Source organism: Lynx canadensis, chromosome B2 (genome assembly GCF_007474595.2).
Source record: "Lynx canadensis isolate LIC74 chromosome B2, mLynCan4.pri.v2, whole genome shotgun sequence".
NCBI classification, from domain to species: Eukaryota; Metazoa; Chordata; class Mammalia; order Carnivora; family Felidae; genus Lynx; species Lynx canadensis.
In genome coordinates, this window is record NC_044307.1 from 42,521,818 (window position 1) to 42,654,627 (window position 132,810).

Here is a 132,810-nt window from a genome sequence, read left to right on the forward strand (position 1 = left end):
TATTGCGCTCCTTCCCTGGCACCAACAGCCCCTCAAGAACCCTGCGTTTCTTCCTTGGGTCTCTTCACTACCTTCTGCCTGCTCTCTCCGGACTCCAGCCCAGGTGTCCTTCAGACCATCCCATGCATGGCCACAGACTGATCCCAAACCAGACTTAATGTTACGTTAGTCTCTCTCCCTGGAACATGCTGAGCATTTCCTGGTCCTCCACCGCCGCCAGCAGTGACAGCCAGTTCATGCAGTTCCTTCCCCTTCTGTACCTCAGAGCTTTGAGAACTTTTGTGACTTGACTTCTGTCATGCTCTTACCTTACTTACTCCAGCTACTAGACAGAATTCGTGTTTTTCACTTGATCTTGGCCAAAAGGCTGAGAAGCGATCGAATTCATGTTTTTCAAGTTAGGGTCACATTCTATTTATGTTTTCACTCTTCAAGCCACAAGTGCTTTCCTTGGCTCCCAGAGGTCCTCAAAAGCTGTTTCCTAAAAAAAAAAAAAAAAAAAAAAAAGCTGTTTCCTTCACTGCATCTGCTTGTCCCTTGCCACACAGTCTTCACATGCCTGTCTTCAGCTGTGCGGTGGCACTCACTTCATTGCCTGTGCTCATGGGATAGAGATGGGCGTGAAGTGGTTTTCTCTCAACCCCGTCCATGATTTGAAGGAGGAAAAAAACGTTCAGATCATCTCACTTCCCTTCCTTCTGTACTCAGATTGATGTTGAAGCAAATCACTAGAGTATTTTTTTCAAAAAATGTTTTCTAATGCAAATGCCAGGAATTTGCAGTCTCACTTGTTTCCGTTCTCCTGACCTCACCTGAAGACTGGAGAGGTGAGGGTTAGAAGATACAACTCCCAGGTCTCTCGCCTAGCCCTCTGCAGTGATGGCTCCTGACCGCAGTAGGCGCTCTGAAGGCACCACCGCCCCGAGAGGCAGGCCTCTGCTATGAGACTTCACCACTTTCCCTCTAGCACTTGCTTCCTGTGAGATGGGGAAGGGCTGACCATGAGAATCAGCCGGGTGTCCCTGGCTCTCCCAGGACTTGCTCATTACCATCTTCCTTCCATCTGCCCTTTCTGCCTCAAGTATCAGTCTGTATTTAGCTGCTGGCCACCCTGGGGCAGCTGCCACTGCAAAATCGGAATTCCCCTTTTGTTTAACCTGTGATGAATTGGGGCTCTAAACTCTGGAAAAGCGAAGAACCCCAGTAAAATCGGCGGCGATCCTTAAAAAATAGAAGTCAAGCCTCTGGTATAGCTGACAAACTAGAATATATCTGTGTATCTATTCTTTGAGGTTAATCTGGAAAGAGCGTGGTGAGGGAGTATCATGGGTGAGGGGTTGAAGGGAAAATTCCAGCTATTGGGAAGACAAATAATCAGAATGTTAAACGACGCTTATGATTCAGAGTGGATATGAGCAGAGAAATGCAGAATCACTTCGAAGAGCCCTGTTCTCTGGGCAGCAGGCCCTGCCTGAAACCTGAGTCTTGACATGCAGGAAGAGTGTCAGCCTGAGGGAAGTCAGCCAGCCATTGTGGTCCCCCAGGGAGGACAGGCTGGCAGTGAGGCCCATCTGGTTTCTAGGGCAAGTTGGCAGTGAGTGTAGAGATGGACACCTCATGTGAACACAAGCCATGTCCCCCCTCTCCAACCCATAATGGTAGGTGTCCTAGCTGGGCTCCTCTAGCTAATCTCCGAATGACCAGGCTTCCTGCGCTGGTCCCCTCTGAGAGAGGAGGTGCTCGCCCAGAGCTCTCCATAGCCTTGGCAGTCGTGGTGCTCCGTCAATGAGCCGGTTGGCATTCTGGCCCCAGACTGCAGGGCAAATGCTAAATGAGTCACTAGGACCCCACAAAGGGCCGGGGGTGGCTTTCAGTGGGGTTGGTTCCGATTCAGAGCCTAGAATTCATTTTGGGCCTGCCAAAGAGGGCCTGCCTGTCTTGTGTGACCCAGGACAAATCACTCATCCCCCAGGGCCCAGATCTTTGTTCCTAAGACGGGGTGACCTATATATATATATATATGTGTGTGTGTGTGTGTGTGTGTGTGTGTGTGTATGGACTCGCTAAGGTGATTTAGGGAGTCTGTGAGAGAACCTGGATGCAAGATATGAGGACCCTGGAGACACGTGGTGAGACACGTGGCACCAAGAAACATTAGGACAAGCCTCAGTATGGTGCGCTCCCCGCCCCCATCTAAGCGGCTCGCTGTTCCTCGCCTCACCTTCAGCCCCCGGAGCCTTGTGAGCCGAACCTCATTTCCCCCCACACTAGGTATTCCCAGGGAGAAACGCCCCATGGGCCCCTGCCTAGCAAGGCCCAAGAACTGCTGGGCCGGGGCGGGACCGGGACCTGACGCAGGGGGCGGAACGCAGGAGCGGGAGTCAGCTCAGCCCCGCCCAGGGGCGGGGGAGGGGGCGCGGTGATGTCACCCGTTCCGCGTGCTGCCTGGACCTGCGGCCCTTCACACATGCACCGTGGCGGGTGGGAGACCAGATTGGTCATCTTGAGGCCAGCTCCACTGACCGGTAAGCCCGGGTGACCTTGAGCCAGGCATTTTTCTTTGCGAAGCTGCTCGTCTGTGAAGCAAAGGTAGTCACACTTGGCATTGCCTCTCTCTGGGCCATTAAACTCGGAGATGGTAACAACTCTTGCTTTCACCCACTACTCCGCTCACGTCTTAGATGTGTAGTCACCTAACCATCTCCCAATAACCCCGTGTTCTGCCTACTGCTGTGCCCATTGTAGTCCAGAAACGCTGGAATGGTTTCCGAAGCTGAAATGGTTAAAGGGTGGAAAAATATTTTGTAAACCGCCAAAGCACTGGGTATACGCAAATCTCTGTCTCTGTCCACGTATCAGATATGCAGACAGAATGGAGAGACGGAAGAATTTCCAGACATTGAAGGAGGTGACATGCCAGGCCTCCAGTGATAGTGTGGCACTAAAATGCAGGCCTGGTATACCTTTCTCCCCTGCCTTCAAAAAAATTTTCCAGACAGTTCTCTTTTCACATCGCCAAGGATCCCAAGCCTCCTAGGATCTGGAACTCCCATGTAACCCTCCCCAGGTGAAAGCAGCAAAGTCCTGGTGTCTCATCTCAGTCTCTCCTGTTTATGAGTTCTTCATCACCCAGTCGCACTACCACAGCCCTGCCAATCCCTTACCTGGTGCAGGCACCAGGCCCAGAAATCCAGTCAGGTGAGAACTGCCTCTTGGAGAGTGCCTTGTGCCTGGGGCAGGACAGGTGGCAGGCAGAACAGTTAAGTAGGTCAGGGTTGTTTGTGGTAGACCCTGCCCCCTCACCTTCCCCGGCCTGAAATCTACTCTTGATTCAGGGTTAAGTTTTACCTTTTTATTTTTTTAAAATGTTTATTTATTTTGAGAGAGAGAGACAATGTGTGTGTGTGCGCGCGCGCGCTCTTGAGCAGCGGGCGGGGGAGGGGAAGGCCAGGAGTGGAGAGAGAGAGAGAGAGAGAGAGAGAGAAGCAGAGAATCCCAAGCAGGCTCTGCACTGTCAGCATGGAGCTGGACGAGGGGCTCGCTCTTACAAACTGAGATGATTAACCGATGCTTAACCGACTGAGCCACTGAGGCACCCCAAGTCTTACCCTCTTATTCAAAGGGACCTGGGAACACTGAACAACACCCAAGACAAAAAGGGACACCTGGTGGGCATCAGGAGGACTACAGACAATTTGGGGTTAACAAAGATAGGCAGGACTCAGTCACACCCCTCAGGTCACCAATACAAGGCCCTCAGAGAGGCAAGACACACGCATATGTGTATTAATAGAGTAGGTTACCAAAAATGCCCTATTTACTATTTCAGACTGGCTTAGATCATAACTTCTGGCCTTTTTCACCACACTCCCCTGAGAAATTTTGTTCTTGCCCATGACTTCAACCATCAATCAGCCTCTGTCTCCTGGACATTCTCTCATTGGTGCCCCATACCATGCCTAAAACAGATTCTTGACCCCCGTCTATCCAGAGTGGTCTTCCTCCTGTGCCTTCAGCCCCCATATTCCATCATTCTACCTTGGAAAATGCGAACACCTTGCCTTTTCCCTACCCTTGTATGATCTCCCCACTTTTGACTTCTGCCTTCTCCAAACTGTGTCCTGGGGAGTCTCCAAGTGTTTTTGTTTGTTTGTCTGTTTGCTTTGAGCAGCACAATTAACTGGCTTGACTTAATAGATTTAACATATTTAGACTTTTATCCAACAACTAGATAACATATATTTTTTTCAAGCATACATGGGACTTTTACACATATTAACCACATTTCAAAAGAAATCTCAAATGCAAAAGAGTATGTTAAATGCTTTTAAGCTGATCAATGAAGATACCATAAGGGGAGTCAGAAAATGCTTAAAACTGAATTATAATAAAAATACTATATACGGAAACATGGGATATAGCTAAAATGGTACTTGAAGATAAATCTGTAGCCTTAAATTCTTATGTCAAAAAAGAGGAAAGTCTGTAATTTAATGTGCTAAATATTAAAGCTAATACAAAAAGAACAAAACCAAACCAAAGAAAGAAATAATAAAAAATTTAGTGGAAATTTAAGAAAGAAAGTAAAGAAACTGAAGAAGCAGAAAACAAATATATGAACATTAATATAAATAAAATAGACAAATCTCTAGTGAAACTCATCATGAGAAAAAAGGGATAAGACATGAGAAACAATTTTAGGGATAAAAAAGAAGACATACTTTAGATAGAATAGAGATTGAAAAGATCATCAAAGAAAAGAGTATGCCATAATAAAGCTTTCAAGAAACATCTAGAAAAATTGACTCAAAGAGAGGTAGAAAACCTGAATAGTCCTATATCATTTAAATTGAGGGGTGCCACTGGCTTAGTCAATGTAGCATATGACTCTTGATCTCGGGGTCGTGAGTTCCAGCCCCACATTGGGTGCAGGGATTACATCAAAATGAAATCTTAGAGAAACAATAATAAAGTAAAATCTTTAAAAAAAAAGTTGAGTCCTTAGTTAAAATGGTTCCATACAGGGGCACCAGGGTGGCTTAGTTGGTTAAGTGTCTGACTTCAGCTCAGGTCATGATCTTGTGGTTTGTGAGTTCCAGCCCCACATCGGACTTTGTGCTGACACCTCAGATTCTGTGTCTCCCTCTCTCTCTGCCCTACCCCTGCTCTTACTCTGTTTCTCTGTCTCTCAAAAATAAACATTAAAAAAATAGTTTGTCCATTACAAAAAAAAATGTTTCCATACAGAAAACAATAGACTCAGGCTATTTTATAGGTGAGTTCATCAAAATTTTAAATAAATAGACTAATTCTGTTTAATATTACTGAGTCTGTTAATTAATTAAACATGTAAATACAGGGAATTTTTATTTTTTTAAAAAATGTTTAAGTGTTTATTTATTTTGAGAGAGAGCAAGGGAATGCAAGCAAGGGGAAGGGCAGAGAAGGAGAAGAGAGAATCCCAAGCAGGCTCCATACTGTCAGCACAGAGCCCGAGCGGGGCTCAGTCCCACAAACCCGTAAGATCATGACCTGAGCCCATATCAAGAGTCAGACGCTTAACCGACTGAGCCACCCAGGCACCACCCCATAGGGAATTTTCTTCAAGTTTATTTATTTATTTTGAGAGAGAGAGCAGGGGAGAGTCAGAGAGAGACTGGAACCCCAAACAGAATCCACACTGCCGGCGTGTGTGCTCAGGGTGGGTCTTGAACCCACGAACTGCAAGACCATGAGCTAAGATCAAGAATCAGACACCCAACCAACCGAGCCACCCAGGCACCCCGTGCAAAGGGAATTTTTTAAAACAATAGTCTCAATAGATGCAGGAAAATAATTCAGATACTTGTTCCAATTAAAAGTTGTAACAACTTAGGAATAGAAAGAGTATTGTGCTCAATGGTGAAACATTAAAAGCATTCCTTTCCTGATCAGAAATGAGATAGGGATGCCCAGAATCACTGTCTCCACTCATCATTGTCTTGCAGGTTTTAGCTGGTGCAGTATAACAAGAAATAAGAGATACAAGGATTAGAAAGGGAGATTCCAAACTGTCATTGTTCTCAGATGATAGATAGGGTTGTACTTAAAAAACAAAAAACAGGGGCGCCTGGGTGGCTCAGTCGGTTAAGATTCTGGCTCTTGGTTTCTGCTCAGGTCATGATCTCACAGATCGTGAGTTCAAGCCCCATGTCGGGTTCTGTGCTGACAGTGCAGAGCCTGCTTGGTGTTCTCTCTCTCTCTCTCTCTCTCTCTCTCTCTCTCTCTGTCCCTCCCCCCTCTCAAAATGAATAAATAAATTAAAAAAAAACCCAGACAAATTAAGAATTAATAAGGTAGTTTACCAAGTTGTAGGACCAATAAACAAAAGTCAATTGCTTTTCAAACTCTTCAGGAAACAAAATGAAGGAAATTTTCCATTGCCATTGCATCAAAAACAAAAAACAAACAAACAAACAAAAAAAAACAAAAAGCATAGTACTAACAATCAAGCGGGTGAGAGTTGTGAGATTTCTCATGTCCCAACAGGATGTGGAAACTGAGGCAAAGAGGTGGGGCCCAGGCTGGTCATGCAGACTGGCTCAATTGTCCCACATCTCTAAACATCAGGTCCATTGGCCTGTGAGGATGTCAGTTTAGGGTATTCCCCACTCCCCCCCACCCCCGCCGGAGTTCAGAGATTATAAGCGTCATGGAACTGGGAAGAACCAGAACTGACAGGACACATCTGGCAGCCACTGAGTTCGGGAAGCCAGTTTGTTCTGGGAGTTAAGGATCCAGAGCTACCCCTCACTCGTATACAACCTCTGATGTCCCGATGCCTTTGGTTGCTTGATTCATCTACTGCCTCTTAGCTCCCCTCACTGGCCTCCCTGATCCCCCTGAAAGGCCAGTGGCACAGCCTAATTGGGAGAATTCCTAGTCTGAGCAGCAGCTAAGTCTCTGTGCATCCTCCAAGACCCCACTTCGCTTTAGCTAGATTAGGGGTCTGTAAGTCTTCTCTGTAAAAGGTAAGAGAGTAAATGTTTTAGACTTCGCATGCTCTATGGTCTCTGCCACACCAACTCTGCCACTGCGGCATAAATGCAGCCAAAGACAACATGCAAACAAGGGTGGCTATGTTTCAGTAAAACTTTATGAACACACATCCGAATTTCACGTACTTTTCACGGGCCAAAACAGTATCTTTCTGTTGATTTTTTCCACAATTAAAAAAATGTAAAAACCATTCTCACCCATAAGCCATCTAAAAGCAAGCAACAGGCCCACCAGCTGCAGGCTACAGTTGGTCAACTCTTGCTTCAACCGGCTACCCTCCAACAACAGAAGGTTGGGCTGGGTCTTTGAGGCCTGGTCAGGAATAAAGGGTATCTTGGAAGCAATAGGCATTGCAAGTGCTCCTGGGAATAGGACTCCGGAGATCTAGAGGGTTTTAAGCTTTGACAGCCTCCATGGCTTCCTCCACTCTAAGTTAAGGTCAGAGCATCTTAACATGGCATTTGTGGCCCTCTGTGACCTGAACCCTGCCTGCAGGGCTACTTTTAGCTCTTCCGCCTCCTTCAGGGGCTCCTAGGCTATGGTCCTTCTGTCAGGGCTGTGCCTTTCCATGCTTTTCCCTCTTCCGGGAATAGACCTGTGTCATGGGCTGACTAGCCTTGGCCCTAAGCCTGCCCCTTCCCCAGGCTGAGGTGCCTGCCACAGCGCCCTGTGGACTGAAACCTCCGTCTTGTTTATGCATTTTTGCATCCCCAGGCACTCACTGTGGGAGCTTAAGTTAGTGTCAGTGAGTAGGAGAAGGCTTCCAGAAGAGAAGCCTTCCAGAAATTCTGTGCTAGTGCAAGATTTGAGATCTTCCCATTAGGAGACCCGCGAGGAGTCTCTGGTCCTAATACTGATCAGCACGTGATTTCTGCTCTGCTTTGGACTTGGGTCCTGGGAGGGGAGACAGCATCCCCACTCCATTCCTGGAGCAGGGAGCAAGGGTTAGTGCAACAAAGGCTCTGAGTTCACTGTCCTCATTGAAGCCTTGCTTCCCCAGTTCATAGAATGTGGAGACTCGCTTTTACCTCTTCACAGGATGGTGAAATGGTGTGAATGCTTTTTGTCAACTAGGGAGATGTTTCATTAGCTAGAGCCCTTCTGCCCAGAGGAAAAGAAGGTATATTGAGGGAGGACACTCTTGGTTTGAGATTTAGATCAGGAACAGAGAATCCTGGGGCATTTCTGGGAGCAGCACCCACACCCCTTCCCAAACCCATTAACTTCTCCCAGCCACCGGCTTCTCACACACCACAAGGAAGGAAAGAAGAGCGAGGAAAAATACAATTGGGGTGGTGCTAAGCCTGGGGCAAGGATGAGGAAAGCAAGGACCCTTTATTCTTCGGAATTCAACACATAAAGAAAATACAAAGGAAGGAAGATGGGGCACCAGGGCTGATGAGGGAGGGCTGTGGGGCTGGGGGTGGGGGTGAGGTAGGGGAGGAACCCCTCCCCAGCATTCCAGTGGCAGACACAGTGGGCCAAGAAAGCAGTTGATGGACACCTACAATGTCGCAGAGCAGGAAGTGGCCATTCTCTTCCGGAGGGGCTGTGGGGCCAACAGGATTCCAAGATGAGGCCTTGGATAGACAAGGACAGCTTTCCATCTGAAGGGCACACAAAAGGGGTAGAGCCAAGCGAACTATGGCGTCCCACAGCTCCCTGGGCCGGCTAACGGCTTGGGAGCTCCGGCGCCACATCTGAAGAGGAACAATTTCTGGCAGCCTTCAACCGGCTGCTCTCTGGGAAGCATCTTCAAGCGCCCTCCAGGAGCCCCTGCCACCCTGCAGGGGTCCCTGGAGACCCTCTGCTCCTCCGGTCTGGCAGCTGCAGGAGCGAAGAGGGCCAAAAACGAAACCAGATTGAGAAAACAGCTCGATATGCTCACGCTGGGGAGACGCATGTCTCTGTGTTCTACACACGTGGGCGACTGCAGGAGTTGGGGAGGGTCCCCCCGGTGGCCAAGTCGTCCCCAGTCTCCGCTCGCTGAAGGCGCGTCAGCACAGCCGCCCCAACAGCCCTGTGCTATGTGATTGATGGGGAAGGGATTGGCGGAAGGTCAATCACTCCCTTTTTGCTCCATCCCACTCCCGAGGGAGTGCCGAGCTAGCTGGGCCTGGCAGGTGGATAATAGGGTCCCGCCAGCGGCTTTAGACGGTAAATAGGGTTGGGACAGCCCACCCCCTGCTCCCCGGGGACCCTGGCCGATTCCTCGGGGGTAACGCAAGCAGCTGCAGAGACAGGACCAGGCCGCAGAGGGCGGGGCGGAGCCTGGAGGAAAGGGGCGGGGTGGGGGCGGTACCGCCAAGGCGGGTCTGGAAACTGCTGGAAGTAATCGCAGTACCGCCGTCGTCGCTCCTTCCGCCGGGCGCGGGCAAAGAGTCCCACTGCTAGCCCGAGCCGGCGCCCTTCCCCCCCACCAGGAGCCACGCCCCGCTGCAAAGCGCTGGCTCTTTCTCCTCCCCGAGGGAGGACCGGGCTCCCGGGGCTGCGTGAAGTTAGATCTCGAATTCTGCACTGTCCCTAAGGAAAGCCCTTTTCCCTTATAGGGCTGTAGGCATGTGTAGGGCAGATTCTAGCAAGGAAGTCGAACCTGGGAGTCGAGGTCGGAGTGATTGGCCTTTCTATCCACGTTTTTTGGTGTTCCTCTTGGCCAGGACACTTATGTGTGGAGGCGCCTGTATTAGAGGTTTATAGGGAGGTCAGTGGGATCCTTGCCACTAGATCCCTCGTTTATGTCATGTGAGCATTCTCAGTCTCTAGTTCTTGGACGGTGGTCGAGCCTTGGCAGTGCGGAGATGCGGCCACGAAAAGCGGTACTTGCGCGTGCTCTCAGGGCGGAGACTCAGGCCGGTTGCTTCCGCCCTTCCCCGCCCCCTCCCCTATTTTGGACCATGACGTCAAGGTGGGCGGGCAGCGGCAGGTGCCGGGCTGACCCGCATCTTCCTTTAAGGCGGAGGGATTCGGGGACGGGCAGCTGGTCTGTGCTTCGCCGTATATAGGGCCACTGGGGGCGAACAGCCGCTCTCTTGAGTCACCCCCGCGCAGCCTTGTTGCGGATTTTGAGCCGGACTTAGTCCCTGCTCACCGTGGTCTGTCGTGCTTACAGCTCTTCTCCTTGAAGGTAAGGTCATTGGTTTTTTTCAGGTGTTTCTGATTGGATTGTCCTTACGTGTTGCTTTCGTCCATCGTTTCCTTTTCAAAGCCTAGATTTTGTCGTGTTGGAGCGGTCTTGGGATAGGTCAACTCAGAATTTTTGGGGGGTGTGGATGGGACAGGGCTCTCGAGAGTTGGGCTAGTTTTTTCGTCCGTGCTTTGGTGCGGGGTTTGCCTCAGACGGCAACTAGCCGTGGGGGGAGGTGGGCCGCGGCGTGGGCTTGGGGTAGTGGGCAGCTGCACGTGGTGTCCGCGCCGGCCCGGGACGCTGCCATGTTTGCCCCTCCACTTCCGGACGCGGCTACGGGGCGCCGGAGGGTCCCCAAGGGTGGTGGGTGTGCGCGCTGGACGTGACTCAGCACAGCCTGGTGCTGGCCTGGCTTTGCCATCTCTTCCGTGGGACGCGTTTTTCCAGGGCTTTCTATCCCTTTATGTGAGGTTCTTCGGCAAGGAACGATTACGGCCGGCTCTGGCCTGCCGTTCTTTCTTTCCAGAGCTTTTCTGCAGTCCCGGTGAGGGGGAGGGGAGAGGAGGGGGCAGGCTCTGGAAGATTCATGGGCCCTTTCCTCCCCCGCCCCTCCCAGAGAGCTGAGATTGTTCTGGAAGCTTCTGGAGCCCAGCGCCCCGCCCTGGTGCCCGGATGCTGGGGCGAAGGGAGGCTGCGCGGTGGCGCCCCCTCCTCGCGTGGCCCTGGCCAACGCATGTCCGGCAGTGACGAGGGTCTGCCCAGCCGTCTACGGCCACCATCTTAGTTGTGTTTGGTTTCGTTCTATATTGTAGCCACATGTGTTGAGGGGTGCTTTATCCGTTCTTTGTCTTAGCCTCTTGGGCGGGTATTCACCGGTCTCTCGGGTTATCTTCTATCCTGTGAGGCAGCAATCCCACGTGAGCTTTTGATGTGGGAGATTCTCAATTGAAGAGAGCCAATTCCGGATTACTGGCCATTTAACATAAAACCACTTATCTTGGGCTATTGGATTTTGTAACAAAAAAGGTGGTGGAAACGTAGGTGGTTTTCTCCTTCACCTGAGTTTGGATTACCTGGAGTTGTTATTCCTATTCCTGGGTTGGGCCCAGTATCTGTATTTTGAACAGCCTACCAGGTGATGCTGAGGTTTTGGGTCCCACGGATCAGTTAAGAGCAGTTTGGTTTCAAAATACCTTGTCAAAAAGCTTGACCTTGTGTATTGTGTTGAAGCAGCTTTTTATTTTTCTTTCTAAGTTGGATTCCCACTAAGAGAAGTCTTTAAAGAAAAGGCGCTACGGTTTTTGAGGAATATGTTCATTACCTGGATTAAAACAGCTTGGACTAAGTCTCTTTGAGTCTTCAGCTGTGACCGGGGTGAACTTGAAGTGTTAAATGTGGAGCCATCCGGTTCTTTTCTAATTCTTGATTGTTCTCATTTTAGATGCCTGAGGAAGTGCACCATGGAGAGGAGGAGGTGGAGACATTTGCCTTCCAGGCAGAAATTGCCCAACTCATGTCCCTCATCATCAATACCTTTTATTCCAACAAGGAAATTTTCCTTCGGGAGTTGATCAGTAACGCTTCTGATGTGAGTGCTGTGGGCAGCTTTATTTGTGGTTTTTGTTTTCAGCACTCCGGAAAAGAGAGAAGGGCGGTTTGGTGTTTTGTGGGGCTGCTATTCTAAAAACGTTGATGTGGATAGATGGGCTATTGTAACTGTAAATGGTTCTTTTTGTGTTCTAAGTTTTATTTTGAGAGTGAGGGAGGGGCAGAGAGAGGGAGAATCCCGAGCAGGCTCTGAGCGATCAGCATGGAGCCCAACACACGGGGCTTGAACCCACAAACTGAGATCATGACCTGAGCCAAAATCGAGTCAGGTGCCCCAACTGTATGTGGCTCTTACACGCCAAGTTTGGGAGTGGGTAATCAAAATTGACGCTATTTGGGAATAAAAAGTAGTTTTCTTTTGGATGAAGAGCTGGGCTTTTAGGAAGCAGAATTGTAAAAATGAGATTTGTGTTTTCAGGCCTTGGACAAGATTCGGTATGAGAGCCTGACAGACCCTTCCAAGTTGGACAGTGGTAAAGAGCTCAAAATTGACATCATCCCCAACCCCCAGGAACGCACTCTGACTCTAGTGGACACAGGCATTGGCATGACCAAAGCCGATCTCATAAATAATTTGGGAACCATTGCCAAGTCGGGCACTAAAGCATTCATGGAGGCTCTCCAGGTATGTGGTATTTCAGCTAGGTGCACGCTATCCATTTTTGTGGATGTTTGGTTTGCTGTTTTGTTTTAAACTTGTTTGTAAAATTTTCTCGCAGGCTGGTGCAGACATCTCCATGATTGGACAATTTGGTGTTGGCTTTTATTCTGCTTATCTGGTGGCAGAGAAAGTGGTTGTTATCACAAAGCACAACGATGATGAGCAGTATGCCTGGGAGTCTTCTGCTGGGGGCTCCTTCACTGTACGTGCAGACCATGGTAAGACGGCTTTCCTATTAGGTTGTCTGGTTTAGAATTCTGGGGAAACCTGTAATGGAGATCTTGAGGGTGTTACCTGTGGAGTCGTTGATGACAGGTCTGCATTTAGCTTCATTTTTTATACTCTGTGATTAACTCCTAGGTGAGCCCATTGGCCGGGGCACCAAAGTGATCCTCCATCTTAAAGAAGACCAGACAGAATATTTAGAGGAGAGACGTGTCAAAGAAGTGGTGAAGAAGCACTCACAGTTCATAGGCTATCCCATCACTCTTTATGTGAGTATGGACTGGTACTCCTCACGTGTATGTCTGCTCTTTCGGAGAGTTCCAAGGTCCCCGGTTTTGGTTTCTGAAGTCTGGAACTACTGTCTTTTGTACTTTCAGCTGGAGAAGGAACGAGAGAAAGAAATCAGTGATGATGAGGCAGAGGAGGAGAAAGGTGAGAAAGAAGAGGAAGATAAAGATGATGAGGAGAAGCCCAAGATTGAAGATGTGGGCTCAGATGAGGAGGATGATAGTGGGAAGGACAAGAAGAAGAAAACAAAGAAGATTAAGGAGAAGTACATTGATCAGGAAGAACTGAACAAGACCAAGCCCATTTGGACCAGAAACCCTGACGACATCACCCAGGAGGAATATGGAGAGTTTTACAAGAGCCTTACGAATGACTGGGAAGACCACTTGGCAGTCAAGGTGAGAAGCCTTGCATGTTGATTGAATAGGAAGAGCAGACAGAACGGGGTTGCTGGTAGTAGACCATGGAACTTGCCCAACTGTTTGGTGGTGGGAACTGAATGCCATGGATCCATGTCCTTTCACTTGTTGATGACCCTTTTAGGGTAAAGAAAGGACATCTCCGTGACATCACTTTGTCTCTGTGGCAGGTTCCTGTTAACTCATTAATCCCAGGATTATACATAGCAGTACCATTGTGGATCAGTTTGGGGCATAGGAGTTTAATTTTTTCAAAAGAGGTCCTATGATGTCTGTTCTGTCATCAGTGCTTAGGGAAGATCTCTGTTCCAGACAATTCAGTGAATGATGTGATGTTGGGACTTAAAGGTGTATCGTGAAATACACTACTAGCTTACTTTGAATTTCTTTCAGCACTTCTCTGTGGAAGGTCAGCTGGAATTCAGGGCATTGCTGTTCATCCCCCGTCGGGCTCCTTTTGACCTTTTTGAGAACAAGAAGAAAAAGAACAACATTAAGCTCTATGTCCGCCGTGTGTTTATCATGGACAGCTGTGATGAGTTGATACCGGAGTATCTCAGTGAGTGTCCATTTGGCCGAATGTAGTTGGTTGGGTAAAGTCCTATAGTGCTCTCAGGAAACGGAGGTTTTGTCTTTTTTTATTTATTTATTTTTTTTTGAAATCAGGTTCAGTGAGAAAGTGGATCCCGTTGAACTTAGATGACCCTGTCTACGTTAACTCCCATTTTCTCCCTGGTTGCAGATTTCATCCGTGGTGTGGTGGACTCTGAGGACTTGCCCCTAAACATCTCCCGAGAAATGCTCCAGCAGAGCAAAATCTTGAAGGTCATTCGCAAAAACATCGTAAAGAAGTGCCTTGAGCTCTTCTCTGAACTGGCAGAAGACAAGGAGAACTATAAGAAATTCTATGAGGCATTCTCTAAAAACCTGAAGGTACGGAAGCAGCAAATGCTTACTTAAGATGGATGGGTTTTTTCATTCACCTAGAGAGTAACAGATTATTTACAAGTAAGATCGTTTTCTTTCCACCTTTGAAGCTTGGAATCCATGAGGACTCCACTAATCGGCGCCGTCTTTCTGAGCTGCTGCGTTATCACACCTCCCAGTCTGGAGATGAGATGACTTCTCTTTCGGAGTATGTCTCTCGCATGAAGGAGACCCAGAAGTCCATCTATTACATCACTGGTATGTTGGAGCCTGGGTCTGATCAAAGCCTCATGGGCGTATAAGGAAATAGGACATTTGGGAATACCTGGGAACTGGGAGGCAGCATTCTGATCCCTGAGTCTGTCTCAACCCTGCAGGCGAGAGCAAAGAGCAGGTTGCCAACTCCGCTTTTGTGGAGCGGGTGCGGAAGCGGGGCTTCGAGGTAGTGTATATGACTGAGCCTATCGATGAGTACTGCGTGCAGCAGCTCAAGGAGTTTGATGGGAAGAGTCTCGTCTCCGTTACCAAGGAGGGCCTGGAGCTACCCGAGGATGAAGAGGAGAAAAAGAAAATGGAAGAGAGCAAGGCCAAGTTTGAGAACCTCTGCAAACTTATGAAAGAAATACTGGATAAGAAGGTTGAGAAGGTAAGCAGTTCTGGGACTAGGATGTAGTTTGTAAATGCTTTAGAGCTGTTTCCCTCAGAATCTTGTGGTGCTACACAATTAGTAGTTTTAGGTCGCCTAATTTGTGCACAGCTTCTTTCCCCTTTCGCTGCTTTTACCAGGCAGGTTTAAGGTTGGTATTTTTATAAATATTTGGGAACGATGAAGTGTTTGTTCTGAGAATAGAACTTAACATACCATCATCTTAGCTTGGAAATGGTAATCAGATTTAACGTAAACATAAGTTTTTGTCATTATCCACAGGTGACCATCTCAAACAGGCTAGTGTCTTCACCCTGCTGCATTGTGACGAGCACCTACGGCTGGACGGCCAACATGGAGCGGATCATGAAAGCCCAGGCACTTCGGGACAACTCTACAATGGGTTATATGATGGCCAAAAAGCACCTGGAGATTAATCCTGACCACCCCATTGTGGAGACACTACGGCAGAAGGCAGAGGCGGACAAGAATGACAAGGCTGTCAAGGACCTGGTGGTGCTTCTGTTTGAAACTGCACTGCTCTCTTCTGGCTTCTCACTGGAGGATCCCCAGACCCACTCCAACCGAATTTACCGCATGATCAAGCTAGGCCTGGGTGAGTATCTTTGTTATACCAGAGTGTGGCTAGGAGTTGGGTAAACTAGTCTCTGAGGGACAAATTTGACTTAATGGTATTCGGATTGACATTCACGTGGCGTTCTTTCCTACTTAACAGGTATTGACGAAGACGAAGTAACTGCAGAGGAACCCAGTGCTGCTGTTCCTGATGAGATCCCTCCCCTTGAGGGTGATGAGGATGCGTCCCGCATGGAAGAAGTAGATTAGTTTCTACCTGCAGACCTGTGCCCTCTGTATAGTGTCCCCATGGCTTCCCAGCAGCCCTGAGTGGCCTCAGTTCACCTGGTTCCTTCTGCTGATGTCTAGTGTTTTGTTTTTTTCCCCCTCCTGTCTTTGTCTGAGGCAGGATACAAGGGCCTCAGGCCTATCCCTTCCTATATTTGACGAGGGGTTTGGATGTGTACTGTGGTTTTTTTGTTTATTTTGTTCTGAAGTTAAAGTATGCAAAATAAAGAAAATACAGTTTTATACAGTTCTGCTTTCCCTTGTAAAGTGGATCTGGTGCCTTTTGAGTTTCCTTTGCTTTCCTATTCCAAGTTGTACCTGCTTTCATCCTGGTAATCGGTTACTCTGGTACATTGAAAGCTAAAGTCACTTGTAACCATCTAGCAGTCCTGAAGTCCCCCAACATTGACTCTAAAGGGTGGCCACAAACCAGCATGTAATACTCTGTCCCCTTCCTAAAGCACATACTTCAGTCAACGAAAACACGGGACTCGAGACCATTGCAGCAATTTAATTTAATAAAATAAAATTAGAGCAAAAAGTTAACATTTCCAAAGTACCAAAACCTGCAATGGGCTCTTGGAGCAGAGCCTGGGGATCCAGGAGCAGAGGGTGGTGGTGCTGGGTAGGGCCCTCCTGTCCTTCTCCCCCAGCACAGCACCGTCTTTCAGGGACTCCTGGGAAAGCAGCACTTGGAGCCTACAACACTTGTGCTTTTCTCACCAGAGTAAGTTCCATGGGTCTCTGGGAGGGAGTCTGCACGGGTGGGCCATTCAAGGGAGGGGACAAGCACAGGTGTGTCGGTGGCAGAGCCCACAGGGCAAGACTTCAGGGAATTTTGAGGGGCCTTAGAAGGTGCTTCTACCTTCTCAGCAAGCCCCTCCCACCCATTGAGGAAGGTCCTCTACCTTGGGGCTCAGAAGAATCCCTACTGGAGGACGGGTGACTTAAGGCAAAGGGGAAGGCTGACTCCTGGACTCAACCCCAACCTGCAGAGCTGGTTTGTGATACTAAAAGCCTGCATTCTGACCTTGAGCCAGCCGCCTCAAAAGTTACAGTAGGAGAGGAAAACTGGTATGGTGAGGTTCTTGTTGGACTTCATCTCTCAGGCCCCTCAAACTTTCTGCACAGGGGACTCGACAGGCACAGCCTTCTTTCCCCGTTGCTTTAGTCGGCCCCGGGCATAGACTCTGAGGAGGAGGGCAGCAAAGACCACAGCCACCCCCAGACCCCCCACCACAGTGACTGTGTGGCCGTAGAGGAGGCAGGAGAGGAGGATGGCGAAGGCCTGGCGGAGGGTCATGATGATGGTGAAGACGGCGGCCCCGAACTGCCCGATGGTGTAGAAGATGAAGAGCTGGCCGCATGCAGAGCAGACTGAGAGCAGAAGGGCATGCGCAGCAAATTCACTGTGTCGCCCCATGAAGCGGGTCCCCTCCAGGAGGGCCCCCTGCTCTAGCAGGGAGCCCACCGTGAAGAGGCAGGAGAAGAAATTGACCCCAAACATCATCTGCACCGAAGACATCTTATAGGCAAACAGGGCATCCTGCCAGTTTGAGGTGAAGCTGTCAAAGGCGATGTAGCCTGCCAGCAGGATGAGGCCGGACAGGGTGGTGGCCGGGGAGCTGCGGGGCTCCGGTCCGCTGGACAGCAGGAACATGCTGACCCCGATGGAGATGAGGCCGGCCGTCAGGTATTCCCAGTGTTCGTAGCTGCGCCGAGACACCAACTTTCCCATCAGCATGACAGGGATCACCTTAGAGGCCTTGGCCAGCACCTGGGTGGGAAAGCTGACGAACTTGAGAGCTTCATACTGACACCAGCTGCTGAGCACGTTTGACAGGCTGGCAAAGGAGTACCGGTACATGGGTGCCCCGTGCCGGGGCTGCTTACAGAGGATGCAGCAGAGGCCAGCCACCAGCAGGGCCAGCACCCGGTTCATCAGCACCAGGAACTGGGAGTCTGTGAAGCGCTCACCTGGCGAGGTGGCAGTAGCCCCATAGCTGCGGGTCATCACTCTCTCCTGCAGCACTCCCCAAGTCAGGTAGGACACCTGGAGGGAGGGGCGGGGAGGAACGAGGACCGAGAAGGTAAGAGGAGGAGAAGGTGGCCCGAAAGATTTCGACCTCCCTCTTCCTCAGAAAAGGTCTAGGTGATTCAAAGGACAGCATACGTATGTTGGTCCCTCTGTAATAACCAGAAGTTTCCTCTCCCCTCCAAAACCTAGATTCACCTTGGAAGGATCGAGTGTGTGTGAAACGATGACAGAGGCTTTAGGCATGCCCAGACCCTGTCTGCCCCACAGGAGGGTACGTTAAAGCAGACTCCATCCCATGTATCCTCCTGTCTATCCTCAGTGGATTTGGGGAGTAAGACTGGACACCTGTGCGGCACGTGTAGGACTAGTAGTGCCCGCTCCAAAGTGCCAAGAACTCCGTATCTTCGCTCCCTGTCACATGCAGTAGTGGGGGGAGGGCTGCGTGGCTTCTCCAAAATTTGATCAGTGGGTTAGCAGTATACGAGACATGACTGCTGGGGGAAGGGTAGTAACGGCAGAGGAGAAATCACACAAGAGGGCAAGAGGAAGGGGGAAAGACAAGACAGTGGTTATCTGGACCACCTCTAAGATGGTGGTACCATGCGCCCCCTGGAAGAGGGGGCCATGTTAACACAGCCAGCAAACCGCGGGGGGCTGGCAGGGTGAAAACTTTGGTTTCGCACCGTACCTGTCCTGGGGCCCAACCCAGGAAGAGCGGCAGAGCCTGCCTACCTACCTGGAGCCCCGCAGCACAGAAGAGCAGCTTCAGGGCCTGCCAAGTGGGAGTGGTCTCTGCCGGCTCGGTCCGGGAAGCCAGAGGAACCTCGTCAGAGGCCTTGGGCTCATGGCCAAACACACAAGTTTTCACCAGGGGAAAGCAGAGACCCCTGCCTAAAAAACAGGCACACAAGGTCAAGAGCCAGTATTCTCCCCAGCACCTCCTCTTGCCCAGAGCAGCCAGCGGCCCTGCTGTCAGGCCTGCGGGCATCCCTCCCTCCCTTCCCAAGCCACATCCCAATCTGGACTGCTGGTCAGCACTCGTAACAGGGACCTGGCACGCTTCCCCACCCTTTCGGCACACACACCTGTCTCCAGGTAGTTCTTCCGCTTGAAGTACTGCACCAGCAGGTAGCCAGGTACCATAAAGCTGGCATAGCCAGCAGCATTCACCAAAAAGCGGAAAAACCACAGCTGCGTCCATGACTCTGGAGGGGCTTCGGGGGTCTCCCCACCTGCCCCCAGGGAGGGGAGCGCAGCCAGCACCACCACTGCCCACCACCTGCGGGGACAGCGGACGTAAGGATTAGGGTGCCGTTCCTCATCCACTCGGCCCTCCAGAGGGGACTACACTGGAGAAGGGCCCGGAGTCTCCCCGCCCCCCTCAGCTGCAGCCCAGCCCGGACAAAGAGCCTCTCTCTCTCCTGGGGGGGCCGGCGCGGGCCAGGCGGGGCTCCCTCCCTCCTCGGGGGCGGACCCGCCCCTCTGGCCACACAGGTTCCCTCTGTTCCCTCCGTTCCCTCCAGCGCTGGCCGGCCGTTCGGGCTACAGGCGGCGCCCCCTCCTCCCACCCCGCCCTCCAGGATCCCGGAGCGCCAGGGTTCCCAAGTCCTCCGCCCGACACTCCCGGACCCTCGCAAGGAGGACAAGTCCAGTCCACGCCGCGCCCCCCCCCCCCCTCCCCGCCGGCCCCGGGCTCCGCTATGCGGGCCTGCCGCCGGGCAGCTGGGACCCCACCCGGCCCCTCCGTGCCCAGCAGCGGCAGTCACGTGGCCCGGGGGCTCGGTCACGTGGGCCCGCCGCTCCCCTAGCCCCCCCACCTGGCGTCCATGGTCCGGGCCGCGTGGGGCGGAGGGGGGCCGGGGAATGCGGTCCCCGGGCCGCGCGCTCCCTCCGCTCCCGCTGCCGCCTCCAGGAGCGGCCGGCGAGCGAGCGGCTAGCGGAAGTGCCGCGCTCTTCCCGCCTCCCTCCCCGCGGCCGCCCCTCCGCCCCCAGCCGCGACCAGGCAGCGCCCCGGGCCGCCGGCGGGCCACAGCGCCCCCGCGCGGCCCGGAGGGAGACGCGGCCCGGTATCCGGGAGCTGGGCCGCCCAGGGCGGGGAGCCCCCAGGCCCTACACCCGCACCCCGCTTCGTCATCGCCCTAAGTCCACACAACCAACCCGGGAGGTAGTGGTGCCCCTGCCCTCTTGGAACAGGGACACTGACGTTGTGCGTCCCAAGCACTTCCTCTTGCGCCACCCCTTCCCCGTTTTCTGACGGGAAGATACCTCCTTCCTTTCCCCAATGGGCTGCAGTTCTGTCCCAACTCCCCAAGACCTTCAGGCTCGGCATGACCTGGCCCGTCTACCTCGCCCACTCACCCACCCTCTGCAGAGTCCCACTGGCCTGCTCTCCGTTCCTCTAATTCACCAAAGGCCTTCGCCTGAACGCTCTCCCCACATCCCTTACTCGTCCTCGTGTCCAGGTGGAGATGACAGTCCTCACAGACCTCCCCTGACCGCCCAAAGTGTGGCCCTCCACCAACGCGTGTTCTCCACCCCACTCTTTTTTTCCCCCTCACAGAATCCACTGCAGCTTGTAATTACATATTTATTGGGGCGTTTGTGATTTTAATGGCTGTCTCACTCACTAGACCGTAAGATCCAAGTGGCCAGAGACTGTGTCGTTGGTTTATCCCCCTGTATCCATATTGGCCATGTTCACCTCACAGGGACTTCAAACGTGTGTGGAATGAAAGGAAAAACACACAAAGCCACCCTCTACAGGCTGGCCTTTCTCTCCAGGGTCCTCCAGATGGCCACCTCCAGGGCAGTGGTGATGCCTCCCACCTGGGGGGGGGGGGTCTTCTCATTCAGGGCAAGGGTTTGTGCTGGACAGAGAGGCCTGAGGATGGTACCCCCTCCCCCCGCCCCAACACGCACTCCCTACCTAGCAGAGTCCTACCCTGCTCAAGTGGCAATTTCCTTCTCTCTGTCTCTACCATAAGGTCACAAGGCAGGCCTATCTAAAAATCCCCAATGCACGCAGACATGCACGTGCGCAAAACAACTGTAGGGGGGGATCTTTATAAAGGTCTCTGCTGTTTTAGTGTCATGTTATTGAAACTTCCCCTTCCCCAGAGGGTCAGTTCAGGGCCTTCTGTGTGAAGTCTTTAAACAACAGTGTTTTTAAGAGTCCTCAACAGCAGTGAGATGGAACCCCTCAGGGTCCTGCTTGCTGATTTCAGTTTCTCTCCTCACTCAGGAGAGTCCATGTCTTCCTACTGATTGGCAGTTTCAGGCTGACCCAACGTGGGTAGAAACAAGAGCCCCTGCCGTCTTCTAGAGGCAAACAGGCTTTGCCCAGGATACCTGGGGCTTTGGGAGTCTTCAAGAATCTCCATCCACCTGGGAAAGTCTTCCTTCCAGACTTGCCTTCTCTCACTTGTGATCCCTCCTCTCCGCTCAGGACCGTACTGGCCCCAGGCTGTGGCCTCAGCAGTCCCCAGGACACCAGAAGGGCACATTGTCAGGGCCCAGACTTCAGCAGCTGTAGCTCCGGCTTCCGGATGTGAAGAGGTGGAGTCTCTGGGGCCCCAGACTCTGCCCTGGCTTCAGTCGGCACACAGCAGTGGCTTCCCAGAGATCTTCAGGTCATCAAAGGGCAAAAGAGCCAAGGGCTGAGAAAGAGAATGGAGAGAAGCAAAATCAGGGCCCATGGGGAAAAAGCGGCAGTGGAGGAAGGGAGCTGGGGAGACAGATTGGACCATTTCTCCTCCACCAAATGACAACTCAAGGACATTGGGGAACAAATCTTCCCACTAATCCCCAGCATAGCAGCCCCTCTGGGCTAGGCAGAGCCCTGAAGCCTTAGGCAAGCCCTGACTCTCTAAGATATCAGAATATCAGAGCTCCCACCCTGGAGGTGATCTAGCCCATGTGTCTAGTTTTTGTTTTGTTTTGTTTTGTTTTGTTTTTGGCGGGGGGGGGGGGGGGGGGGCGCGGGGGGGGGGGACTTAGAAAACATTTTGAATATTTTTTTAAGTAAGCTGTAGGCCCAGTGTGGGGCTTGAACCCACAACCCTGAGATCAAGAGTTGTATGCTCTACGGACTGAGCCAGCCAGGAGCCCCAGAGTAGTTTTTACTTTGAACATTTTAAAATGGGAAAGACACTACAGGAAATCTAGGTTCCATCTTTCTTCAAAAAATTCCAAGACCTGGCAACACTGGGCCCACATTCTTCCTCTGCAACTATCTGCTGAAGCTGAGTAGAGTGACCCTTGGGCATTGACTCTGGTCTCTCACAGGCCCCGTCACCTTGCCTTACACCTATCCTGTCTCACCCATCCACTGTAGCTGCAGGGCTCCTGTTAGAGTCCAAGTTTGGGCTCCCTGGTCTTGACCAACTAAAAAAACAGAGGGGCAGAGGCTTGCCCAAGGTCCCACAGCTGGTGAGTGGCAGAGTCGTGGATTACTCCCGGGGATCCTGACTCTTTGGCCCTTTCAGCCATTATGGTGCCTGTCTCTGCTCTAGGTGCGGGAGGTCCTGGAGAGCAGAGCTGAGCCTATGCCTCTTACATCCTCAGCCAGGTCCTGGGGAGTCTCGTCTTCCACGTTCCGCAGCAGGGAGTCGGCACCTGCCTCGCACAGAGTGGATGAGATGCTGCTGAGGCCCCGACCTGCCGCAAGGTGCAGGGGTGTGCACCCGTTGAGCATGCGGGCGTCTACCCGTGCGCCAGCCTGGAGCAGGAACTGCACCAGACCCCGCTCCTGGGTCTCCACAGCCAGGTGCAGGGCTGTTTTCCCACTGGTGCCCTCCTGGAGGAGAAGAAGGATGTCAGCCAAGGCCCTCGAGAAGAATCGTGCTGAGCCTGGGCCCTGGATAAGGAGGTGAGTGCCACCACTGCTGACTGCTAGGCAGGGGACTTGGGGCTGATCAGGCGGTGGGGCAGGCCCTGGGCCGGGCCCTGATTGGCCCTCTCACCTGTGTGTCAATGTCAGCTCCGTTCTGCAGCAGCAGTTCCATGAGTGGTCGGTTCCTCTGCAGGGTGGCGATGTGGAGACAGGCCAGACCTGGGATGGGGTGAGGGTGGGGGCTGCTAATCAGCATCCACCAACTCTCTCCCTCCCTCTCTTCAGGGACCTCCCTACCCCTCAGCCCCAAGGGACTCACTGCCCACTCAATGCCTCTGATCACAGGAGTGTTAAAACACAAACCCAAAAACCCCCTCAAAAGTCTGAGGGGAAAGGAACTCAAAGTTTCCACCTTTTCAGAGTCATGTTATTGAAACTTTCATGCTTCAGGGGTCAGGTTGCTGAGTGACACCCCACATAGGTGCGCCCTCCCCCAGCACACATTCCCCTCCCCCTTCCCCCTCTCCCCGCCCGCCCGCCCCCCCCCATCTCTAACTCTACCTGCCTTGAAGCCCCATCCAAAAGCCACCTTCTTCAGAGCTCTCCAGGATCCTCAGGCCCCAGCCACCCCTCCCCCCCCACCCGCCCCGGGCGGGGGGGGGGGGGGCCCTGTCCTGCCCTGTGCTTCCCTAGCCTTCTTGCTACCGGCTTTCTGGCGTGGAACCACTCCCCCCACCCCCACCCCCGCCTACAGAACTTGATTCAAAGTGACATCCCTCACCTCCTTCAAGTCTCTGCTCAAAGACTGCTGCTCCTTGAGGGTTTCCCTGGTCACTCTCTTTTAAAAGTCACACCCGCCCCATCCCTCACATTCTAGTTCTCACTCTGCTCTACTTTTCCCACAGCACTTACAGCTTGGTAACCTACTAGAGAACTCACTTCTTATATTTAGTGTCTGCCTCGATCGCTCTCCAGCTCCTGGAATAATGTCTGGCACACAGAAGGCCCCCAGTACATTTTTTGTTGCGTGAATTAACGAGTTCGTCTAATCTCTGTTAAACTAAATATCTTGAGGGCAAGGTTTAGCTCTCTGTTTAGCTCACAGTAGGCTCTCATTAAATTCTAAATCAAGTTCATTCATTCATTCGTTCATTCGTTCCTTCAGCAAAAAGGTACTGAGTACCTGCTGACTTAAAACCGGAGGTGCATTGACAGACAAGCTATGAACCTCCTTTTCCTGACAGTGGGGTCCATCTCTTGTCCCCTCCTCATCCCACAGGCCCTGAGGCTGCCCATACCTTGCCAGTTTTGCAGCTGGAGGTCCAGGGAGTGAGGTGGTCCTCGGCCCGGCTCTGGCCGCCCCTCCAGCAGGCAGCGGGCACAGGCCAAGTGCTGGCGCTGGCAGGCCACATGCAGGGCCGTGTCACCGTGTCTATCCTGTAGCACCCGACTGGCCCCCTTCAGCACCAGGGCCCGAACTGCACCCGGCTGGTCCAGATGTACAGCCAGATGGAGTGCTGTCTGTAGGCACAAAGGGTCCAGGGCTACTGTAGCATACTCCCACCTCTGGGGACGTGCTAGGGTGGACACAGGAATTACCAGCCGCCAGCACCTTTTTTGAGGGCAGCTTATCAAGGCTATGGCCCTGGTCTTCCAAGGAAACGCGACCAAACCCTTCCCTCTGTCACTGCCCACCACCCCAGTTCTGGAGGCAGGGTGAGGAAAGTGGGGCCCTGCTCTTCTTAGAGGTCCCCTCAGCCCCTGGAGAAAGGACAGTTGGGGGCAGGGAAGACCTCTGTTATCCTTGGGGGCCAAGTGACAAGGACGGGCTGGACGGAGGAAAGACAGAGGCACCAGGCAGGCAGTCTCAACCTGGCATACTCCTCTTTTAAGGCTCCATGCAGATGCTGCCTCCTGTATTAATGCTCCCCACAGACGCTGGGTCCCACAGCAGCTGGGGTCACAACTCTGGTCACCATGCTATGAAATCAGGGGTTGACAGGAGTCCCCTAGCCCAGGCTCCAGCACCTTGTGGGCAGAGGCGTGTCTTACTTGCGTGTAGCATCAGCTTCTGTCCCAGGGTCTGGGATATGGTTTCCTGAGTGCGCAGCCCAAGTACCCTCGTGTGGCTGCTGGGAATGGCTGTCGGGGCAGATATAGGTATCTGGGCATAGCCCAGCCTCTCCCCCCACCCACCTGGTAAAGGTTGTTCTGAATGTCCAGGACCTCCTGGGGCAGCAAAGCCAGGCAACAGAGCAGCACGGCTGGGGCCTCGTGAATCACCGCCAAGTGGACCAGCCTGGGAGAGGGAGACCAGGAACAGGGTTTAAGTGTTAGGGCTCGGGCCAGAGACAGTGAGCTAGGGTCCTGGCGTTAGAAGGAAGAACACATCAATCTCTAAGAAGACACACATAGGGTCGGTGTAGGAAGTGAGAGTTTGGGCCAGGAAGTGAGGGTTGGTGAGGGAAGCCAGGATCCGGCGGGTGGGAGTTCCAAGTTCCCATCTCTGGCCTTCAGGGGGGCCTTGGCTGAGTGGAAGCGTGGGCAGGGTGCTGATGGGACAAGGTCCTTCCTGTGCAGCCTGCCCACACCCCACTCCCCTCTGGCCCCAGGGCCCCACCGGGGCCGGCTGCAGCTCAAAGCCAAACTGAAAGCTGCCGGGGTAGCACAGAGGTGGTTTCCGGGGCTGAGCTCCCCACGTCTGCCAACCCCAACAGGGAGGACTGAGAGGGCAGGAGCGGGGTCACCCCCACTCGGGGCAACTCAGTGGTACACATTCCAACGGAGAGAACACAGAAGCTCGTGGAAGAGGAGACAGCGCGGCATCCTGTCCTGCTGCCCTTTCACAGGGGGATCAAGAGGGTCACTCTTCAGACAGCACAGACTGGGTGGGGCCTGACCAGAGGCCCTCCACTCTGAGGACACTTCCAAGGGGAGGTCTGTGCAGTGCAGAAAGTGTGTGTTTGTTGGGGGCCAAAGAGCCTTAATCTCTTGCTCAGGTGGGAGGGGGCAGTTGGGAGGGGAAGTTCCAGTCCTGGGGTTTCCCCACATCAGGTGGGGAAAATGAAAGCCAGAGCTGGAAGGTCTAGGCCGTGACAGCTGCCTTGGGGCATGAAGTGCCTTGGGGGGGTAGTTTGGGTAAAGGCCTGTCTGGGCTGGGGAGGGGGCTGCTCAGGCAGAAGGGGGGGCAGGCTCAGTGGCGGGGCGGCAGGAGAGGCCCAGGAGAGAGTGACTGAGGGAGGGAGGGAGGAACCGCTCTGGAAATCCCCTCGGCCAGGGCCTGTTCTCTAGGTCACATTCCTGCAGCCACCTCCCTCTCTCCCTGTCTCCCCTCCTCCCACTTCCTCTCCCCACTTCCATAAGTCCTATAAGCCAGACACCTCTGAGGGAAGACAGTGCCCCCTCCTCTCTAAGGACCTCCTGGGGAGTCCTGACACCGCTTCTCCACCGCCCCTAACCCCACAGTCTAGACACGACACCTGTCTTTAACTAGAGCCGGGTAAAGGCTTCTGCTGAGAGGCTGACAAAGGACGGCAGTGCCAGAAGTCACCACTCCCTAGGTCAAAGGTCAGCCAGAGGTATTCCACATGGAACCCCCAAATTCTTGATTCTGGGCCTGAGGGTTGGTGATCTGGGCGGGATACAAAAAGGCCTGAGGTCATTCCTCTCCCACTCCCTGGGTCCAAACGCTATCTTTGTCAAAGGCCACCCAGGATTAGGACCCTCCCATCTCCTCCAAAAAGCAGGTCAAGACAGACACCTGCTGCCTCCTCTAGCCTCCCCACCCCCATTCATTCCAGCATCCCCAGTCTGGGACCCCAGCCCACTCCACTCTGCTCCTCATCCACAAATCCCAGCCACCCCCTCTCTTGACAGTGTTTCTTCTTCCTAAGGGACAAATCCTCAACTGGCCAGTCCCTCCCACCCAAACTACTTCTTACTTCAACTGCCTGCCCCCCCAGCCCAGTCCCCACCAAGCTCCACCTGGGCCTGGGGCAGGAAGGGTAAAGTAAAGGGGTCAGACAGGACAGTGAGGGGGACTTGGAGGGCTCAGGAGGTAGAGGGTGCCGGTAAAGCTGACTCCAGCCCTCACTTCCCCTTTCACAGCAGAGAAGGAAGTAAGCTGGGCAGCCAGCCGCCTGTCTGTCTGATGGGGCAAGAGTGCTCCAGCCTGGCTCACCCCCTCTTCCTCAGGGCTAGCCTCAGCTCTGCACCCTGCCAGCACCTCCATCCTTAGCTTCCTGACCCCTCCTGGCAACCTGTAACTGGCATCTTTTGTTCCCCGAGACGGGGCATTCTGAGGTCAGGGGCTGGGAATCCCAGATATTGAGCAAACAAGGATACCTACCCTCTTCCCCAGCAAGGAAAAAAAAAAAAAAAAAAAAAAAACCCTAAAAATCTGGACTGGTCAGGGGAATTTTCTCTTCCAAGGGGTGGGTTATTGGTAGCTTTCCGAGCTGCTAGCTGGGTTCCAGGTGTCTGGTAAGGGCCCTACCAGCTCTGCCCACCTCCCAAAGGGAGTGCAGAGAAATGATGCTGGGGCCTCTGGTCTGGGCCCCTCCAGAGCTAAAAAGTGGGCTAAGAGTGAAGTCTGGAGTTTGGAAGAGTGGGGACGGCCCCTTCCAGCGCGGGTGTCTTGAGGGATCCTCACAGAGTGGGTTCCCGGCCTGTTGAGGCTCCTGGCAGGCCCAGAGTTGGCATCGATTGGAAGGGGTCCCTGTCTCAGCTTAGACCCCAGACTCACGTGTCTCCATCCTCCGAGATGTAAGTGAGTGCTTCCAGCTGCTGAGGGCTCAGCGCTCCCGCTGCGGGGAGCGGAGAGCGTGGGGCTGGGTCCTCGGTCTCCGTGCCTCCCAACAAGGGCAGGGGCTCAGTGAGCGACGAGGAGCCATAGGTGGAGTCAGCTCGCTCCCCATCTGTATCTTCCTTCTCCTGTGGCTCCTTGGCTGTTCCCGGAGGATGGGTCCAAGGCTGGGGGCCGCCACTGTCCGAAGGTCCGGAGGCCGGGGCCGGGGTGGGCTCGGGCAGGGAGCGCAGAGAACGCAGAGACTCGATGCCCGAGTCGTACTGGCTCTCATCCGTCTCGTCCGGCCCCTTGCGCGCCTCCGACATGCCCGCGGTGCCGGCCCACGGGGGCCAGGTCCGAGCAGGATCCGGCTCCGGGCTCCGCCGCGCCGCCTTTCCGGGTTGCAGGTCCGCCTTGCGGAGCTGGCGCCCGGCCCGGAGTGGCGTTCTTCCCGGGCTGCGGGGGCCCGAGGGGTCGGCGAGAAGCGCGGGCGAGGCTCGGAGCGCTGGCGGGTTCCAAGGCAGCGGCTACTCGGAGCAGCTGGACTGCCCAGTCGGACGCGCTCTCTCGCCCCGCCCCTCCTGCCCCGCCCCCGACAGACGCTTCCGGACCGAGGCCCCGCCCTCCGGAATCCCCCTTACCCCGCCTTCTGCGTTGGCTCCGAGTCAGGGGTTACCCGGTCCTGAGTCACTCGTGCGTTAATTCACCCATTCATTCATTCATTCACCCATCCATCCTTCCATCCATTCACATTTTCCCCCGTCCTTCTTTTTTTTCCATTCATTAATTCCATGCATTTTCTTTCCTTCCTTCCCTTCTTCCATTTCTTCATTCATTTTTTCCATTCATTCATTCATTCGTTTGTTTTTAAAGGAATATTTATTAACCGTCTGCACAGGCTGAGCTGAGCGTCTTGCAGGGAAAGCACGTAGGTGATGGGACGGGGAGCCATTGCTTCCTATCTCCTGCCCATTTCTCTCAATTTCTCTGTTTTTCTCATCTATCAGTGCCCAGGAGTTTGGGTAGGGAAAGATAAGATACCTATTGTCTGTAAAGAAGCAGTTTTCCCTTTGGGTCCTGGATAGAGGGTCTCCTGTGTCAAACTTCCAGATCACATAGAACTGGGCATGAGGACCGATTTTTAATTTTTGTTCTTTTTTGAAAGTAGGTTTTCCCAGGCAGGCTCTTGTCTAAAAAAAAAAAAAAAAAAAAAAAAGGCAGAGTGGTCATGTTTTTTGTTTGTTGTCTAAAAAAGCAGAGTGGTCATTCTTCACAGGGATGAAACACTGGCTCCGGGTAGTTACAACATCTGGTTACCCCCAGCAGGCAGGGAAGTTTAGTTCCTCCTGGTGGGGCCAGGATGGGGAGGCCCCAGACATGCTGGGCCATGCTCTGCTGAGGTCCCCACCACAGCCACAGCCCTAATGCCAGCACATCTTTCCTCCTTCCCTGTCCCTGCTTTCCCTGGGTCTAAAGGGCCTAGGGAGGTTGTAGGCATACTCCACCCACACAGTGAGCCCCAAACTAGTGCCCCATGATTCATCCCCTACCCCAAGTGCCAAAACCTAGGGCAGCAGTGACTTTAGATCATCCCCAAGGGAACATCTCCCTATTCCATCTCTAGCATTGGTGGAAGGAAGCTGGAGTGAGTGTAGACAGCTACTAACCAGCTCTCCTACTGCCCTCCTCCGTGCAACAGCATTTTAACCATCTATCTGACAGACATGTATGGGGCTTCTCCTATATGCCTGACACTGGTATTTCTTTTTTTTTTTAATTTATTTTTAAAGCTTATTTATTTATTTATTTAGAGAATGATCATGCCCTGAGCTGAAATCAAGAGTCAGATGCTTAACTGACTGAGCCATCCAGGCGCCCCTGACATTGGTTTTTCTGCTGGAAGCAAAAGCAAGTATCAATAGTAACAGTAATAACCAACAACCACTAACCTCACCTCACCCCAAAATGTCCCATGGCCCTAGCCTTCACAAATCTCCCTGACAATTACAATACAGACTGATTGTGCTAAGACAGGAGTGAGCACAGGGTGCTGTGGGGCCATGGAGTGGGGTCAACTACACAGTGGGGTGAGGGGAAGGGAGGGTTTCATCTGACCTGGAAATGGGAAGGGAAGAGGGCTGGGGAGAAGAGAAGTACCTAGTGTGTGTGCTTGGAGGGGGGGCAGTGAGTAAACAGAAGAGAGTGGATGGACAGACAGGAGGAGATGACCCACTGCTCTTCCTCCCCGTGGAGGACCAGAGTGGAGAGGATGTGTTGAGCATGAGGCAGTGAGACGCCATGAGGGGAAAGCCCAAGGAAATTGAGGCATCTCCTTCCCTTGAGGTCAGCGTGATTTCAGATGTTCTCAACTTCCTCCCCTGACATGTTCCTCTCTCCTCCTCAAAGGCTGGAGCAAAAAATACAGTCATAAACTCCAGACCCAGACGACTTGGGCTCAAAATCTGGCACGATCACATCCCCATCTTAAAGTTGGGAAGCTGAAACCCAGAGGGGTGAGTTGACCTGCCAAAAATCAGTCAGAAAAGGCAGAGCACGGTTCTCCTGCCCCTAATCCAAAACTTTGAAAAAAATTTTCAGTGAAACTTTCTTTCTTTTATTATGAAGGTCTAAGGAATTGGGGCATCTGAACCTTCGGCAAGGACACAGAAACTCAGGAAGATGCAGTGACTGCTCCTTTCATTCATACGGAGGCTGAATTTAAGGAAAAACCTATCCCAATTCAGTCCCGGGTCTCGCTCTGAACCAGAACAGGTGTGTAGCTGCCCCTTTTCTAGCCACGTGGGGGCAGCATTGAGTCACGCACTGCTTCCAGCACCTAGCCTGCGCTTTGACAGGAAGCCCTTAGGGGGACACTTCAGGAAAGGGGACAGGGACCATACAGTTTCATTTGGAAAGATGACATGAGGACTCTGACTCAGGCCTCAACGTGGTCAGGGCCCTGACTTTGCTTCCTCAGCCCCTCCAGTCCTCTTCTCTCTCTGCCGTTTTTTTCTGGTTCCCTTTGTAGTGCCCCACTCCCAGCCTCCACCCACCCCAGTCAAGCTCATCTTCAGAAAACAGGCCCAGTTGCCATGGTGACCAGCTGGTCAGCTGGCTCCTTCCACACCCCCTCCCTTCACCCCTCTTTCCCCCGAGCTTCCAAGGAAGGGTTATGTGTGTGAATGGAGAAGGGGAGTTGTTGGGGGGCTTTAACTTGGGAGCTCTGGGGTTGGCCAAAAGGAGTTGGGCTAGCTCTCCTCCAAAGCCCCCTGAGGGGGAGAAGGGAAGGCAGTAGGGGTGGGGAACAGGAGGAAGATTATAACAACTAAGTGGAGAGTGTGAGGATCCCATCTGGGTTGGGAAAGGGCAGGGTTAGGAACTCTGCACTCTGTCTGCAGTGAGGACTGAACTAAGTGGAATGGGCTGAGGTAAGATGAGGGGTTGGGGTTAGATGTGAGGCAGGACTTCCCACAAAGCATGAGTGAGAGACCCCGGAGTGAGCCACCAAGTGAGAGGGCTCTTCAGGACCACACCCTTCCTCTGTGTGGGTAGGGAGGAAGGACTCACTGACTGCTGGAGGATCGTGCAGGCTGGATAGTTTTGAAGCAAGAGGCAGACAGCCGACCATCCACCTTCACCTTGCCTGGAAAGAGAAGAGTAGGAAAATGGAGGCAGGACCAGGAGTGGGGGTGGAGGCAGTGGCTAACCTGCCTCAGATGAGGGGCAGGACCATCCCGGCAGAGCAGTATGCTTGTCCCCTATCCCCAAAGACCAGATTATCCCAAGCTTTGCCTTAAACTAACTTCCTACTCACAAACATCTGCATGGCCTTTGGAATGAGAAAGATCTCGATTCTAGGATTAGCTCTGTGAGTACCAGCAGGTGACCTTGAATGAGTCAGTTACCCTCCCTCTACCTTGGTTTCTTGTGGGTAAATGGGGGAACAGTTAATATATATATGTCAAAGACTCTAATGTAACACATGGCAAGCAGTAGGATTCCACAGTGACTGTGCACACACAGATTGAATATGCGTAGCCTTTATACTACTTTTTTGATGTTTATTCTTTTTGAGAGACAGTGAGTGGAGGGCGGGGAGGCAGAGAGAGAGAGAGAGAGAGAGAGAGGTAATCCCAAGCAGGCTCTGAGCTGTCAGCACAGAACCTGATGGGGGGCTTGAACCCACAAACAGGGAGATCATGACCTGAGCCCAAATCCAGAGTCAGACACTTAACCGACTGGGCCACTCAGGCACCCCTATTCTATTTTTTTTAAAGATTAAAAAAAAATTATTTTAGAGAGTGTGGGGAAGTGGGGGGGGGGGAGGAGCAGAGGGAGGAAGAGAGAGAATCTTTTTAAAAAAATGTTTGTTTATTTATTTATTTTGAGACAGCAGGGAAGGGGCAGAGAGAATTCCAAGCAGGCTCCACGCTGTCAGCACAGAACCTGATGTGGGGGGAAAACTCACCAACCATGAGATCATGACCTGAGCCGAAATCAAGAGTTGGATGCTCAACCAACTGAGCCACCCAGGCGCCCCAGAGAGACAAAATCTTAACAGGCTCCATGCTCCGCATAGAGCCTGATTTGGGGCTTAATCCCACAACACTAGGATCATGACCTGAGCTGAAATCAAGAGTCAGATGCTCAACTGACTGAGCCACCCAGGTGCCCCCCCCATTATACTATTTTATCATAATGGTTGGTCCCCATCCCCAATTAGACTTTGTATTCTTTGAGGGTAGAATATTGTATGTTTCATTTCTGAACAGGGTACTCAGTAGAGACCTAATATCTGTTTATTGCATGGATGCATCCAGGAATGAATGAATGTCAGTTTTCTTTCTGCCTGTCCTAAGCAGTACAGAAGAGCAGTGTGGGTAGATGGCAGGAAAGGGTAGGTTACTCACAGCCCAGCTTGGGGTATGATTATGCCTCCTACACCCACAGAAGAAGGTCAAAGCCGTAGAGATTGTCCAGTTAACTTTTTCGATGCACAGATGAGGAAACTGTGGCTTGAAGAGCGGAAGGCACTTGCACAAGGTCACACAACCCCTCAGTGGCAGAGCCAGGATTAAAAATTAGAACTCAGGTTTCCTGGTCTCCAGCCTAGGGTAATGTACACACTTCATTCTTCCTTGGGGCTGTGCTTCTAAGGAAGGAAAATGGCTTTGGGAAGGCTGGTTCCAATGTCCTCCCCTCTGCCCTCTGTTAGTCCTTTCTCATATCTAGCTTCAATTCTTACCCTATTCCATCTCTGTTCAGTTGGGTCAGGCGTCTGAAGGCTGGCTCCTGCCTTAACCCGTTACCACCCAACTGGGAGTAAGGATCTTCCCTAGGGTTCCAAGGCTCAATTTCCTCTCCCCACCCTCTGCCCCAGGAACTTGCGGGAACCAAGGATGGGGAGGGATGTTGGCTGAACTGCTGGCGCCCCCTCCACGATGAAGGGACAGAGAAGTGTTGCTGCACAGATCTTCCCAGGATGGGGCGGGAGGAGGGGGTGCGGTGAGCAGGGCTGGGAGTGGGGAAGGGGTGCAGGGAGCCCCTGTTGCTTCTCCTCTTTGGGGGGTGGTTATTAGGTAGGCTTGCGGAAGGCGGAGTTTGGGGGGCCGGGGGCGGGGCTCCTGCGCTGGGAGGAAGAGGGGGGGCGCGCTGGCTCCAGCTCGGCTCAGACAAAAGGCGGCGGCGGGAGCGGGCGGGAGGCGGAGCGGCGCCGCGAGGGCCTCAAGGTGACACCCGCCCCCGGCCCCGGCCCCCCCGGCCCGGCCCCCCAGCCCGCCTCCCCACCCCCAGCCCCTAGACCCCTACCCTCCGGTGCCCTTTCCAGGCCCCCTCCCCCCGGCGGGGGGTGGGGAGCAGCGAGGGCCCCGCCCCCTCCCGCCCCCTCCCCAGGGCCCGCGCAGGATGCCCTCGGCCCCCGACAGCCCCCCGGGAAGCCCTGAGCTCGACGCACCCCCTCTACGCCATGTCCCCCCCTGGCTCGGCCGCGGGAGAGAGCGCCGGCGGCGGCGGCGGCGGTGGCGGCCCCGGGGTCCCGGAGGAGCCCACGGCGGCGGCGGCGGCGGACGAGGGCCCCGCCCGAGAGGAGGTGAGAACAGGCGGCGCCCCTTCCCCGGGCGCGGCCGTAGCCTGGTCCCCCATCCCCCGCCGCGCGCGGCCCCCGCCGGTTCCGCCGCAGCGCGGCCGGCGCCCCGCACCCCGAGCCGGCCGCCGCAGCCGCAGTCCCGCGCCGATGCCCCCACCGGTGGCCGGAGCTGTCCGCGGTGGCGGGGAAGGGGCTGCGCCGGGGGCGGGGCTCGGGGGTCCCGGGCAGGGGGAGGGGCCTAGGGGCGGAGCCTCGCGGACCCCTGGCGGAATGGGGTGGGGACGGTGGCAGGATTCCTGTTTCGCGAAGGGGATGCAATCTTGAACGCAAGGAAGGGCGACTTGTAGGGGCTACAGAGGCAGAAGAGGAAATGGTGGTGGTACCTGAGCTGTGGTCCTAAGAAGGTCAAATGTGTACAGAGGCGATTACCCCCGGGGTCACTGGGAGTGAGTGCACCTCTCTCCCAACGTCCCTGCAGCTCCCTCATTCCTGGGTGGGGGGAGGCCCTGAGTCCAGGAATCCTTCAGAGTGTTGGAAATAAGCATCTCCCTAGTTGGAGCCCTACTCTTCAGTCCTCTGAACCTGGAGACAAAGAGACTGAGGAAGGTACCAGTAGCACTTCTCCCCTCCCCCCCCCCCAGGCACACTCGTGCACACACATGTATACACACTGCACTTGAGCAGAAGCACATGGGACGGGGCAGACCTGCAGGTAGAGACCCTTGCAGATGTGCGCTCAGTGGGATACACTCAGGTGGACACACAAAGGTGCACATATGTACACACCCCAAGGACAAGGCTCCCAGAAAGGTACCCTGTACCCTAATCTTGTTTGTATACGCTGTGTGCTATTTCCTAGCCCACCTACCTATCTGCACTTCCAGATCTTTCCTCTCATTTCACACCAGGCCCAGGGACTGCTGCCTGTTACTGTGCCCTTCCTTTCCACCCTCTTCTCCCTTCCCGTGGCTAGCCTCCAGGTTAGGCCTGGGGAATTGGAGGACATCAGGATCTAGTAGGAGGTGTGTGTCGGGGGGGGGGGGGGGAGCGGGGGGAGGGGTTCCTAAAGCTAGACAGCAGGGAGGAGGAGTTGAAAGCACAGCCCACCACCAGAATTCCAACTCCATTCTCATCTGTTAAGTGGCTGCTGCGTGCTGGGTGCCACGGTCGGCGTGCTGGGTGCCACGGTCGGCGTGCTGGGTGCCACGGTCGGCACCCAGGATGCAGAGACGGAGACCCTGCCCTCAGGAGCACTCAGTCTAGACATGTAAACAACTCACTGGGGCAACCATGGGACAGAGTGGGCCAAGTGCTTCAAGAGGCCCCCAGAGAGCCAGCCCCAAGAATCATTTTCTTTTGACAAATGGCTGGGCTGCAAACCTCTTCCTCCCTACTCCCCACCCAGTCCCACATCCCCTTTCCCCAGCCACTTGCCTCGGCCCTTCTGGATATCTCCTCCTGGACTGCCTTCTACTCAGAGATGCCAGTCCTCTCCCTCCCCTCTGAGAACAGGAAAAGGATGTGAGGGTCCAGGAAGGGGACTCACAGGGGGCCTAGGGTTCAGAACGTGGGGAAGGAGTCAGAACTGAGGGTTTCCTGCCCCCTCCCAAAGGAGGTATGAGACTAATTGTCTGTGAGGGACAGGGAAGTGGATGGGTCAAAGAGGACTGGCTCTTCCAGAACCTAGGACTCAAAGAACCTGGAAGAAGCGAGGGCCTCACCTGTTAAGCGGGAAAGTGATGTCAGTGGGTCCCTCCCCACTTTCCTGGAACACCTGGAAGGAGTCCTGGCTGGGGACCTGCCTTCCCTGATGCCTATCTGTCCTCCCTTGTCTTCCCCATCCACGCCTTCTCCTGTTTCACTGCCATCTTTATGTCTGTCTTTGGACTGTGTTTTTCTGGGTACCATCCTATCCATCTGTGTCTTCTCTGCCACCTGGGCCTCCTCCCTCCATCTCTGGCTGTGATCCCTCGCTGCCTTTTGGGGTGTCTCTCTCTACACTTCCCTGCATTGGCATTTTGTTCTCACTTCCCGTCCCCATGGCTCACTCTGGGTCATTTCTGCTTTTATCTTTGGTCCTCGGCTCCCATCTTGGTCTTACCTTTTCTTGCCACGTCCCTGTCATCTCTGATGCTGGCTTCCACCCCTCCATCCATCTCTGTGCTGGGTCCTGCCACTCTGTCTCACTCCCTGTTCACCTTGGACCTTCCCCTGCCCATCTGAGCAGCAGCGTCCCATCCAGCCCTCTTTCACCAAGTCCCTCTGCCGTGAGTCCCACTGGAAGTGCCTGCTGCTCTCGCTGCTCATGTACGGCTGTCTGGGGGCCGTGGCCTGGTGCCACGTAACCACGGTGACCCGCCTCACCTTCAGCAGCGCCTACCAGGGCAACAGCCTCATGTACCACGACAGCCCCTGCTCCAACGGCTATGTCTACATCCCCCTGGCCTTCCTGCTCATGCTGTACGCCGTCTACCTGGTGGAGTGTTGGCATTGCCAAGCCCGCCATGAGCTGCAGCACCGTGTTGATGTGAGCAGCGTGCGGGAGCGTGTGGGCCGCATGCAGCAGGCCACGCCCTGTATCTGGTGGAAGGCCATCAGCTACCACTATGTCCGCCGCACCCGCCAGGTCACCCGATACCGCAATGGAGACGCCTACACCACCACCCAGGTGAGGGGCTGGAGGGGAGCGCAGGCCAGTCCAGAGGGGAGGGGGGTGCTGGGACCCTGACTGACTGTCCCCAGGGGGAGGAGCACAGGCAGCAGTGAGCTGCAAGAGCAACCATAATAATAACGGCAAACACTAGCAGCAAGGCTCTGCCCTACATACGTTACAAATACCAGATCGATTTATTTAACCCTCCAACCCTATGAGGTAGGTAACTACTATCCGCCTTTTACAGATGAGGAGAGTGAGGCTTGGAGAGGTTAGTACCTTGCCAAAGTCAAACAATACGTGGTGGAGCTGGGATCTGAACCCAGGCAGTCTGGCTCCAAGGTCTATACTGCTTAGTGCTTAATGGTTGGAGATGGCCTCACAGGCACTGTCCCGCGGCATACTCTCACCCATTCAGTGAGGTGGCTGCTACCAGGGCCTCTTTCACAGGGAAGGAATCCTAAACTCAATGACTTGCCCAAGGTCTGCAGCTTCTTAGTGGTAGTGCTAGATTTAAGCCAGGGGCCCTTTGCCAAGTCCAAGGCTCCCAGAGGTAGGAGTCTGCTGGCAAAAAAGGTGGAGGTAGGCATGGGAGGCCTCGTAGAGAGATGGAGTGGGGGCCAATTAGCACTTACTGGACCCTCCAGGATTAGGCATTATTCCAGCCCTGGAGGAAGAGGTTTTCTCAGATAACGGTGACCCCCGTCTCAGTTATGGGATGGGTAAACAGAAACCCGGGGCCTGTGAGAATCAGGAAGGGGGCTGGGTGACAGCTAAGGTGGGAACAGGGAGCCCCGAGACCAAGCCGGTTCCGGCCATTAGGGACCACATCTGTAAACAGGAAGGGCAGGCCATTTGGGGCCATGAGGGGGCAGCGGGGGACATGGGAGAAGGCAAAAAGGTTAGGCAAGCCCGAGGGGCAGTTCGTGGCCAGCGCCTGACCCCGTGACGAAGCAGAGCTTAAGTCAAACTAGAATACAACCGCAGGTCTGAGCTCCGGCCCGTCTTCCTCTCTAGTTGAGTACGTTGAGGGCCTGCGCTGCTCCATAAAGCAGATGATAAGATCCTACCCGGCTCCAAGCGGGCCCGAAGGCAGGGCAGGCTTAGGGTTTGAGCAGGCAGCAAGAGCGGCGATGGGGCGGACGAGGGTGAGCCGACAGAGGCGACTCCCGCCGCCCTCCCCGGCGCCGCAGGTCTACCATGAGCGCGTCAACACGCACGTGGCGGAGGCCGAGTTCGACTACGCGCGCTGCGGCGTCCGCGACGTGTCCAAGGCGCTGGTGGGGCTGGAGGGCGCGCCGGCCACGCGCCTGCGCTTCACCAAGTGCTTCAGCTTCGCCAGCGTGGAGGCCGAGAACGCGTACCTGTGCCAGCGCGCGCGCTTCTTCGCCGAGAACGAGGGCCTGGACGACTACATGGAGGCGCGCGAGGGCATGCACCTCAAGAACGTGGACTTCCGCGAGTTCATGGTGGCCTTCCCGGACCCGGCCCGGCCGCCGTGGTACGCCTGCTCGTCCGCCTTCTGGGCCGCGGCGCTGCTCACGCTGTCGTGGCCGCTGCGCGTGCTGGCCGAGTACCGCACGGCCTACGCGCACTACCACGTGGAGAAGCTCTTCGGCCTGGAAGGTCCCGGCTCGGCGAGCAGCGCGGGCGGCGGCCTGAGCCCCAGCGACGAGCTGCTGCCGCCGCTCACGCACCGCCTGCCGCGGGTCAACACGGTGGACAGCACGGAGCTCGAGTGGCACATCCGCTCCAACCAGCAGCTGGTGCCCAGCTACTCGGAGGCGGTGCTCATGGACCTGGCGGCGCTGGGGGCGCGCTGCGCGGGGGCGGCGGGCGGCGGCTACGCGCCCACGTGCCGCTACGGCGGGGTGGGCGGCCCGGGCGCGGCGGGCGTGGCCCCGTACCGGCGCAGCTGCGAGCACTGCCAGCGCGCCGTCAGCAGCTCGTCCATCTTCTCGCGAAGCGCGCTCAGCATCTGCGCCAGCCCGCGGGCCGGGCCCGGGCCCGGAGGCGGGGCGGGCTGCGGGGGCAGCCGCTTCTCGCTCGGCCGCCTCTACGGCTCCCGGCGCAGCTGCCTGTGGCGCAGCCGGAGCGGGAGCGTCAACGAGGCGAGCTGCCCCACCGAGCAGACGCGGCTGTCGAGCCAGGCCAGCATGGGGGACGACGAGGACGACGACGAGGAGGAGGCCGGGCCGCCGCCGCCCTACCACGACGCCCTCTACTTCCCGGTCCTCATCGTGCACCGGCAGGAGGGGTGTCTGGGCCACAGCCACCGGCCGCTGCACCGCCACGGCTCCTGCGTAGAGACCTCACTGTGACCTCCGGCCCCGGGCAGCCCGTCGCCCTCCCTCCTGCCCCTTGCGGGACTGAGCTTCTTGCGTGTAGCAGGGGGGTCATGATGGTGACCGAGGCTGTGCTGGGCACGGCGCGGGGAGCGGGGAGGCGACGGTGCGCGGGACAGACCCCATGGGGTCCGGATCCCCCCGCCTTCCCTGTACATAAAGAGACCGATGGGTGGGAGGGGATGCGGGGGGGGGGGGCTCCGGAGAATCCCGGCACGGTCGGCTCTTCCAGCCCCGTCCCTGTCTTAGGGGGACACCTCCCCGCCCTACACGCACACTCGAGATTTCCCGTCCAGCCTTTCAACGTATCTTCTGACTGTTAGCGGAGGCCGTGCTGTGGCACCGCGTGGGGCCCGTCTCCAGTGTGAGGCCCCTCGCTGTGCAGCTGGGGAGGTTTAGAGGCGTGGGGAAGGGAAATTGGGGCTTTCCTTCCATCGCTGCCTGGCCCCACCAGGGCCTCTCTCTACTGAGGTCGCCGTGGTTTGGCGAACAGCGGGGCTGGCTTCCAACCAGCTAATGAATTCAGTGGGTCTGAAGCCGGGGCCAGATGTCAGCCCCGATGCTCCATCTCAAAACCGTGCAAATGTTGCTGTCCTCTTCTTGGCGCTGGCCCCAACCATCGGGGTTTCCTTTCTGCCACTCCCTTCACTGCTGTTTATCTCGCTGGGCCCCTGGAGTGTGGGTCCTGGAGGGACTGTGCTCACACTGCACACGTCACTCCCCCCGCCCCCCTCCGGCTCTCTGGCCCTAAAGAGCACTTGCCCAGAGAGGAGGGAAGCATAATGTGGAGGGCATGTACCTCAGTCCTTTCTCTAAACTCTGCAGCCCCCTGGCAGCAGCAGCCTCCTCACCTGGGTTCTGAGAGGGCTCTCCCTTCAGTTGGAGGGGTTGGGGGGTGGGATACCCTCCCCCTAGGCGTGTTCATTAAAGCTGGCCAACGTGTGTGGGTGGGAAGAGTGGGAGACAGACCTGGGTGACAAACTCTCGAAGCAGGTGGGATTCAAAGAGGAGAGGGCAGTGGAGGGAGACTGAAAGGGGTGTCTGGGGCAACTCTTGCTTCCCCAGACTTGGGGGGGGGGTGCAAAGGGTGGTTGTCCCCACACATTACCTCTGTAGGACTGAGGATGTCCTCACAAGCCCCAGCTGGAGAAATGAACTCAAATCCAGTGGCAGGGTCAGAGGCAGGAATTCTCTAAATCTTGCCCAACCCCTCTGTCCTCCCCTATCCCATGAGCTGAAGCCCTGCAGTGGGGCCCAGAGGGGCATCCTGCCACCACCCAAGGGCGCTGGCCCCACGTCCTGTTCCCCTAAAGCTGTGACACCTCCTCTCCGCCACCACTCCCTCCCTGATGTGCTTCTGTGTGCATGTCTGCGTACAACCCCCTGCCCTCCCAACTCTCCTGCCAAAGTTTTCCCAGCAGACTTAGTGCCCAGGGATTGAGGTCACATTTCAGGCTGGAGAGGATAACCCTTGGGCGGCCGCCATCACTCACCCCTGATGCTCCTTGCTTTGCCCGAGCCATCAGAGCTCCTCCGTCGCCTCCTTCAGCCTCTGCCATCTTCCTCCAGCCTAGCCAGGCCTACACCTGCCAAGGACATGGCCTCCACCTATGCAACATCTCCTCTGGCTCCCCCTGTCCCCTTCCCTGGGGGACTTGGGAGGTACAGATTGTGGGGACACCACAGCCCGTGGCCCACTGGGGTTGAGCTTTACTTTGCTGTAGCGACGGCTGAGTGGGAAGACAGAGGAGGCAGGAGATGGGGAGGCTTGGGCAGGAGGGAACAGCTGTCCACTAGGTTTCCCTGGGCAGCAGGGGCCACCTGCCTGCCAGCACTGAACCTGCCTGGGCCCTGAGTCTGTGTTCCTCGGGGGCCTGGAGGTTGGAGCACCCCTCTTTGCTCTGAACAGACATCTGTGAGGTACAGGTGGTGGGAGCTGTGGCCGCAGGCCCCAGTCCTTGGCACCTGGATGTCATACCCTTGGGCGGCCTGGCCACTTCTCGGCTCCAAGGTGGAAGGAACTCAGCTCCTTCTCCCTCAGGCCTGTTCCTGAGACAGAGCCTGAGCTGGGGGGGGGGGCAGGGGGCACTGTTATTATTTTTGCCTGTATTGACCATTTCTGCCTAGGTCTTCTTACGCAGACAGCCTCACCTCCCACACACGCACAGACTTAGAGAGAAGCCAATTCTTCGGTCTATTTTCTTGGCTTTATTGATTGCCAGGGAAAACGAAAACCAGAAAATTAATTAATCTCTAAAATTAAACTTTACACTGAATGTTCTTGTTTCTCTAATTAGAACCTCTGCTAGCAGCTGTGGCTATGTACACACATACACACACACACACACACACACACACACACACACACACACGCTCACACTCACACACACCCTCACATCTACACGTGTGCACTCCAGAACTGTCAGAGGGTGTCAGGCACAAACAGACTCTAGGTTGCCCAGACAGGCACACAAGTGCAGTCACTCCCAAGCCCCCTGTGGTGCTCGGCTTGGCGCCTGCTTGGTGGAAGGAGTCCCTGGAGCGCGCAGGCACCCCTAGGCTGTGGCTGCAGCCCATGGCCCACCCTTTGGAAAAGACCACAAGGCTGGAGGCTCTGGGCCCCTCGGCGGGAGGAGGATGGGAGATGGGGGCTCAGCCTGACTCTCTCAGGTTCTCTGGTGGCCCCGTGGGTCGACATGACTCCTGTGGGCAGCCATGGAGTGTCGTAGACTCGTGGAGGGCACCCGGAAGGCTCCATACGTGCGCGGGGACAAGGGCTTGTGGGGTGGGCTGGGCCTGGCTAGGGAGAAGACGGGTCTCTGTCAATTGGGTGCATCACACTGTGGCCTTTCTGTCGTGGATTTCCAAGCGCAAAGATTGTACAAATCAAACTGGTGGATAATAAAGTTGCAGATGACTCACCGACTTCCCTCCCCAGTGTGGCACCTCCAGCAGAAGCTCGCAGGGGAGGCAGGGAGTCTGAGCCCCTCCTGTCACCTCTGTTTCCCCCTTCTGAGGTGTGTGTGTGGGGAGGGTAGTATTAGTGGATGGCTTGGCCTGTAGAATGGGATCACTTTGGCAGGTCGAGTAATAGGGAGGCGGCATCTGCAGGGGTGAGGGTGGAAGAGCCAGGCAAAGCTCTGTAGTAGCCAGGGGAGAGAGACAATATAATGTGTGTGTGTGTGAGAGAGAGAGAGAGAGAGAGAGAGAGAGAGAGAGACTGTGCGCGTGCACACTTGGACATGTTTGAAGGTCAAGAAGTCAAGGATCTGTTCAATAGAGAAGAAAATGGTCGGGAGAAGGGTCGGGGAGATGGGCGACCTCCATGGGACAGGCTGGGCTGGCACAGGCCTTCAGAGTCCTCTCTGCCTTCCCTAATCCTGGAAGAAGTCGGTCATTTCGGGGCGTCTGGTAATATCCTGTCCCTGGGTATAGGAGATGGGTCCCACTTCATACCCCTTCGCTCCCCCTATCCCAGACCCCTCCTCTTCCTCACATCTTTAGCCAAATGACCCTCGATCACTCACCCTAAGGATATCCGTGCTCTCCCCCTTTCTTCTCCCTCTAGACCAGTGTGGCATTCTACAGCAGGCACGACAGAGGCATGAAATGAAGGATGGGACTGGGGCAGTGACCCAGCTCCAGCCACTGCCCCAGCCCTGTCCCCCATCTTATCCTGCAGGGTTCTCAGGGCCCTTGGCCGTGATTGGTGACAGGAAGCAGCTGGGATTCGGGGCCCGCTGGCGGGCTGCTTCCCGGTTGGCACAGAGAGCCTGGCCAATGAGGTACTCGCTCTCCTGGGCTACATCTGACAGGCGCAAGTCAAACTCCAGGAGGGTCCTGTTGTCTGACATGCCTTCCAGGAGCTGCTTCCCGCCATCCTGAGAGAGGAGTACAGGGAAAGGGTCATTTCATGTTACTACCCAGGATCACACACACGCACACACACCTACACGCTCTCTATAAAGGTGTGACGAGTGGTGCCTGGGTGGTGCAGTCGGGTAAGCGTCCGACTCTTGATCTCGGCCCAGGTCATGATCTCACAGTGCATGAGTTCGAGCCCTGCATCAGGCTCTGTGCTGATGGTGCCGAGCCTGCTTGGGATTCTGTCTCTCCCTCTTGCTGCCCCTCCCCTGCTTGTGCTCTCTTTCTCTCAAAATAAATAAATAAACTCAAAAAAAAAATTAAAAAAACAAAAAAAGATGTGACTAGGATAAGAGTTTCACAAAACAATGGTTAACCTATTTGTGCACCACATTACTGTGTTCGGTCCTAGGTTATCCTACCCTATTCCATTCTCTTCCATAAAAAAAATGGTGCTCAAGACATAGTAAATTGATTTTTCAACCCTAATGGTTTGAAAAACATTGCTCTGTTGCAATGATGGTAATTCCATTCCTCTGGTTCAGCCATGGATATGTGAGACAGATCTGGCTGATGACATGTGAGGAGGAAGTTTGGAGGGAGTGGCTTCTGGAAGGTTCTTCTCGCTCTGAAAAAGGAGCAAGAGGGGTGCTCTCCCTTTTTCTGTCTCTGAGCATGACGCTTTGTGAGGTGTAGCAGCCATCCTGGGACCATGAGAGAAGCACCTGACAGGACATGGCCATGTGGCCAGGATGGGCAGAGCAGACAATGGCACTAAGCCAGTGAATTTACCAACTCCAGAACCCCCTACCCTGGGGCTTCTGATTATGGGACATAAAGTTCCTTTTGTTTGTTTGTTTGTTTGTTTTTCAGTTTATTTATTTTGAGAGAGAGGGCAAGCAGGGGAGGGGCAGAGAGAGAGGGAGGGGGAGAGAGAGAGAGAGAGAGAGAGAGAGAGAGAGAATCCCAAGCAGGCTCCACACTGTCAGCCCAGAGTCTGATGTGGGGCTTGAACTCACAAACCATGAGATCATGACCTGAGCTGAAACCAAGAGCCAGACGCTTAACCGACTGAGCCACCCAGGCGCCCCCAACAGTCCTCTTGTTTAAGCCACTTCCTGGTTCAGCTTTCTATTACGTGTAGCCAAAAGCACCCCATCTGGAAACAGTGCGTGTGTGAACAAGGCTTTTCTGGAGAGGTTTGGTAGAGGTCTTTTATGTGAAAGACTTCTATGGTTGTGACCCAGTAGTGTGTTGCAAAGTCAATTTAATGGGTTACGGACGCATTTTTAGAAAATGAGGCAGAATAGGGGCGCCTGGGTGGCTCAGCCGGTTAAGTGTCCGACTTCAACCCAGGTCATGATCTCACGGTTTTTGGGTTCGAGCCCCGGGTCAGGCTCGGTGCTGACAGCTCAGAGCCTGGAGCCTGCTTCGGATTCTGTGTCTCCCCCTCTCTCTGCCCCTCCCTCACTCATACCCCGTCTCTCAAAAATAAATAAACGTTAAAGAAAATTAAAAAAAAAAAAAAAAAAGGACACTGAAGGACATCAGTGCCTAGCATAGGATAAAACCCTGAGTAATAGTAACAGCTAGCGATACTGATGTCCTAGCCAGGGCTTTGCAATGTTACCTGCTTTACAAGGATAACTCATTTACTCCTCCCAGCAACAACACTTCGTAGATACAATTATTATCCCGATTTTACAGATGAGGACACGGAGGCCCCAAAAGGTGAAGTAATTTAGCCCAGTGAATGGCAGAGCAGGGATTAGAAGCAAGGAAAAGTCTGTGGTCTTAGCAACTATCCCGGAAGCATCCGGAGGCAGTCGGAGGCCACACCCAGCCCCCCCTCCCCAAGGCCCCAGGGCCTCTCCTGGGCCCCGCCTGCCCCAGAAGGTGCAGCTTACCAGCCCGATGTGGTTGCAGGACAGGTTGATGCTGGTGAGCGTGGTGTTGACGGCGAGCACCTGGGAGAGGAGGGTGGCGGTGGGCTCAGACAGCTCATTGCCCCCGAGGTGCAGTGTTGTGAGGCACCTGTTGGTCTGCAAGGCATGCGCGAGCGCCTGGCCGCCCTCATCCTCGATGCAGTTGAGGCGCAGGTTGAGGGAAATGAGGTTGGTGTTGTGTGCTAGGGCGTGAGCCAGCGACTGGGCACCAAGCGCGCGCACCTGGTTGTTGGCCAGGTTGAGCACTCGCAAACGGCTGTGGCTCAGCAGCTTGGCCGCAGCACGCGCGCCCCGGTCCCCAACGAGGTTGTGTGACAGGTCCAGCTCCTCGAGGGCCGGGTGATCCAGGAGGCTGCGAATGAGGACGCGTGCCTTGTCGTCATCCACCTTGCTCCGGGTCAGCCTGAAGATCTGTGGGCAGGTAGAGGGCACGCAGCCGCTGGCAGTTAGGGATAATCTGCCTGCCTGCCTGCCTGCTTACCTACCTTCTGTGGGGGGGGGGGGGGCCACAGGGAGGGCTGAAGTTCCGCCCACCTGATGTTGGCCCCCTGACTGGCTCTTGGGCAGGGCAGGCCTCCCCCGCATGGCAGAGCAATGCAGAATGGGTGGCAGTCAGTAGCAAAAAAGCCGACCATTTATGGAGAGATCACCATGTGCTGTGCACGCTGGTAGAGCGTATCATGACCATCACCTCTAACCCTCAGCATCCCAGTCTGGTAGCATGAGTTCTTTCCACGTTACAGATAGAAAACGAAAGGGGCGCCTGGGTGGCTCCGCTGATTAAGCGTCCGACTTCAGCTCAGGTCACGAGCTCACGGTCCGTGAGTTCGAGCCCCGCGTCGGGCTCTGTGCTGACAGCTCGGAGCCTTGAGCCTGCTTCGGATTCTGTGTCTCCCTCTCTCTCGGCCCCTCCCCCACTCACACTGTGTCTCACTCTCTCTCTCTCTCTCTCAAAAATAAACATTTAAAAAAATAGTTAAAAAAAAGAAAATGATAGCTTAGGGTGGATGCGTCATTTGCCCAGAACCACGCAGCGATCAAGCCCCAGAGGCAGGTTTGAATCTAGGTCTGTTTGATGTCCCAGCCCCTCGCCGTGCCCGCTTCAGCTGGCTAAGATCTACCATGGCAAGGAGAGGAACTCTTGGAAGGAGGTGCCAGGGTAAGAACTGGGGTGAGAGACGGGAAATGGGGGAACGGAAGGAAAAGATGAAAGAAAGAGGTTGGACTAGCATGAAGAATACTGGAGATGGGGGCCCTAACCCTCCCCTTCTCACCAGTCCCTCCCGCCCCTCCCTCTTCCTTGAGGCCTCTTCACGCTCTCCCCATCCTTCAGTCCTCAGCGTTCCCTACATCCCTCTCAGCCAGCTTAGAGCCTCTCGTCCCTCTCGTCACTTCCTTGCACCTATCTGGCAAAGCTCCAACCGTGGAGCAACCCCACTCTCTAGTTTCTGCGTACCTGTGCCCGAGCAGCTGCCAAGGTGGAAATGTCACAGGACAGGACTGATTCGTAGCGCTGGAGCCACCAGTCGACCCTCCGTGCCGTGTGCCAATTCAGCCCTGTTTCTCCGGACAACACACTCTCTCGTACTCTGTAAAAACGATGTCAACCTTCTCCAGCCTCCTCACCCTTCAGGGGGCCACTCTACAGGTAAGTCTCCCCCTGCCTCCCCAGCCATTGAATGGGAACCCATCGCTTTCCTAATACCAAACACAAATCCACTGCTACCCACCATATCCACTCTCTCCTCTGCCCAGAGCCAACCGTCCCACTCGGTCCTCGACTCCACTCGTCTTGCCTTCTCAGGAACCTTCCTTGGTCAATGAACCTGTGGCTTTCTCAACTGCTTTCTTGCTATTGGATGGAGCTTTACGTTGGAGTTATTTATTTATTTATTTATTTATTTATTTATTTATTTATTTTGAGACAACGAGTTCGGGAGGGGCAGAAAGAGAGAGAGAGAGAGAGAGGGAGAGAGAGAGAGAGAGAGAGAGAGAGAGAGACTCCACTAGGCTCCACGCTCAGCACAGAAGCCGATGCGGGGCTTGTTCTCACAAATGGTGAGATCATGACCTAAGCTGAAATCAACAGTCAGACACTTAACGGAATGAGCCACCCAGGTGCCCCCACATTGGTTTTATTTTATTTTATTTTATTTTATTTTATTTTATTTTATTTTATTTTAGAAATTCTTTGTTTTTAAATTTTTTTAAAATGTTTATTCATTATTTTTGAGAGAGAGAGAGCGCAGGGGAGGGGCAGAGAGAGAGGAAGACGCAGAATCTGAAGCAGGCTCCAGGCTCTGAGCTGTCAGCACAGCGTCCGATGTGGGTGGGACTTGAACTCATGGAGTGTGAGATCATGACCTGAGCTGAAGTCAGACGCCCAACCGACTGAGCCACCCAGGCGCCACCCCCCCCCCACATTGGTTTTAAATGCAAGCAAGTTTCTTTTTAGGAAAACTCAAACCTTTCATCTATTACCAATTTCCCCTTCACCCCCTTCACAGCCAAGTTCTTGAAAAAGCTGATCACAGCCATCCGGTTTCCTCACTTCCCACTCTCTCTGTAAGTCACTCCGATCTGGCCCCTGTTCCTAGCACTCCACTGACAGTTCCAGCTCTGTGACCTCCGAGTTTGCTAAATCTGGTCCTCATCGTCATCCCCGCCCCCCATTGCTGCCTGCCCCTTTTCTTGACACACACCCCTCCCTTGTCTCTGCGACTCAAGGCCACGTCCCCCTTTCCCTCTTTCTCTGACTTTTTGGCAGGCTTTCCCTCTTGCAACCAGAATATTTGGGACCTACTTTACTAAAAAATTATTCGTTGTGTGTTTGAATTTCAAATTTAACTATGTGTCCTGTATTTTTATTTGCTAAACCTAGCGATCCTCTCCTGTTTGTAATTGTATGTTTACGTGATTGCTGATTAGAGCCCTTTATCCCACCAGACTGTTAGCTCCAGAGGGCACAGATGCATAATTTTGCTCACTGTCGAATCTTTAGCACCTAGGACAGGGCCTGGGGTGCAGCTGTTCCCTGGATGAATAAATGGCCAGTGAGCTGGGAGGACTGTGCCTTGCTCATCTCTGCATCCGCAGAACGCAGCTTGGTGCAGGTGCATAAAAGGACCCTTGGTCGGCGAATGAGAAGGAAATGGGAGGGGGAAGATGGCGATGGGGGAGGAGGAGGAACACGGGGAGAAGAGAGGGAATCCAAGAGGCGCAGAGAATGGGAGGTGGGGGAAGGCCCGGAGGTACCTTGAGGGTGTGGCATGCCTTGATGGTGGCCGCCAGGGAGTGGCAGTCGCGATAGGTGAAGAGGAAGAGGTTCCACTCGAAGTTCATGCCGCAGTCCTTGACCCCGTACACCAGGTCCAGCTCCTCCAGATGGCTCAGGCCGGCCACCAGGTCTCCCAGTTGGTAGTGGTCAGTGGCGGGCTCCTCCACCTCTGCCTCGCTGCCGGACTCGGACAGTTCCCCGCTCCGGGGTCGGGGCGGGAGCTTCATGGGCGGAAGGAACTGATCCACACGGAGCCTGCGCACATAGTTCCTGCAGAGCGGCAGCAGCTCGAGGATCAGCGCGGGGTCCGTGGTGCTGGGGATGAAGTGCCTTAGCAGGTTCTCCAGGTGCCGCTCGAAGAACATGCGCTTCCAGCTGCCGCCGTGCTTGGCCACGTGGCACACGGGCCAGCGCTGCGTGCAGCAGCGGCGCCAGTAGCTCTCGTCGTCGATCAGGTTGGCGGTCACAGCCAGCGGCAGGTCGGGTGACAGGTGGTCCAGGACCTTCTGCTTGTGCTCCGGAAGCAGCTGCTTCAGGATAGGGTTGTCTTTGGGGACAGGAAGGAAAGCAGGAGTCACCGTGTGGGGGACGCCACCGCACGGTGCCCTGGGGCTGGGCCTACCTGGGGGCCCTGAAGAAACGGAAGACCCTCCCCGGCCCTCGGGGAGACCCAGTCTGAGGAGGGAGACAGCCTCTACTGTCAGGGATGCCCAGTCTGAGGGAGGAGATAATCCTGAGTTCAGAGACTCCAAAATGATTTGATTCGTTCATTTCAAAACAAAAAACTTTTTGAGCATGTCTTGTGCACCAGACGCTGTTCTAAGTGCTGAGGATACAAGAGTGAACAGAACAGAGGAAGCCACTCCCTCTTAGGAGAGGAGGCAGACAGTAAAAGAGTCCAGCGAAAATATTGTAGGTCAGGTGGCGATAGGTGCTGTAGATAGAATGACGGCCCTGTCCTCGGAGGGCTCCCCATCCAGTAGGGGAGGCTGGCAACTCATCTTTAAAAAGGATGAACATTTACAGAGCATCGAGTACAGAGCAAACTAAGAACCTATACACGCTGTGGAAGGAGAGTGTGGAGGATAGTCAACCAGGGAGGGCTTTCTGGAGGAGGAGTTCAGTAGATATGGTTCGGGCTGGGTTTTGCTGGAGAGAGTGGGAAAGGTGAGGGGACGGCATAGACACGGAGGGCACGGTGCGGGTGGGAATCTGGTCGCTCTGGCCCTGGGAAGGAAGGGCAGTGTTGAGTGGGGGATGAGGACATGGTGTGGGAGGGCAGGGGCTGCCCCAGGCCCCAGCCGCTCAGGCCTCGCCTCCAGGAGGTCCCCACCCACCCCTCCCCGCTGCTCGGAGCCTTTCCCTCCCCGCCCAACTGCAGGGACAGACTCACTCTGGAAGTTCTCGACAATGTGCTGAATGCAGAGCTCTGTGAGGAGGGGCACGATGGCCAGCGACCACTCAGGATCCTCAGCGATGATCCTTCGCATGCGACCTCCACTGGCCCCAGTACCCCAGCCCTTGGACTTGCTAGGGGGTGGGATGATGGAGGGCCTTGAGGGCTGTGGGCCTGTGCTGGAGGTCTGACCTGCAGTGGAGGACTTGTCCTGGGTGGAGGTGGAGAACCGGCTGAGGGCCGACGAGGTCGGTGTGCCTAGAGTTGCCTGCATGCTCTGCATTGGCGGCGTGGGCACAGGTGGCCCCTTGGTGATGGCCTTGTGGCGGGGAGGCTCTCAGACCGGCAGGCCCTCGATGCCCATGGGAACCTGGAGGGAGGGGAGGGGTAGAGGTGTTAACTCTGGAGGACCTCGGTGGGCATTTCGCAAGAGGGCAGCACAGAGTGGTTCTTAAGGGTCCATCTCTGGAGTAGAGCAGAACCAGGCACAAATCCCGCCGACTAGCTATGTGGCCCTGGGCGAGTGACTGAATCTCTTAGTCTCATGTGGCTCCTCTATGAAGTGAGGATAACAGTCACCGGGAGGAGGAGGGGGAGAAGTGAACAAAATAATGCATCCAAAGAGGCATAGTATCCTGTAGCTCTGCAGCAAGGAGCAGGCCCTCATTGTGGATAATAATACCTACACAACAATCGTAAGCAATTGATATATGTTGGACACTTTTTTAAAAAAGTTCTTTAGGCATCTTAACTCATTTGATCCTCACAAAAGCCTTTTGGGGATAGGCATTCATATTTTTCCTGTGTTTTCTGCTGTGAACCTGAAACAGAGAGGTTCATTGACTTGCCCCATGTCACACAGCTTATAAATAACAAGGGTGGATTTCAACTCAGTCTATCAAGTTCATACTTAAAAAAATTTATTTTTGAAAGAGTGCAAGCGGGGGGGGGTGCGCAGAGAGAGGGAGACAGAGGATCTGAAGAGGGCTCTGCACTGAGAGCAGCAAGCCTGATGTGGGGCTCGAACTCACAAACCATGAAATCATGACCTGAACCAAAGTCAGAAGCTCAACTGACTGAGCCACCCAGGGGCCCCCATACCCTTTTTTTCCCCCTAAGATTTTATTTTAAGTAATCTCTACACCCAACGTGGGGCTCAAACTCATAACCCCGAGATCAAGAGTTGCATGTTCTACCAATGGAGCCAACCGAGCACCCCTCAAGTTCATACTCTTAACCCTACATTGTACTGTCCGTCTGAGGGTGGGGGGTGGGGGTGTGTATTGCCAAAAGACCAAGGTATAATAAAGAGCCATTTAGTTCAAAACAGCTCTGGGGCACCTGGGTGGCTCAGTCAGTTAAGCAACTGACTTCGGCTCAGGTCATGATCTCACGGTGCGTGGGTTCGAGCCCCGTGTCGGGCTTTGTGCTGACAGCTCAGAGCCTGGAGCCTGCTTCGGATTCTGTGTCTCCCTTTCTCTCTGTTCCTCCCCTGCTCATTCTCTGTCTCTGTCTCTCAAAAATAAATAAACGCTAAGAAAAAAAAAATTGAAAAAAACCCCCCACAGCTCCTGGGGTTAAGTATTTCACAGAAAAGCAACTGCCTGATCAGGGGGATGGGGTTGGGAACAGTACTGGCAGATAGAAATATAACGCAGGTCAAAATTCACGTACACTATTTGCAATTTTCTAGCATCCTCGTTAAAAAAGTAAAGAGCGGCACCTGGGTGGCTCAGTCGGTTAAGCATCTGACTCTCGATTTCCGCTCAGGTCATGATCTCACGGTCGTGAGTTCGAGCCTGGAGTCAGGCTTCATTCTGGCAGTGCAGAGCCTGCTTGGGGTTCTCACTCTCCCTGTCTCTCTGCCCCTCTCTGTTCTCTCTCTCTCTCTCTCTCTCAAAAATAAATAAATAAACTTGTAAAAAAAAAAGAAATGGGTGAAATTAATTTTATGTTTAACCCAATATGTCCGAAATATTATCACTGAATATGTAATCAATATGACAATTATTAATGAGATATTTTATACACGTGTTTTTCATACTAAGCCTTCAAAATCTGATGGCTCAAGAGCCACACGTGGCTACTGGCTACTGTCTTGGATAGTGTAGGCTGAGAGGAAGGAAGGGGGAACCAGACCCGTGCTCTGTCCAGGGTGCCAGTACCTTCCCTGCTTCTTCTGCGAGGACTCTGGCTCCACACCCCACCCCCAACCTCCTGATCCAGTCTTCCTAGTTCTCCCAGCCTCCCGGCTTTCCAGACGGCAGCGGGGAAGGCGTGGGAGGCGAAAAGGCAGCTAAATCTGGGGCTGAAGACAGAAGACAGAGGATGGATCTGGGGCTGGGGACCCTCCTCCGCGTTTGTCCATTCCTGCCTCCTTGCTGCAGGTGGCCTCGCCCTGAGACTGCAGGCGGAAATGGGGCTGCTCGCACCTAGCTCCTCCTCCGGGCTGTTTCCCTTCAGATTTGCTCCCTGACTCGGGTGTACTGTGTCGTGGCCAGTGGGAAGGAACACTCTGAACCAGCAAAGGTGTCCTTGACAGATGGAGGGGACCAGATGGTACTCCCCAGTCCACCAGGCATCTCAAGGAGGAGGAAGAGCCTGGCTGTGTGTGTGTGTGTGTGTGTGTGAGAGAGAGAGAAAGACAGAGAGAGACAGACAGAGACAGAGACAGAGAAGGAGGCAAGGGGCAGCATAGGAAAGGTATCTTTGTATTTGTGAAATCCTTATGCAAATCAAATGCAAGTTCACAAACAGATTGTGTCCAGATCTGCGGAATAACCAGCTGGTGCATTTGACTAATAGCCCCTCAGAGGGTGTGGCTGGGAGGGGATGCTGCTTAGAGGTGCCAGATGACTTTGCATTTCTGGCTTTGCCAGTGACTTGCTGTGTGACCTTGGCCAACATACTTAACCTGAGTTTCTGTTTCCTTATCTGTAAAACAGGATAATGATATTTTCCTTATGCAGGCGGTTGTGGAGATTCCTCTGAGATAATATTTGAAAAGAGTACTTGGGGGGGTTGGCGTGTGGAGGATGAAGACACTATGGAGGGGGAGGGTCTTAGGCAGGGGACACAGGGGAACCCTGCCTCTCGAGCGCCGACCTGAGACGGTATCCTTGGATAAGGTCCTTCCCTATCTCCAGGGGAGAGGCGGAGGGCAAGGTGGCAGTGGTGGTGTTTGGGGCTGGAAAGGATGGAGGGGCCTGGCAGACAAGGAGAAAAGAGACAACAGGCCAGCCCTGCTCCTGCCAGCTCCACGTCTGGGTTCCTGGGGCTCCCTCCAAAAGTTCCCTCCGGAGTTCTGGCCTAAAACATTCTGTATTCCCTTTGGTCCCAGATGCAATCCCAAGACACCCTGCGGGTCAGGCCCAAGAAAGCAGGATCCAGCTGGGCAGGGGGAGCCCGGGTTTCTGGCCGGTGTTGCCCCGGAGCCGACTCTCTAGGTATTTCTCACGACACTGCCGGCCTCACCACCCAGGTAGGCTGTTCCCTCTCCTTCCTCCTGGGAGGCCACATGTGGGGAAACCCCACCTGGGGCCGGGCTGGCGCTGGTTTCACTGCCTGGTGCCTCACTGTCTGAGGCCCTGACATTTCTTCCTGAGTCTGGTCCTCATCTTTCTTGCTGCTGTTTCGAGCCTGCAGCCACCTCTGGGCGTGACACCGTAGGACCCACCCCAGGGTGGGTTCCAGCGCCCTGAGCCACCTCTTCAGAAGGAAGAGGCAAAGCATCCTTCCATGTGCCCCAGGTACAGGGCTGGTATCAAAAAGACCCCCTTTTGTCCTGTGATGCTTCATAGAAACCTCCAAACCACCAGGGCTGGTGTCATTTGTAAGGCAAATGTTGAAGCCATTAACCTCATACAATAAGGTAGGAGTTGATCGTATTCACTTAATTGATTTTTGAAAAGGTAGATATTACAAAAATATTTGGGGGAAGCAAATGATGACTAGACACAGAGGATTCTTTCTTCTTCTTCTTTTTTTTTAGAGAGGAAGTGCACAAGCTGGGGAGAGGGGCAGAGGGAGAGAGAGAGAGAGAGAGAGAGAGAGAGAGAGAATCTTGAGCTCCATGCTTAGCATGAGGCTCAATCCTACGACCCTGGGATCATGACCTGAGCCAAAATAAGAGTCAGATGCTCTACTCACTGAGCCACCCAGGCGCCCCTTTTCTTATTGAAGAAGTTTTCGTTTCAATTCCGGTTAATTAACACGCAGTGTAATATTAGCTTCAGGTACCCGCTGTGGCGATGGGACACTTCCATACCACACCCTGTGCTCGTCACAGCCAGTGCACGCCTGGCTCCCCATCGCCTGTGTAAACCATCCACCTCCCCTCTGGCAACCATCCTATATTAGCGAACTGGAATTTAGATACAAACTTAAAAAAAAAAAAAAAAAAGATGATACAAAGCAGGGATCCTCCCTGGCAGGCGGTACACCTGACCCCTGCCTGCCCTTCTCCCCCACTGCGAGGCCGCCACTCTCTCGGCTCCCCTCCCGCCTCTCCGATCATTCTCGAGGTCTCCATTGCAGACTCCCCTCACTCTTACCCACCTCCCTGCGACCCTGCGTGGCTCCTATGGATGGTTGCAACTCTTACCTTTCCTCTGAGTTCCAGACTCAGGCCTACCAGCTGCCTCTCACCTCCCTCCAACTGAGTCTGCACCCAGAGAACTCAGAGCCTCCCCCAAGCCTCTCCTTCCCCTGGCTCCCTGCCTGGCCAGGGGCGCCGCCCCTCCATGTCTGGTTACCGTTGGCGCCCTCCAGTTCTACCTCCCACCCCCGCGGCCCTCCCCTCCCTGAATGCTGTTGCTTTAGCTCGGGGCCTCCCTGCCGGCCTGGATCCCGGTGGTAACTGCCCAGCACCTGGGGATGGCAGCCAGCGCGGGCCTCACCACTAGCCTTCCCACAGCTGCCACCGCCACTCGCTGGCCACTGCCCACTGGCCACAGCCCGGCTTCCTCAGCTCAGTGGAGAAGGCCCTCCGTGACCAGATTTGTTGTTGGAAATAAGCTCGCTTTGCATCTGGAGCTCTGCAGGCTAGTTCACGCTGCCCAGCCTTTGCTCCAGCGGTTCTCTCTCTGCCTGGAACGCCTTTCCCACTGTCTCAGCCTGGGGAACGGAGCGTCCTTGATCTTTCGAGCCTGACTTTCCCTACCACTTCCTTTCTGAAGCTTTCCATCCTTTCTGGTCCCCACCCCCCAAGTACCCTCTCCCTCTATCAGACCTTGTGCTGGTGTCATTTCAGTGGCCTGACTGATCACCCTCTCCCCACACCCACGCTAGACTGTGAGCTCCTTGAGGTGCAGGGACTGTTCTGGACTCCTTTTTCTTCCTAATCCCTGGCCCGTGGTGGGTCTGCTCTACAGGAGGTAGCTGGTGTTCTGAGCTGCCCCACCCCCTTCTGAGAACAGATCCTGGCCAATAGGAGTGCCCCATATTGGCCAGGGTGATTGGCTCAGGGGTGGCCACCTGATGCAAGCCAATCAGAGTCCTTGGGATTTGTTGGAGCAGCGGAGGTAGACCAAGGACGCATGCCCTTGAAGGCTACTGATCCCCCGCTGCTGGAGGCTATTCGCCTTCACGTGGAAACCCGCCTGCTGCAGGAGGGGATGAAGCCTGGGAGAGACCAGCAGGAATGAGAGGTGGACAGAGCACCCGGTACCTTCAGTCCCCAATCTGAGGCCCCGAGGCTCCCAGAACTGCACTTCCTCTGGTTCTGAGACCTCTTTGGCAGCCTTTTTAACAGGTCCCTTTTGCTAAAGCTGAGTTCGGTTTCTGCCCCTTTGTGACCAAAGGGTCCCAACCATTTGGGTCGGCTCACGATTTGGTGAATGAAATGGAAAGAAATCCTAAATCAGGAGATGAAATGGTTCGATGGGGTGTCTGAGAATCAGGGCCAGAGGCCCCAGGTTTATTATACACAGGGCTCGGCATCTAACTTCTGGGGCCTCTTCCTATCCTGACCACCCCTGGCCTCCAGCCTCATCTCTCATCTCTCCAGGCATCAGCAACTTGACCTACTTATCAATCCCCCACATCTCAGTGTGAACGAGTTTCAGATCCAAAATGCCAAGTTAGGAAGGTGGGCAAGGAGGGCACACCACTGAGTGGGGGGAAGGTGGGGAGGGGCCCACAGGAGAGTAAGTCAGGGGACCTGAGGCAAGTCTACCTACCTCACTGGGTGACCTTAGTCTGGCCTAGGCATCACCAGTCTGCAGCTGCGGGTATCTTTCCTGGAAGCCCGGGGGGTGGATAGACACCCATTAGCTAGGGGCCCAGGGGTATCCTGACAGCTCCCAAGGGCCCAAGAAGGGCAGCCCCAGAAGTGGCAGTCATTTTCCTTTCTGGAGCTTTGTCCCCCTAGGAAACCTTCGGGGCAAACAGAGAATCCCAGAGTTTGAAGACTGGAAGCATGTTTAAGAGTCTGATCCTTCTCCAGGGCAAGAATCTTTTCTGACATTCCAGAGAGAAGGTTGGGGCGAGGGGGTGATCACCTCTTGTGCCACCACCTGGTGTCCCTATCTAAGGCACACCTTATGCTCGACTGGGGAAAGTGGGAACATGTCCAGTGACCTTTCATCTCCTGGCACCTGTCTTACAGGCCTGTTGGGCTGTTTTGCCAGCATCACCCTAACCCAACACAGAACCACAGTCCCTGCAGAAAGGCCAATCCTCTTCCAACCACGTCCCCACCCTGTGTCCTTACTATCAGGGTCCAGGGTCCTGAAATCCCATTCAGGCCAGAATCAGAGGGTTAGGTGTTAGGGTCCACCCTCTATGCGCCCAGGCACAAGCAACATAAAGGGACAACATGCTCCAGCTTGGCCAGCTTATCCTCATTTTTGATGGCTTGCGCCTGGTGGTCAATGTTCTGGGAACTATATCCTTGCCTACACACAGCTATGATTTATTGAGTTTGGGCCTCTCAAAGCTCTCCCAGCAGGAAGCAACTGGCTAAGGACTCGGGCATTACGTTACCTTAGGGCCAATCTCCACTCTGGCCCCTAGCATCTGTGAGACCTTGGGCAAGTCATTTCACCCCACTAAGCCCCCTATTTCTTTATCTGTAAAATGGGGTGGTAATTAATGGGATCCCCTTACAGGATTATCCAGAAGATTAAAGGAGCTGATGTGGGTGAGACATTGCATGTCATGCTGGGCCCAGAGCCAGCATTCAAAATATGTGTTAGATATTGTGATGAAGATGTTACATGCCTTGCCTACATATGTTTATTAGGTCTTTAAATTTAGGGGTGCCTGGGTGGCTCAGTTGGTTAAACATTCGACTTTTGGTTTAGGCTCAGGTCATGATCTCACGGTTCGTGAGATGGAGCCCCACGTCGGGCTCTGTGCTGACAGTGCAGCCCCGATTATCTCTCTCTCCCTCTCTCTCTCAATTAAAAATTTTTTTTTTCAACGTTTATTTATTTTTGGGACAGAGAGAGACAGAGCATGAACGGGGGAGGGGCAGAGAGAGAGGGAGACACAGAATCGGAAACAGGCTCCAGGCTCCGAGCCATCAGCCCAGAGCCTGACGCGGGGCTCGAACCCACGGACCGCGAGATCGTGACCTGGCTGAAGTCGGACGCTTAACCGACTACGCCACCCAGGCGCCCCTCTCCCTCTCTCTCTCAAAATAAATGAACGTAAAAAGCAAATCTTCAAACTTACTATTGAGGATTATTATTGTTATTACTACACTATTATCTCCTTGCACAAATGTGGACACAGGCTTGGAAAGTGTAAGTAACCTGCGAAGCGTCACGGAGCTAGTAAGTGGAGACGCTAAGGTTTGAGCTGCTCTCCGTCCAAAGCTGTCGGTCACTTCCAGGCACAAAAGCACAGACCAACAATGGTCCTTCCTAAGGACTTAGGTTCCTTCCTAAGTCGCCCAAACTTGGTTGTTCACAGCGCTTTTCCAGCGGGCCTCCCGCTTTCTCCAGTTCATGATCTCTTGTCATGTCACCAGTGTGAAGCCCGGGGTCACCCTTTGGATGCTGGCCTAAACAGCCCAGGCTCCCTCACCTCCTAAATCATTGCCAGACACGGGGCCCTTCCAAAGACCTGGGGCATCGCCTGTGGCCTTCAGCACGAGGCCTTCTGGGGACCCCAGAAGATCCCGCGGAGCTCTGCTCTCCTGCCCCATGGCTAGTGCAGGGCCCTTGTCACAGACCTAGGTAGGATTCAGACTCTGAGCCTCCGGCATGTTTCCTCCTCAGAGGTCTCAGACCTTCTCCATTCTTCTCAAGTCCCCAGTTAAATATAATCACCGTGGGCAGAGGCTTCTTCCCATTGCCCAAATGGGAAAGTTGAAGAGGTTGGGGGGGAGCTCTCACCCCTTCCTGCTCATCACATCCCCGGTCCTTGTTATCACCTACTTTCCTCTCGACTGAGGTGCCAAGCACCTCTATGCCCAGGGACACAACCCTCTGGGCTGGCTTGGCCTGATGGGCTACACCCCGCCCCCTCCAGCCGCCTCCCCCACCGTGCTTCGACCGACCTTCTCGACCTTCTCGGCTAGCTTCTCCTTCACCTTAGGATCCCCAGGGAGAACCCTCCCCTGGCACCTATCCTCAGGCCCTGAATGGGCCCTTTGTCTTACTCCCCCTGATGTCTTTTGTCCCCCTGTTTGGTCACTCCCAAATTCCCACTTGGGAATTCCCAGTCTGTGAAACCACGAAAGAGGGACAACAGTCTCTCTGACAGAGCCCAGCTCGGCATGCTTGATGTTGGCCCCAGTGAGACAGCACACTGTTCACATCCCCGGGCCTGGCCCTCCTCCCAACTCCTGACCAGTGGGTCTGTGGTCTTAAAAAGGACTCCAGAGTATTCGCTCCCCACCCCTCACTCTTGCCTGGGGCTCAGACACCCCAGCAGGGAAGCTTAGCTCCAAAGGCCAGCGAGTCCCTCCCCCAACCTGCCTGGGGTGCAGAGGCCCTGGTAGCTCCTTGGTAACCAAGGGAAACCAGCCATGCTGTGGGAGGGAGGGAGGGAGGTGCCGAAGTTTCTGGACCTGCAGGAGGGACTGCAATCAGCAGGAGCTGGGATGGGGGTCAACCTTTCTGAGACGACTGCAGCCTGGAGCTCAGGACTGCTCTCCTCCACCGCCTGCCCGATGCCCCACTTTCCCCTTCCTCCTTCTCGCGGTACCCCACCCCCACCCCCGCACCCCCTTACTCGCAGACCGTGTCTGTAGCGGAGAGGGCAAGGGTCAGGCTTCAAATGGGTGGGGAGCTTCCTGCGGGTACAGACCCGCCCGGAGTCAAGCCAACCTCAGCTGGGTGGGAGTGGGGGTTGGCTTGAGAGTTCAGCCCCATAAGGGAGACCCGGGGTTGAGCGTCCTCTCTTCTGGGGCTCACCTCACCCACTCTCGGTGCCCGGGTGCTCGCTTCCCTGCCGGCCCCCGGCGCGGCCGGCGCCGGTCGTTAGGGACGCCCCGCGTCGCCAGGGGGCGGGTCCGAGGGCTGGTGCGCATGTGCGCGAGAACACCCGCCCGCGCGCCGAGTCTCGGCGGTGCACAGTGGGTAGTGGGCGCTCTGGCAGTGGGGCGTGCTCTGTGGATCTGGGGGACATGTTTAGGAATAGGTGGGCTTTTCTTGGGGGGGAAGATGAGGCGTGGGGGCCGGGGCAGGGCTCCTGAACCGTAGTGCTGTTCCTTCTTGGTACCTTTTGTGTGGAAATAGGGGCGCGGGGTGGCGAGTGGAAAGACAGTTCGGGAAACGCATCAGCAGTCTCTTCTGGAAGATGTGGAGGTGGAAGGGCGCCAGCAGGGGTTACTGGAGGGCACCAGACAGTAAGGTTCCAGGTCTCCACAGCGCTCCTTCACGCAGCCCTAAACTTTATATCGCCACCCCGCCCCCTCTCCCCGCCCCCCCAGCCCTGGGTGACAGGATGTGGTGCTTCTGATAGGCAGGAATGACCAACTTCAGGGGACTGGCTAGTAAGAAAAACTGTCCTTCAGGAGGGGAGAGGCAACCAGGATGGTGGGAAGTTTCACACGGAGGTGGCTTAGCTTTGACTTTCAGGTGTCGCGATTCCTAGTGTGTTACCATGGGTAAGTTAATATCTTACAAGCTCAGTTAATCCATCATAAAACCGTGCCATGACTCCCTCACCCTGATGTGCACGCGTAGACAGCCGGGCCTTCAGTGAGCACCGCCGAACGGTGGCTACGAGATGCGGAGGTAAAGCTTTGCCACTCCGCAGGGCTGAAAGCGGTCAGGGCTCAGCGGAATCCCGGAATCCCGGGCGGGAACGGTCCTTTGCAAGCCCTCTCACCAGGGCCGCAATTAGAATGAGAGATCATGCAGGAAGCAGCGCTCGGCGCTAATAATTTTAACTAAATGGCCCTAGAACTCAGTCACCAGGGAGCCTTTGACTTGAAGATGGGCCCCCTGAGGTCCTTTCCTTCATCCAGCAGCAGAGATTTGGGAACAGAGGTAGAACTCTGGCTTGGCCCTGAGTGGATTCATTCTGTTAGGGAAGCAGGGCTTCCTCCTGTTCTGAGCGGCCGGTTCTCAGCTTCAGCTCAGGCTCAGGGGCAGGTGCTCTGGCCCCTGCTCTCTACAGACCCCATCCCAGCTCATGGTGCCTGCTCAGCTCCCCCCCAGGGCCCCTGAACTGGCTGAAGTCCTCAGCCTGGAGCGCTCTTCCCTCAGAGACCCTCGTGGCTCATACCCTCCCCTCAGATGCCACCTCTGGGGGAAACAGCAGTCACCCCCACCCTCCTGATCCCTGTCCTGCTTTCTCTGCAGACCTCATCACTGCCTTACATCCTCTTCCTTCTCTTTATCACGTATCTCGCTACTAGACAGAAGCTCCGCAAGTGCAGGAAGTTGTCCCTTTGGCTCTCACCACATTCTCAGCAACTGACCAGGGCCTGCTGCGCATTTTCTCAACAAATCACCAGGGCCTTCGCTAAAATGTGAAGTCACTGTTAATGACACAAGTGACACCAGAGAGGGTGTGCCCTGCTGTAATGACTTTCATAAGACAGTTCTGGATCTTGGTGGCCAGCGAGGCCTTTGTGGGTGCCCAGGCTGGCACGGAAAACCTGTTAAACACCCGTGGCAAGGAGGATGGTTCTGATTTGGATGATGGGTGACTGTTCGATCCAGTGTGAGGGATCAGCCGGGTGATAGAGCACCCTTACCAGGTTGCTGGGAGGGGGAAGCTGTTCTTTTTTAAGCATAGAACTTCTGGAACTTCCTGGCTGCAGTGAAATACTTGTTGATGAGCACTCACAGCCAAGACAGTCCATGGCTTCACATTCATCCAGTGGGGGTGTGTCTCTGGGCCCACTTCTGCCTTCCAGAACCCCAACTCCTCGTGTCCTCACGGGGCCTGGCCCAAGGCAGCCCCCTAGGGCTCAGCTGCTTGGCCTCCAGTCTTTAGTCCTTTGCTTCAGCCTCCGGGGAGGTTCTGCTGGCTCCTTCAAGGGTTCCTGGCACTGGCCCGTCGGCAGTCTGTCCAGTCTATGTGAGTCCCTGGCGAGCCCGGCTCAGAGCTGGTTGAGGGCGTAGGCTCGGGCTGTCCTGAGGGCAGCTTCCAGGTCAGCCGTCGTTCCGGTGCCCTGAGCCACCACTTGAGAGCCCCAGGCCTTGCCCCCCATGTGGCTGCATACCGCCAGTGCCCAGGCCTCTGCTGTGAAGGCTGGTGTGGTACCCTGGGAACCAAGAGAGAAGGGGCAGTGATGCAGAGCAGCCCTCCCCACCAGCGCCCACTCCATCTACCCCTTGAGAGTGGCATCACAGTGATTAGTCAGGAGATAGGAGAGCATGGGGCTGGGAAAGTGTGTGGAGGTTACTGAATGTCTGCTACTTGTTTGCAAGGGATGTGTGGCCTGGATGGTCATAATTAGGGACCACCACGGTGCCTTCTCTGGTGGGGGGCTGTGGTTAGGGAGGAGACGGCCCTGTCCCCGTCCTGGGGTGTCCTCCTAGATCACCTCTACCCAGCCTTGGAGGAATCAAAGGTGTGCAACTGGAGAGCTGGACCAGGATGGGTGGGTGGGGCTGCTCTCCTCCTTCCCTCACCTGGGCCACCTGACAGGCACACAGCACATGCCCCAGCGGCTGGGGGCTGAGCAGTAGCACAGACGTGCGAGGCGCCCGCTCACACAGCTGCCGTACCACCTTCACCAGCACCTGGGCAGGGAAGGGCAGACAGTGAGCCCACAGCTCTCTGGACTCCCAGCTACCTCCCAGCCAGGACCTTCCCCTCCCCAGACCCTGGGGCCACCCCCAGCCCCCACACTCACGGAGAGGGACTCAGTGGAGACTGTGTCCACAATCAGAGGCCCCTCTGAATGCCGCCGCAGCAGCTCCTGGGTTTTCTGTGCAGCCTGCAGGGCAGGAAGGACGGCACGGGGATCAGGGTGGAAGGCAGCCGGGCCCCACTTCCGAACCGAGCCCCTATCCAGAAATCCCCTCCGCCAGCAAAGGTCTTTGGCTTGGAGGAGAGGTGCCAGGGGCTCTGCCTCAAATGGCCTGTGTCCTTCCTCTCGTCCCTCACCTCGTCCCTTTCACCACAGCTCCAGGCCCCTACAAATAGGCCACTGAAGGTGAAGGACTAAGGCTGGAGCACAGATGGACGAAAGGGGGTGGGAGGAAGGCAGATCCACGGTCAAGTGGCACTGGGCGCTGAAAGGCGTAATCAAGTCAGTCAGCTTCCTAGAGGGCGAGTCTGAGCCAGACTTGGGAGTTGAAGGACAGACACGGTTTGGCAGAGAAAGAAGTGGGGGAAATGGCCTGGTGATGGCACCCAGCTGGCAGGAGAGACAGGAGCTGCACCCCACCCCCTGCGTCAGGCCCCGTGCCAGGTCGCGAAGCTTCTCCGTGTGCATGCTGGAGTGCCTCTGCCCCTCGCCAAGTGTGCTGGGTACCTGCCCCCGTGGGTACAGCCGAACCTCCTCTCACCTGCCCCGTTTCTAGCTTCCGGATGGCAGTGTTGGCACGTCGCTGCAGCACCTTCAGCGTGGCCTGCAGCTCCCGCCGCTGCCACTGGGGCATCACCGCAGTGTCCACAGCCTAAGGCCACAAACAGTACATCAGCCGCGCCCCTCCCAGTCTCGGAGCCAGGAGCCAGCAGAGCAAGGGAAGAGATCACACCCACCACATCCCACCCTGCAGACAAACAACAAATATCTAGGCCAGCAGGAGTCCCAGAGGAATTGGGGGAGAGACCGAGGCATGGGGAAGAGGGCCAGGAGAGAGTGGGGAACAGCTCCGCAGCAGCAGTGACCCTCACATCAGTGAGTCGTCCCATGTCCTTGGATAGTCGCTGAGCCTCCACCACATCCTGGCTGCCCCGACTCAGCCGTTCTGCCGCGGCTCCTACCTCCTGGGCCAGAGCCTGGCCTACCTCTCGGGCCTGCCAGGAGGGAACGGGATGCTCAGGGCTGCTCGGCTTGCTGTCACCTCCCCAGGACAGGGGGGGCTCTCAACCCACTGCTAGTCAGGGCCGAGACAGAAATACTGAACAATGAGGCCCAGTCAAGGCACCAAATAATCACAACAGATGCCAGCTGTTGGCAGCGCACATGTACCAACACTGGTTCTGCTGCTGGGCATTCCCCGGCCTGAGAGTTTCGGCCATGTGTGCTCCCTCCACTTCCCCCCCCCCCCCCCACCGCCGTCCAAATCTGGTGGCCTCCTGGACCCTGCCGGCGTGCCAACCTGCTGGGCCTGCTCCCCGGTGACGGCCAGCAGGCGGGTGGTGCCCCTGGAGAGCTGGCGCTCCCCAACGATGACCAGGTCCCCTACAGCCCCTGTGCGCAGCAGGTGCCTGTAGGCAGAAGGAGGGAGAAGGAAGTCAAGGGGCATGGTGGGACGGAAAGGAGCAACCTAAGCTCCAACCCGGGGGCTGGTGGCTCCAAAGACCAAAGAAGGGTGAGGATCTCAGGCCCCGGGCTGGGGCAGGCCGAAAGGAGTGACTCACGTCCCACAGCACAGCTCCACAGAGGTCTGCAGCGCAGCCTGGGAGCCGAGGTCCAGCGCCTCGGCCACGGGCACCCCCACTGACACCACCCGCACAGGGTCTGGGTATACCTGAGGAGGAGAGGGGACCAGTCTGTTCACCAGCCCGTGAGGGGCAGGCAGTCTCACCAAGGGGCCTCCCCAACTCACCTCATCCAGAAAGCGCAGGCCAGGGACGTGGGCGGTGCGTGCCAGGGCCACCTCCTCCATGTACACGGCCTCATCCTGCCCCACGGCCTCCTGCACCGTGCCCTCCACTGCCTGGAGCTGCTCTGGGGTCAGTGGAGCCTGGTGGGGTAGGAAGAAATGGATAGACCGACAGGCAGTTAGCTGCGTGCCTGTAACCAAAGCAGTAAGAAGCAGTCCGTGTTCACTGACTCTCCTCAGTTTCTCAAACAGTGGCTAGCACCGAGCAGGTGCTCAATCAACCTTTGTGGAGTAGACAGTTCTTTTCCTTAGAAGGCTGTTGGGAATTGTAGGCCTCTCATCAGGCACTAAAAATTGATGTAACAGAAAATGCTGTTCTGTACCGAGGGAGCTCACCACAAGGGCCAGCCTAATGGAAGAGAAACACAGGATGGGGTAGACGCAGGTGCAAGGACAGAGCTAGATGTGCGAGGAAGGAAGGGTGACAGAGAAGGGAGGGCAGCTCTGCTTGAGCAAGAATGTCTTGGGTGACAGCGGGAACAAGGAAGCTGGGTGGCCGGAGGCTTCAGAGGCTATCTAACCTGACCCCTTGCTGGTGCAGGATGCCGAGATGAAGACGTCCCTCACGGCCTCACAGTGACTGAGCGACAGGGAGCCTAGGTCCTTGGACTGGCCAAACTCCCCCTCCCACCGCCCCCCTCCCCCCGCAAGCCACCAAACTACCTCTTTTTAAGCCTTTCTGTCTTCCTCACCTGGGTGGCCACATCGAAGCGCAGCCGCTCGGGGTTGAGATGGGAACCTCGCTGCTCCGTGCCGGGGCCCAGGGTCTGCCGGAGTGCCCAGTTCAACAGGTGGGTGGCCGTGTGCTTCTCCATGCAGCCTAGACGCCAGGCCTGAAACACTTTTGTCACCCAGAATCCTGGGGGGTAGGGAGAGTCAAGAGGCTGCAGGATATTCTAAATATCAGGGCTTGGGGCCTTACCTCATCTACATGTAGCTGCACCTGGTCCCCAACCTTCAGGCCCTCAGGGGCCACAGCCTCGTGCAGGATGAAGCCTCCACAGACCTGGGCCCGGGGCACTGGGAACAGTACATCCTGGGGAAGGGCAGGGGCCAAGGCACTGGAGCAACTGCTTGTAGCTTTTCCCTCCCCTTGGCTCCCTTCCCAGGTCGGGTCTGCCTTCTGCAGAAATTAACTTGTCTGTGTGGGTGTGTGTGTCTGTGCATGGGGGCTCACCTCCTGCCCCACCCGCACCAGGTAGCCTCGGTCTGAAGCCTGACCCCCCTGTTCAGCGTAGAAGTTGGTTTTGTCCAAGAGAAGGCCACAACGCTGGCCTTTCCCCACAGAGGCCACAGCTGTCCCGTCCTCTGTATATAGCTGGAGCACCTGCGCCTCGCAGGTGCCAAACTCTGCCAGGAAGAAGAATGGTTATCAGTGCTGGGCAGGGGTGTGGGCCCTGGGCCGTTGGTGTGTACCTTACTTGAAGCCAATGGGCATGTAGCTAGTGGAGGGGCACTTTCAGGGGCCACAGCGACCCCTGGTGGCTATAACCCCCTCGCCGCCCTCCCCACCCCCCCCACCCCCGCCCCCCATGAAATGTATAGGGCTGGTAGCAACCCTCACAGATGTCCCTCTGTCCCTCCCAGAAACCGCCAGGGACGCTTGTGGCCACCAGCCTCAGTCCAGCCTCTCACCATAACCCCCGCTGGGTCGAAGAGAGTAGTTGTACTTGGGACTGTCGTCAGTTGGGGGCACCCCTCGGCGCTGCAGCTCCCCCAGCGCGTGGACATTCAGCTGCAGTCCCCGCTCCTGAGCTGGCTCGGCCTGCCGTGACCGGTGCTGCAGGATGGGCGCATGCATAGGGAAGGGATACACGGACAGTGCAGTGGGACCTGAGCCTCCACAGAGCCCTGCCCCTGCCACACAGCTGTGTGGACTCTGCAGCCCCTCTGGAATAAGCCCTCGGGGCTTGGCTGGCTGCTAGAGACCCTGGGCTGGCTGGTGAACCACCCATCATGCAGGGTCTCAGGATGAGGCCCCCTTCACCCACCGCTCCCCTCTCTAGGATGCTGTGCTGGCCTCTCCCCATTCCTGGTTGTGTTCAGTCCACTGTATTAGAGTTCTCCTCTACAGGCTGTGGGTGGGGCCTGAGGTGAGGGGACAGACCCTGTCTCCTGTTTCCCTCAATAGCTGCAGCTCCTCCCCCAGGAACTCAGGGCTGGGGAAGGGACTGTCCCAACAGAATCCTGCGCAGGGGTGCCCCAGCATGTACCTGGGCCTCCTCCTGGGCCAGCCGTGCCAGCCCAGCAGAGTCCAGCCGCACCCCCTTCTCCTCCAGCATCAGCTCTACCAGGTCCAGGGGGAGCCCCAGGTTCCCGGACAGCGATAAGGACCAGGCCACTTCAGCTTTGAAGAAGGAAGACAAAGGGTGTTCAGAGGGGAGGGCAGGATAGACTGAAGGGGAAGAAGTGAGGGAGAAATAAGGGCCAGGGCTTTTCCAACCACGCAGCAGCCACCAGGTACCAAGCACAAGTGTCCTCTCCCTACACCCGGTAGGTCCAGGAGAGGGGTCAGGCTTTAGGCTCAAAGGCCAGAGCCGAGGGTAGCCCAGGAGACTCCCTTGTCATCTGTCATCTCAGAGGAGAAGGGAAGCTCATTCTTGGGATGAAGCTGGCCTTGGGAAGCAGACTGATGGCAGGGCCAGCTGGACAGAAGGGAAGTGGGGAGAAGGAGGGTGGTGTCCCGCCACAGAGACATGTGGGTGTTGGAGACAGTGCAGGGAGAGGGACACGGGGAGGAGGGTCTGCATGCTAGGCACACGCCTGCCTCAGAGCTCTGTCCTCTTCCTGCCTTGGTTCACCTGAGTGAGCCCCCCACACCTTGGCCAGGCCGCTCACTCACCAGGGAACAAATCAGAAGGCCCCAGGCGCCTCAGGGTCTGATCGATGATGTGCCGACCCCGCTGCAGGGAGGCCAGGAAGGCTGCCTCGTCTTCTGATACCAGGTTGACTATCTGAACAGGGGGCAGGGCGGGACTGGAGCTGGGCCTCCTGGAAGGGAGAGCCGCTCTCCACCCCTCTCTTGTCGGCCCCTCCCTCCCCATCCAAAGCCAGTACCTGGGCTGAGTGCTTCCGCAGTTCTGGATAAGCATCTCCCTGGGGGAGGCAGAGGGCTGAGAAGGTGTGAAAGGCAACCTCCCCACCCTGGACCTCCCTGAGGACACCTGCCTTGGAAGCTCAGCTCTGGCTGATGGATGGCAGACTCAAACAGGGAATACGGACAGAAGGGGGTCCCAAACTCAGAGGCTCAGAAGCCAGGGCAGGGAGGCCTCCTGAAGGCTCCCTGCTTTTTGGATTCAGTCTTAGCTTTCTCAGCCTGACAAGACCTGGGGCTGGCCATTTAGGGTGGGGAGCCTAGGCTGAGGGCACCGTCTAGGCTCAGTGGCAAGCTTCCTGACACCCGGGGAAGCCCAGAAGAATAAGTTCTGCCCTCACCAGGGTCTCCACCACTACAGGCACCAGGCTGCCTAGGAAGCCAGGTGGTGCCCGCAACACCTCTGTAGAGAACCGCACAGCTCGACGAAGGATCCGACGAAGCACCAACCTAGAGGGGTTCAGAAGCCAGATAAGAACCGCCTGCAACCCTTGGTCAGCAGTATGGAGAGTGGGGAGGACGAGGTTCGGAGCGGGTGCTCTCATCTCAGAGCCCTCTCCCTTCCCCCACCCCTCCTGACCCACCTCTCCCCTGCAACACCCCCCACCCCCCGCCCTCGCAGCCCTGCCTCTCTGTGTAGCCCCTGCCAGACTCACGGGGCACCCGACATTCCGGGGCAGACACCGTCGGCGATGCAGACGCTGAGTGTGCGGATGTGATCAGCCACCACGCGGTATGCCATGTCTGTGCGCCCCTCGTCTGCTGCTCCTACCCGACCCAAGTAAGGGGGCACCCCGCAACCCTGGAGAGCAAGAGACAAGGAGACATGGCTGCTGGTCCTGCCTGATGTGGTCCAGGTGGGGTGCCCTTCATCATCTCTAGAGCATCTGCCCTCACCCCTAAAGCTGATCACATCTGGAATGACCTGGTTGGAGAAGCTTCAGACATAAAAGGGAGTCAGTCCCTGCCCTCCCAGGGCCACACTCAGCACTCACAACAATCACAGCTGTGATCATTTACTGAATTTCTACCATCAGAACGGGGAGGGTGCTTGAACGAAGCGTTGCCTAATATCCAAAACATCCTGCTCTGGGAGGTATTACTAGTCTCGCTTTAAAGAGGAAACTGATAGGGCGCCTGGGTGGCTCAGTTGGTTGAGCATCCGACTTCACCTCAGGTCACAATCTCGCGGTTCGTGAGTTCGAGCCCCGCGTCAGGCTCTGGGCTGATGGCTCAGAGCCTGGAGCCTGCTTCCGGTTCTGTGTCTCCCTCTCTCTCTGCCCCTCCCCCATTCATGCTCTGTCTCTCTCTGTCTCAAAAATGAATAAACATTAAAAAAAATTAAAAAAAAAAGAGGAAACTGAGGCTCTGAGGAGCTAAGTGGCACAAGGCCACACAACGCATCAGGAGGAGATCTGAGATTTGCACCGGCCTGACTCCACTGCCCACACCCACTTCTCCAGCCTTTATGGGGGGCAGGGAGGGAGGTGTAAGCTGTGCCTGTGTAAGTGCTCCAAAGCAGATGGCTGATTCATCCAGCTCTAAACCTGTCTCTTCCCTGAGCTTCCTCCTCTCAGTTAACAGTCCTGCCATTCACCACACTGCTCAAGTCAAAAACTAGAGAGCGAGCCTTGATTTTTATTTCCCTTCCTCATCCAGTCTGTCACTGGGGACTTTTGCTCCTGTCCTGCCTTTGTGAGATCTTTCAAATCAATTACTTTTCTCCACTTCCACAGCTACCAGCCTCAACCATGCCCTCCTGTCTCCTCCCTTTACTACAAAACAGCCTCCCAATTGGCTTCTTAGCTTCTTCTAGGTCTCCCTCCAGCTCATCCTTCACGCGGCAACAAGAGGGGCCTTTAAAAGTGTCAATCAGATCATGCCCCTCCCCCACGCAGAACCCTTTTCACTACACTTAGCATAATAGGAGCCCCACTTTGGACTTCAAGGGCCCAGAAGGTTGGACTTCTGCCTTCCTTTCTATGGTAGATTGTTTGCAAAAATGGCCACAATCCTTCCCTCTTCAGTGTGCTTGCCACTTTACAACGAGACCACAGCTGCTTCCCATCCAAGGATAGAATCTATTTCTCTATCCCTTGAACCTAAGCTAGCCTTGCGACTTGCTTTGGCCAACAGAATGAGGTGGAAAGGACACTGTCCTGAGCCTAAGCCTCAAGAGACCTGGTGTGCTTCTGTTCTCCTTCTTGGAACCGTGCTGCCTTGGGATGGGAACAACCCTAAGCTAGCCTGCTGCTTGACAGACACACAGCCTGGTCACCCCCGTTGCCCCAAACAGCCAGCCAGCCAGTCCTCGAACTACAGCTGCCTAGCAGCTATCTATAGGTGTTATGAATGAACTCACAGAAGACCAAAAGGTTGACCCAACAGAGCCCAGCCAGCATTGCTAGCTCACAGACTCATATGCTAAATGAATGGTTGTTATTTTAAACTACAAAGTATTAGGTGCTTTGTTACACAACAAAAGCGCAGTCACACATTCTCCAGCTACATCCCAGGTGATTCTACTCTGGCTAGCTCTAGGCCACCTTTGTGTTCCTTTCCTGCCTCAGGGCCTTGGTACCTGCCATCCCCTCGGCCTGGAATGAGCTTCTTGTGGCTGGCTCCTCCTCGTTCAGGTTCCAGCTCAGAGATCACCTCCTTGGTGAGCCTTCCCCAAACACTTCATTGAAGATTCCTCTCCACCGCCCCCCCTACCCCCACCACAGTTACTATCATCCATGTTTACTACCGGGTCACAATCTGCAATCTGGTTCAAATCTGCCGTCTTGTTCTTTAATACACTTACTTATTTATCTCTTAGGCTACAATGTAATCTCTTCTACTAAGCACAAGGGACTACAAAGTAGGCACTAAACACCTATTTTTTGAAGATGCGAAGGAAGGAAGGATTTGGGAGCAGTATCAGGTAATAAATACAAATCCCAGCCTCATGTTTGACCCTGCTATCCTTGGCTGGGCAAGGTTTCCACATGCAGGAATACTCGGAGTTCTCAACAAAGCGCCAGCTTCTGGAAGGGAAGAGGCCGGCTCACCTGCTGAATGGCGTCAAGCAGCGGGGAGAAGAGATCAGTGTCGTAAGTGGAGCGCGTGCCTTGCAGCACGGCCACCAGCCTTTCCAGGCCCATTCCCGTGTCCACGTGCCGCTGGGGCAGGGGCTGCAGGCTTCCATCTGCCTCTCTGGCCAGGGAAGGTGTGCAAGGTGAGGCCCCACATGGGATTACTGGGGTGAGGCAGATGCCCAAGTGCAGCGGAGGAACGAGGAGGGGCTGACAGTGGGAGGAACCGGAAGGCGGTATCCACCCCTCTCCCACAAAGGCAGACAGTGATGGCCTTGGGTCCTGTACTTTCTCATAAAGCGTGATCTCCACCCTCACCCCTGCTTGGGCCCTTGCCTGGACCCACACATCCCCTTTCTGGGACAGAATGCTTTGCCCTGAGAAAGAGACATGTCAAGGCTGGGAGAAAATCTTAGAGACCACCAGGCTCCGTGCCATCCAGTGATGAGAGAACAGAAGCCGGCGGACAGCAGTGACTAGTTGAAAGTGTCACGAGCAAAGACTGGGGTTAAATCAGTTATTACCTGAAAAGTGTTTAGAAATGTACCTGGCACACAGTAAACACCATTTAGGTGTTTTTTTTTTTTTTTTTTTTTTTTTTTTTTATAAGAAATGGATCAAAGTCTCCTGAATGCCACCTTGCCCACTTCTGGCCAGGGATTTTCCTTCTGCTTCAGCACCCCATTACCTGTTGTGTTGAATGAAGACCAGATTCCACAGCTCCACCAGCTGGGGGGCTCCCCCTCTCCCAGCCAGGTCATAGTGGATCTCCGTGCAGGGCCCACAGGGGCCAGTGTTCCCCATTTCCCAGAAGTTCTCTTGTGGTCCAAAGGAAAGCACATGACTGGCACACACCCTGACAAGAAAGCCAGGTGGGTGGTAGGGAGACAGACAAACCTGGAAGCCAGAACCCTCTCTGCCATGAGAGCCTCTCCACCAAGCTCAGCAAGAGGAGAAACAGGGCTGACCCCAATCTGTTCTGGGAGCAGATGCTAAGACTCTGATGACTGATGCTGGTACTCTCCATTTGCCAGTCCTCTTGCCCTCTGGAAGTGGACACAAGGGGCAGAGGCAGACTTACCCTAAGCTGAGCCAGATGTCCCTGCTCTCCAGGTCTGGGTCCAGCCCTGCCTTGGGGTCACCACCGAAGTAGGAGACCCAGAGCCTGTCTTCAGGGATCCCGTAGACCTGAGTCAGCAGTTCCCAGGCCATGCGGCAAGCCTCCTCCTGCAGGGGAAACCCACATGGGGTGGGAGGAGGAAAATGGTGAGAAGAGGGCCCCGCTGAAGCACCAATCAAGCCACATGAGTTCAGCCCTCAGCTTAACACAAAATTCCACTGCCCTCCTTGTTTCCAGAACAAACCATGACCATTTCTGCTTGAGTTTTTTTCCTGTCCAGAAAACTTCACCCCTCCTTTAGATCCTTTCCTTCAAGTCCCACTCTCTCCATGAAGTTGTCTTTCCACCCTAACCTGGGATGATTTCTAACTCCTGCATTTTAGTATTTGTCTGACCATTTATTCATTCAACAATTACCAACCAGCCATTAGGCAGGAGGCACAGTCCTGGCCCTCACACTTACAATCCAATTAGGGAAGTAAGACACAGTCTCATCATACTTGTTCATCTAGCACTTTGCCTTCCTGTGTAGTATGAGCCCTGTCTAAGCAGGGCTTAGGAGTGGAGACAGGACTCCTCTTGAGCCCCTTCTTGGTTGACACTGACCTTTTTTCTAACTCTAGGGCTTCCTGGAGACTCACCTTAAAATATTCACCCCCAAAAGCCCAATTGCCAAGCATCTCAAAGAAGGTGTGATGGGAAAGGTCTCGGCCCACATCCTCCAGGTCGTTGTGGCGTCCTCCAGCCCTCACACATTTCTGGCTGTTGGCCACACGTCGGAAGCCTGCCATTTCGCTTCGTGGATCCACGGTGCCCAGGAAGATTGGCTTGAACTGGAAACACACGAAGGTCCCAGTTCTCACTCCCTCCGTAGACGGGAGAAGTGGGGAGTGGGGTGTTCAGAGTGAAGGCTGACTGTGCCCCCGAGAGTGCGGTGTGGTCTTGGCTAAGGGGCAATCTGGAAGCCTGGAGGCACCCATCTCTGATGTGTGTGGAGCAGACAAGAGGTAAATAAATCAGGAAACAGAGATACTCTGCTAGTAAATTAGGCAACATAAAAGAAGGAGGACTATGTTGGTGGCGGGAAACAGGGCACTGAATGGCTTCATCCTTCATGTCAGCTTCTTTAAACCACACCCAATAACTTCAGTATAAAACCAAGACCACAGGGCACTGGGCATGCCTCACAAACTCAGCATTTAATAGCCTCTACGTTTGGGGTGCTTGGGTGGCTCAGTCGGCTAAGCTTCTGACTCTTGATTTTAGCTCAGGTCATGATCTCACGGTTTGTGACTTCAAGCCCTGCATCAGCCTCTGCGCTGACAGCATGGAGCCTGCTTGGGATTCTTTTTTTTTTTTTAATTTTTTTTTAATGTTTATTTATTTTTGAGACAGAGAGACACAGCATGAGCAGGGAAGGGGCAGAGACAGAAGGAGACACAGAATGTGAAGCAGGCTCCAGGCTCTGAGCTGTCAGCACAGAGCCCGACGCGGGGCTGCGAGATCATGACCTGAGCCGAAGTCGGCCACTTAACCGACTGAGCCACCCAGGCGCCCCAAGCCTGCTTGGGATTCTGTCTCCCTCTCTCTCTGCCCCTCCCCACTTGCTCTATCTCTCTCAAAATAAAAATAACCTTAAAAAAAAAGTCTCTACGGTTAACCGATTCCCCCCTCCTTGCTCATTTTACAGGTGAAGACAAATCTAGAGAGGGTAAGTGGTGCTCAAAGTCAAAAGCTTAGAGAATACAGTCTAGCACATAAAATGTGCTCAACAAACGTTTATTTAACGAATTAGTTACCTTTATTTACAGCATGAATAAATGAAGCCAGACTGTCCCCACCAGTCTGCCCCCAGAGAACTCCACACTCTCCATTCTCGGACCTAAAACTAAATCCCAACCCAAGCTCCGAGGTCGGGCCCTCCCCAAGCCCTAACTTGTGCCCCCAACGACTTAGCCTAACAACAAACGGCCCTTTCCTCCAAAGCCAAGAGCTCCGCCCCTCGCCTCTTTTGCCCAATCCCGCAGCGCCTTTCTCCCCGGAAAAAAATCACAAACTCCGCCCCCGCTCAGGGTGGCTCAGCCCCCACCTGGTTCATGCCCGCGTTGACGAAAAGCAAACTGGGGTCGCCGCGGGGCCGCACGGAGGCGGACGGCACCAGTCGGTGGCCGTGGCGGTCCCGAAAGAAGCTCAGGAAAGCGTCCCGAACGGCCGTGGCCGAGGCTGGAGGGGGCTCGGATGAGAACGGCCTACGGCTGAGGCCCCCCCACAGAGGCGACCTTCGAAAGGCCCGCCGCAGTCGCCCAGCTGCAGCTGCCATCGACGCCGCCATCTTAACTCGGGGCAGTAACTTCACGGGGTCAAGGGGCACCGCGGGGATAGAAGGTGGCGTGGAAAGGAAGCCTCGCTCTTTGTACAGCGGCCCCTGGCGGTAGGAGGACTCAAGGCAGCCTCTGCCGCTCGGGTAGAAGTGATTGGGAAGGGGACGTCAGCAGTAGGCTTAGCTAGCACAGCTGCCTGGCACATAGTAGGCCCTTAATTCATTCGTCATTACACAAATATTCATTTAGAAGCTACTAGTGCCAGGCATTGTTTTAGGCTCTTAAGGTATATTAGTCACAACAAAATCCTTTAATAAAAATCCGTGCTCTCCAGAAATCTATATCATAGTAGTAATTGTCATGTTTATTAATTAATTTTGCAAGGTTACAACTGGAGTTGCAGTGAACAGGCTTGGATTCAACGTCGTGTGTGTGCGCGCGCACACGTGTGTGTGTGTGTGTGTGTGTGTGTGTGTGTGTGTTTCCAGGCTGAGGGAAGAAGGCAGAGTGCCAAGGGAGGTAATATCAGCATCCATTCAAGAAGCATTCAATAAACATATCGAATATTAACTATGTGCCAGGCACTGTTCTAGGCACTTGCCAATGCCCTTTGCCCTTGGCATTGGAAATGACTGTTTTGTTCTTAGGGATTGAAGCAGGCCCCTTGGAACAGGAGCAAATAGCATCTGCTTCCTTATTAATTGCTAAATAACATTTGGTCTTTTAATTTGCCTGGGGATTAGAGGGAATCCAGGTTGTCAGGGCAGGATGAAGCTGTTGACCAATAGCTGCAGAGATTTCTCTCTCTCTAGGTTTCCCAAAGCCCTAGGGTTTTGTGTGCTTTGCATTAGGGTAAGAGAGGTACCTGTTCCACCTCCCGCTTCTGTCTTTTTCTCCATGGTGACAGCTGTGACCATGATGCCAACACAGGCCCTTGTGGGTACAGCCAGGGCCCTTATGGGGCTTCTCATGATAACCTCTGCTCTTGGCCTGGGAAATTAAACAGGTGAAGAAGAGAACTCATGAAGGTTAAAGTGGAGCAGCAGAGCTGAAATCAGTGTGGCCACCTAGTAGGCCTCAGCCATCCACATGGGCTCTTTTGGTCATTCTTTTTTTTTTTTTTAGATTTTTTCTTTTTTTTTTTTTTTTCAATGTTTATTTATTTTTGGGACAGAGAGAGACAGAGCATGAACGGGGGAGGGGCAGAGAGAGGGGGAGACACAGAATCGGAAACAGGCTCCAGGCTCCGAGCCATCAGCCCGGAGCCCGACGCGGGGCTCGAACTCCCGGACCGCGAGATCGTGACCTGGGCTGAAGTCGGACGCTTCACCGACTGCGCCACCCAGGCGCCCCACTTTTGGTCATTCTTTATGAGTTATGTTATTTAGGGACTTTTGAAAAATGGTTTCCTTGGGAAACGTGTAGTCTTTTTGGACTCGAGTTTCCATAGCAATGGTGAATTCTCAACTTTGTATTTTGACAGAGCATAGCATCTATCCCATGATCCTCTGTTTCTCCCCTTGCCCACGTAAATTAAAAGTGTTGTTTTGAAAGTGTGTTTTGCCTGTTTTGGTTTTTCCAGCGTTTTTGGAACAGGAACCCAAAGCCAGATGGGGATTTCTGTGAGATTGATGATCTTGAGACAAGACTGTGAAATTCTTCCCCAAACTGAGATGGGAGTGTTTTGCTAGAGAAATCTAGCTGGGGCCTCTAACCAGTACTGACGTCAACAACTTTCTTTCATTTTCAGATTTTTCTCAGAAAGTTTTTGTATTATAGTAGGAACTCCATGTTTTTAGACTAATGTGGATCTAGTGTGGAGCCATGGATTATGGTTTTCAAACAGCTTTATTGAAATATAATTCATATACCCTACAGTTCACCCATTTAAAGTGTACAAGTCAGTGGCTTTCAGTACATTCACAGAATCATCGTCTGTGAATCATAATTACTTCCAGAACATTTTCATCACCTCCAAAAGAAACCTCATGCCCTTTAGCTATTAACCACCCCCATCAGCGGTAGGCAACTACTAATCTGTTTTCTGTCTGTAGATTTGCCGATTCTGAACATTTCATGTAAATGGAATCACACAATACATGATCTTTTGTAACTTCACTTAGCATAATGTTGACAAGGTTCATCTATGTTATAGCATGTATCATGGAGTTTTAGAAATGCATTTTTTTGAGTTGTTTTCTGTTGGAGGAAGGGTTTTTCCTCTATCTTGCTGTTTTGTCCCTGCCATTAAAAAATGGTCATTTTCGGGGCGCCTGGGTGGCGCAGTCGGTTAAGCGTCCGACTTCAGCCAGGTCACGATCTCGCGGTCCGTGAGTTCGAGCCCCGCGTCGGGCTCTGGGCTGATGGCTCAGAGCCTGGAGCCTGTTTCCGATTCTGTGTCTCCCTCTCTCTCTGCCCCTCCCCCGTTCATGCTCTGCCTCTCTCTGTCCCAAAAATAAATAAACGTTGAAAAAAAAAAAATGGTCATTTTCTTTTGTTTAAGTGTGGTATTCTCTGGTAAATCTGTCCCCCCCCCCCCCCGCATGAAGCAAAGTGGTTCTTTTAGGATTGTGATGTGTCTGTTCTGATTTGCCACTGTCCTCTGATGAGGAAGTGAAACTTAAGGTCTGCAGTTTCCCAAGACAGATATATCTGAGGAGAACTCACCAGACTGAGAAGTTACTGACCTGGGAACTTCTCTCAGGAGTACTCATCATCCATCTTAGTATTTGTAAGAATTTCATTTTGGGGTTTAAAATGCAAACTGAGGGGCGCCTGGGTGGCTCAGTCGGTTAAGTGTATGACTTTGGTTCAAGTCATGATCTCACAGCTCGTGGGTTCGAACCCGCGTCAGGCTCTGTGCTGACAGTGCAGAGCCTGGAGCCTGCTTTGGATTCTGTGTCTCCCTCCCTCTCTGCCCTTCCCCGGCTCACGCTCTGTCTCTAAACATTAACAAGTTTAACAATAAATAAGTCAATAAATAAAAAATAAAATGTAAACTGAGACTGTTTACTAGGAGCTGTTCAGCTGGGTTTGGGTGCTGCCTTCCCTGGGTTTGGGATTGCCCTTGTGTTGTTTGACTTACTTATCTTGGCAGGCCCAAGGCACCCATTCTTTGAGCGTTCTCTTTTCACCTTGTTCATGAGAAGCAACGCCTGCCCTTACTCTGGGAATGGAAATTGTTCCTCCTGATTTCCCCCTTGGCTTTGAGAGCAGGAACCTGAGGTCAGTGATGCATTCTGTCCTGGACTGATGGTCAGAGGAGACACAAGGGAATTTTTACCCTTACTGAGCATAGGGAAGTCAGCTTTGGGAACTTCCTCATCATAAAAGCCATCTTTTAGTGTCGAGGTTAAAAGTTCAACCTGTAAGAGGTATTCCCAGTTTGATGTATTTGTTTACGGCTTTGCCCTGTCTGGATTGTGAAAGCAACGCTTGTCAAATGTCTATATGCATAGGGATTTACCGGGATCTTGTTAAAACTGCAGACACAGACTTAGTAGGTCTGGGTAAGCTCGCAATTCTGTCTTTCTAGCAGGCTCCTAGGTGATGCTGTTGCTGCCCCTTGCCTACCAGACCATACTTTGAGCGACAAGAGTGTGGGAGAGGACTTGTGGGAAGAGTTGGGACGCAGACTTTTGCTTGGGGCGGGGTCCTAGGGCTTGGGTGCTTCTAGGCTCTCCCCTTTCTCCCGGAGCAGCTTGGTGGAGCCCGGAGCTCCCTCTGCGCATGCGTGCTCGCTCTCATGCTCTTCAGCCTGCGTCCACCTGAGAGTGACTGCTGCGTCTGCCTGTTGCTAAGAGACGCGGAGGTTGAGGGGACCAGCGGTGGGGGGATGGGAGGGGGGCGGCGCCCACGGGAGCCGGGAAAGGGCATGGGGACGCAGGATCTGGGACTCCAGGGATGGGAGCCTCCTGGGATCCAGAATTCAGCGATTTAGTGGACCCTCAGTGTTGCAATGCCTGGGTTTGTCTTTAGGCATTTTTTTTTTTAATTGTCCCATTTTAAATGGTTATAAGTACGAACATAATATTCTCGAGTTGCCTCTTGGCCAGGAAAATCTGAAATACTTTCTATCTGGCCCTTTGGGAAAAAAAATGGCCAACTCCTGTGTAAGAGGTTTGTTTTGTTTTTAATCTTTTTTTTTTCTTTCTAAATCACATAATAAAACACAGACTTAGAAAAGTCAACCAAACCAAATGAATAGCTTAATTATTATTAGAAGGCAGACATCTTTGTATCCACCACCCTGATTGCAAAATAGAACTTTGCATCGATCCCAGGCACTCTAACCTGGACCTACCCAGCCATCTTCCTCCTTCCAAAGCTGGCCACTACCCTGACTTTAATAGTTATCACAATTTTGGGTGTCTTTATAGTTTTATCACCCAAATATACATCCTTAGATGTATTTTATCGAGACAGAGAGAGAGAGAGAGAGAGAGAGACAGAGAGTGAGCAAGCTAGCTGGGGAGAGGGGGAGAGAGACAGAATCCCTTGTCAGTGCACTGTCAGTGCAGAGCCCTTGAGCTCAGGAACCATGGGATCATGACTGAGATCATGAACTGAAGCGAAAACAAGAGTCGTAGGCTTAGCCAACTGAGCCATCCAGGTGTCCCTTTAGATGTATTCTAACAACCTTACTGAAAATGCATTTTAAGTCTTTTTATCCGTGGATTCCCTCTTAATTTCCTTCTTTTCCTTACAGTGTGTGGACTTTTTCACAGTCTGTTTTTGCTGACTTCATATTCAATGTTCAACTCACATTCAACACGTTCTTCTGCCCTCTCTTATTTCAATCAAATTAGCACCTGGATCTGGAAACTTAATCAGATACAGGTTCGAATCCCTTTGGCGAGAGTCTACATGGTAGAGGGTGCTCTTTCACCAGAGGGCATGTTGATGTCTGGTTATCTTTCTATGATCTTAGCAGCCACATATACATACTGTCTCTACCCGTTAATTCATTGGAGAGTGCAACATGGTGACATTCACATTCTATCATCTCTTTTTCATTTATTCTCTATAAAAGGCTATCTTTTTTCCTCAATTTATTTAAAAAACATCTGTCTAAAGCAAAATAATTTTGTAATTGTATCATTCTGTTTATTGCTCCTTTCCCTTTTTTTTTTAAATGTTTTCTAATGTTTATTTATTCTTGAGACAGAGACAGAGCGTGAACAGGGGAGGGGCAGAGAGAGAGGGAGACACAGAATCTGAAACAGGCTCCAGGCTCTGAGCAGTCAGCACAGAGCCCGACGCGGGGCTCGAACCCACGGACAGTGAGATCGTGACCTGAGCCGAAGTCGGACGCTCAACCGACTGAGCCACCCAGGCGCCCCTCCTTTTTTTTTTTTTTTTAAATGTTTATTTCTTTTTGAGAGGGAGACAGAACGCAAGTGGGGGAGGGGCAGAGAGAGAGAGAGAGAGGGAGACACAGAATCTGAAGCAGGCTTCAGGCCCCGAGCTGTCAGCACAGAGCCCGACACGGGACTCGAACCCACAAACCCGTGAGATCATGACCTGAGCCAAAGTCAGACGTTTAACCAACAGAACCACCCAAGTGCCCCTTGCTCCTGTCCTTTTTGTTGTGTATGTATGTCACACATATGGTTATAACATAAAGGAGGGGGCGTGGTAGTGGACCTATATGGTTGTAAAGTTTTTATGAAGTAGAATAATATTCACTCTAGGTGGACTCTGAATAGTTAAGGATATATATTGAAATCCTTAGAGCAGCCGTCCTTAAAGTGGGTGATGGAAAGACTTTGGGGGAATCCCCAAAACCATTCAGGAGGCCTGCGAGGTCCTCGTTTTTCCAACAACATATGTCAGTAAGGTTGCATTTGCTTCATATATGCCAACCCAAACAGCCTATCACAACAGATTGAATGTCAAAGTCAGTATGAGTATCCATCTGTCTTTTATTAAGACAGGCATTAAAGAGATTTGCAAAAACAGAAAACAATGCCTCTCTTCTCACTGATTTTTTAAAATACATTTTTCATAAAAACATGTTTATGTTAACATAAAAATATTTAAATCTTTAAAAATTTTTCAGTTTAATTTCATAAATCTGCATGCTTCTATATCTCCTCCATAAAAACTCTTTGGGGATCTCCAATACTTTTTAGGGATGTAAAGGGATCCTGAAACCAAAATGCTTGTTAATTGCTGCTGTAGAGCAAACACTCAAGAATAATGGGACAGGCAAGGCTATTCACAAGAGCCAAAAGGTGAAAACAATGCAAATGCTCATCAGTGGAAAAATGGAGAGACCAAGTGTGGGATATACATACAATGGAATATGACTGCCTTAAAAGGAAGTACAGATACATGCTACCATGTGGATTATCCTGGAAAACATTATGCTAATTGAAAGAAGCCAAGCACAAAAGGCCACGTATTGTATGATTCTGTTTGTATGCAGTGTTCACAGTAGGCAAATCCATACAGCCAGCTAGATTGAAGGCAACCAGGCGAAGAGAAAGGGGAGAATACGGAGTTACTACTTTATGCATATGGAGTTTTATTTTGGGACAATAGAAATGTTTTATTTTTTACTTTTTTTTAAACATTTATTTTTTATTTTTATTTAAAAACATTTTTTTAACACTTACTTATTTTTTGAGAGACAGAGTGGGAGCAGGAGAGGGGCAGAGAGAGAGAGAGAGAGAGGCACAGAATCCGAAGCAGGCTCCAGGCTCTGAGCTGTCAGCACAGAGCCCAACGTGGGGCTTGGATTCGTGAACTGTGAGATCATGACCTGAGCCGAAGTTGGACACTTAACTGACTGAGCCACCCAGGTGCCCCAGTATGTAATAATAATAAAAAAAAAAAACCTATGGAACACTTCTCAAATTTGCATGTGATCCTTGTGCAGAGGCCATGCTATGCTATTCTCTGTATTGTTTTAGTTTTAGTACATATGCTACTGAAGTGAGCACACAGTGTATGATTAAAAAACACAACACTGAGTATGCAAGAAAAGTTGAACTATTTTTGATAACAAGAGTAAAGAGGGTGGAAAGTGCTTTTTAAAAGAGCTAAACAAATGGAGTGTAGTTGATCATAAGCACGCCAGAGTGTCGAGGAATGGAGTGTCCTGCTATTTGCAACTTACTCTGAATTGCACCAAAAATAGAATGGATTCATTGATGGAGGGGATAGATGTGTGATAAGGGGATAGGGCAAATACAGACAAATGTTAACAATTGTAGAATCTAAGTGGTGAGTATATGAGTGCTTACTGTATAATTCATTCAATTGTTCTTTGTATTTGAAATTTTCACAATCTTTTTGGGGGGGAAATTTTTATTTGTATTGTGCAAGGTTTGCTGGGAAGGAGTGAGGGTCCTTTAGCAGATGGGGACCTGAAAGGCTGAGGGGACCCTTCCAGCAATTTAGAGGCCTCAGGGGGAAACTGCGGAGGGCTAACTGGCCTGGAATTAGGACACTGAAGGCACATTTGTGCTGGGGTGGGACAGGAAAGAGTAAAAGGGTCAGAGGGACCAGGAATGATTTTCCCTGATGAACATGGATGCAAAAATTCTCAACAAGGTACTCGCAAATCAAATCCAACAATACATTAAAAGAATTATTCACCATGATCAAGTGGGACTTATTCCTGGGCTGCAGGGGTGGTCCAATATCTGCAAATCGATCAACATGATACATCACATTAATAAAAGAAAGGATAAGAACCACATGACCCTCTTAATAGATGCAGAAAAGCATTTGACAAAATACAGCATCCTTTCTTGATAAAAACCCTTAAGAAAATAGCGATAGAAAGAACATACCTCAAGATCATAGAAGCCATATATGAAAGGCCCACAGCTATTATCATTCTCAATGAGGAAAAACTGAGAGCTTCCCCTTATGGTCAGGAACACGACAAGGATGTCCACTCTTACCACCATTAGCCTCAGCAATCAGGTAACAAAAAGAAATAAAAGGCATCTAAAATCGTCAAGGAATAAGTCAAACTTTCACTCTTCGCAGATGGCATCATACTTGACGTGGAAAACCCGAAAGACTCCACCAAAAACTGCTAGGACTGATACATGAATTCAGCAAAGCCGCAGGATACAAAATCAACATACAGAAATCAGTTGCATTTCTATGTACCAATAACGAAGCAACAGAAAGAGAAATCAAGGAATTGATACCACTTATAATTGCACCAAAAAACCATAGAATACCTAGGAATAAACCTAACCAAAGAGGTAAAATATCTGTACGCTGAAAACTATAGAACGCTTGTGAAAGAAATTGAAGAAGATACAAAGAAATGGAAAAACATCCCATGCTCATAGATTGGAAGAACAAATATTTTTAAAAGGTCTATACTACCCAAAGCAATTTATACGTTCAATTCAATCCCTATCAAAACAACACCAGCATTCTTCACAGAGCTAGAACAAACAATTCTAAAATTTGTATGGAACCAGAAAAGGCCCTGAATAGCCAAAGTAATGTAGAAGGAGAAAACCAAAGGTGGAGGCATCACAATGCCAGACTTCAAGCTGTGTTGCAAAGTTGTAAATAATAAGACAGTATGGTACTGTCACGAAAACAGACACATAGATCAGTGGAACAGAACAGAGAACCCAGAAATGACCCACAAACGTATGGCCAACTAATCTTCGACAAAGCAGGAAAGGATATCCAATGGAATAAAGACAGTCTCTTCAGCAAATTATGTTGGGAAAACTGGACAGCGACAAGCAGAAAAATGAACCTGGACCACTTTCTTACACCGTACGCAAATATAAACCCAAATGGATGAAAGACCTAAATGTCAGAAAACCATCAAAATCCTAGAGGAGAAAGCAGGCAACGACTTCTTTTATCTTGGCCACAGTAATGTCTTACTAGACATGTCTCTGGAGGCAAGGGAAACAAAAGCAAAAATGAACTATTGGGACCTCATCAAGATAAGAAGCGTCTGCACTGCAAAGGAAACAATCAGCAAAATTAAAAGGCAACCGACAGAAGGGAAGAAGACATTTACAAATGACATATTGGATAAAGGGTTAGCATCCAAAATCTATAAAGAACTTACCAAACTCAACACTCATAAAACAAATAATCCAGTGAAGAAATGGGCAAAAGACGTGAACATTTTTCCAAAGAAGACATCCAGATGGCTAACAGATGCATGAAAAGATCTCAACATCACTCATCATCAGGGAAATACAAATCAAAACCACAGTGAGACACCACCTCATACCTGTCAGAATGACTAAAATTAACAACTCAGGAAACAAGAGATGTTGGCGAGGATGCGGAGAAAGAGGAACCCTGTTTCATTGTTGGTGGGAATGCAAACTGGTGCAGCCACTCTGGAGAAAAGTATGGAGGTTCTTCAAAAAGTTAAAAATAGAACTAGCTTATGACCCAGCAATTGCACTACTAGGTTTTTATCCAAAGGATACAAAAATGTTGATTGGAAGGGGCACATGCACCCTAATGTTTATAGCAGCACTATCAACAATAGCCAAATTATGGAAAGAGTCAAATGTCCATTGACTGATGAATGGATAAAGAAGATACGGTGTATATATACAATGGAATAGTACTTGGCAATCAAAAAGAATGAAGTCTTACCATTTGCAACAATGTGGATGGAACTAGAACGTATTATTCTAAGCATAGAAGTCCATCAGAGAAAGACATATATATGATTTCACTCCTGTGTGGAATTTAAGAAACAAAACAGATGGACATAGGGGAAGGGAAGGAAAAATAAGGTAAAAACAGGAAGGCAAACCATAAGAAAACCTTAAATACGGAAAACAAACTGAAGGTTGCTGGATCAGTGTTGGGTGGGGGGATGGGCTAAATGGGTGATGGGCCTGCAGGAGGGCACTTGTTGGGATGAGCCCTGGGTGTCATATGTAAGCCATGAATCACTAAATTCTACTCCTGAGACCATTATTACACTGTATGTTAACTAACTCGGATTTCAACACAAATTAAAAATTAAAGAAAAGGGGGACCAGGTATGGAGAGTGGGAAAGAAGGAGGGTGATTTCAATCCACCTTTGAATTTCCTTAGGTAAAGAGATTACATATATCGCTTACTGGTTTTCCTGTTGTCTTTGGCACTTAAAGGGAGAGAGAGCCAAGATAGCAATGTGAGCCCGTGAAACGCAGCCGGCCACTGTGCAAGATTTCCAAATGGCATGATAGTACCAGGGCTCAGAGTTTGGCTCTCAGAATTGCAAATCCAGAGATTAAAACATCTGAGGGTCTCATGTGTGCCCAGATCCTGCTAGCCCACTGCTAGATTACTAACAAACCAGGAGCGCGAGACCTGGAACTGCCAAGCGGATCAGACGCTTGGGGCAGATGGTCACTGCATTTTCTCTCCCGTGGGCTCGAGCAACATATATCTTCAGAAGCCTCCTTAAAGGGCAGAGCAACATGGCAAGGGGAATTAGTGGGACGGCGGCTTAGTGGCTGACGTCACTCAGGGTGGTTAGATGCAGGCCTGCAAATCCAACTGAAATGTTTGCCTTGGCTGGAGTTAGCAGACTCTCCCCTGGACAGGGCTGGAGACCCACACTTACGTTTTTTTGACCCTTGGTCTTCTCCCTTCCAGACACTACATTTCTTCTGTTAACAGATTTTTTCCTCACGTGACCCGATGGATTAGGTGTGGCATCTTAAGCCAATTATCCCATGGGTATTTTCCATGACTTCTTCTTCTCCTCCTCCTCCTCCTTTTTTTAAGAGTTTATTTATTTTTTGAGAAAGAGAGACAAGAGTGTGAATGGGGAAGGAGTGGAGACACAGAGGGAGACACAGAATCTGGAGCAGCCTCCAGGCCTGAACTGTCAGCACAGAGCCTGACACGGGGCTGGAACTTGGGAACGTTGAGATCATGACCGAGGCCGAAGTCAGATACTTAGCTAAGTGAGTCACCCAGGCGCCCCATCCATGACTTCCTATCCACACCTTTGCATGCCACCTGTAGGAAGAGTCAGAGGTACAGGAAGTAACCCATGGTTGAGGGACTGGAGGTGCTAAGAAAGAAGAAAAGGTGATCATAGAGATAGATAGCCAGTAGAGTACCCAGACGATTTAATTCAGACCCTTTTCAGAGTTTATGGTCTCTATGAATTCTGTTTGGATTTTAATCCTGTGAGTTTTTCATGCCTCTCACCTGCCCTGGTCCCAGCTGGTACATGGAACCATTTCTGATGCTTTGGAAAGTGGCATTTTTCTGTGTATTCTATTCCTACAACGCATCTTTGGTTTGAGCAAAATCAAGTATCCACTTGTCACTAATGTTGAGTCTGATGGGATTTTCTCTTGCCATCTCAGCTGCAGCCCCTAACAAAGCAGACTTTACCTGACTGGCAGATAGAAAATTGTACATCAGGATCTTCGCTAACCGAGGAGGTATCATAGGTGTTTGTCAAGACTCGTGTCAAAACATTTCACTGTGTATAATTAAAACACACACACACACACACACACACACACAAAACCACGCTACACCAATGTTGAGTCTAGCTGATGATATGCAGGGTGAACTGTTTAGGGGTAAAGTCTTCTGATGTTTGTAACATATTGTGAAATGCATCAGAAATAGGATGAATTTAGAGATCTTTGTTTTAGACAGCATAGAAACAGACGCAAAGCGTGTAGGCCACGTGTTAATAGGGCATCATAACTTACTGATTAGTAAAAAGTAGTATTTATTAAATTTTTTCTAACTTCAGAAGAGGAGCATGTGTATTGTAAAACAGCTGAAGATTGAGTAGCTTCATTTAAGTGTGGTTGTGAATGATGAGGTTGTGTTGTGTGGGAAGCTACCTTCCAGTCGTGGGCCTGAGATACTCGGGTACTGTGAGGGGCTTGTGGGACCCAAGGAATTTAACAAAAATCCCCTACCCCCTGGACAAGCAGAGCAAGACTAACTCCATTTTGTGCTACACCCACCATCTCATGTATAACCCCCACCCTAGTCAAGCCGCTGAGCACACCCTTATTGGAAACTGGCTCATATAGGAATATGGAACCCCTAACCGCCATGGAATGTAAACCCTGCCTTTTGCCCGCCAAACTTGCGCGCCAATTCTGACCAGAGTGATAGGCTAGTTCAAACAGTTACTATAGGGTAAATTGTAATTCGATTGGCTACCTGCGTGTGGACTGACATGACTATGCAACTTTCTGTGTGTGTTACAATCTCATTGGCCACTGGCCCCTATAAAACTGCTACGCCTCTTAACCCAGGGGTCCAAGTCCCTGCTCTGCTGTGTCGGGTATACTTGGGCCCAAGCTCGAGCTTGCAAATAAACCCTCGTGCGTTTGCATCGGTATCGGCTCCTTGGTGGTCTCTCAGATTCGAAATTGGGGGCATTACAGGCTGGAAGAAGGGGTAAGATTTTTTTTTTAGTGTTTATTCTTTTTTTTTTTTTTTGGTTGTTTATTTTTGAGAGAGAGAAAGAGAGATAGAGAGAGAGATAGTGTAAGTGGGGGAGGGGCAGAGAGAGAGAGAGACAGAATCTGAAACAGGCCCCAGGCTCCAGGATGTCAGCAAAGAGCCCAACGTGGGATTTGAACTCATGAACCATGAGATCATGACTTGAGCCGAAGTTGGACGCTTAACTGACTGAACCACTCAGGCACCCCATGTTTAGTCATTTTTGAAAGACAGAATGAGTAGGGAGGGGCAGAGAGAGAGAGAGGGAGACAGAGAATCCTAAGCAGGCTCCCAGCTATCAGTGTAAAGCCTGGGGCTCGAACTCATGAACTGTGAGATCATGACCCGAGCCAAGTTGGACGATCAACTGACTGAGCCACCCAGGTGCCCCAAGATATTGTTGAATAACAAAAATTCAACTGAGTAAATTCTAAAGATCTAATCGGCTTCATTAATTGATTCATGAATTGATTCATCTAGCAAGTAGAGGGGAGCTCCAAAGGACTACAGAAAAGGAAATGTTTTTAAAGGTAGACAGGGAGCAGAATAAAGGAAGAATCCATTGTTTTAGTCAAGGTTGCCCTTCTAAAGGGAAGAGAAGGGGTCTCTCAGTGAATTTCTTACTGCTGCCCCAGAAATTCCTGTGTTGACTGATTAAAGGTCACATCTCTGGGGGGTTGAATTTGCAGTTAAGGTAGTTAAGTCTTGGTTTACTGACTTGGGGCCTTAACCTAAGCGACACCATTTTGAGTTTGTGGTTTTCATGTTAACAATACACAGACAGCATGTTGATGAGCCCCGCTTTGTTGCTCAGCTGTGGGTTTGACTTGCCCATACATCTCTGATCAAGTCCGCATATACCTTCTCCAAAGATTTTATGTTGAGGCTGGTTAGAGTAATTTTAATTCGGTGAATCGCCACCCCTGGCCCCATGGCTATCTTCCCGGTGTCCTTAAAACCCATGACTGCAGGTGCAGCTTCCTGACCAACTTGTTCCTCGGTGAGAGCAAACAGCGGTGAGTCAGGAGCAGAAGCAGGGCCTCCAAAGCTCCGTTGTAGCTGTGACCGTGTCTTCCCCAAAAAGGAACGTCCCGCTCTTGATTTCAGCTCAGGTTATGATCCCACGGCCCTGGGGTCGAGCCCTGTGTCGGGGTCTGTGCTGAGCACAGAGCCTGCTTAAGATTCTCTCCCTCTCTCCCTCTGCCCCTCTTCTCTGCTAGCGCTCTCTCATAAATAAATAAATAAATAAATAAATAAATATGAGTTAATTAAAAAAAAAAAAAAGGAATCTATTCTCTTATCAGTGTTGACCAAGGCCAGGGGTGCTGTGTAGTGTGTTTTCTTTCCTTGAGAGAACCTGGAAGACAGAAATTCTGGAGGCTCCTGGCTAGCTCAGTTGGTAGAGCATGTGGCTCTTGATCCTGGGGTTGTGAGCTCAAGCCTTATGTTGGGGTTAAAATTTACTTTAAAAAAAATGGTATAGGGGCGCCTGGGTGGCTCAGTCGGTTAAGCGTCCGACTTCAGCCCAGGTCACGATCTCGCGGTCCCTGAGTTCGAGCCCCGCGTCAGGCTCTGGGCTGATGGCTCAGAGCCTGGAGCCTGTTTCCGATTCTGTGTCTCCCTCTCTCTCTGCCCCTCCCCCGTTCATGCTCTGTCTCTCTCTCTGTCTCAAAAATAAATAAACGTTAAAAAAAATTATAAAAAAAAAATGGTATAGAAGTGCTTTCTGTAATGCTGTGAAAATATCTCCGAGAGTGAAAAGAACCGAGTGTATGCTGTTACCGTGCACAAAGGGATGGAGAGAAAACACACACATATTTGCTTGTACAGTTCTGGAAGGGGATACACAGGACGTAAGAGTGGCTTCTGTTGGGATGGAGTGGAGGTAGGACCTGGCTGGAAGGGGAAGCAGTGGGAGCGAGTCTTTCCTTGTACGCCTTTTTATAGTTTTCTTTTGTTTTGTTTATTTATTTTTGAGAGAGAGAGGGAGCGGGCGCATGCGTGCGCGCACACACACACACACACACACACACACACACGCTAGTGGGGGAGGGGCAGAGAGAGAGGGAGACCGAGGATCTGAAGTGGTCTCTGCTCTGACAGCAGAGAGCTGATGCGGGGCTCGAACTCCCAAGGCCATGAGATCACGGCCCGGGCTGAAGTCGGTCGCTTAAGTGACTGAGCCACCCAGGCACCCCACCTTTTATAGTTTTCGATTTTGCAACCTATGTACGTGAATAAATTAAATAAATAAAGTGTAAAAAGAGAGAATGTAGAATGACATGAGACAGTGCTCTCCAGTTCCTTGGAACACATGAAAATGGAAGACTTTAAGACTTTGGTATTTCCCAACTAATCATAATTTCAGTCACAAAGGCTGGCACTACACCGTGACAGACCGACTCTGTGTCTTAACAAATGTCATGCATGTGGCTCTGCTGTTATTTTGACACCGATTTTATTTCGCTTTTTTTTTTTAATTTTGTTTGTTTATTCTACAGGTATGTTTGTCATCACATCCTTCTCCTTTCACAAAGATATTTGGGCAGGCCCCGGCCTTCATGGAGTTTGGGGGATGCAAAATAGTGTCTTTCAGAGCACACACTACAGAAGCAGACATTATGTGATGTTTATGGTTCCTGGGAATCAAATCTGCCCACTCGTCAAGGGTATCTTATTTCCCTGTGGCTCCCTTCTTGTCGTTTGAGCTTTTAGGAATGGAGAGAGAGTCACTCTGGCTTTGGTCTAGAGACTTCTGATGAGAAGCCCTTCCGCAAAAAGTATTGAATAGATTAGAACACAGACTTCCATTATCCCTTCTGGAAATGGGGCCTCTGTCTGTAAGGACGTCTGGAGAATGGAAAGCTAAACACAGAATTAGGAATCCTAACATTAATGCAATTTTCATTTGCTATCAGCTTACTCCGTTGTCTTTGAGATGCTATTAAAAATGCATCAGGATGCGAGTGAGATAAAACATATCAAAATTCAAATTGATTCCTGTCTCCATTGACACGCCATTTCTCTGGCTTCTAGCAGCTTTAACTGTCTGGGACACAGCCCAGAGTGTGGGAGTGAGGAAAATGGTCCCCTGAGCAGTGACAAGTCCTGCCATAAAGCTCAAAAACTCAGTTCAAGGGAGGGTCTTTCCCACCCTCACTCAGAGCCTGTGGAATCTAACTTATTTATGTTAATAATAATTGCTTTCCTGGGGCGCCTGGGTGGCTCAGTCGGTTGAGCATCCGACCTTCAGCTCAGGTTGTGATATCACAGCTTGTGGGTTTGAGCCCCACATTGGGCTCTGTGCTGACAGCTCAGAGCCTGGAGCCTGCTTCAGATTCTGTGTCTCCCTCTCACTATCCTTCTCCCACTCATACTGTCTCTCTGTGTCTCAAAAAAGGAATAAATGTTAAAAAAATTTTTTTAATTAAAAAAATAAATAAACATGAAAAATTGGGCTCTTACAATGTACCAGGGAACATGCTTTATATGTTATAACTTAGTTAATCCTTCCAACCCAATGAGATAAATTGCTATTATTATTCCCATTTTACGGATGAAGAAACTGAGACAGGTTAAGTAACTTGCTCACGGATATACAGGACAGTGCGTGATGGAGAGGGAATTTGAACCTAGGCCGCCTGGTTGCCGAACGTATCTTGTTAACCACCTCTCCTGACTTCCTGTCTGAGCGCGTGTTTGCATGCCCGCTTGCGTGCGTTTAAAATGTGTCATCCTAAAAAGCTTCGGAAGTTGGTTTTCCGGCGTTGGGCACCTTAGGAAGCGGGGCCACTAGAAGCGAGCATATTCCTAACATCAAGAGATGGCCTCGCGGTGATGGAGGAGAAGAACCCACAAACCTGAGTGGTCTGGGCCCTTGCTGGGAGTCAGTCCTGCACATTTCAGCTGTCCTTGCAGGAACCACCAAAGCACAGGATAGTTACAGAGTCTGTGGCAGACGCTGTAAGCTCTCCCCAGCGTTCAAGTTCCCATTTTCTCTCTCTTGGTAATAGGACCCTCCAAATTTTCCACGGACTGCAGCTGCTGAGTCTCTCTTACCGCTAAGCATGGTCGAGTGGTCCCTGGACTCGGAGAAGTGAGATGTGCCTGGTCACACAAGCTCTGCCCTCTGCCTTTTCCTGTCCACCGGCTGGGATGCAGTCTTCGGGGCAAGGGAAACCCTCAGGGATAACAGCAAGGGATGAAAACAGCTTCACTCTGATCCTACGGAGTCGACATGGGCGCCCTGTGCTAGTCGTTCCCGTGTTGTTCCAGGCAAGAGAACCAACTTTTCCGTTTAATCCATTTTTTAAGTTTATTTATTTATCTATTTATTTATTCATCTATTTATTTATAGAGAGAGGGAGAGAAAGAGAGAGAGAGAGAGAATGAGCGGGGTAGGAGCAGAGAGGGAGGGAGAGAGACAGAATCCCAAGCAGACTTCCACACTGTCAGCACAGAGCCCGATGTGGGGCTCCAACTCTCGAACCGCGAGATCATGACCTGAGCCGAAGTCAGACGCTTAACCGACTGAGCCACCCAGGCGCCCCTGTTTAAGCCATTTTAATCTCACTCTTAGAGCAGCCAAACTCACAAGCCAGCGAATACACCCAGGACATCAAGGAAAGGTTACAGTACGTTTGCTGTATTTTGGTAACAAATCAAGAAAATATTCAAAGCATTTTAGAAAGAGTTCAATGACAAGGTTTAAGTCCCAACAGGGGCAACTTTACTTATTTGGAAGCATCCCCAGGAATTTTCCAAATGCTGGCAGAAAAAGGAGTTGTACTCCACTTGGTTGATGTAATATGGAGAGGATATAAATTCAGTTCAGTCCCACAAATATTTATGGCATGGCTACTAGGTGCCCTCAGGGACCCAATAGTGGGGTAGGGGGTGTGTGGGGACATCCCAGCCAAGTCCCAAGGCTGAGCAGAGTCATGCTGGCCATGTTCTAGCTCCTGGCAGTGTTAAGTTCCCCTTAAAAAGCAGGGTATTTGTGTCTTATGAAAGCCCGAGCTGAAAAGCCCGTTCAGAGGCTTTCCTGCCTTGAGAAATATAACTGATGAAATGAACATTTCGAATTTCTGTCTTTCTCCTTTCTTTCTTATTCCAAGATCTTCCCATGCATGAGACAGAATCCAGCAAACTTTAGGGTGAGCAGTGTACCCTCTTGGGATGTGGGTAAGCAGACATTACCTGGGATATATCATCCAGGAATCAGAAGGGTCTTTAGCAAATAGCATTTGTTCTTTCATTGTTAAGCAGTGGGAAAAGCTGAAGGAGTGGCCGGGAGCCTCTGAAATTGAATCTGTGCTCACAAAAGCACGAGTTGGCTCATTGTCTCGTCCTCGACGACAGGCTGATAGATAATGGGTAAATTATTTAATTCTGGTTGTCAGTTCTGTGGATGATGATGTTACCCTTACTGCAGCAAGGGACTACAGGGAATGATCAATCGAAGGTATTAGATGGCACTTGGCAGACTGAGAAGGAACAGTAATTAATTACTTTGGAGCAGACTTGCAGAAATATCGATGCCTGAAAGACACTTGACATTTTCTTTTCCCCAGACAGTTTTAACTCAGGGGAAGCATCCAGACTGTGGGAGTTGGGGTAGAGGGCTGAGCTGCAGAGCACAGAGGAGAAGCTAGGAAAGGTAGAGAAGAGCAGTCAAGAGCTGTCTTTCCCTGAACTGAGGTTCGAGGCTGGCTTCCTTGGGGTCTCACCCCAAATTTTTGCTTACCTCTTTAGTTCCCAAAGTTAAGACCTGGGTCTGATTTTAGCTGGGCCTTAAGTCAAAGCCAAAATTAAAAAAAAAAAAAAAGTTAAAAAAATTGCTTAGGGGTGCCTGGGTGGCTCAGTTGGTTAAGCCTCTGACTTGGGCTCAGGTCTTGATCGCACAGTTCGTGGGTGCGAGCCCCGCATCGAGCTCTGGGCTGACAGCTCAGAGCCTGGAGTCTGCTTTGGATTCTGCGTCTCTGGCTCTTTCTGCCCCTACCCCACTCGCTCTTTCTCTCTCTCTCTCTCTCTCTCTCAAAAATAAATAAACATTAAAAAAGTTTTTGTAAATAAAAAAATTTGTAAAAATTGCTTAAATTTGATTTTAAGGTAAATTGTCCCCCCTATATGTGTGCACACATATACATGTGTATATATACATGTACACACCTACATATATACATATGTATATGTATATATACACATATAAATGTTTTTCTTTGACTTCTAACAAAGACTTACCACATTTGTTTTTCATGCAAAACTGTGGCTGGATGAAAAAAGATCCTAAAAATAAAATAAATAAAATAGGCAGATAAAAGCCCTTGAATTTTGCTGAAATGATAAATTTCAATTATAAATGAGAAGGCTTCTATTTGCTCTGAATGAACATTGTCCTCTTTTATGTAATAGATAAATGTATTGAGCAGTAACTCTTTGGCACATTGCACAAAGCACTTGAATTTTAATCTCATCTCTCCCCGCAAAACAAAACAAACCCAAACCAAGAAAGTATAAGATTGCTTCCTGATGTTCTTAGGAGAGAGCGTGACATCTATAAGCTCGTTGGCAAGATCTGGGTCCCAAGCCCTGCCTCTCTGTCCCCTACCTGGCTTCACTTTCTTCACAGTACTTATCTGTGTCCTTGTCCTCACATTTATTTCTCCACCATTTGAAATCTTGTCATTGGGGGGCACCTGGGTGGCTCAGTCGGTTAAGTGTCCGACGTCAGCTCGGGTCACGATCTCATGGTTTGTGGGTTCGATCCCCACGTTGGGCTCTGTGCTGATAGCTCGGAGCCTGGAGCTTGCTTCGGATTCTGTGTCTCCCTTTGTCTCTGTCCTTTTGTCTCTCTCAAAAATAAATACATTAAAAAAGTTAGAAAAAATTACAAAAAAGAAACCTTGTCATTGAACTATAGGGGCCAAAAAGCGCATTTAGGTGGATGGCTGGATGGATTTTCCAATAGTCATGGGCTTTAAAAATTCATTAAAAAAATTTTTTTTTTAATGTTTATTTAGTTTTGAGAACGAGAGAGACAGAGGGCGGGCACGGGAGGAGCAGAGATAGAGGGAGACGTAGAATCCGAAGCAGGTTCCAGGCTCTGAGCCGTCAGCACGGAGCCCTACGCAGGGCTCGAACCCACAGACTGCGAAATCATGACCCCAGCTGACGTCGGACGCTTAACCGACTGAGCCACCCAGGAGCGCCCCCCCCCATTCATTTTTATTGTAGGGGCACCTGGGTGGCTCAGTCGGTTGAGCGTCTGACTTTGGCGCTCACAGTTCGCGAGTTCGAGCCCCTCGTCAGGCTTTGTGCTGACAGCTCAGGGCGTGGAGCCTGCTTTGGATGCCGTGTCTCCCTCTCTCTCTCTCTGTCTCTGCCCCTCTCCTGCTTGCTCTGTGTCTCTTTCTCTCAAAAATAAACAAAAACATTAAAACATTTTTTTCTTAATTTATTTTTACCGTAAAAAAGATACGATGTACTTACTGTTTCAACTGTTTTTGGCATACGATTCAGCGGCATTCAGTCAGTATAGCTGCGGTGGTGTGCAACCGTCCATGACATTTCCGTCACTCTCCACTGAAACTCTGTCCCCACTGAACACCAACTCTGGTTTTCTCCTCCCCCCAGTTCCTGGTAACCACCATTCTATTTTCAGTCTCTATGCATTGGATTCCTCTGGGGACCACCTACATGGCCATGGACTGTTTTTTTTAGTTCTTTTTTTAACGTTTATTTTTGAGAGAGAGAGAGAGAGAGAGAGAGAGAGAGAGCAGGGGAGGGGCAGAGAGAGAGGGGGACAGAGGATCCCAAACAACCCGATGTGGGACTTGAACGCAAGAGATCACGACCTGAGCCAAAGTCAGATGCTCAACCAACTGAGCCACCCAAGTGCCCAGGCCATGGGTTTTTGATATAAAGTGGACTGGCCGAGACTCTGAGATCAGACACAATGTGCCTCTCATTTCTTTCTACTTGGTGTGAATTTATTAATGTCCAGCTGTGTGATGACAGTCCCCAACCAGCCAGGGTGCCCTGAAGACTGTTCTTGTAGATTTTTCTCCCATTGCTGTCATCACCAGGAGAAACTGCTCTGTGGCTACTGTTTCAGTGGCAGACCACGGTCTCCAGTGTGAGTTACAGGAGACGCCAGCTTCCCAGTTAACTTCTCTTGCCCAGCACAGTAATAAGTGAATTCCTTCCTCCTTAAGTGGATTCGGTTAAGTGCTCGGTGGTGGTGGTTTGAATGCCATCTCTTAGAATAAATCGAAGCCATTTCTGAATTTTGATTTCTGAATTTCTGATTTCTGAATTTCTCTTCTTCCTCTGCTCTGAAACGCTTCCTAACTACGAAGGGTTTGTATTCAAGAGTCTCTGCTTAGAAGAAAAATGTGTCGAGTAGGCAGTTCTGTTTCTTTCCTGCCCTGATTCCTTTCCTAAATCTGAATCCTGTGTAGCTGAGCAAGGAACATCTGGAACTTTTAGAGGCCTGTTTCATCCGAGAGGAAGGCACATCCGGTTTGGAGTGTTTCTGGAAAATGAAAAAGGAGAATAGAAATTTGAAAAAGATCGATGTGTGTTGGGAGGACGTGTCCATACCTTACTCCAAAGCATGAGAATCGTGAGGACGGTTCGTTTGGAGGAAATGGGTAGTCCTGCAGGTGAGGCCTTACTCTGTTCAAAGCCCCATAGAGCAAACCCAGTGAGCAGTCCAGGCGTCAGAAAAGTGGATCATGATTTTGTCATAGGAGTTGGAGAAGACAGAAGAGAAGGTGTTTCCCTCCACTGTATTTTTTTCCAAAAAAAATGTTTAATGTTTTTATTTATTTTTGAGAGAAAGAGACACAGAACAAGCGGGGGAGGGGCAGAGAGAGAGAGAGAGAGGGAGACACAGAATCCAAAGCAGGCTCCAGGCCCTGAGCTGTCAGCACAGAGCCCGACACAGGGCTCGAACTCACAAATTATGAGATCATGACCTGAGCTGAAGCCAGATGCTTAAATGACTGAGCCTCCTTCCACTTTATTTATTTATTTATTAAAAAAAATTTTTTTAACATTTATTTATTTTTGAGACAGAGAGAGACAGAGTATGAATGGGGGAGGGTCAGAGAGAGAGGGAGACACAGAATCTGAAACAGGCTCCAGGCTCTGAGCTGTCAGCACAGAGCCTTATGCAGGGCTCGAACTCACGAACTATGAGATCATGACCTGAGCTGAAGCCAGACGCTTAAATGACTGAGCCTCCTTCCACTTTATTTATTTATTTATTTAAAAAAATTTTTTAACATTTATTTATTTATCAGACAGAGACAGAGTATGAATGGGGGAGGGTCAGAGAGAGAGGGGGAGACACAGAATCTGAAACAGGCTTGAGGCTCTGAGCTGTTAGCACAGAGCCGTATGCGGGGCTTGAACTCACAGACTGCGAGATCATGACCTGAGCCCGACTGAGCCACCCAGGCGCCCCATCCTTCCACTTTAAAGTAACAAGGACTAGGACACCTGGGTGGCTCAGTTGGTGAAGTGTCCAACTCTTGATTTTGGCTCAGGTCATGATCTTACGGTTTGTGAGACAGAACCCCGAGTCGGGCTCTGTGCTTGGGATCTTGTCTCCCTCTCTCTCTGCCTCCTCCCCTGCTCACGCTTGCTCCCCCTCTCTCAAAACATATAAATAAACTTAAAAAAAGAGTACACAGCCACGCCCTGTGCCATGTGACTTTGTGTTATTCCCCCACCGGTGTGGATGGAGTTTATGTCCTCCCTTCAGAGATCTTAGGCTTTCCTGTGTAACTTGCTTTGGCCCACAGAATATGGGAGGAAGTGACAATGTGCCATTTCATTCAGCCCTCTGGTGCTCATGCCATTTGACACGAGATGAACATGCATGACGGAGCTTCCGAACCCAGGAGAATGAGACAAATCTCGGGGAGCAAACCTGACCTACACCCTGGAGCCAGGCTGATCTGCAGCTTAAAGTATATTGACCTGGTTGGCTTCTAAACTCATGAGTTATTAAATATATGCTGGTCGTAGGCTGCAACATTTTGGGGAAGTTTGTTACAGAGCATTATTATGGCAATAGATGACTAATACAAAGACCACAATGCAGAAGCAGGGAGTAAAAGAGTAAGTGAAGTAGACGGCTGACGGGCGCATAAGGGAGGAAGGAAGGAAGTGATGGTGGCTCTGAACAAAGAGCAAGTGGAAAAGGGGCCCCCAAGAAGAATAAGGAGAAGATGAGAGGCAAGGAGTACTATGGCAGCAGCTCCCTTAGGTGTTGGGATGGGCAGGAGCAGCGTGTGCACACACGCACACACACACACACACACAGTCCCTCTGTGCCTTTGGTGAGCCCTGGACCTTTCTGGTGTCATCGTTCAATGTTGTCTGAGAGGTTTCCAGGGAGTAGAAGTTTGATTCCTAGGAAGGTTTAGACTTCCAATTTTAGGGTCTATCTGGGCTCATGGTTGCAATAATGGGAAGGCGGGGCATGTGAGATCTGAGGACTCCCCTGAAGGGAGTATTAGCACCACTAGCTGGGATGCGCCCTAACTTTAAGCAGGGAACCGGCCCTCCAAAGCGCAAGTGCCTGGTGTGAGCTGGGATCTGTAAGGTCTTGTGACCTTGGGGAGGCGATTTAATCTCTCCAGACTGACATTTAGAGATAATGGAAATAGTAATGACCTAACTGAAGGCTTGTCTTGAGCTGTGAGAGAGAGTGATGCGGTACCTGGGGCAGAGTGAGGCCCTCCACAGACTAATATCAATGCTATCTTGTAAAAAGAACTGATATCCAGTGTTCAGTGAGGCATTGACGTGTCTTGTTTTTCTGAGCCTAGATGTTGAATAAAGACAGGAGTCCCACCCAATGGTCCATGACACCTGACCAAGTCTGGAACTCTCGCTGGCGATACTCTGAGCAGAAAGCTGTTCTCCCACCATTTGTTATTCTTCAGCCCACATCAGTCGATCCGCTGGCTTTTGTTCTCCCGTTTTTCTTTTTCTCAGGGAAATCTATTTTTCTTAAGCTTGTAGGGGGGGAAAAGGTGGAGATAGACCTGAAGAAGCAGATGGCAGAGGTCAGTAGGATGCCCCATCTTACCACCAGCGTGGGCTGTGGGCAGCATCATTTTCTAGTTGGCTCTTCCACCGAGAGCTGGGTGACCCCTCTGTCGCACCTCTGGTTTATAAAAAGGTTCCGATGACCTTTATCACAACTTCGGCGGGGGGATTTTTGGCTAGACTGTTCTCTAAACACGAACTTGCATTTCTTTTCCTAATCTGCTGCCTATGATTGCTCTAGATCTGTCTTGTATGTTCCTTTTCCAGGGAAGAATTTCCCAGATCAGCGGGCTCCCTGCCCAGCCAGTGTTACATGTTTCTTAGAGTTTGAGCAGAGGAGCCCATCTGCCCCAGAAGGCATTCGCTTCCAACAGTCTATCCTTCCGGAGGCTCTTTGTCCTTGGTCCTGTTCAATACCTGAGCAGGGACACACGGGGATTTAGCAGCCCTCTTCATGGAGCTTAGGGTGAGCAGAGTAAGGGGGATGACCTTCCTCTCTCCCCAAAGGCCTCTAACTTTTCAACAACCTGCAACAATGAAAATCGCTTCTATTGTTTTCTCTCCTCTCTCCTTCCCCAAGAGAACAGGCCAAATGCTGTTCAGTTCCTCTTGCATCGGATTTGAGTTTGTATTTCATTATAGAAATCAGTCACGGAAGGAAAGGCTCTTCACAAAAGTGCCCGCTTATTGGCTTCTTACCAAGTGCATGGCTTTGGTAAGTGCTAAGCTAAGTGCTTTACATGTGTTTATTCATGAATCCTCTCAATCACCTTTTGGACTGGGCACTATTATTATCCCCCTTTACAGACGAGGAAACTGAGTCTCACAAAGGATGAGTAGCTTGCCCAGAGGTGCACAGCTCCCTCCCACCCTCCCTCTGTCCCTCTTTTTCCTTTGGTCCATTGCCTCCTGAGGGAGCTGGGGAATTCTTTCCATACAGATCAGCCTCTGGAAGCAGAGCAGGGTGGGGAGTTGACCTGGAGGGGCCCAGGGAGGATATGAGGATGCACTGCTTCTGCCTCCTTCTTCCACAGAGGGATCTGCAGGGATCATTCCATGCTGGGTCAAACCTGGTATTCAAGGAATTCCCCCAACAGCCCCATCAAATCCAGCCTTCTTCCTTCTGAATCTATAGAGAACAGACCTTGCACTCCATTTGCCGGTGTCCTTATTCTGTGCGTCTGTTTCATACATTGTAAATGTTATATATGTTTTAAAATCTTACTCATTTAGTTATCTCACTCTGATATCCAGGCCAAGGGGATTTTTGTGCTTCTGGGGACAAGCATCACCCCGGACCTCTCCCAGGCAGTTTGGCAGCCTACGATGGGAATGGCGATAGCCTGGCTGGCTAATTGGACTAGTAGTTCACCCCCTTGAGTCTGTCTTTCCTCAACTGTAAGATGGGGATGGTTTTTATGGCACTTCATTATCGTAGGGATTAAATGAGATAATGAATGCAAAGGGATTGGCATATCATAGGCACTCACCTGGGGAAGGGGCTGGGTTTTACTCACCTTTGAACCCCCTGCCCCTGGCACAGTGCCTGACACATAGAAGGTGCTTGGAGCTGTTTCCTGACCTGAACTGATGGTGACGCTCTTTGAGGATTTGGGTGCTGGTAGTGTTAGCAGGTTCTGAGGCAATTAATGCGCGTTCTCTCTCTCTCTCTCTCTCTCTCTCTCTCTCTCTCATCTTTGCCAGGCCCCCTTGCCTACCACTGAAGGTTTTGGAAGGCGACTGTGTGTCACTAATCCACTCAGCCCCCATTCTCTCAGCGCCCTCTTTGTCTGAGGCCCTGGAATGCCTCAGCCTGAAGGCAGCAGTCAAGATTCTCCGGCGCTTTGTATTTTCCATGGCCTGGTTTACACTGCCCTCTGCTGTGTGCTTACGGGATAAGCATGTTCAATGAGGGTTTGCGGTGACGTTTTCTTGACATTGGGAGAGGCTCCCCTCTATGGGCTGCTTGCAATCCTGTTGGGGGGAGAGGTAGTGTTTAAGACCTCCTCCCCAATTTAGCTTGCAACTCCTGAGGCTTACCAAACACAAGAGGCTTTTTACCAATGTCCCTCACCGCTCAGCCATCAGATAATGCCATCTTTCTAGGATTAGATTTCTTAGGCATTTTTCGTTTGGCCTTGGCCAAAAGGGACGGGGTAGAATTTATTTGATGCTATTCCCAGTCTGCTGTCTAGTTTTTTCTGAATCGCTGAGCACCTAATTCTTAGAGCTGCCCCAGCTGCTGTCAAGGGTCTGGGCCGGGGGCGGGGGGGGGGGGAGGGTCACAGGAGGCACCTGAGCCAAGGGAGAACCAGCAGGGACCCTCTCTGCCTGTAAACTTCTTACACCACCACCCTGCCTTCTGTCGGTTGTCCCTTCTCAGAGCTGATCCCAGTCAGTGAACACAAAATGGGGTCCTGCACGTCAGAGTGGGAAATTGGGGGCTAAAGACCAGGCCACTCCCATTGACTTCACTATAGAACCTGCTAGAAACGTACACCAAAGCCCCAGCGGAGGTCCCTGCTGATGGCCAGCACAAGTCACCGGACATATGAATGAGAAAGCTCCAGCTACCTTCTGACTGCAACTGCATGAGACACCCCCACACATGAAGGGTTAGCCTAGCCAACCCCCAGAATCAGGGTTTAACAATCGTGATGATGGTTGTTTAAAGCCACAGAGTTTGGGGATGGTTTGCTATCTAGCAATCGATATGCAGAAGAAGTGACTTAGGATTGTGGGATCCTGGGTATCAACACTACTTTTCTATGTTTTCCAAGATTTCTACAATGACTTCTTTTCTAATCGGAAAAAAACTGTTATCAAAAATAAAAACATGGTCTAATTTTTCCCTCCACTTCACCAAGGGAGAAACTAGGTCTGAATTTGAATTGAGGGACGTAAGCCAGACTTGGAGAAAAATTTTCCATGCAAGATTAGTTAGATGCTGGAAAGAATTAGAGATCCATTCGAGTTGGTATGATGGAACGAGTGGTCGATTTGGAGTGAGGAAACTTGGAAATGAATCCTAGTTTTTTGGGTGACCTTGAGCAAGTCCTTGCTCAAATTCGGCTTTCTATTTTGAAAAATGCAGCTGCTTAGGGAAGATAACATCCAGCAGGGCGCCTGGCCCAGAAAAGTGGTAGGTGATCCTGCCTAATCAGTGCCAATTATGAACAGGCATCTGCAGGCTTTGCGGACGGCCCATCCTTCACTGCCACCAGAGGCTACGGTTCCAATAATGACATCTGCCTGGAGAAAACCCACAACTCTTAAGAAAATTAAAAAAAAAAAAAAAATCCAGAAACACTGAGCAGCTTTTCCGGCGGCCCTTGATGGCGCCGCTCCCACTAGCTGGGGCGAGTAGCCCTGCCCTTCGGGGGACCCCGGCGCCTGAGGAGGGCGGGAGCGCCCGGGACGCTGAGGCAGGAGGACCGGGAGCGCGCCTGGCGGGACGCAGCGCGGCCGCGCGTGGCTGCGGCCGGTGTCCAGGCAACCCCCGGACGCGGCTCCGCGGGAGAAGCAGGTGGCCCCGCGGCCCTCCGGCCCTCCGCTCCGGTTCCTCGCCCGCCCGGCGCCCGGCAGTTCGGCTGCCAGTGGGTGCGTTGATCTCGCAGCCTCGCCCGAGGAGGCTTCCGCTGGGGGAAGGGGTGGAAGACCCGGAGGTGGAAAGGGAAGGAGCACCTTGGGCGGGCGGGGCAGCGAGTGTGGGCGGCGGAGAGAACCCACGGGAACCCCGGGGGCATCCCGACCTGAGAAAAGCCCGAGGAGGGGGCGGGAGGGAAGTTCTGATTAAGATGCCACCCCTGCCCTCTTTGACTTTCAATGGCTTGTGGACTTTCTCTTGGCTTTCTTTGATGCCTTTCTTACAAAGGTGTTTTCTTTGTCTCCGGGTTGCTTTTCGTACTTAAAATCAACACATGCATAGATGAGTCCACGTACCCTGGAAAAGGTCCCCGGGACTGTTCTCTCCCCTCCATCTCCAGAGCGACCTGCAGCAGAGAGCTGGAGAAGGTTCAAGAGGAAAGAGACCCTGGCATGACCACGATGGAGAAGAGATACAGTTGAGTTGAAGAAATCAGAAGGGCTGGGTGTGGATTTGGTCGCCAGATCCAAGTATACCAGAGCCGGGAAGTTCAAACCACTTCAAGTGTACGGGGAGGCCAGTTTGCGGGCATATAAAAAGTAGTCTTTGAAAAGTAGCTTATGTCTCTTTTAACCTAAGATCTGATGAAGCGGATAGCAGCTCAAAGCAGAGATTCTCACAAATTAAGTCCTTGGATCTCATAACAGCCCAGAGGAATATTACTAATGAGTAAAGAGAGCCAGGGGCGCCTGGGTGGCTCAGTCCATTGAACGTCAGACTCCTGATTTTGGCTCAGTTTATGATCTCACCATTAGTGGGATCAAGTCCCACATGGGGCTTTGGCCTGCTTGGGATTCTCTCCTCACTCTCTGCCCCTCCTCCACTTGTGTACTCACTCTTTCTCTCTCAATCTCAAGATAAATAAATAAAAAAAATAAAGGGTCTGGGGAGCCAGAGTTTTGACCTGCCCAGTGCTATGGTCAATAAATGGTAAATCTGAGGATTAACCACAGTCTTCTGCCCCCCCAAACCTGTGTCCTTCAATTTTTTCTTTGCTCAAATATTACTAGATTTGTGGCACTATTTATTGGATGGGCAGCTCGGGCAAAAAGTATGAACATTTTAAGGAAAGGCTTAAATTAAAATAATGGATAGTGGCTCCTTAATTGGTTCTGAAGGCTGAGGAGGATGTTTGGGGGGCACACTGCCTCTAGAGAACAGAATCCTGAAGCAGAACAGCCACAGTCTCCCAGAAAACCTTGGAATGAGTGTATGCCTAGGTTGGCCTTTATAGGTGAGTGGCCTGAATGCTGGAAACAGGGAATGCTGTAGAATGTTCTGTCTGTGCCCCATCAGATCATAGCTTGGTCCTCGGCCCTTTGTATTACAGGTCTTCTGTCTCCTCGTTCTCCTTCACAAGTGCACAGAGAGCGGGGAGGTATGACTTACCATATGCACCTGTAAGCGGGGACCAGAAGAGCAGGAGTTGGAACCCAGAGTGCCCAATGTGGCCAGGTCAGCAAGAGAAAAAGGTTTGGGGATTCTAACTTTAAGCTCTAGGCTTTTCTGCAGTTCCCATGTTGAGCTCAGGTAACAGACGGAGCTGTTGTTTTAAAGGTGGGGGAGAGGGGGTTCATGTTTCTGAGTTAGGGGTACTGGAGGAGCACCAGAGTCTGAGATCCCCAGACCACATTAACCAGAGAGTCATGACTTCCTTTCCTGCTACGTAGGTGTGTCCGTTCAGGAGACCATATCTGAACTCAGCTTCACATGGAGTCCAGGGGTTTCGGGAAGGAAGGGGCTCCACAAACCAGTTGAACATGAATACAAAACTGTGGGTGTATATGCATTTTTCCAGCAAGGGGGGGCTGTTGTTTTCATTACTTTCCAGGGGAGTCTGTGATCCGAAGGGTTAAAAACCACAGTCCTAGACCCTTAGGCTGTTTGTGGAGCAGATAAGCAGGGGTGAGAAACTGAGTGGTTAAAAGGTAACCACATTAAGCTAACTTGGCTTGATGTATCATTTTCTCCCTGCCAGACCATGCTATTGTGTAAATCAGCTGTGATGACAAGTATGTGAAAGTTCCTTGGTTATGTAAGGTGTTATTCCTGCCTAAAGAAATGGAAATAATTAGCGTGGATTCCACAGATGGTACCAAAGAAACAGACTTTCTTCTAAACTCTCCATTTCCCCCTAAATTTCTTTCTAGTCGCCAGAACCTTCTCTCGGTCCCTTCTGTTGAATCATCTTTTCTTATATCACTGTGTTTTGGCAACTTGTTAGAATTTCCCATCTTATGGCTTCCTGGACATTGAATTTGAATAACAATTATCATGCTAAATGATGACATTTTCAAGAAGCATGTGCCTTAGCTTCTTTGTATCATCTCAGCCTAGTGAGCTAGAGGGAAGGGGGGCAGGTGTTGGGAGCTGGGCTGGAGAGGTAATTGACTTACTTGAAGTAACTGGATGTTACCTTTACACAAGGCGAGCATCAGTGTCAGAACAGAAGGGGTCAGACTTGCAATTCCAGCCTCTTCTACTGGAGGACACGTGGAGAGGCAGCCAGAGGCCACGTTTAAGTGTCTCCGGGCTGTAGAGGCTGAGTTACTTCTGGGAAGATCCTGTAGTAAGCTGGATTTGGAGGATGCGCCCTTTGCCTGTTTAGAAGAGAGACCGCTCTTCCTATGCTTGCCTGTCAGATAAGCTTTCCCTTTCAAAGCAGCCACAGGCCACTTTCTAGAGAGTTGCCAACACAAAGCTTCTTAAGCAAACAAGGAAATATGCTAAATTTGTACATGTGATTTCACTGCTTGCTGCTCAGGGTTATATAATATATTTAAATTTTGCCCCTAAAAAAACCCCCAAAACAACAGTGTTTGTTTTGTAATGCCATCCATAGCAACCAGTTCTTGCTTTGGTGAACTTGTAAGTCCTCTAGTGGCAAACATACAATTAGAATGTTTACATGCTATGAAAAGGCAACCACTGTTAAAATCCAGGGGCAAAAATTATTATCAGTAAATGCTGTAATAAATCAGAGCTTACATATGATTATCAACCTAGAAGATATATCTGCTCTTGCTTTTGTCTTCTCTACATATGTGGATCCTTTCTGATTCCTTATAGATAAGTTTCATACTTTTTTCATAGCTATGTTTCTGGAAACAGAAGCACCGGATCAAAAGTGCACTTCTCACGGACTTTGGAGGATGCATATGGCCAAAGTGCGTTTTAGTAAGATGGAGACATTTCTACCAGCAATGTACAAGAACGCCATTCCTCTAACCTCTGCTAATCTTAGGTTTTTGCAGACTCCTAGCAAACACTGGTATCGTGTCTTTTTTTTTAGTTTTTTATGTTTGTTTATTTTTGAGAGAGAGAGATAGAGTGCAAGCAGGGGAGGGGCAGAGAGAGAGAGAGAGAGACAGAGACACAGATCTGAAGCAGGCTCCAGGCTCTGAGCTGTCAGCGCAGAGCCCTACGTGGGGCTCGAACTCAGAAATGGTGAGATCATGACCTGAGCTGAAGTTGGATGCTTAACCAACTGAGCCACCCAGGCGCCCCTGGTATTGTGGCTTAAATTCAGCTCTTTGATTATTAGGAAGAATGGATTTTTTCCCCCCCAAATGTATATTGGCTATTTGTGTGTGTGTGTGTGTGTGTGTTTAAAAATTTTTTTAATATTCATTTATTTTTGAGAGGCAAAGGGGGAAGGGACAGAGAGAGAAGGAGACGGAATCCAAAGCAGGCTCCAGGCTCTGAGCTGTCAGCACAGAGCCCGACGCAGGGCTTGAACCCACAAACCGCAAGATCTTGACCTGAACCGAAGTCGGACGCTCAACCAACTGAGCCACCCAGGTGCCCCTGTGTGTGTTTAATTCATTACCTAATCATGTTTTTTGCCCATTTTTTCCTTGGGTATTTATTTTCATTTTATAAATTTATAAAAACTCACAATTTGGCATGACTACTAACTCTTTTTCTTGTTGTATGCTATAAACTTTCCCCCAGTTTATAGTTTTCTGTGGAACTTTTAAATGGATATGTTTTCAAATCACGTATCTTTTCCTTTATTTTGCCTGTATTTGATATCTTTCTTAGAAATAACTTCCCCGGTCTAAGATTATGTAAACATTAAATTATCATTTTTTTCAGGTACATCTTTTATTTTAAATCTGATATTCAAATCTATCATTCATCTGGATTTATTTGGGGATTAACCAATTTTATTTTCATTCCAAATGATTAGTTGTTTCAGCAATATTTTTGAATAATCTATTCTTTCCCCACAACATGAAATGCCATGATTATATAAAGTTTTATTCTATCTACATTTTCTATTTTGTTCTCTTGATGAATCTGTTAGAGTCAGTGTCAGTACCATCTTGATTATGTGACATTAAACTATATTTTATAAATTATACTCTATAGCTCTGTCACCTTGAATAGGTTACTGGACATTTCTGACCCTCAATTTCTTTTTGTGTAAAGTTATTTCTGTTCCATTTATGATTATGGTATTTCATTGCTAATACTGTTTACTTGTGTTAAAAATTGTTTTTTCTTGAACTTCACTTACCTATATTATTGGTACTTTCCACGAAGCCATACCAAAGTTCTGATAATCTTCTCTATTTCATTCATTTGTGCTTTTATTTTTATAATATCCTTTTTTTTTTTAACCACGTTGGGAGGTTTATTCTTTTTTCCTTATTTTTTTGCATTGCAAGTTAGCTCATTAATTTTGGAATCTTTGTTTTTTAACCACCTGTCAGTTCTAAGATGGACATTTTTCAGCGTGTGAACATCTCTGAGGTTGGATTGGTCTTACCAGAGCTGTGGGCCCAGCAGCAGGTGTGAAGTAGTTTTTATAAGCTTTGCTGAATGAGCCCTGAATAATATAGAGGGTGTGTCTGTGTCTTGGAAGAAAATTCCAGAGGCAGTCGAGGAACGCTTATTTAAGACGTGCTGCATCACCCATGTTCTTGTTGCACTGAGGTCAATTTGGGTGGAAAATGTGGACATCAGTGATTGAGTTGAAAAGTGATTCAGTAATCAGGCTTTTGAATGTAAGATTTAAGAAGGCCTTAACCAGGGGCCCCTTGGTTGACTGTCTGACCCTTGGTTTCGGCTCAGGTCGTGATCTCACGGTTTGTGGGATTGAGCCCTGTGTTGGGCTCTGCACTGACAGTGTGGAGCCTCCTTGGGATTCTCTCTCTCCCTCTCTCTCTCTGCCCCTCCCCTGCGTGCGCGTGTGCGCGCTCTCTCTCTCTCTCAAAATAAATAAACTTAAAAAAAAAAAAAAAAGAAGGCCAGGCACCTGGGTGGCTCAGTCGTTTAAGTGTCCAACTCTTTTTCGGCTCAGGTCATGATCTCGTGGTTTGTGAGTTCAAGCCCCACGTCGGGCTCTGTGCTGACAGCTCAGAGCCTGGAGCCTGCATCTGATTCTCTGTCTCCCTCTCTCTCGGCCGCTCCCCTGCTCATGCTCTTTCTCGCAAAAACATATTAACATTAAAAAAAAAAAAAAGAAGGTCTTAACCAATTTATTTTGCTTATATTTTCCTTCTTTAAATATGCACATGAATGATATGTATTTAAAATATACATCTAAGTAAGTCTGAAAGAATGCTTCAATAAATATATAATAAACATTCTAAGTGGTAGAGCATTCTCTCCTACTTTAATTGGCAACCTTTGTTCTTTGTGGTACATAAAATAATAATGTTATTACAGTTGCTGGTGTCTCATATTTGGTGGAATACAGTAGGTGCATTTCGGGCTCTAGTTTCTACTTACCGCTTTATTTGAGTCCCACAAGTTTGATTTATAGTACGTATGTCATTGACCGTTAAGCACCTCGTGATTCCCCTCACGATTTCTTCTTTTATGTGAAATATTTAGAAGTGTGGTTTGAGTTTCCAAGCTCATGGATGTTTTTGGCTGTCTTTTTATTATCGATCCCTAAAATTGTATTGCATTGTGGTCAGAGAGTGTGGTCTATGTTACATTGGTTGACGCTACTTTTGTGGTTTGTAGGTGGGTGGTTACGCCTTTGGCTACCGGGACCCTGTGCTCTCCTCTTCACAGCTCCCCTCCCCTGGGCTCCAGTCCATCCCTGCTACTCACACCTCAGGCAACCAGTTGACCCTTTCTGTACCTAGGGCTGTTCTAGGTGCTGTGGCATATTCCAGAATGGCTCCTCCCACACTTGGCCGGCTCTGAGAATCACCTGAGGTGCTTCTTTAACATTCTGACACCCGGGTCTTGCCCTGTAGGTCTGAGTTGGAGCTCCGGGATCTGAGTTTTGGATAAGTGCCCCAAGATGATTCTCATGACCGAGCAAATTAAAAATGTGGGTTCCCAGGCCTCACTTAGAGAGATTTGTGATGGGATATGAGAATTTGTATTTTTTTTTAATGTTTTATTTATTTTGGAGGGGGAGGGGCAGAGAGAGGGAGACCCAGAATCCGAAGCAGGCTGCAGGCTCTGAGCTGTCAGCACAGAACCCAACTTGAGGCTCGAAACACGAACCGTGAGATCATGACCTGAGCTGAAGTCGGACGCCTAACCGACTGAGCCACCCAGGTGCCCCGAGAATCTGTATTTTTAACAGGCCTCCCAGGTCATTCTGACACAGGCAGTCTTTATGCCATACCCTGAACAACCTGAGAATGGGGATACTGGGAGGGGAGGGGAATGTACTCAAGAGTCACAGAAGTCTGACTCTTATTTTAATTTTTTAAAAGTTTATTTATTTATTTTGAGAGAGAGGAAGAAAGAGAATCCCAAGCAAGTTCCACACTGACAGCACAGAGCGTGATGCAGGGCTCAACGAACCGTGAGGTCATGACCTGAGCCAAAATCAAGAGTCGGATGCTTAACCGACTAAACCACCCAGGCGCCCCTTTTTGTAATTTTCTAATCACCGGAGGTAACGTTGTGTCTATTGGGCTAAAGTTATGCATAAAGAAATGCAATATCCATTCACCTGACTTTTTTTTTTTTAAATGTTTTTATTTATTTTTGAGACAGAGAGAGACAGAGCATGAGCAGGGGAGGGGCAGAGAGAGAGGAAGACACAGAATCCGAAGCAGGCTCCAGGCTCTGAGCTGTCAGCACAGAGCCCAACCTCACGAACCCGTGAGATCATGACCTGAGCCGAAGTCATACGCTTAACCGACTTAGCTACCCAGGCGCCCCTCATGGAAGTTTCTGATGGCAGTTCTTTGGATTATTCATCAGTCTTTCTATGAATCAATCCTTTGGAAAATTGTATTGAGATGCTCAATATAACTTGATTCAGAGGTTATCTCTACCACTTAATTCAAAGTAGACAAACTCCGGAGGGACAAGTAGTGTAGCATTGTGGTTAGGATTTTTGACTTTGGTATCACAAGAACCGTGATCAAATCTAGATCTAGATGTTTGCTTTCTGTGTGATCTTAGGCAAGTTGCTTAACCATCTGTGCTTTGGTCTCCTCATCAGTAAAACGGAAAGATAAGCAATGCTTATGTCTGTGGGGTATTATGGGAATTAAGTGGGATAATGTGTGTAAGATGTTAACACCATCCCCAATACACAATAAATGCTCAATAAACATTATTTTTAAAAAATGTTTATTTATTTTTGAGAGAGAGAGAGAGAGAGAGAGAAAGAGAGAGTGGGAGAGGGGCAGAGACAGAGGGGGACATAGGATCTGAAGCTGGCTCTGTGCTGACAGCAGAGAGCCCAACGTGGGGTTCAAACTCACCAACCGTGATATCATGACCTGAGCCAAAGTCGGATGCTCAACCAAGCCACCCAGGTGCCCCTAAACGTTAGTTTTTTTGTTTTCTTTTTTAAAATAATTTTTGTAATCCAGGGGACACGATGGAGGGGTAGATATTTCGTTTCATTAACGAACTCCAATGGTGATGTGTTGCAGGTGATTTTCTGGAATCTAAGGGATGCTTTGCTGGCACAACATCCTCTGGAAGAAAGGTCAGCCCCTCATCTTCTGCTGCAACATGTCCTAGTGTGAGTGAGCCTGCAGTCCCCGGCAAAGTGTCCGTTCACCTAGAGTAAGTAAGAGGCCAGTACAGTCCATACTGTTGGCGTAAATTCTGACTGGGAAGCCAACAGTCTAAGAGGTAGAATGACATGTTTGGCAAGAGCATAGATTCTGGAGCCAGACTGTCTAGGTTTAAACCCCAGGTCTGCCAACTTCATCTGTGTGAACTTGGGAAAATCACTTTACCTCCCTGGGACTCAGTTTTTTATCTGCAAAACGGAGATAATACTTCATAGGATGGTTTTGAGGATTAAAGGAGGTAATGCATGGAAAGTGATCACAAGACTCTCTGGCACACAATAAATGTTATATGCATGGTTGTCATTATCAAATGTAAAAGCAAGCGAAACTAAGCTGTTTTTGTTTTTAATGTTTTAAAATTTCATTTTAGAGAGCGAGTGGGGAGAGCGGCAGAGGGAGAGAGAGAATCCTAAGCAGGCTTCGTGCCTAGTACAAAGCCCGATGCAGGGCTCGATCCCATAACCTGGGATCGTGACCTGAGCCGAAATCAAGAGTCAGCCACTCAGTGGCCTGAGCCACTCAGGTGCCCCCTATTTCCTTTTCAAATGGAAATGATTATATGGGTCCTGCCTACATCGCAGGATTATTAGAAGGGAGCAAAGAAGACCAGCGTCCGTTGCTTTGAAGCCCTTCAACCGGGAGAGCGATGTAATGTCGTGAAAAAACATCCCATGATTTGATAACTGATAACTATACCTGAAGACCAAAGCCATCTGTCAACTGTAAAGCTACTTAAACAAGAAGTGATTGCTTTTACTGCTGAAAATAGTTTGTCGTAGGTTTTGGTTTTGGTTTTTTGTTTTTAATGGCCAGGAACTTCGCGAAACACAATGCTCTGTTATCACAACCATTTCAGCTTAGGTTTGTTTTTTGGTTACTTCTTCCCCTTCCCTTTATCTTTGTTGATTTTTAATTTCCATTTAATGGTTTTATTGAACGTGCATATCTTTTGGTAGCAGTTTTTGTGGAAACGTAATTCACATACTGTGTAATTCATCCTTTCAAAGTGTGCAGTTCAGTGGTTTTTAGTGTAGTCAGCAGAGCTGTGCAACCATTACCACAATCAATTTTAGAACATTTTCATCACCTCAAAAAGAAGCCCATCCTCTTGAGCAGTCACCCCCACCGTGGCCCCTACTCTACCTGCCCCTCCCCCCCTCCTCCCCCCAGCCCTAGACAGCCACTAATCTACTTTTTATCTCTGGACATTTTATATAAAAGGAATATGTGGTCTTCGGTGTCTGGCTCCTTTCATTTAGAATCATAAAAAATTTTTTTTAAATGTTTATTTATTTTTGAGAGACAGAGCACAAGCAGAGGAGGGGCAGAGAGAGAGGGAGACACAGAATCCGAAGCACAGGCTCTGAGCTGTCAGCACAGAGCCCAACACGAGGTTCAAACCCACAAACCGTGAGATCACGACCTGAGCCAAAGTTGGTCACTCAATAGACTGAGCCACCCAGGAGCCCCTAGCATCGTATTTTTAAGTTTCATCTAGGTTTCAACATGTATCAGCACATCATTCCTTTTTTTTTTTAAATTTTTTTTTAACGTTTATTTATTTTTGAGACAGGGAGAGACAGAGCATGAACGGGGGAGGGTCAGAGAGAGAGGGAGACACAGAATCTGAAACAGGCTCCAGGCTCTGAGCTGTCAGCACAGAGCCCGACTCGGGGCTCGAACTCACAGACCGTGAGATCACGACCTGAGCCGAAGTCGGATGCTCAACCGACTGAGCCACCCAGGCGCCCCACATCATTCCTTTTTTTAAAAAAAATTAGGGTGAAATATATATTAACATAACATTTGCCATTTTATCCACTTTTACCCATTGGCATTAATTACCTTTCCGTGTTGTGCAGCCGTCACTGCTATTTTTTAAACATTTTCATCAGCCCAAACAGAAATGCTGTACCTGTTAGGCGATAATTTCTCCCAGACCTCGGTACTCTAATCCACCCTAATCCGCTAACCTAATCTAGTTTCTGTCTCTGAATTTACCTGTTTAGATATTTTGTGGAAGTAGAGTCATATAATACTTGTCCTTTTGTGTTTGGCCTAGTTCATTTAACACAATATTTCAAGTTTCATTCGTGTCGTAGCATGTATCAGAACTTTCTTCTGTTCTATGGCTGAATCATATTCCATTGTATGTCAGTGCTACATTTTGCTCATCCATTCATCTGTCAGTGAACATTTGGGTGGTTTCCACTGCATGGCTAACGTGAGTCACACTGCGAAGAACATCCGTTTACAAGTGTCTAAGTCCCTGTTTTCCATTCTTTGGGGTATGTGCCTAGGAGTGGAGTTGCTGGGTTATATGGTAATTCTATATTTAACTTTTTGAGGAACCACCACACTGTTTTTAAGGACGCACCTTTGGGCTCTGTTTCAGCCCCCTCAAATTGTAAGTAAGTAAATGATATGTTATGGACATTTATGGGGGGGTAGGCTTAGTTGACGCACGTGAGCATAATTCTAGCGTAAGATATATAAAATCAGATTCTAACTACCAATTTAAACACATAGAAGATTCTAATCCTTCTGCCTCCTTTCCAGCTCTGCTACAGATTTGGATCTGAAATCCTCCTCCGCACATTCTGATCAGTCCTCTGAAACCTCATTCCCTGAAGTCCCCAAGGATAAATATCCCAAGGAGTTCAGCCTGCTTAAGTTGCAGACAAGTGAGTACGTCCTAGCCTCCCCTCTGCGTGCCTCCATACCCAGGGCTTTCCAGAAGTCTGCTGTACTGTTGGGCACAGTTCACTGAAGACTCACGAAGTGCCAGGCATTTGACACGTTTTCTTTCTTTCTTTCTTTCTTTCTTTCTTCTTTCTTTCTTCTTTCTTTCTAATTTTTATTTTTTAACATTTACATCCAAATTAGTTAGCATCTAGTGCAACAATGATTTCAGGAGTAGATTCCTTAGTGCCCCTTACCCATTTAGCCCATCTCCCCTCCCACAACCCTCAGTTTGTTCGCCATATTTATGAGTCTCTTCTGTTTTGTTCCCCTCCCTGTTTTTATATTATTTTCGTTTCCCTTCCCTTATGTTCCTCTGTTTTGTCTGTTAAAATCCTCATATGAGTGAAGTCATATGATATTTGTCTTTCTCTGATTAATTTCACTTAGCATCATATCCTCCAGTTCCATCCACGTAGTTGCAAATGGCAAGATTTCATTCTTTTTGATTGCTGAGTAATGCTCCATTGTATATATATGCCACATCTTCTTTGTCCATTCATCCATCGATGGACATTTGGGCTCTTTCCATACTTTGGCTCTTGTCGATAGTGCTGCTATAAACATGGGGTGCACGTGTCCCTTCAAAACAGCACACCTGTATCCCGTGGATAAATGCCTAGTAGTGCAATTGCTGGGTCGTATGGTAGTTCTATTTTTAGTTTTTTGAGGAACCTCCATACTGTTTTCTAGAGTGGCTGCACCAGCTTGCATTCCCAGACAGGTTTTCTAATTCTCGCAGCAGCTCTGCTGGGGAGCTGTCATGATATGTTTTCCCAAACTGACATGGCTTTATATAAAACCATAAAAGTATCATAGCAAAGTATTAAAATAATAAAGGAGTATATAAGGTAGAGTATAGAAACCCCTTCCCCAGTGTTCTCCAATGTATCCCCCATGGGCCCTGTAGCCGTGAGGAATTTTGAAGCGTGTATGTGCTGGTATGTATGTACTTATCTATACATGGGTTGGAGTATACAACCATATTTTCACTAGTGGAAAATAGTATACAAACTTTTCACTCAGAACAAATAGATCATGGACCTCTTTCTGTGTCAATACACATAAATCTAGGTGGCTAATATAGGCCTACCCATTTAACACCCCAGGCAACTGAGGCGCAGAGAGATTTAGTCACTCGTACAAGACCACCTGGCTAGGAAGCACAGTGATGGGATTAGACTCCAGGCTCACCTGCCCCCAGAGCCTGTGTTCTTTCTTGGCCACCACAGAGCCCAAGTGTTTCTCAAACAACCCTAGAGCTGTTAGAGGATCTTTCGTTGTTTAAAATCACTTTAGCCATTTTGTAGGAAAAGTATTGAGCGAGGAAACAAAGCCCTGAGAGGTCCGGTGACTTGCCTGAGGCCTCGCGATGGCCTTTCTCATTTGCCAGAGTTGCATGTCTACATTTCCCAGAGTCACTCTAGTGCACGCGTGTCCCATCATTGCTGCCAACACTGTGGTCCATCCACTAAGTTGCCGTGGTTGGCCCAGCCCTTCCCTGGTTGATGGGCATTCTGTTCTTCCTACCCACTCATCAGAGTGAAGGCTGGATCATAGGTGCTTGTACAACTGTCTCTTAGCTTCCCATTCCAGACATCGCTTCCAACCATAAAGATGGCTTTATTTTTGGAGGAGAGGGTAAAAAGGAAAAAAAAAAGAGGCCTCTTAGATACCTATCTCCCCTCTTCCCCTCTTTTTTTTTTTTAAATGTTTATTTTTGAGAGAGAGAGAGAGCAAGCACGAGCAGGGGAGGGGCAGAGGATCCGAAGCGGGTTCTGCACTGCAAGCAGAGCCCATTGTGGGGCTTGAACTCATGAACCGTGAGATCATGACCTGACTGAAGCCTGACACTTAGTCGACTGAGCCACCCAGGTGCCCGTTCCCTTCCTCTCGTGCTGAGTCCCCCAGAGGTTAACACTGCCCTTGATGTAGAACCAAGGAATTAAACATGTTGATAAAGGCTGTACAGTCAGAGAATGCCTGGGACAACTTTCTGTCATTTAATTGCATTATGAGGCCGGCAGCGGAGCTGATGGAAGGATTTCTGATGTCTTGCAGAGGATGGGCACCGTCCTGAATGGACATTTTACCCGAGGTTTAGCAGCAATATCCACACCTACCACGTTGGAAAGCAGTGCTTCTTTAACGGGGTCTTCCTCGGCAACAGGAGGTCTCTATCAGAGAGAATGGTGGACAAGTGCTTTGGGAGGAAGAAGTATGGTAATGTTTTCCTCCTGGACCTTGACTGTGCGATGTCTGAAAATACTTGAGTTGTGGTTCTGCCAGGCCAACATTCCATGGCTGGTGTCAGCCCTCGGGGGTCACCATGTTACTGTAGGGCGGCCAGGAAGATAGGAAAGTGAAGGGGATGTTTGGCAATTCTTTTTGGCAAAGAACTGACAACATATGCTGATCCACATTTTTGTTTTTCTCTGCATTTCATAAAATGCTAATGTGACATTTAAGTCATCAGACAAGTTCTCTCAGATACTTATTAATAGAAACCTTCATTCAAGTCGGAAGAAAATAATTTGTTTCAATTAGATGCTGCCCATGATATGTATTTAAATTATACATTATATTCTTCAAAAGGAAAATAGCCCATAAACCTTAGCCTGAAGTGCATTCTGTTATTTCATACCTTATTAAAGGTAATTTGAGTTGAGCGTGTGTATATACTCATATAGTTTGTTACTTGGTGAGTTCTCTGTCCCAACCTACCCATAATAGATTTATGGAAAGATCCTAGTGTTGCTGAGTTCCAATGGATCATTATAGCACATTCTTCCATAGAAATACCATACAGGAGGCAGCCCTTGCTTCGTGGATGAGTAGGATTGCTGTAGCAGGAATACAAAGAGGAAGAAATAGAAAGTTTTCATTTTTGAGGTTTAAAATAGACTTTTTTTTTGTTTATTCTGCTTTAGAGAGAGAGAGCACACCAGCGGGGGAGAGAGGGGCAGAAGGGGGGGAGAGGGAGAGTCTCAAACAGGCTCCATGCTCGGCGCGGAGAACACAGGGCTCGATCTCACAACCTGAACCGAAATCAAGAGTAGGACTGAGCCACCCAGGTGCCCCTAAAATGGACTTTTAAACTCATTGCACAGGCAAATAGTTTTAAGTGTTTATTTATTTTTGAGACAGAGAGAGAGAGAGAGAGAGAGAGCACATGTGAGTGGGGAAGTTGGGAAGGGGCAGAGAGAGGGGGACAGAGTATCTGAAGCGGGCTCTGTGCTGACTGCAGAGAGCTCAATGCGGGGCTCGAACTCGGGAACCTGAGCGGAAGTCAGTCGCTTAAACAACTGAGCCCCCCAGGTGCCCCCAGAGATAAAGTTTTAAAGATCAAGGCTTTTGTCTGGATAGAGAATATATAAGAAGCCATACTAGAGGAGGTGGGAGAGTTGTCGCTGAGGTGGGTGTTTTGAGGAGTCCTGTATTCTGCTCAGTTCCTGGGACCAAAATCTAGTCGGTGATCAGATGTGACTCTAGCTGGGGCTTCTGCCTCAGACTGTGGTTGGGGAACCTCAGCGTAGTGATAGCTGTGGGCAATGTCTGGGCAGAAAGCCAGATGCAGGGTCTCACCCACCCAGGAGACGTGGGTAATAGCTGCATTCTTGTGCCCCGTGAGGACTGTGGAGGTCGGGACACATAGAAAGAATGAAAGAAAGAGAGCAAGCCAGGAGAGCTCCATAGCTCTCACGACCAAAACGGCAGGAGGCCACCGTGTGAGGCTCTGTGGACCATCAAGCCAGGGGTCATAAGAACGACTTTATGTCTCACCTGATGCATTGTGGAGCGGGCTGACTTCCTGAGGATCAGACTAGATGACACATTTTAGCAGACAACGGAAATAGATACCAACCTACAGAGAGTAGCAGAGATAAGATGAGGGTCAGACACCAGGGTGGTTCAGACAGTGATCCAGGACCCAAAGGCTTATACCAAAGCCTTGATATCACATAAGCCTGTTGTGCACACGCTTGCTCCCCACCCCCAACTGAGTTGCAGCCATAGGGTAGAATAGGAAAGATTTATTTAACTGGTTTAAACATGAAAGAGCAGAGAAAGACCAAGAAGGGACTAAGTTTAGCTGTATAGTACTTAGGAACGCTCTCAGCCACGGTCAGACAAAAGCCAAACTGTCAGAGGCTTAAATCATAAGACATTTATTATATACTTAATGAGAAACTTTGGAATCTAGGTGGTCTATATTGTCTGATTGCCCAGTGATGTCACCAAAGATATAGCTCCTTTTTTTTTTATTAAGTATATTTATTTATTTTGAGAGAGAGCGAAAGAGCAAGCAGGGGAGGGGCAGAGAGAAAGGGAGAGAGAGAATCTCAAGCAGGTTCTGCATTGTCAGCACAGAGTCCGACGCAGGGCTTGAACTCACGAACCGTGAGATCATGGCCTGAGCCGAAATCAAGAGTTGAATGCTTGACGGACTGAGCCGCCCAGGCGCCCCAAAGATAATAGGCTCATTTTGTGTTTATGTGCTGCTATTCTTAGTTCTGTTGGATTTTTGTCTTCACACTTGTCATCTTATGGTCACAAGAGAACTGTTGCAGTTCCAAGCATCACGTCTATATTTCAAAACATGAAAAAGAGGAATCTCTCTTGTTGCCTTCCCTTTTTAGAATGAGGGAAAAATTTTCCCATATGGTCCTTAGGAGACTTCCTTCCACTCATGTCTCACTGACTAGAACTGGGCCAGTGACAAGTATTTATCAAAAATAAATGGTATTATCGTGATGACTCAAGTCCTGACCCTAATCCATCACTTCCCTCCTAACTCAAATATTATCCTGAATTTTGTTTATTATTATTTTTTAAAGTTTATTTATTTTAGAGAGAGACAGACAGACAGACAGAGACAGAGTGTGAGCTGAGCAGGGGTCAAGAGAGAGGGGACACAGAATCTGAAGCGGGCTCTGGGCTCTGAGCTGTCAGCACAGAGCCCGACATGGGGCTCAAACCCACGAACTGTGAGATCATGACCTGAGCTGAAGTCCGGTGAGCTACTGGGTGAGCCACCCAGGCACCCCTGAATTTTGTTTATTATTATTTCCCTTCCATCCTTCCTTCATTTGTTTCTTCTGTCTTTTTATGGTTTTTATACATACTGAATGCATGCAAAGGTATATTTATGAAGTATTTATTGAATATATAGAATAAAGTATCACAGTCACTTGTGTTTTTGTTTAAATTTCTAATTTATTTTTGAGAGAGAGACACAGAGCATGAGCGGGGGTGGGGGGGGGGCAGAGAAAGAGGGGAGACACAGAATCGGAAGCAGGCTCTAGGCTCTGAGCTATCAACACAGAGCCTGACTCGGGGCTTGAACACACAAACTGTGAGATCATGACCTGAGCCGAAGCTGGATGGCTAACTGACTGAGCCACCCAGGTGCCCCTCACTTGTGTTTTTTTTTAATGTTTATTTATTTTTGAGAGGGAGAGAGAGAGAGAGAGAGAGAGCAAGCAGGGGAGGGGCAGAGAGAGAGGGAGACAGAGGACCCAAAATGGGCTCTGTGCTGACAGCAGAGAGCCCAATGTAGGGCTCGAATTCACGAACTGTGAGATCATGACCTGAGCCCAAGCAGGACATTTAACTGACCGAGCCACCCGGGCTCCCGTTAAGCATCACAATCATTTGTATGCTTCTTACTCCATTTAAGACATAGAGTACTGTCTTTATATTTGAAGCTACTGATAGGCCCCTCCCTGAATATGACATCTTTCCTCCCCCAACTCCACAGGTAACTCCAATTCCACCTTTATTACAAAGAAAAACTTTTTATGGGGGACATTTTCAAACATTTGCCAAAGTAGAGAGAAGACCATACTGTTTCCTGATGTACCCATCACTTAGTTTCGACAATTATCACATGTGGCTAATCTTATTTAATTTTTATCCCCCTCCCCCAAGGATTATTTTAAAGCAAGTTCCAGACATCAGATAATTACATCCATATATGTTTTTGTGTATACCTCTAATAGACAAGGATTATTTTTATTAAATGGCCACAATACCATTTTCATATCTTAAAAAAACTAACAATAATTCCTTAATATCACCAAATATTGTCAGTGTTCAAATAGTCAATTGCCTCACAAATGCCACAATTTAAAAATATTTAGAGTTTGAATCAGGGTCCAAAAAAGGTCCACGCTTAACAATTAATTAAAATGTCTTTAAAATCTCTTTTTAATATATAGGTCTTCTTCCTCTTTTTTTCTTGCAATTTATTTGGTGAAGAAACTAGGTTATTTATCCTATAAAGTTTGCCACAGTCAGGATTTTGCTGATTACATCCCTTGGTACCATTTAACAGGTTTCTCTGTCCTGTGTATTTCTTGTACACTTATAGTTGGATATACAGGCTCGATTCGTTTTAGTGTGACTAGTTCTTGGGTAATGTGCAGTGACTTCCTTAAACCTCAAATACAATGGTCTCTTTTCCATTTTTTCTCTTCCTTGATCTCTTGCAGCATTTAATATTTTTAAGCTTGGCACTGGACATTTCTTTGTTATTCTCTTCTCCCTCGTTACTTCTTGGACAAGACGGAGAGGCAGCGTTTATGACTGCCAGTCAGCTTCCATTATGAACTGAAATTCAACACATTTATTATAGAAAAAATCCAATCAAAATGTATTTCATTAAGAGTTAACTCTGATGATCAGCTATGATCAGGCCATTGGTGGAGTTCCTTAAAGGCCTAATTTGTTGTCATGGAAGAAGAACAAAATGTTGTCTATGGTTATAGGGAAATTGACCTGAAACTGATTTTTCTCTTCTGTAGCTCTTCCTCATTAGCTAATTCCCTTCTGAGATCTAGTCAGAGAGGCAGAGCCCAATTATAGTTGCTCCTTAAGATTCATAGGGCACAAGGATTCAAAGTACACCAATGCTCAAATTTTAAGCAGAGTTCTTGCTCTTCCTTTGCAGATACCTTTGATTCACTTCTTATATTATCTATCTCGCTATCTATCTATATATTTATTTTTGTTTAAGGGTCAACTGTAGTTATTTTTTTTAATGTTTATTTATTTATTTTGAGAGAGAGAGAGAGAGAGAGAGAGAGAATCCCAAGCAGGCTCCAAGCCCAGCACAGAGCCCAATGTGGGGCTCCTTCTCATGAACCGTGAGCTGAAATCAAGAGTCGGACACTTAACCAACTGAACCACCCAAGTGCCCCTCATTTTAAACCAAAACATCCTGCCTGCACCTAAGCTACTGTTCTTTCCGGGGGTGGGGGTAATCGGGACACTTTCTGGAACAATGTCCCAAACACAGTGTTTCTCAAGCACACTTTCATCTTCATATTCTCCAGGCAAGATGATCACGAACAGAACTTTAGGAAGCCTCTATGTACTTCATAATAAAACATGAAATTATCCTGTTTCCATTGTCATATGGATAGAGCATTATCTGTAGATCACCTTCAGTCCCTTTTATGATCTTGTTTTTAAATATTTCACAGATATTGATCCTAGGAATGGAATACCAAAGTTAACTCCAGGAGATAACCCATATATGTACCCAGAACAGAGTAAAGGCTTCCACAAAGCAGGCTCAACTCTCCCACCAGTGAATTTCTCAATGTAAGTGTATGTGAATAGCAGGGTTAGTTAATTATAAAGGAATTGTAGCTCTCTGTACTATATATGTTATATTTCATAAGGAGTAGATTCCAACAAAACATGGTTGCTGAAAATTCCTTAAAAAGTTAATCTCTAGTTCCTTAGTGTCTACACACGTGTACGTGTGCAATTGAACTTATACACAGGATCTTGACTACAAAAAGGTGGTTGTTAATTTTGTCACTATTGTTGTTACCACAAATCTGAGGACTTTTCGGTTTCATACTGAATCAGATTATTAGTGTTTACTGTTTGGATTGATGTACACTTGGAACTAAACTTAGGCCAAAGCGATTCAGAAGAGGATCATTAAGTTAAAAGAAAAAAAGTTGGTGTATTATATTAATATTTTAAAAAATCAATTATGTTTGGTTTACTGACGTTTAATAAAAATTACAATAAGAATTATGACCTTTATAGTTGTGAAGCCCATAGGTGGCCATTAAACCAGAAAATAAGACATATTCTTCTTTAAAAAAAAATTTTTTTTTACATTTATTTATTTTTGATAGATAGGAAGAGACAGAGCACAAGGGGGGGAGGGGCAGAGGGAGAAGGAGACACAGAATCCGAGGCAGGCTCCAGGCTCCGAGCTGTCAGCACAGAGCCTGACGCGGGGCTCGAATTCACGAACTGCGAGATCATGACCTGAGCCGAAGTCGGACGCCCAACCAACCAGGCCACCCAGGGGTCCCAAGACATCTTCTTGAACACAAAGATGTTTCTATCGATCTCTCTGCTGTAGATGCCATACCAATTTTATGGTTGCCTTTTCTGTTTTTCAGAGTGCCGTATGAAAAGAAATTTGATACATTTATTCCACTTGAGCCTCTTCCACAAATTCCTATGTGAGTTCTCTCACCGTGTTTTATATTATCCAAGTTTTATTAAGTTATCAGTTATTTATTATTTTCTCCTATGGATGAACTCATAGACACCCAACACAGAAGGACCTTTAGAATCTGAGCTGGTGGGTGGGGCAGTTTGTATGGAGCGTTTTTAGTGAGACACTTGGAGGGCAAGTGCTGTGCAGTCTATCAGCTGGGCTGTCCACGTCTTCACCCCATATGATGGACAGCCCACTGGATGCCATGTGTTGTGGTATGCACTAATGGACGTTTATACGGAGAAAAAAGGCAGGGTCCCTGATTTTTAAAACCTAAGAGTTGTCAGAAAAGAAGGACAGGCTTAAATGAGTCCAGCCAGGGAGGATGGTTAGAGTTTGAAGAGGCAGAGAAAAAGCTGTCAGAATATTCTCGCACTAGAGGGAAGTATCATTCCTCTGATGTCATACTTTAAGTTCAGGTCCTTTCTGAACCTCATCTAGTTGCCCAAGGAGGGTTTAGACCTAGAAAAAGATATGTGTCAGTATAAAAAATTTCGCTTTCTAATACAAAACAGTTTCATATAAACATAGATAGAGTGGGCAAGTGACCCACAGTCTGACCCACTGGAGTCCAGCTGGGAAACCAAACCCTGGAGCTCAGTGGAAATAAAAAGCCTTTTATTCCAAACTTGGGAGCCTTAATACCTTCATTATACGGCGTTATTACATGAAGCAGATAATTAGGGCCTCTCATGTCTGTAGTGTATACATAAAAACTTTTTTTTTTAATGTTTATTTTTGAGAGAGACAGAGCGTGAGTTGGGGAGGGGCAGAGAGCGAGGGAGACAGAATCCGAAGCAGGCTCCAGGCTCTGAGCTGTCAGCACAGAGCCAGATGAGGGGCTCGAACCCATGAACCTCGAGACCGTGACCTGAGCCGAAGTTGGACACTTAACTGACTGAGCCACCCAGGCACCCCTGTATACTTTTTTTCTTTTTTAAAAGTAGGCTCCACGCTGGGTGTGGAGCCCAATGTGGGGTTTGAATTCATGACTCTGAGATCAAGACTTGAGCTGAGATCAAGAGTTGGATGCTTAACTGACCAAGCCACCAAGGTACCTTGTGTACTGCACACTTTTGGTAAATGCTATTCTAAAATATTTAAAATAAAAGTAATTGCCAGGGCACAAAACAAGTCTATACATTTAAGAAGACTGAAATCCTATCAAGTATCTTTTGTGACCACATGGTGTGAAAATAGAAAACGTTTGCAAGAGGAAACCTGGAAACTGTGCAAATATATGAAGATTAAACAGCATGCTCCTGAGTAACCAATGGGTCAAAGGAGAAATCAAAAAAGGAACATTAAAAAAAAAAAAACAACACTTCGAGGCAAGTGAAAGTGGAAATACAGCACCCCAAAACCACGCATGCAGCGAAAACAGATCAAAAAGAGAAGTTTAGAGTAGTAAATGCCTACATTAAGAAAAAAGAAAGATATCAAATGAACAGCCTAACTTTACACCTCAAGGAACTAGAAAAAGAAGAACAAACTAAGCTCAAGGTGAGTAGAAGGAAGGAAATAACAAAAACCTGAGGGGAAATAAATGAAATAGAGACTAAAAAGGTAATAGAAAAAAATCAATGAAATGAAGAGCTGTTATTATTTTTTTTTTTAAGATAAACCAAATAGATAAACCTTTAGCTACACTAACCAAAGAAAAAAGGGACAGGGCTCAAATAACATTAAGTGAAAAAGGAGACATTACAACTGATATCCCAGAAATATAAAGGATTTAGGAGACTGCTATGAACAATTATCCACCAAACAAATTGGACAACCTATAAAAACCGGGTGCATTCCTAGAAACATACAACTTAACAAGACTGAATCATGGAGAAATAAATCTTTTTTATTTATTGATTTTTTTTTTAATGTTCATTTATTTTTGAGAGAGAGAGACAGAGACAGAGCGCAAGTGGGGGAGGGGCAGAGAGAGAGGGAGACACAGAATCCGAAGCAGGCTCCAGGCTCTGAGTTGTCAGCACAGAGCCCAATGCGGGGCTCAAACTCATGAACCATGAGATCATGACGTGAGCCGAAGTTGGATGCTAACCGACTGAGCCACCCAGGTGCCCCTTTGAAGAAATAAATCTGGACAGACCAATGACTTGTAAGGAGACAGAATCAGTAATCAGAAATCTGTTAACTTGAGCCCAACTTGAAACCAAATGGTTTCACTGGTGAATTCTATCAAACATTTAAAGAAGAAACTAATTTCGTTCCTTCCCAAACTTCCAAAAAAGTAGAAGAGGAGGGAATACTTCCAAACTCATTTTATGAGGTCTGCATTACCCTGATACCAAAACTAGACAAGGACACTGCCAGAAAACATGATTACAAGCCAGTATCCCTGATGAATATAGGTGCAAAAATCCTCAACTATCAGCAAAACAAATTAAACATTACATTAAAAAGATCATACATCATGAGCAAGTGGGTTTATTCCAGGGATGCAAGATGGTCCAACATCCGCAGATCAATGAATGCGATCTACCACATTAATGGAATGAAGGATAAACAATCATGATCATCTCAACAGACGCAGAAAAAGCATTTGGTAAAATTCACCATCGTTTCGTGATATAAAAACTCTCAACGAATTGGGTACAGTGGGAACATACCTCAACATATGTTCAAACTTAATCTTTCTTATGAGTAATGTTTAATTTTTCCAGAATGCTATCCATTTCTTTTAGGTTTTCAAATTTATTTGCATAGAATTGTTCCAAACAATTTCCTGTCTTCTTTCACTTGTTTCTCCCTTATCGTTAATTTTGTGTGTTGGTGCTTTATTCCCCCTTTTCTTCATTAGGTTAGATGGTGGTTTGTGTATTTGTTATTTTTAAAAAGCAGCTTTAAAAATTGTATTCTCTTTTCATACTGTCTCTTTCTCTGTTTTTAAAGCATCAATCTTTGCTTCTATTGTTATTATTTTCTTCTTTCTACTATTTTTGTTCTTTTTCCATTTTTTAAAAAAGTAATCTCTACACCCTATGTGGGGCTCAAACTCACTCTGAGATCTCATTCTGAGGTCAAGAATCACATGCTCTACTGACTGAGCCATCTAGGAGCCCCATAAGTAAACTCATCACTTGTATATTAGTTATTTTTATTATTTATTTTGAGAGAGAGAGAGAAAGAGAGTGAGCATGACTGAGGGAGGGGTAGAGAGAGGGAGAGGACAGAGAACATCCCAAGCAGTCTCCGCACTATCAGCGTAGAGCCTGATGGCAAAGGTCAAACTCACGTGGGGCTCAAACTCACAAACTGTGAAATCATGACCTGAGTCAAAACCAGGAGTCTGACGCTTAACTGACTGAGCCACCCAGGCGCCCCTATTTATGTATTTAAGTTTATTTATTTTGAGAGAGAGAGAGAGAGAGAGAGAGAGAGAGAGAGAAAGGCAGAGAGAGAGGGGGACAGAGGATTCAAAGTAGGCGCTGCACTGATAGAGATCCTGATGCAGGGCTCGAACCCATGAACTATGAAATCATGACCTGAGCGGAAGTTGGATGCCTAACCAACTGAGCCACCCAGGTGCTCCCACGTTTTAAATTTTTTGAATGGGATGTTTAATTCATTTTTAAATTCCTTACTATATATATTAAAGGCTACAAAAGCACCTCTGACCACTGCTCTCCTTTTATTTTACAAATTTTGAAGTGTAGATTATCCTTACTTTTAAAAAGAATTCTGTGTTGGTCTTTTCCTTTTGACTAAAGAATTACTTAATAGACTTAAAATTTCCAGGTGGAAGAGCTTTTGGATTTTTATTTTGCAATTCATTTTTACTTTTATCACCCAATGATCAGAAGATATTATTTTTATTATTTTTATTTTATGGAACTTGCCAACTTTTCATTGTGACTGAATACATGCTCAACATGGGGACTGTCTCTCTATGCATTTGAAGGTGTATCTATTTCATCAGGCTGCAAAGTTAGATACATACCCAGAAGATTTATCTTTTTTTTAACAAAAATTTTTTTGTAATGTTTGTTTATTTTTGAGACAGAGAGAGACAGAACATGAGAGGGGGAGGGGCAGAGAGAGAGGGAGACACAGAACGTGAAGCAGGCTCCAGGCTCCGAGCTGTCAGCCCAGAGCCCGATGCGGGGCTCGAACTCACGGACCGTGAGATCATGACCTGAGCCGAAGTCGGATGCTTAACCAACTGAGCCACCCAGGCGCCCCCAGAAGATTTATCTTTTTGATTAAAATTGTTCATTTGACCTAGCTAGGACTGAAAATGGGTGTGTTAATTGTGTGCTAATATTAATGTATTTCTATCTATATTGTTAAGTATAGCCATTAACAGTATAAAAATATCTTATTAGACAAACCGAAACCAGACTTTAAACTATAAAGAACAAATTGATGGTTACCAGAGGGGAGGTGGGTGGGAGATGGGGGAAATGGGTGAAGGGGATCAAGAGTATACTTATCTTGATGAGCACTGAGTAATATGGAAGTGCTGAATCACTGTATTGCATACCTGAAATGAATATAACATCGTATATTAACTAGATAAGAATTAAAATAAAAAAATCTTCTTTTTCTCACTTAATGCTCTTTGTCTTATATTGTACATTGACAGATATTAAGATTACAACTCTTACTTTGTTTTGTTTGCATTTACTGATATACCTTTCCCATTCTTTTGTTTTTAGACTTTCAAAGCACTTTGGTTTAGGTCTGTCTTATAGACACAGAGTTGGATTTTTGCTTTGTGAGCTGATCTGAAAAATTTTGTCTTTAATAGGTGAATTAAGATCTATTGCATTAATGATTCGACAGATTTGTTTCAATTCTATCCTAATATTTTGTTACATTTATTATGTGTACTATATTATTTTTACCATGGTGGTTTTGTTCGAGAGATTCTTTTCTTTTAAAGCTTATTTATTTATTTTGAGAGAGAGAGAGAGTGAGCAGGGGAGGTGCCGAGAGAGGGAGAGAGAGAATCCCAAGCAGGATCTGTGCTGTCAGTGCAGAGCCCGATGTGGGGCTCAAACCCACAAACTGTGAGATCATGACCTGACCTGAAGTCAAGAGTCGGACGCTTAACCGACTGAGCCACCCAGGCGCCCCTTGTTCTAGGGATTCTTTATGCTAGAATCGTTCTGTACTGCTCTTCATCCTGCTGGTCTTATTTGGGCTTCTCCTACTGGTTTGTCAGCTTTACATGATGCCCTTGACTCCCAACTATTACCTACGTGGTAATACCCTGTTCCTTCTTGCAAGAACTTCCACATCCCCAGCAGGTGTATCGGGCCATTTTCCCAATCATGGTGCATTTCTCCCTAAATGTATGGAAATCAAAGCTGCTAAAAGATAAAAAAAAATTCTTCATCTTCTTTCTCTGACTCATCCCAGGAGTCACAATTCCTGGTACCTCTTGGAACATACACAGTGTGGCTCAGCATACATCCTTTCAAATCCCAACAGACTTGGGAGGATGCTGGCTGTCAGCGTTAGAAAAACAGAGGGCATGCTCAGATGGGATTCTGAAGAATCCTGAATGAAAGGACTGTTTACAGATGTGTGAACCAGTCGAGGGAACTCACATGGAAGGGCGAAGCATCCAGGGGCTCCCACCAGTGGGCAGCTCTTACCACTCACGTGTCTGAGCAGCAGGAAGAGTGATCTTGTCCCCCCTGTGTGGGGGGAGGTGGAGATGGGCTGTCTGGAAGGGGTTGTGGCAGTGGAGAGTGCACTCACTGCCGGAACCGAGGTGCCTCAGGAGATGAGCGGGAGTAGAGAAGCTAGGTGAGAAATACCCCAACCTCTCTCTCTTCTGGCTTTCTGGTCTCTTACTGGTGCCTCCCATTAGCTAAGCCCAGCTCAAAGGTGAGGGCACAGAGGAATCAAGGTGATGCAAGTTGCAGGGGTCAGCTCCCTGGGCAGAGAAGGGCAGAAAAGAGATCTGGGTTTGGAGGGAGGGGCAAATGCGGAACAACTTCACATGGTGTTTTGTCACTGATCTCCTAAATCGGAGGCCTTCTTACTTCGGAGGATGTAGTACCTTATCCACTGAACGTGTCTGTGCATTTTGCTTTAGACAAACTCAAACTCAGGTGTTGTTTTCTTCCTGCAGCTTGCCTTTCTGGGTGAAGGAGAAGGCCAACAGGCTGAAGACCGAGATAAGAGAGGTGGAGGAGCTTGACAATTGGCACCCAGCGGTCCCCTTGGTGCACAGTTTATTCCCTGCTGGTGGGTTAAAGAACCTTCAAAGAATAGTATAAAACTGGAGGCAAGCCCAGAAAAGCAGGCTTTTGAGAGGCTTCGCAGTGGAGAGGAGAGAAGGCAAAGCCTCTCCCAGAGTGGATGGTATCTTTTGCCCCACACCGTGGTCCCTTGGGCTGCTGTTATCATGGCCATGCATCACTGGTTGAGTGTGTTGGTTGAGCACCATTAGTCTTGTAATGGGGCACAACCTTCAACAACTCCGTGCCTCTATCCACAGGTTCTTTGGATTCGCCGAGACAATCCTAAGCAGAAACAGGCCCACAGAGCATGCACTGACTGTACTCTGGAGAGCCTCTTCCAATTGGTCGCTTCTGTCAGTGTGATTGCTCTAAGTCAAATGTTTGACTTTGATAAGTAATCACTGTGCGTTGCCTTTTTTTTTTAACTCTATGTTCTGAAAACCTTCAAACTTACAGAAAAGTTGTGAGGATCATACAATGAACAAATACCTACATGTCCTTCACTTAGAATTCACCGTGGTTAGCCTTTGTCAGAATTTGTGTGTTCTTTCTCTCTCTTTCATTCCTGTTATTATTTTTAAATTTTTTTTTAACGTTTTATTTATTTTTGAGACAGAGAGAGACAGAGCATGAACGGGGGAGGGGCAGAGAGAGAGGGAGACACAGAATCGGAAGCAGGCTCCAGGCTCTGAGCCATCAGCCCAGAGCCCGACGCGGGGCTCGAACTCACAGACCGCGAGATCGTGACCTGAGCTGAAGTCGGCCACTTAACCGACTGAGCCACCCAGGTGCCCCTCCTGTTATTATTTTGAAGAATTGTTTGAAAAGGAGTGGCAGACATCATCACCCTATGCTCCTACATACTATATACTTCGACATGCATCTCCTAAGGTCAAGGATATGCGCCAACAGTTGCAATACAAAATAACAAGTTCGGGGAACCTAACATTGATAACAATTCTCTGACGGTCCACCTTCAGTTTTAGTCAGTTAAATTTCGTTTTCTAAGAATGCCCTCATATCAATGGTAAAATGCAGCTGTCAGCTTTAGTTTGGTAAAACTATTCTCATTAATACCATTCAAGATTTTCTCTACTATTCACGTGGTACATGTCAGAAAAATGTGAAGGCTGGATCGCCACAGGCGACTCATACCATTGCCCCTGTAACTCCCTCCCTCACTCCTGTATTTGTTTGACCACACAGCCAAGCAGGACGAGAGCTCAGTGAGTGCCAGTCATTGAGTCTTAGGGCCTTTCATCAATCAGGCGAGAAGCAAATATTTGGAAGAAAAGATAGGAATAAAAGCCAACCATATACATTCAGGCTGTGACCCTCGGCAGTCAAGCCAGTGACTCAGCATCTTCATAGCCGATCTCCATTACTAAGGAGACCCCACTGGCTGGCTAATGAGGGCTGTGGGTCTGGTCTCGCGAAACGTTAAAGCGCAAAGAGAGAACTGGGGCCCATGCTGAGACTCCAAATTGTTCGAGACACGAGACACGACTTCTTTCTCTGTGAAAACATTGTCTCCAGAGGTAGCCAATAAGTGAAGTAAATGAAGTGGGTTTAGAACGGAGTACATCCTTGCCGTCTTTATACACACCTTTGGATCACCTTTGAAGACAACATGGTGGCCACGGCCAGCAACTGTGTCTGGCCACTCTTTGGGTTAGCATCGGCATACCTCTGTGCTGGTTCCCTTGCCCCTGGGACGCAAAGCTCACCGCTGTCCCCGACAAAATCCGCAATAAATAAATAAATAAACAAACAAACAAACAAAACCAAATAATTTAGAAAAGGAAGAAAAAGAGGCTGCCAACAAATTTTCTCAAAGACACCTACTCCTGTAAAAGAGAACTTCTGTGCTTCTATTATTTAAAATATAAAAAACTCAGTGGCAACCACCTGTGTTGGATGGATAATGGAGAACACGATATAGATGCAAAAAAGGATTCTGCAGGAATTTCCAGGTGGGAGTATCTAGGTGGACCAGGAAACTGCTCTCAGAGGGGACCCTGGTGTTTTGGAGGGAAGGAGTCCTATATAATAAAGGTATTGAGAAAAACACCCAGAGTACAGTTTTGGAAGATGTATAGTGGCCTCAAGATTTCAAAGAGGTCTATATCAGTCCTTTTTTTTTTTTTTTTTTTTTAGGTTTGTTTAGTTTTGAGAGAGAGAGAGAGAGAGAGTAAGTAGGGGAGGGGCTGAGAGAGAGGGAGACATGGAATCCCAAGCAGGCTCCAGGCTCTAGGCTGTTAGCACAGAGCCCGACGCGGGGCTCAAACTCACAAAACTTACGGGGAGAGTAAGGCATAGACTAAATGGCCAAATGGCAAAAATATGTGGGTGTCCTAGCTGTCCCAGTCCTTTCTTCCTAGGCACAAAAATGTTGGACCTTTTAAGGCATGAAAACCCCCCTCACCTCACTGCAGGTTCCTTGGTAAATAAGCATGTGGGTGCAGGTGCACATGTGTGTACCTGTGTGTGTGTGTTCGCCTCCTACTTTCAATCACTGAAACTCTCAAGCTTAATGGAAGCAACCTGTACATGACATTTCCAAGTAGATTCAGTAGAGTAACAACTTCATATTGTACACAGGGTATTCTAATTTCAGATCCCGGGAAGAATGAAAACTAGCCTCTGTGGACTGGAGGGAATATTATGTTATACAGCTGGTGACATTCAAGTCCAAATAAGCTAAATGAAGACAATTCCAAGACTGTTTCTATAGTCTCTGCACTCCTAGTCATCAAAATGTTAAGATATTTGGATGTTAAACTTTTACAGTTCCACAAACGGGTTATGAATATTCTGTATAATCTCATTAATTGTCCACATTTCTGGTATGAGCTACCCAATTTGGTTAGACTGTTTCCTTTTGCTCTTGGGCCTTTGATCCTTAAAAGCTGGGCAGATGGAAGCCTTGTGTATAGGATTTCTTGCTGAAATATATCAGTGCTGGAGCTCCTCCAGATCATGCTACTGACAGAGAGGCTTTTCTTTCTCGGCTGGAAAATCAGGACACAGTGATACCTTGACCCGAAACTGAGCAATGGGCCTGATGTAGATGGGGCACTTGCAGGGGGTCTACTGGCCAAGTTCCCTGTGGGCTCTGGGAAAGGACGTGGGAACCCATGTGGTGTCTTTCTGATGCTGGGCAACTCTAGGAAGGGTTATGGCCCGAACCCTCCCTGGAGATGGGGGCGCCACTACCGACTTGAGGAACCAACACTGAGGCTCTGAAACCCGGACCTTGTAAGAAATACTAATATGAAAAGTAAACATTTCTTAATGTGCATGGGGGAGGAGGCCCAGCCTCATATACGAAGAGAAGCCAAATATACCAATGACTTGTTTAATTTAATTTAATTTAATTTAATTTATTATTTTTTTTTTTAAATTTTTTTTTTCAACATTTATTTATTTTTGGGACAGAGAGAGACAGAGCATGAACGGGGGAGGGGCAGAGAGAGAGGGAGACACAGAATCGGAAACAGGCTCCAGGCTCTGAGCCATCAGCCCAGAGCCTGACGCGGGGCTCGAACTCACGAACCGCGAGATCGTGACCTGGCTGAAGTCGGACGCTTAACCGACTGCGCCACCCAGGCGCCCCTAATTTAATTTAATTTAGAGAGAAAGACTGAGTGGGGGCGAGGGACAGAGGGAGAAAGTGAGAGAGTCTTAAGTAGGCTTCACATTCGGTGTGGAATCCAATGTGGGGCTTGATCCCACGACCCTGGCATCATGACCTGAGCCAAAATCGATACCTGAGCCAAAATCAAGAGTCTGACGCTCAACCAACTGAACCACTCCCCACCCCATGACTTGTTTTCTGAGGAAATGTGTTGGTTTCCACCAAATATAAAAATGGTGTGGGGGCAGCTTTTAGTGGTGATGGTGTGAGCATGGCTAGGATCATCTGGTTAGAAACGTGCTCTTTTGTTTGGGTACAGTGTGGGTTGGTGTAACACGCGGGGTCCTCTTAGAGAGGACGGAATGGACCCATGAGGCATAATTATACTAAAAATATGTTCTGTTTTGTTTTGTTTTTACTTGAAATTGAAGTTTAACTGGGAGTTCTGTATTTTTATTTGCTAAATCTGGCAACTTACAGAAGTCGCACAAAGGAGATGGATTTGAGGGCTAACTAGGAGGTAAAAAGACTTGGATATGGGTAGGGGGAAGGTATGGGAAAAGTACAAGTAGCAACAAGGTGGCTGGTGGTGCCCTTGCCAGGGCAGCACGTGGTGTCTTTATACACTTAGGGAAAGATGCCCTCTTGGGGGAGATAGTCGTGTGGATGCATTGCCTGGTAAGCAGTGTGCCAGCTAGATTTCAGCCCCCTTCTGTCCCTGTGCAGTGAACTACTTACACAACCATACATGGCAGCCCTGTGCTATTTGGTGAAACAGAGAATGCTGGGGAAGTCATCTAGGGGGAGCTCAATTTTGGGAAGTTGAATTTGAGGAAACTGTGACACACACAGAGTGGAATTGTTTGGGATGTAGTTGGGTATATGCATCTGGGGACTGGTACGTGAATGTAGAAAAAAGGCTCCTGTGAGAAATATGAATCTCAAGCCAGTGCCATGTGGATGCAGAGTCTAGATAATAAATAACCTGATCAGAATATTGATCCCAAACCAAGATAGACGCTCAAAGAGAGCTCTGAAACTCTGTGGCCTGAGAAAAAAACCCAAATCCTCTTTGGGAACACTTTGCCACCCCAGGGCGTAGGGGACTCCCTAGAAATAATGAATATGAGCACCTGAGAAAAAGACTACAAACTACAACTGGGTCCACCATGAAGAAGCATCAGTAGGCGAAACCCAAACCAGTTTATTTGTTTTTTTAAAGTTTATTTAGGGGGGTAGGAGGGAGGGGAAAATGGGTGATGGCCATCGAGGAGGGCACCTGTTGGGATGAGCACTGGGTGTTGTACGGAAACCAATTTGACAATAAATTTCATATTAAAAAAAATAAAGTTTATTTTGAGGTGGGGGAGGGGCAGAGATAGAAGGGGAGAGAGAGAATCTCAAGCAGGCTTTGCACTGTCGGCACAGAGCCTGATGCATGGCTCAAACTAAAGAATCGAATCGTGAGATCGTGACCTGAGCAGAAATCAAGAGACCGAAGGTTAATTGAGCCACCCAGGCATCCCCAAGCCAACTTAGATGATTAACCATGGTTAGCATTACGGTATGAATTACCGGCACTTAGGGTGCGTGGAATTTCATGTCTACCCAGACATTAGCTTTTTCCAACATTAGCTGAAGGGTTTCTAAATGGAAGGGAAAGGCTTAGGGGTAGCAATCCAATAGACAGGGCAGGCCTAGAGGTCTTGAAATTGTATTTGCAAAGCAGCACAGTGTTTCTACTGAAATTCCATCTGCTTATTTGGGGAGATGATGAAGATTATAACCCCAGCCCCCAATGTCTTGGTATTGTCACAGGCTTCTGACCCTAACTTTAGCCCTTTTTCCTGCACAATTTGATGGTAAAAACTGGACAAGGAGGAAACTAGAATTTCGATTGTTTTCTTGGCTAAGCAAAGTTAACCCAGTCAGAACTGGTTCCTCAGAAAGGAATGAGAGGTGGAGAAATGGGGGACACTGCAACCTACAAACCCTCCTGCTAACATCCCTGTTACTCCTTTGTAAGCTGGATGGACTGCCAACTTCTTAAAAAAAATACTTTTAATGTTTATTATTGGGGGGGGGAGGAGCAGAGAGAGAGGGAGACACAGAATCTGAAGCAGGCTCCACACTGTCAGTGCAAAGCCTGATGCAGGGCTTGAACCCATGAACCGTGAGACCGCGACCTGAGCTGAAGTCTGATGCTCAACGAACTAAGCCACCCAGGTGCCACCCCCCAACCCCCGGCCTTTAAGAAAGATTTTATTTTAAGTATTCTCTACACCCAACGTGGGGCTTGAACTCACCACCCTGTGATCGAGTGTCACATGCTCCACTGACCGAGTGAGGCAGGCAATTTCTTTTTCCTGGGCCAGAGTTCCTCAAACTGTGTTTCCTAAATACCAATAGATAGTATAAGAAAAAATGTTTCCAGGGTCAACTTTGTTTGGAAATGTTATATTAAAAAGGGAACTTTTTTGTTTCCTAGGGATGCTGTAACAAACCACAAACTGGGTGGTTTACAGTGAGAGAAATTTAATCTCTCACAGTTCAGGAGGCTGGAAATCAGAAATCAAGGTGTCAGCAAGGTTGGTTCATTCTCGGGTGCTCAAGGCGGGGAGATATAGCATGCCTCTCTCTTAGTTCTAGTGTTGCCAGCTGGGATGGTGATGGCCTCTTTGTGGGGACTCTTGAGTCCTGGCTGGTGAGGCTTGGGTGATATTGTGGGGGTTTGGCCAGTGCACGCGATGTTGGAGGACAGTCTCTTGTGTTCATGGCTATTGGCTTTGGTTTTAGACATTATGGAAGTGGCATGATGTTGCATTTTCTGAATCCTTAAGTGAGACATGCAGTCTGCATGTTCAAGGGTGTCTTGGGGGACATTTTGACAGGGTTGCTCTGTCCCAATGGGCAGGTTGTATAATGCATGCCCTTAGGGGGCATGATTTACATCGTAGAAATGGTAGACACTGAGTGAGTCCCTGGGTGCTGGAATGGCATTTTGACAAGCTCTACCTCATTGGGTTTTTAGGTATGTATCAATTAATTTGCCACCCAAATTTATGTAGGTAGGTATTGTTAACTCCACTTTTTAGATGAGGATACTGAGATTCAGCAAGGTTATTACCCAAACTAATGAGAGAGCGAAGATTTCAATCCAACCTGAGTTTGTCTAATACCAGTGCCTATCAATGGTAACACTTTATTATTAATCCACATAGATTGAATAGAAATATATGAAAAACTGATGAGATATTTTTGTGGGTTTCTGGGACAATCACCGATCATCTGAAGTTGCCTTTGTAATAAGAGCTGCCACTTTTAGGGTAGTTATATATATCAGATACTGGCCTAGGTTTATGATCTCATTTAATCCTTAGGACGACCCTATGAGGTTGCTATACTATTATCCCTATTTTACAGCTTAAAAAATTTAGGGTTACGGATGCCTGGGTGGCTCAGTTGGTTAAGCCTCCCACTCTTGATTTCAGCTCAGGTCATGATATCCTTGTTCTTCAGTTTGAGCCTGGCGCTGGACTCTGCACTGACAGCGCGGAGGCTGTCTGGGATTCTCTCTCCCTCTTTCTCTCTCTCTGCCCCTCCCTCGCTCACGAGCCCACGCTCTCAAAATAAACTTAAAAAAAAATTAGGGTTAAATTATTTCCTTTTCCTGAGTATTCCGCGAGTAAATTCC

General features: G+C 50.0%; 7 protein-coding genes and 1 non-coding gene across 17 annotated transcripts; 3 read left to right on the forward strand and 5 right to left on the reverse strand.

Annotated features, from left to right (window-relative positions):
• Positions 1 to 10,049: 10,049 nt before the first annotated feature.
• HSP90AB1 (heat shock protein 90 alpha family class B member 1) lies at positions 10,050 to 16,043 on the forward strand. 2 transcript variants are annotated; one of them, XM_030315611.2, is made up of 12 exons: positions 10,050 to 10,162; positions 11,604 to 11,750; positions 12,189 to 12,395; positions 12,490 to 12,649; positions 12,792 to 12,925; positions 13,034 to 13,342; positions 13,757 to 13,922; positions 14,106 to 14,296; positions 14,401 to 14,548; positions 14,668 to 14,936; positions 15,219 to 15,552; positions 15,673 to 16,043. In XM_030315611.2, the coding sequence occupies exons 2-12, from the start codon at positions 11,604 to 11,606 to the stop codon at positions 15,780 to 15,782; spliced, it is 2,175 nt and encodes a 724-aa protein (XP_030171471.1). In that variant the 5' UTR covers positions 10,050 to 10,162; the 3' UTR covers positions 15,783 to 16,043. The 2 variants fall into 2 exon arrangements, with proteins under 2 accessions (XP_030171471.1, XP_032449061.1); XM_032593170.1 differs by lacking the exon at positions 10,050 to 10,162 and adding an exon at positions 10,533 to 10,706.
• Positions 16,044 to 16,298: 255 nt separating this feature from the next.
• SLC35B2 (solute carrier family 35 member B2) lies at positions 16,299 to 19,767 on the reverse strand. Of its 2 annotated transcripts, XM_030315612.1 has the most exons (4): positions 19,656 to 19,767; positions 18,924 to 19,117; positions 18,575 to 18,729; positions 16,299 to 17,853 (listed from the first exon to the last, which is right to left on the reverse strand). In XM_030315612.1, the coding sequence occupies exons 1-4, from the start codon at positions 19,664 to 19,666 to the stop codon at positions 16,915 to 16,917; spliced, it is 1,299 nt and encodes a 432-aa protein (XP_030171472.1). In that variant the 5' UTR covers positions 19,667 to 19,767; the 3' UTR covers positions 16,299 to 16,914. The 2 variants fall into 2 exon arrangements, with proteins under 2 accessions (XP_030171472.1, XP_030171473.1); XM_030315613.1 differs by lacking the exons at positions 18,575 to 18,729; positions 19,656 to 19,767 and having other exon boundaries at positions 18,924 to 19,004.
• Positions 19,768 to 20,411: 644 nt separating this feature from the next.
• Positions 20,412 to 28,031, reverse strand: NFKBIE (NFKB inhibitor epsilon). Its single transcript, XM_032593171.1, has 6 exons — positions 27,414 to 28,031; positions 24,866 to 24,968; positions 23,968 to 24,190; positions 22,800 to 22,888; positions 22,394 to 22,633; positions 20,412 to 21,494 (listed from the first exon to the last, which is right to left on the reverse strand). The coding sequence occupies exons 1-6, from the start codon at positions 27,779 to 27,781 to the stop codon at positions 21,429 to 21,431; spliced, it is 1,089 nt and encodes a 362-aa protein (XP_032449062.1). The 5' UTR covers positions 27,782 to 28,031; the 3' UTR covers positions 20,412 to 21,428.
• A 5,308-nt stretch (positions 28,032 to 33,339) lies between these two features.
• Positions 33,340 to 41,463, forward strand: TMEM151B (transmembrane protein 151B). The gene is made up of 3 exons (XM_030315619.1): positions 33,340 to 33,543; positions 35,768 to 36,208; positions 37,387 to 41,463. Exons 1-3 carry the CDS (start codon positions 33,421 to 33,423, stop codon positions 38,512 to 38,514), a joined length of 1,692 nt encoding a protein of 563 aa, XP_030171479.1. The 5' UTR covers positions 33,340 to 33,420; the 3' UTR covers positions 38,515 to 41,463.
• Positions 41,272 to 58,432, reverse strand: TCTE1 (t-complex-associated-testis-expressed 1). Of its 2 annotated transcripts, none has more exons than XM_030315621.1 (6): positions 58,387 to 58,432; positions 49,019 to 49,391; positions 47,604 to 48,172; positions 44,310 to 44,759; positions 42,066 to 42,419; positions 41,272 to 41,334 (listed from the first exon to the last, which is right to left on the reverse strand). In XM_030315621.1, exons 2-5 carry the CDS (start codon positions 49,302 to 49,304, stop codon positions 42,210 to 42,212), a joined length of 1,515 nt encoding a protein of 504 aa, XP_030171481.1. In that variant the 5' UTR covers positions 49,305 to 49,391; positions 58,387 to 58,432; the 3' UTR covers positions 41,272 to 41,334; positions 42,066 to 42,209. The 2 variants fall into 2 exon arrangements, with proteins under 2 accessions (XP_030171481.1, XP_030171480.1); XM_030315620.1 differs by having other exon boundaries at positions 41,283 to 41,338.
• Positions 58,433 to 59,986: 1,554 nt separating this feature from the next.
• AARS2 (alanyl-tRNA synthetase 2, mitochondrial) lies at positions 59,987 to 72,833 on the reverse strand. 4 transcript variants are annotated; one of them, XM_030315614.1, is made up of 22 exons: positions 72,591 to 72,833; positions 71,143 to 71,334; positions 70,463 to 70,608; positions 70,070 to 70,237; positions 69,358 to 69,502; positions 66,961 to 67,106; positions 66,646 to 66,754; positions 66,268 to 66,306; positions 66,053 to 66,164; positions 65,424 to 65,557; positions 64,846 to 64,990; positions 64,388 to 64,560; positions 64,133 to 64,246; positions 63,903 to 64,043; positions 63,154 to 63,291; positions 62,966 to 63,075; positions 62,704 to 62,812; positions 62,276 to 62,398; positions 61,945 to 62,055; positions 61,287 to 61,370; positions 61,063 to 61,173; positions 59,987 to 60,692 (listed from the first exon to the last, which is right to left on the reverse strand). In XM_030315614.1, the coding sequence occupies exons 1-22, from the start codon at positions 72,831 to 72,833 to the stop codon at positions 60,528 to 60,530; spliced, it is 2,958 nt and encodes a 985-aa protein (XP_030171474.1). In that variant the 3' UTR covers positions 59,987 to 60,527. The 4 variants fall into 4 exon arrangements, with proteins under 4 accessions (XP_030171474.1, XP_030171475.1, XP_030171477.1 ...); XM_030315615.1 differs by lacking the exon at positions 61,063 to 61,173 and having other exon boundaries at positions 72,591 to 72,826; XM_030315617.1 differs by lacking the exons at positions 59,987 to 60,692; positions 61,063 to 61,173 and adding an exon at positions 61,541 to 61,668 and having other exon boundaries at positions 61,285 to 61,370; positions 72,591 to 72,826.
• Positions 72,834 to 79,660: 6,827 nt separating this feature from the next.
• LOC115515106 lies at positions 79,661 to 79,769 on the reverse strand. Its single transcript, XR_003969169.1, has one exon. It is a non-coding gene; the product is annotated as a U6 spliceosomal RNA (small nuclear RNA).
• A 20,095-nt stretch (positions 79,770 to 99,864) lies between these two features.
• Positions 99,865 to 128,569, forward strand: SPATS1 (spermatogenesis associated serine rich 1). 4 transcript variants are annotated; one of them, XM_030315625.1, is made up of 9 exons: positions 99,865 to 99,931; positions 100,260 to 100,394; positions 101,308 to 101,432; positions 107,846 to 107,981; positions 110,552 to 110,676; positions 112,796 to 112,957; positions 118,222 to 118,342; positions 119,167 to 119,229; positions 125,368 to 126,051. In XM_030315625.1, exons 3-9 carry the CDS (start codon positions 101,423 to 101,425, stop codon positions 125,513 to 125,515), a joined length of 765 nt encoding a protein of 254 aa, XP_030171485.1. In that variant the 5' UTR covers positions 99,865 to 99,931; positions 100,260 to 100,394; positions 101,308 to 101,422; the 3' UTR covers positions 125,516 to 126,051. The 4 variants fall into 4 exon arrangements, with proteins under 4 accessions (XP_030171485.1, XP_030171484.1, XP_030171483.1 ...); XM_030315624.1 differs by lacking the exon at positions 101,308 to 101,432 and adding an exon at positions 128,097 to 128,569 and having other exon boundaries at positions 99,871 to 99,931; positions 125,368 to 125,483; XM_030315623.1 differs by lacking the exons at positions 99,865 to 99,931; positions 101,308 to 101,432 and having other exon boundaries at positions 100,112 to 100,394.
• Positions 128,570 to 132,810: the final 4,241 nt, after the last annotated feature.

What these genes read in the sequence shown, in the direction of transcription:
- TMEM151B (XM_030315619.1), top strand. Translation starts at nt 33,421, where the DNA reads ATGTCCCCCCCTGGCTCGGCCGCGGGAGAGAGCGCCGGCGGCGGCGGC. An exon ending in AGGGCCCCGCCCGAGAGGAG is followed by an intron (nt 33,544 to 35,767) that starts GTGAGAACAGGC and finishes CCATCTGAGCAG; the next exon opens with CAGCGTCCCATCCAGCCCTC. An exon ending in ACGCCTACACCACCACCCAG is followed by an intron (nt 36,209 to 37,386) that starts GTGAGGGGCTGG and finishes CCGGCGCCGCAG; the next exon opens with GTCTACCATGAGCGCGTCAA.
- AARS2 (XM_030315614.1), bottom strand. Translation starts at nt 72,833, where the DNA reads ATGGCGGCGTCGATGGCAGCTGCAGCTGGGCGACTGCGGCGGGCCTTT. An exon ending in CTGTAGTGGTGGAGACCCTG is followed by an intron (nt 66,307 to 66,645) that starts GTGAGGGCAGAA and finishes TGCCTCCCCCAG; the next exon opens with GGAGATGCTTATCCAGAACT. An exon ending in TGCGGAAGCACTCAGCCCAG is followed by an intron (nt 66,165 to 66,267) that starts GTACTGGCTTTG and finishes CCCCCTGTTCAG; the next exon opens with ATAGTCAACCTGGTATCAGA.
- SLC35B2 (XM_030315612.1), bottom strand. An exon ending in GAAGAACTACCTGGAGACAG is followed by an intron (nt 18,730 to 18,923) that starts GTGTGTGTGCCG and finishes CCTGTTTTTTAG; the next exon opens with GCAGGGGTCTCTGCTTTCCC. An exon ending in TCTGTGCTGCGGGGCTCCAG is followed by an intron (nt 17,854 to 18,574) that starts GTAGGTAGGCAG and finishes CCCTCCCTCCAG; the next exon opens with GTGTCCTACCTGACTTGGGG.
- NFKBIE (XM_032593171.1), bottom strand. Translation starts at nt 27,781, where the DNA reads ATGTCGGAGGCGCGCAAGGGGCCGGACGAGACGGATGAGAGCCAGTAC. An exon ending in TTCAGAACAACCTTTACCAG is followed by an intron (nt 24,191 to 24,865) that starts GTGGGTGGGGGG and finishes TTGTGCCTACAG; the next exon opens with ACAGCACTCCATCTGGCTGT. An exon ending in GAGCTGACATTGACACACAG is followed by an intron (nt 22,634 to 22,799) that starts GTGAGAGGGCCA and finishes CTTCTCCTCCAG; the next exon opens with GAGGGCACCAGTGGGAAAAC.
- SPATS1 (XM_030315623.1), top strand. Translation starts at nt 100,370, where the DNA reads ATGACCACGATGGAGAAGAGATACA. An exon ending in CACGATGGAGAAGAGATACA is followed by an intron (nt 100,395 to 107,845) that starts GTTGAGTTGAAG and finishes GATGTGTTGCAG; the next exon opens with GTGATTTTCTGGAATCTAAG. An exon ending in CCACCAGTGAATTTCTCAAT is followed by an intron (nt 118,343 to 119,166) that starts GTAAGTGTATGT and finishes TCTGTTTTTCAG; the next exon opens with AGTGCCGTATGAAAAGAAAT.
- TCTE1 (XM_030315621.1), bottom strand. Translation starts at nt 49,304, where the DNA reads ATGCAGAGCATGCAGGCAACTCTAGGCACACCGACCTCGTCGGCCCTC. An exon ending in CATTGTCGAGAACTTCCAGA is followed by an intron (nt 48,173 to 49,018) that starts GTGAGTCTGTCC and finishes CTGTCCCCAAAG; the next exon opens with ACAACCCTATCCTGAAGCAG. An exon ending in CCTGCAACCACATCGGGCTG is followed by an intron (nt 42,420 to 44,309) that starts GTAAGCTGCACC and finishes CTCCTCTCTCAG; the next exon opens with GATGGCGGGAAGCAGCTCCT.
- HSP90AB1 (XM_030315611.2), top strand. Translation starts at nt 11,604, where the DNA reads ATGCCTGAGGAAGTGCACCATGGAGAGGAGGAGGTGGAGACATTTGCC. An exon ending in CATTCTCTAAAAACCTGAAG is followed by an intron (nt 14,297 to 14,400) that starts GTACGGAAGCAG and finishes CCACCTTTGAAG; the next exon opens with CTTGGAATCCATGAGGACTC. An exon ending in CATGATCAAGCTAGGCCTGG is followed by an intron (nt 15,553 to 15,672) that starts GTGAGTATCTTT and finishes CCTACTTAACAG; the next exon opens with GTATTGACGAAGACGAAGTA.